This window comes from Dendrobates tinctorius, unplaced genomic scaffold, assembly GCF_039654945.1.
Source record: "Dendrobates tinctorius isolate UK_male_01 unplaced genomic scaffold, ASM3965494v1 ptg000111l, whole genome shotgun sequence".
NCBI lineage: Eukaryota > Metazoa > Chordata > Amphibia > Anura > Dendrobatidae > Dendrobates > Dendrobates tinctorius.
The window spans coordinates 10,305,350-10,449,528 of NW_027361779.1; positions in this window are offsets into that span (position 1 = coordinate 10,305,350).

Genomic DNA, 144,179 nt, shown 5'->3' on the forward strand with positions numbered 1-144,179 from the left:
AACCCTCGCGATGGCCCCAGGAGTAGCCAAAATCCAAGGATGTCCACTCAGCGCCGAATCATGGAACTCCCAGCGGAGTCAAAACTGAACAAGAACAAACAATTTTTCCACCGGCCTGAGACAGGGCTTCCCAAATCTCCCATTCCAAGCCTGTCGACACATCAGCCACCATTGAAGAATGGAGGATGGAGGCTCGAGGGGAGAAACTGGATCCAGACTTTGAGCCAAGGCATCGGCCTTCACATTCTTGGTGATAAACGAAAAGTGATCGAGAACTGGAACCGGGAAAAAAAAGTGACCATCTAACCTGCCTAGAGATCAACCTTTTAGCAGACTGAATGTTCGCCAGGTTCTTGAGATCAGTAACTACAGTAATGGAATGAACCACCCCCTCCATAAAATGCCTCCATTCTTCAAAGGCCAACTTAACTGCAAGAAGTTCCTGATTACCCACATCATAATTTCTATCCGCCGGGGAAAGCTTCTTGGAGAAGAAGGCGCATGGTCTAAGATTGGTCAAAGTGGTGGACCCCTGGGACAACACTGCCCCCACTTCTGATGTGTGAATCTCCACCACAAAGGATTCAGATGGATCTGGTTGAACCAGAACCGAGGCAGTCATAAAGAATTTTTTCAGAGTCAGAAACGCCACTACCGCTGAGGCAGACCAGTTCTTAACATTAGCCCCTTTCTGCATCAAGTCAGTGAGGGGCTTGACCACTTGAGAGAACCCTTTAATAAACCTCCGGTAATTATTGGCAAATCCCAAGAAGAGCTGAAGACCTTTCAGGTCCCAGGGCTGCACCCAATCCACAAAGGCCTGAACCTTTTTGGATCTATACAAAACCCCTCACTAGAGACAATGAACCCCAAGAAAGGTAGTTCCTGGACAAAAAACAAGCATTTCTCTAGCTTAGCGAAAAGTTGGTTCTCCCTGAGTCTTTGAAGAACCGCCCAAAGGTGACTAATATGGGCCTGCTTATCAAGTGAATAAGCCAGAATATCATCTAAGTATATGACCACAAACCGCACAATAAAATCAGAGAATACATGATTGATGAAGTTTTGGAAGACCGCAGGAGCATTGGTCAAACCAAACAGCATAACTAAGTTTTCGAACAGCCCTTCTGAGGAGAGAAATGCAGATTTCCACTCATCCCCCTCGCGCACCCGGATAAGGTTTTACGCCCCCTGGAAGTCTAATTTTGAAAACTATTTAGCCCCAGACAATTGATTACACAAATTGGGAATGAGTTGGAGGGGATATGTGTTTCTTACAGTAGTCTTAAGTTCCCGAAAGTCAAGGTATGGGTGGAAACCACCGTCTTTTTTTTTTATGAAAAAGAAACCTGCAGCAACAGGAGACACGGAAGGGCGGATATGCCCCTTGCGGAGACTCTCATATATGTAGGGCTCCCAGGGCTGTGGGGTACTCGGTACCGGGCTGATCTCTCAGAGGGGAATGTCACAGCAGCGGTGACCCGGTCCGTGGCCCTGGGCGCCCATGTAAAAGGGGTAGAGTGGTGAAATAAAGTTTATGAGTGATTCGTGACGCCACCTGTGGTATTCGGCAATGAAGATGTTAAGCCGACGCTGCAGACAGATCCTCTGGGACAGATGGTGTGGTGCAGCAATGATGGTGTAGCCCTCCACAGGCAGGGCTGTAGTCCCAGGGCAGTGTAGATCGGTGTTGGGGAAGAGGGTGCAGTGTCTGGCACAGAGATGTAGCAGTGCTGGAGAAGTTGCAGAAAGAAGGCAAGGACACAGTGGAATGTAGTTTCTTTTACCTTTACTTTGTAAGTGCAGTCCAGGGTCCAGATTACAGATGGCACAGGAGCTGATTAGCCTGGAAGCAACTTGAGAATCTCTCTATGCAGATAGGTTGTGCAGTCTCCTTCCTAGCGCTGACTTGTGGTACATGCAGTACTATGTTACACTGACGTTCCTCCTTCTTCTTCCCTTTTGGATCTACCTCATATGGCAGACAGCTGTAGCCTTCTATCTCCTTTGGCTCACACGTCGCTGTTGTGCCTCCGAGTCTTAGAAGGGAATAGAGCATTTACAGCTTCCTATTCCTCTGGTTTCTGTTGCAGGACCGTCAGTATCCATACAACCTTGGAGGCCAGGCTCCAGATCATGCGCTCCAGCTGGGAACAAGTTCTCAACTCTGCTCAGTCCCCCAGCTTCTCTCTCCACGTCTACACACTTCGCCCTCCTCACAGAACTGACTAAATTCCCTTCCTGGCCCTCAGAGAGCATTCCTCCCCCAATTCTGGTTCAGAGCTCCCTCTGCTGGCCTGGAGTGGGAACTGTGTTGCATGTTATGGTTAACTGCTAGAGAGACCCCTCATTGCTTCCAAGCCTGACATCACCCTCCCTGGAGGAAGGCAATGCCACTGTGGCAACCATACTCCTGAGGGCACCACATATGCACTCCTTCATGGCGGCCAGACAGGTTAAACAAGTGGGCTTTAGGCAATTTAGCCGCAGGAAACAGATTGATGGCACAATCAAAAGGGCGGTGGTAACCACTCGGCATGACTTTCAGAGAACACGTCCTCGAAGTCCTTCAGGTACTCTGGAATACCCTCCAGACCGACGGACAACACAGACACAGAATTCAGACATTTGTTTTCACAGTTGGATCCCCATTTAACAATCTCTCAGGCCTCCCAGTCAACGACTAGATTATGACATTGTAGCCGAGGAAACCCCAAAACCAAACCTACAGGGAGATTGTCCAGAACTAAACAAGCTCTATGCTCCAGATGAACAGACCCCACCTTAAGGACGAATTCTTTAGTAACAGAACGGATCCCTTCCTTGATGAAAGGGATTGAGTCACTAGCCACCACTCTCATGGGTTTGTCCAACCTAACTATCCCTATCTCACAATGGGGCACCAACCTCAAGTCAGTCAAATTTACTGAAGACCCGTAATCCACAAAAGCTGAAGAGGAAAAAAAAATTGTTCACACCACTTCCACTTTTAATAATAGTTTGAAGACTGAGGAAAAAAGTACTTGTGGGTCTGGGTAACCTCCTCGGCAGTTACCCAGACCTAGTCGTTTCCCAACACCTTGGAACCCGGGGGGGGCAGAAGGGATTGTCCTTTTTCCAATGGCCCGGTGCTCCTCAATAGAAGCAGAGTTTTTCTCTCTGCGACATCTCCCCTCCTTTCCCTTCATGGAGACAGCCCCCACCTCCATGGGCTCAACCGACGACGAAGGCTACTGGTTTAAGTGGCAAAAGAGGAGCCTCACATTGCACCACTCCTCTCTCATGCAGCCTGTGGTCTTTACAGATGGCCTGGGTCATGGACTTCTCCAGAGAATCGGGCGGTGGGTGCAGTGCCAAGGCATCCTTTAAATGCTCAGAGAGACCCCCTCGGAATAGCCCCCTGAGTGCCGAGTCATTCCAGGATACTTCTGGTGCCCATCGCCTGTACTTGGAACAGTACCACTCAGCAGAGAGCTTTCCTTGGGTAAGACCCATAATTGTGTCCTCCACCAATCTCACTCGATCAGGTTCATCGTAAATCAGTCCCAAGGCCTCGAAGAATCGATCAACAGACAATCTCTCAGGGGAGGTAGTGGATAGGGAGAAAGCCCAGGATTGCGGCCCTTCATATAACAGGGAAATAACTATCCCCACCCTTTGACTCTCACCATCCGAGGATCGAGGACGCAGGGAAAAAAAGTAATTTGCAGCTTTCCCTAAACACCTAGAAATTTCTCTTATCCCCAGAAAAGGTATCCGGAAGCTTGACAGAGGGTTCAGGAGAGGATAGAGAAACATCAGACACAGTCCCCTCTGCATTGCCACTGAAGAAAAGGCACCCGAACAGTGTTAACTGTATAGAATCATAGAATCGTAGAGTTGGAAGGGACCTCCTGGGCCATCTGGTCCAACCCCCTGCTCAAAGCAGGATTCGCTAAATCATCCCAGTCAGATGTCTGTCCAGCCTCTGTTTGAAGACTTCCATTGAAGGAGAACTCACCACTTCTCATGGCAGCCTGTTCCACTCATTGATCACTCTAACTGTCAAAAAGTTTTTTCTAATATCTAATCTGTGTCTCCTCCCATTCAGTTTCATCCCATTGCTTCTAGTCTTTCCTTGTGCAAATGAGAATAAAGTTGATCCTTCCACAATGTGACAGCCCTTTAGATATTTGTAGACAGCAATTAAGTCTCCTCTCAGTCTTCTCTTTTGCAAACTAAACATTCCCAAATCCTGCAACCTTTCCTCATAAGACAGGGTTTGCAGACTGGTCACCATTCTGGTCGCTCTTTTCTGAACTTGCTCCAGTTTGTTGATGTCTTTTTTAAAATGTGGTGCCCAAAACTGGACACAATATTCCAGATGAGGTCTGACCAAAGAGGAGTAGAGGGAAATAATGACTTCACGTGATCTAGACTGTATGCTTCTGTTAATACATCCTAGAACTGCATTTGCCTTTTTTGCTGCTGCATCACACTGTTGACTCATATTCAGTCTGTGATCTATTAGTATACCCAAGTCTTTTTCACATGTGCTGTCACTTAGCCCTATTCCTCCCATTCTATATATGCTTTTTTCATTTTTATTGCGCAGATGTAGTACTTTGCATTTCTCCCTGTTAAAAACCATTCTGTTAGTTACTGCCCACTTCTCCAGTTTATTTAAATCTTTTTGAATCCTCTCTCTCTCTTCTCTAGTATTAGCTATCCCTCCTAGATTTGTGTCATCAGCAAATTTAATCAGTTTACCCTCAATTCCTTCATCTAAATCGTTGATAAAGATGTTGAACAATACAGGGCCCAGGACAGAGCCCTGTGGTACCCCACTTGAGACATTCTTCCAACTGGATGTGCAGCCATTTACGACCACTCTTTGGGTCCAATCACTAAGCCAGCTATGAATCCACCTAACAGTTGCCTTGTCCATTCCATACTTAGTCATTTTTTCAATAAGGATTGTATGAGAGACTTTGTCAAATGCTTTGCTGAAGTCAAGATATACTATATCTACAGCATTTCCTTGATCCACCCAATCAGTGATACCGTCATAGAAGGAAATTAAGTTAGTCTGACATGACTTATTAGTTACAAACCCATGCTGACTCTGTTTGATCACTTCATTCTTATCCAGGTATTGACTTACATGTTGTTTAATAATTTGTTCAAAGATCTTTCCTGGTATCTGCCAACTCCCTCTGTACCTGTTGGTGAGAAGCAACCAACACTCTTTGCTCAACAGATAGGTTCTGCACCATTTTGGTCAGGTTAGTTACCTGATCCGACAGAGCACGCAGCAGGTCCATAATACACAAAGACACACAAACCCCCCAGAAAAAATGTAAGGATCGGTGATAATGTAACGACACCAATGGTGTCATTGGGGAAGCCTAGGGGGTGCTATCAGTGGGCACGGGACTGAGCGCAGGGAGTGAAAGAACAAGGCACGCAGTGCGCAAGGACCTGAAACTAAGCAGTGAGCACAGGACCTGGGACTAGGCAGTCACGTAACCGCAGGGGGTGGAGTCACCACGCGTGAGGACAAGTATATAGCCGAGAGCACGGAGTACATAGAACGTTAATATAGTCAATGGGGAGCCAAGGGTCACAAGCCAACCGAGCACGAGGTACCTAGGGATGAGAAAGAGAGTAAAGCATGACGAGCCAAGGGGTCAGAGAAATAGGAAGGACAGGGCAGTACAAAGCAAGTAACAGAGACAGAAGTCAGGGGACAAACCGGGTCATACACAGCAAAGCTCACACGCACAGAGGTACAACGATTACAGATGAGTAACCTGGGTCAGCTACCTCTAACCAAGTACACGGAAGTATCACCAACACCAAACCGAGGAACTACCAACATTAAATAGCTGCCCCAGAACCAAAGAGAGGCAAACTAGAATTAACCCTGACCTGACCAGGATAGAGGCAAAACCATCCCATCCAGAGTCATGACAACAACTACCGCAGGCATTTTATCCAATGAATTTCAACAATGTAGCCTTGATCATGACAACAAATATTGTGACAAACTTATTTCTTTAGAAAAAAAACTGTATGGAAACAGAGTGATACCTTTATAAAAAGAAAATGGATCCAGGTAATATGCTCATCTGAGAGAGTTGTTTAGGCCAACACCTGTGAAAGCTCAATAACGGTTGCTGCTGCCCCATGGTTGGGGATTAACTCCACCAGGTTGATTCAAGGAAAAGGCAATTCAGCTTTTGGCAGTGCTAACTGAAGATCCTTGATCCAATAATGTAAAGGAGCAGAGTTTTATTCCACAAAGTGTTTTCACGCTGGATTTGTACTGTGTATTGGTTTTTACACTTGAGAGAGACACTAGTCTGGAGTGGAAATGCATTGTGGAGTAAAACCAACTTCTTTATATTATTGGAACAATAATACTGTACATTATAGTCAACATGTTATCACATACACAATATATGATAAATTGTAATTAATCATAGAGATAATCTTATGTTGGATACCAGTGGTCCCCAACCTCTCTGACAATGAGAACCACATTCAGATCTAAGAGAGTATCGCAAGCCACATTCAGATCTAAGAGAGGGTGGCAAGCCACATCCAGCCCCAGCCTGCCTCACGGCAGTGGCAACCAAAGCCCCCATTACGGGTATATTGATTACCAAAGTTTTTCCTCAGATATCATCCCTAAGCAGTTTACCAAGATCCAGTATTCTTCCATCAGACACTCCCAACACACTGACACATCCAGCTTCAAATACCTCTGCTGACAGGTAGTATCATTCTGTCTCCAGTTGCACCATTCTTAAATTTATCTCTAAACTCCTAAGACCAGTATGTATGTGCATCCAAATCTGCTCTTCTGTACAGGACTACTTACAAAGTTCACCATTTTGAGATGTGCTCTTCATACCTGTGTGCTAGTCCTGGAGCTAATGTACCCAGCTGGCAGACAGCTGTGAGCCACAATTCATGGGATCGTGAGCCACATGTGGTTCCTGAACTGCAAGTTGGAGTTCCCTGTTGTATACCATTAGATCTAGATAAATAACCTTTTATGGAGAGCCACTTTTTGATTTATCTTGTTTCTCATTTTCAAACAGACTTGGAGATAGTATTTGTCCTGTACTGCAAAAGTGTACTGAAATCACCTTTATTTCATCTTTATTGGTAACTCTATCCTATCATAAGATACAGAGTACAGGACAATGTTCTTTGTGTGATTTATCTCAGTACTAAATGGTATTGTTAAAACCATTAACCCTGATTTTATCTTACTCCTAAACTTTTCTTAGGCCACGTTGATCATCTTCTCCAGATATTCAGGTTGCCTCTACCATCAATACACCTTAAGGCTCATTCAGGTGTCCGTACCAATTGATCCAAGTATGGACTGCTAATGCACTGACTGGCCACTGCTCTCCCCACTCAAGCGTGACAATTCATGTATTTCTTTGGGGCTGTCACGCTCAAGTCAAGAGCGTCCCTTCCAGTCTATACTTTTGTCAGGAGAGCCCCGGCCAGTACATGCTTTACACGGACATCTGAATAAACCCTTAGTTACTTTTCCTAATCCGAGTTGGAAATGGGATGATTTTTATCTGCCACTTATGCCAATGACCCCAAAGACATCTATGAAAATAGATAATTTGATGTGTGCAGGATGGCATGAATTGCCATACAGTAAAATGTTTCCTACAGCCGATTTTTTTGTGACTGTTTTTATAGTTCCAATTTCCACATTCTCCCTGTTGCATAAATCCAAAAATATTATCTCAGTAGCAAAGACCTCTCACATAAATTTAAATTTTAAGGAATTGTAGAACAATTCTCTTAATTTGAAATTTACAGTAGAGCTCTTTGATTCCCAGATGGTGTTTTGGTACAGAATGTGATCTCCAGAATACAGTTGTGCTTAAAAGTTTATATACCCTGGCAGAATATTTGCTTTCTTGGCCTTTTTTCAGAGAATATGAATGATATTGGGTTGTCATTATGATATAAAAAGAAAAAACACAGTAGTTTGACAATAAATGGCTTCACGCAATGACTAACCATGAGTGGAGAAAAAGTTCTGGTATTATCATTCATATTCTCTGAAAATAGGACAAGAAAACAAAAATTCTGTTGGGGTATATAAACTTTTGAGCACCACTGTATGTCTAGAAGTACAGATTAGAAACCATTTAGTGTACAGCATGCAAATGCAAGTAACCCCTCTACGGTATCAAAGCTTTTTTCATAGCAACTTAAGAAACATATAACAGGCTTCCATTTTAGTGGAATTGAAAGGGTTAGGTTGACAAGTAGAAGGGAAGTGTTAAAAAATGTCTTTTGCTAAGTCATAAGTCATTCTGGATGTTTTCAATGAATGCTTGCTTTCTGGACAGTTTTGATCATACATGATTCACTGTATTATTATTAATAAATGTATATAATTGGGTAATCATAGTGATGGTGTTTTTTCTTCTTTTTACACTATTGCCCATTGAGAGGCAGTCATGGGTGTTATATATGAGGGTCGCTATGTGTCCCCCAGGATGCGCATTGAAGCGTATTGAGGCCGCTGGAGTGTATTAAAGGCACAGGTAGAGCTGTGATGGCAGTGCAAAATAAAAGTAAGTTTGGTCTTGTAGGCTTTCATTTTTGGAGCGAACTACAGGATGGTATTGGGGCAGCTCTCTCCTTCCCCACTGCACTACACCATGTTCCTTTGTCTGTGTACCTATAGAGGAAAAAGGACTGTAAATGCGGTGGGTTACCAGATATAGACTATTCAAGAGAACAGGAGCTGATCTGTCATAGCTGATACTGCGTACTAAACATTAATTGAAGTCTAGTAGTTTTGATAAAGAAGGTACTACACATTTTTACACATGTCGAATACAGAATAAAATATAAATGCTCATGATCCATTCGTCTCTTGATCCATTTGTAATAAACAATATGCAACATAAAGTAATTACCTAATTTTTCAAACCACAAGATGCACCCAGATATAGTCACCGGAAAACAGGAAAAAATGTTTCAGACTATTTTCAGTATCTGAGTGTATGAGTTGTCCTCTCAAGTGCTCATCACTCAAAATGTTAACTTCTGTCTCTCTCTCATTTAAAGCAACTGCAAAATTAATGTCAGGATTTTTTTCCATTTCATTTGAAAAGGCATGATTGGTCCCAACTCTAGCATTGCAGATTATCTATGAAATGTATATAGTTTAATTTAAATTAGATTTTTCTATGTGCAATACTTACAGCTGATTTTATAGCTTTATTTCTCCATTCTGTTGTTGCAATTATCGAAATGAAAACCTTGAGAGTGTTAAAGACATTTGTTCACAAGTTGAAACCTTGCTAGAAATTCTAGGACCCAAATATTTATTTTTATACTGAAGTTAGAAAATTGCCTTTTACATTGGAGGGTTGTAGTTTTATGGTTTCTTTGTAATTAAATGTATTATTTTAAATGTACAGCAAAGGTTTCGTAAAACTTCAGCTGCACCTGCTTCAGAAATGAAAAGATGCCCTTGGAACATTTCCAATGCAGTAAAACAAACAATGTGTCTAACAAACCTGACATGTTCTTGTTCTAAAACTGATGTTAGAACACATCAATTGACATTATGTTATTCAAAGAAACTTATGCTCATTTCTTCAAAAAATTACCTGGAAAATATCTTTAGCATAACAGTACTGGAACAAACCCACTGGTATAAACCATGTTGTGGTTTCAACAGGATGGTGTTTACTACATTTGTTGTTTTTTGGAGTAATTTGGGCATGCTTTGCTTAAAAGATTTTTTTGCAGAGGTTTACCAAGGTTAGAAAATGAATGCTGCTTTTTCTCAAAGAAAATGGTGCTATATCTGTCCACAGTTTGCTTTTGGTTATTGGAGCATAGCGCTATTCAACTTTAATGGAGTTAACTAGCCATAAAAATGCAGAATCCATGGATAGGTGTGGTGCTGTTTCTTGGTTTTTAATATTATGCAAATATAATATTATACAACGTTTTAGGTAGCATATGTTTTATATAGCACAGATTTTGGACAAAAAAAAATATTACCTCAATATGCAAACTGAAAAAATACATTTTACAGCAACAATTAAACTTACTTTGTTTTAATTAATGCATGTCTTAAATTAAAGTTGTGAGGCCCCCTTAAGCATAAGAGGAGATGAGATCATACAGTTAGTTAAATTACAGTCCACTCTCAGCAATAATGAGATTTTTGTTTTCCCATGCCAGGATAATGTGAAATGATGCATATTTTCAAGCAGTATAATCCAACTTTTCATTCTGTTGCTCAGGAATGGGTTATGAATGTACTGATCTTTTCATTTTTTTAAAATATTTCTACTCTAGAATAAGATATTTTTAAATCCAAATAGAAGCAATTTTCTGTATTGATGAATCCTAGTAATATATCATTCTAAAGATTAAGAGCTCCATTTTTTTCATATAGTGTACAAAATCCCCTACTTAGGCTAGTTTCACACTAGTGTTCGGCAGGGTTGCAGAGGGCTGCGTACTTCCTCCTTTCTTCCTTCGTTAAGCCCCAACCACTGGCGCACCTCTTCCATTCAGCTCTGCCTACTGTACATCGGCATGCATCCTGCGTAGCTATCTTTAATATTGGGTACGCAGGCCATGCAAATGTATGCGGATGCCTGCGCATGCATAGTTTTGACGCTGCACCGACCGCAACAAAATGCAACATGTTGAGATCGACGCAGCGTCAAAACGACGCATGCGCAAGCATCCGCATACATTCGCATGGCCTGCATACCCAATGTTAAAGATAGGTACGCAGGATGCATGCCGATGTAGGCAGAGCTGAATGGAAGAGGTGTGGCAGTGGTCGGAGCTAAAGAGGAAGAAAGCAGAAAGTATGCAGCCCTCCACAGCCCTGCCAAATGCTAGTGTGAAACTAGCCTTAGTTAGGATAAATTCACAACTGATAGGATTCCACTGGCAGCAGTTAGATGTGGGTTGTTCCATGTCCTTTAAAGAGCTAACGAACTAAGTTGTGGGAAACATGCAAGGCTGCCACCAGGAATTTCATGACCCCATACTTTCAAATTTTTGAGCCTCCTTGAGATTCCGCCAAGGGTCCACCCCAGCTCCGTGTCCACCCCTTGAACCTTCCACAGTCCCAACGCCCACTCTTGGAAAAAGTCCACTTCTGCACCAAATAATCACCAATCACACATTAACATTTCCCATCGAACACCATATCACATACATAGCCATCAGCTTTTGTTTTATCCAAAATATTTTTTAAGCTGCCATCATGACAAAGTAGACTTTTTTGGCAGGTCCCTACTCTCCTCTAACTTTTTAAAAGGACAGCTCACCATCCTAAAGTGTTCTAAGCCGATGGCTGGGAGACATCATTATTTAAGGCATCGCTACCTGAAGGGAGGTGCCTGTCCAACGTTGTCAGTTTGTTCCTAAACACTCTTGCTAGTTCTCTGGTCCCAGTGCTCATATTCATAAATATCTGCCTGTCTATCAGCCATGCCTGCCAGCCTGTCTATCAACTGTGCCCACCAGCCTGTCAGCCATGCCTGTCTGCTTGACTATGAGCCGGTCCAGCCTGCACCAGCCACAGCTCATCTCTATGTCAGCCGGTCCAGCTGCACCTGCCAGTACTCATCTCTACATCAGCCGGTCCTGCTGCACCTGCCAGGGCTCTTCTATAGATCAGCTGGTCCAGCTACACCTGCCAGCACTCATCTCTAGGTCAGCAGGACCAGCTGCACCTGCCAGCACTCGTCTACATCAGCCGGTCCCGTCTGCATCTATGGTTCCCGTGTTCATACAGCATCTGTATCCGAGGAGAGGTAGAACAATAAGCTCATTTCTAGGTCAGCCGGTTCAGATGCACCTGCCAGCACTCATCTCTATATCAGCAGGTCCTGTCTACACCCGTGGTTCCCATGTTCATACAGCACCTGCCTGCATCTATTATACCTTCCTACGGGCCATCCCAGCTACTTGTCTCTAGGTGGCCAGCTGCCATCTACCCAAGGTAAATCTTGATGTAGCACTCGGTCCACCTCCTTTGAATGTACTCAGATCATGCTATCGTATGCTGTTGTGTATCCGAAGTTGGATTAAGAGAGTCTCCTAGATACACCCATTCAGGCTTTTTCATTAGGCCCCGGCACAGTGGTTCCACCACCCAACCCGTTACAACAAAACATTATAGAAGACTTTATTTCCTTGGGAGAGTTTTCTATACATATTCTCATGTTTAGTGACATGCCCATGTCATTGTGCAGGAAGGGGGAACAGGTGAGCTGTTACATTACCTACTGTGAATGGTGGATTCTGTTATCGCTTATTGTAATCCTGCTTGTTATGATTTCTTCTGGAAATTTCATTCTGTTAGAAAATCAGTTTGTTTATTATTTTATGGTATAAGGGGTGACAAATTTTAAAGTAAATTCTTCCAAAACTTTAATCTGTGATTTAAATATTTGGCTAGGCTATTTCCTGGTTATTGTTGACCAATGTGTTTCAGATGATGATGATAAGACACTTACTAATATGAAAAAAGGGAAAAATTTCAGCTCAGCTGTTGCGGCTTTGTAATGTGGGAGCGCGGAAATTCGTCCTGACCAGACTTGGGAAGACTCAGAAAAGTTGTGAAATCCAGCTCCAGTTTAAAAGTGAAATCCTTTATTAAAGACAATTAAAATTCCAATTCCATGATGAAAATATGACAAAACATGGTTAGAAATGGACAGACATGTGGCAGCTACACGTTTCAGATGCACTCCGGCATCCTTTGTCAAAGCTAGTGAGTCTAGAAAGAAAAAGGTCTATAAGCTCTTACCTAATTAAAAACAGGTGAGCAAGAAAATCACGTGGCAATCGGCATAAACAGCCAAGATACATCAGAACAATAGGGGTGGGTATGTATGTGGGTTGTACATAACGTAAATTAAAAATACGCATTTAGGAACATATCACAGATATAATCACTAGCACCAGTATCAACTGTGCTTTTTCACACGCTTCTAACCACTTCATTATCCATCATCACAGAGAAACTTCATCCCTTCAAGTCTTTGTATAGAGAGAATTAAAAGGTCTAGAAGGGGAGACGCTTATTTACCAGAGAAGCCTTCTAGATTTATACCTTAGGCACAAGCATCCCAGATGGTTTCAACATACATAAAGAAATTATGTTTCACTACTAATTCAAGACAAGGTTATTATATACTTTTCTTGTGTTTTTATTGTTTTCATTCTTTGCTCATTTCTTTTACATATAATTCAGGATTGTGTATTTATTCCATCCCTATTGTTCTGATGTTGTATATTGGCTGTTTCTGCTTAGTGCAGCTTGATTTTCTTAGGCTACTTTCACATTTCAGTTTTTTAGCATCAGGCATGATGCGGCGAAATTTGTAAAAACCGAATCCGGCGCCGATTGCCACCGGATCCTTTTTCCCATAGACTTTCATTATCGCCGCATTGCGCCGGATGGCCATGCGTCACGTCTGGCTTTTGCCGGACCCGGCAAAAAGTGTCTGACCGGCGTCTGGAAAAAACGTTTTATGTAACATTTTTTGTCTGCGTTGAAAAAGCCAATCAACCCCCACATAGGACAGGTATAAAAACCTGATAGGTAGGGCTTGATACATCCATTCTCCCTGAAGACACCGGAGGAGCAAGACTGCCTTCTAGCCACCCACCGGATTTGGCAGCCACCCATCGGATTTAGCAACCACCCACCGGATTTGGCAGCCACACAGCGGCTTTGCCATCCATCCAGCAGGAGTTTCAGTGTGAGTTTCAGCGTCTCCACGCAAGCACTCCTTTTTTTGTTTTTCATTATGTTATAGTATTTAAATAAAGAGCTGTCTAGCTCCTTTTTTGTTTTAAACCAACTTAAAAAAATTAACTTTTTTAGCATCAGGCACGATGCGGCAAAATTTGTAAAAACCGGATCCGGCGCCGGTTGCCACCTGATCCTTTTTCCCATAGGCTTTCATTATCGCTGCATTGCGCCAGATGGCCATGCGTCGCATCCAGCTTTTGCCGGACCCGGTAAAAAGTGTTTGTCCGGCGTCTGGAAAAAACATTTCATGTAACATTTTTTGTCTGCGTTGAAAAACCGGATGACGTGGGATTACCGTCATCTGGTTCTTGTATAATGGTAGCCTATGGGCGCCGGATCTGGCGGCATCCATTTTTTGCTGGATCCGTTTTTTTCCCGTCTGAGCATGCTCTACAAAGTATCAAATCATGAAAACACCTGCCAATCAACCCCCACATAGGAAAGGTATAAAAACCTGCTAGGTAGGGCTTAATACATCCATTCTTGCTGAAGACACCAGAGGAGCAAGACTGCCTTCTAGCCACCCACTGGATTTGCCAGCCACCCACTGGATTTGCCAGCCACCCACCAGATTTAGCAGCCACTCACCGGATTTGGCAACCACCCTCCGGATTTGGCAGCCACCCACCAGATTTGGCAGCCACCCACCGGATTTGCTAGCCACACAGCGGCTTTGCCATCCATTCAGCCGGAGTTTCAGTGTGAGTTTCAGCATCTCCATGCAAGCACTCATTTATTTGTTTTTCATTATGTTATAGTGGGTCGCCCGCCAGGGCCGTGTGGTACTCGGAGCCGGGCCCGTTGATTTCTATGGGAGATGTCACAGTGGCGGTTACCCGGTCCGTGGCCCTGGGCGTCCATGTAAAAGAAATAGTGTGGCTGATGATTAAAGTTTATAAGTGGATGATTCGTGACGCCACCTGTGGTGTTCGGCAATGAAGATGTTAAGCCGACGCTGCAGACAGATCCTCTGGGACAGATGGTGTGGTGCAGCAATGATGTTGTGGCCCTCCACAGGTAGGGCTGTAGTCCCAGGGCAGTGTAGATGCAGAGGTAGTGAGGAGAGGAGATCGGTGTAGTGTTAAGCACAGAGATGTAGCAGTGCTGAGTGGGTTGATGCAGGAATAAGTGGAGGACACCAGGGCATGTAGTTTCAAAGCTTTACTCACGCCTCGGTGCTGTGTCCTCCAGGTCAGGGGCTCAGCCAACCTCCAAGCAAGATGAAATACTCCGTTCCAACACTCCGCCAACATATGACTTCTCTGAACGTCTCCTTTCTAGCGCTTGTAATTAAGTACTTGTGGTTGTGTGTTAAACCCAAGTTCCTCCTTTAAGATGTTCCTTTGAACTCTACTTGTACGGCAGACAGCTGTAGCCTGCTTCGGGGACTCCTTACTACCAAGTCCCGGCTCACTCACGTTGCTGTTGTGCCCCCAAGTCTTGTGTGGGAATAAAGTGGTGACAACTTCTATTCCTCCGGTGTCTGCTGCAGGACCATTAGTATTATTATTATTATTATTATTATTATTATTTATTTATATAGCACCATTGATTCCATGGTGCTGTACAAGAGAAAGGGTTACATACAAATTACAGATATCACTTACAGTAAACAAACTAACAATCACAGACTGATATAGAGGGGATAGAGGACCCTGCCCTTTCGGGCTTACATGCTACAGGATGGTGGGGAAGGAGACAGTAGGTTGGGGGGTTGCAACAGCTCCAGTGATGGTGAGGGGATCATTGCAGGCTGTAGGCTTTCCTGAAGAGATGGGTTTTCAGGTTCCATCTGAAGGATCCAAGTGTGGTTGATAGCCGGACGTGTTGGGGCAAAGAATTCCAGAGGATGGGGGCTATTCGGGAGAAGTCTTGGAGGCGGTTGGGTAAGGAGCGAATAAGTGTGGAGGAGAGAAAGAGGTCTTGGGAGGATCGGAGATTACGTGAGGGAAGATATCAGGAGATTAATTCAGAGATATATGGAGGAGACAGGTTATAGATGGCCTTGTAGGTCAGTATTAGTAATTTGCAAAACAGAAGCCGCGGAGACACCATCACATGTTTCTCAACGCAAGCAATGACTAGCCAGGTCTTTCCCCGGGAAGGAACAACCACGGGAAGTGTGGTCTCCATTGAAGGAAACCACCTATGCCAAAACATGGTATCCATCCACAGACAGCTGTTTTGGGGTATTTGCCCCTCATCAGTGTGGAGTAGGAAACTGGCTAGTAGGAGCAATGCCTAGTAGAAGACTGTGTAAAATGAGGATGATTGACCTCATGGAGATCAACATCCAACACTGCGGAGACACCATCACGTGTTTCTCAACGCAGTGATTCTAGAGCACTGCCCCCATCACTTATGGGAAATATGCAAAATATGCAAAACAGAAGCCGCGGAGACACCATCACATGTTTCTCAACGCAAGCAATGACTAGCCAGGTCTTTCCCCGGGAAGGAACAACCACAGGAAGGGCAGTCTCCAATGAAGGAAACCACCTATGCCAAAACATGGTATCCATCCACAGACAGCTGTTTCGGGGTATTTGCCCCTCATCAGTGTGGAGTAGGAAACTGGCTAGTAGGAGCAATGCCTAGTAGAAGACTGTGTAAAATGAGGATGATTGACCTCATGGAGATCAACATCCAACACTGCGGAGACACCATCTCGTGTTTCTCAACGCAGTGATTCTAGAGCACTGCCCCCATCCCTTATGGGAAATATGCAAAATATGCAAAGCAGAAGCCGCGGAGACACCATCACATGTTTCTCAATGCAAGCAATGACTAGCCAGGTCTTTCCCCGGGAAGGAACAACCACGGGAAGGGCAGTCTCCAATGAAGGAAACCACCTATGCCAAAACATGGTATCCATCCACAGACAGCTGTTTCGGGGTATTTGCCCCTCATCAGTGTGGAGTAGGAAACTGGCTAGTAGGAGCAATGCCTAGTAGAAGACTGTGTAAAATGAGGATGATTGACCTCATGGAGATCAACATCCAACACTGCGGAGACACCATCACGTGTTTCTCAACGCAATGATTCTAGAGCACTGCCCCCATCCCTTATGGGAAATATGCAAAATATGCAAAACAGAAGCCACGGAGACACCATCACATGTTTCTCAACGCAAGCAATGACTAGCCAGGTCTTTCCCCGGGAAGGAACAACCACGGGAAGGGCAGTCTCCAATGAAGGAAACCACCTATGCCAAAACATGGTATCCATCCACAGACAGCTGTTTCGGGGTATTTGCCCCTCATCAGTGTGGAGTAGGAAACTGGCTAGTAGGAGCAATGCCTAGTAGAAGACTGTGTAAAATGAGGATGATTGACCTCATGGAGATCAACATCCAACACTGAGGAGACACCATCACGTGTTTCTCAACGCAGTGATTCTAGAGCACTGCCCCCATCCCTTATGGGAAATATGCAAAATATGCAAAACAGAAGCCGCGGAGACACCATCACATGTTTCTCAACGCAAGCAATGACTAGCCAGGTCTTTCCCCGGGAAGGAACAACCACGGGAAGGGCAGTCTCCAATGAAGGAAACCACCTATGCCAAAACATGGTATCCATCCACAGACAGCTGTTTCGGGGTATTTGCCCCTCATCAGTGTGGAGTAGGAAACTGGCTAGTAGGAGCAATGCCTAGTAGAAGACTGTGTAAAATGAGGATGATTGACCTCATGGAGATCAACATCCAACACTTTGCTCCTACTAGCCAGTTTCCTACTCCACACTGATGAGGGGCAAATACCCTGAAACAGCTGTCTGTAGATGGATACCATGTTTTGGCATAGGTGGTTTCCTTCATTGGAGACTGCCCTTCCCGTGGTTGTTCCTTCCCGGGGAAAGACCTGGCTAGTCATTGCTTGCGTTGAGAAACATGTGATTATGTCTCCACGGCTTCTGTTTTGCATATTTTGCATATTTCCCATAAGGGATGGGGGCAGTGCTCTAGAATCACTGCGTTGAGAAACACGTGATGGTGTCTCCGCAGTGTTGGATGTTGATCTCCATGAGGTCAGTCATCCTCATTTTACACAGTCTTCTACTAGGCATTGTTCCTACTAGCCAGTTTCCTACTCCACACTGATGAGGGGCAAATACCCCGAAACAGCTGTCTGTGGATGGATACCATGTTTTGGCATAGGTGGTTTCCTTCATTGGAGACTGCCCTTCCCGTGGTTGTTCCTTCCCGGGGAAAGACCTGGCTAGTCATTGCTTGCGTTGAGAAACATGTGATGGTGTCTCCGCGGCTTCTGTTTTGCATATTTTGCATATTTCCCATAAGGGATGTGGGCAGTGCTCTAGAATCACTGCGTTGAGAAACACGTGATGGTGTCTCCGCAGTGTTGGATGTTGATCTCCATGAGGTCAATCATCCTCATTTTACACAGTCTTCTACTAGGCATTGCTCCTACTAGCCAGTTTCCTACTCCACACTGATGAGGGGCAAATACCCCGAAACAGCTGTCTGTGGATGGATACCATGTTTTGGCATAGGTGGTTTCCTTCATTGGAGACTGCCCTTCCCGTGGTTGTTCCTTCCCGGGGAAAGACCTGGCTAGTCATTGCTTGCGTTGAGAAACATGTGATGGTGTCTCCGCGGCTTCTGTTTTGCATATTTTGCATATTTCCCATAAGGGATGGGGGCAGTGCTCTAGAATCACTGCGTTGAGAAACACGTGATGGTGTCTCCGGAGTGTTGGATGTTGATCTCCATGAGGTCAATCATCCTCATTTTACACAGTATTAGTAATTTGAACTGGATACGCTGAGGGAATGGAAGCCAGTGAAGAGATTTGCAGAGGGGAGAAGCGGAGGAGTAGCGAGGAGAGAGATGAATTAGTCGGGCAGCAGAGTTAACACTAGAACTACCGGAGGGGTCATTTTTACCCTTTTGCTATTTCTTTTTCCTATAATTTCTAAAATTTTGACAAATGAGTTCTGACTTTTTGTGACTTTTATTTATTCATGGTAGTGTATATTTTAGGACACAAAAATGAATTGTAACTTTCTCAGGGGCCCTGATTTTACACTTCATACCTATAAGTACTGAAGTGGTCAATTTGACACCATACATAAAAGTAGTAGTAGGCAAGTCACCTAATATTACAGAGTACAGAAAATCACAGTGCTTCTCCCTAGTTGTAGAGTGTAATTGTATCTTTGAATATCAGAGATGATTCGGCATTTTGTTTTGTCTAAACTTGTCTGAACATGTTTGATCCATGTCTCTTGTAGCAATTTCTGCCTGCACTTCAGTAGCAAACATTACAGTTGAAGCTACTACTCTGCATGTTTGTACAGTGTCGTTTTATTACTTCTGCGATCTTACAAGTCCCTTTTTGTGACGTATATTTGAAGCATGAGTAAGCAGAGGGGTCTGGCAAGTGATGAAATTTTGAAATGTCTTCAGAAATTATCTGAAAATAAGTCAGAAGAAGTAGCCCATCATCCGCAATGTCTGAACCACAAACAAAAGGACAAGAAATCCGCAAGCGTCGAAAATGTGGAGTTGGAAGATGCAACGAAAACAAAACAACTAAAACTTGTGCAAGCTGTAACAAACCAGTTTGTGGAAAATGCACTGGGAAAGTGGAAGAAAGTACTGTTTGTGTTAACTGTTGGACACCGCATGCTATGACCATGTAAAAGGAAAATGCGTGTTGTACTTGATCTTAACACTGTTCCTACTAAGTTAAAATAAATGTTCTTTAATTCTTTGGCAACAAAAAAGTTATTTTTACTCCAGAGTCAGTACTTTTGAATGGGGGGTCAAAATGACCCCTAATGGTAGTTATAGGTATTATGAAACATGCGGTAGTTCTAGTGTTAAGGATGGACTGGAGAGGTGCAAGGGTGTTAGCAGGGAGGCCACAGAAAAGGATGTTGCAGTAGTCGAGATGGGAGATGATTAGGGCATGCACAAGCATTTTAGTAGAGTGAGTGTTGAGGAAGGGACGGATTCTGGAAATATTTTTGAGCTGGAGGCGGCAGGAGGTGGAGAGAGCTTGGATGTGTGGTTTGAAGGACAGGGCAGAGTCAAGGGTTACTCCGAGGCAGCGGACCTCCGGTACGGGGGAAAGCATGATGTCGTCAATTGTTATAGATAGGTCAGGTAAGGAGGATCTGTGAAATGAGGGAAAGATGATCAGTTTAGATGTGTCCACATTCAGTTTGAGGAAGCGGGAGGAGAAAAAGGAGGATATGGCTGATAGACACTCCGGGATTCTGGACAGCGGAGAGGTGACGTCTGAGCCAGAGAGGCAGATCTGAGTGTCATCGGCATTAAGGTGGTACTGGAATTCGTGGGACTTTATGAATTGCCCCAGGCCAAGTGTATAGATTGAGAAGAGTAGGGGTCCTAGAACAGAGTCTTGGGGGACTCCAACAGAGAGAGGGTGGGATGAGGAGGTAGTGTGGGAGTGGGAGATGCTGAATGTGCGTTTGGAGAGATATGAGGAGATCCCTGTATAGGGGTTAAAGGGTAGTGTGGTTACTCAGGAGGGAATCCTAAAGGAGCTATACTTCTCTATTGGGTTATTTCCCTTTTTTTGTTTGTCTAAACACGGAGTTAATACCTTAGGAATAAAAATGGAATAGGATCAAGAGAAGATAAGAAGTCTCTTTTGGATGTATCAAGTCTGAGCAAAATACTGTACATTGTCTTTAGTGATCGCTCGGGATAGTTGAGAGGATTTTTTAAGGGGATACTTAATGAAGTTTAATATCTTCAATATCCTGAAAGTCCTAAAACTGGATAGTAAATATTGAAATATGCCCAAAATGACTGTGAAACCTATTTCTTTACAAGGGTAAGATTTATGCCTATAGGTTTAATTGAGGATTAGATAGTGAGCATTTTAGTTATAATTGGTGACCACAATGTGAAGCATTTATATGCCATTCATTTTGATGGCGGTATAGGTGCTCTCATGAAATAATCCTGTGATAGGAGGAACTTTTATGCATTTATAAATCATAGTTTGCAAAGAAGCGGTTGTTTGTGGAGTGCGCAGGCGCGGTAAGGGGACTAGCGTGCACTAAGAAGTTAAAGCCTGCAAAGAAGCGGCTATGGTTGGGAGTGCGCAGGCGCGATAATTCCCCTGATGCTGATATAAGGAAGTAAATAGGCGCCGTGACGTAAAAAAGTGGGTTGAACGTTATAAAGAAGAATGCGCATGCGCTAAAATAAGATGACGTCAATGCGTTACTATGCAACCCGATAAAGAAAAGAATGCGCACGATTATATGTTCCTGTGATAGGAGGAACTTTTATGCATTTATAAATCATAGTTTGCAAAGAAGCGGGTGTTTGTGGAGTGCGCAGGCACGGTAAGGGGACTAGCGTGCACTAAGAAGTTAAAGCCTGCAAAGAAGCGGCTATGGTTGGGAGTGCGCAGGCGCGATAATTCCCCTGATGCTGATATAAGGAAGTAAATAGGCGCCGTGACGTAAAAAAGAGGGTTGGACGTTATAAAGAAGAATGCGCATGCGCTAAAGTAAGCTGACGTCAATGCGTTACTATGCAACCCGATAAAGAAAAGAATGCGCACAATCATATGTTTTAAACGGAGGCCTATGTAATCGCATACTATTAATATGCTATGAGAGTAAGCGAGTAAATGATGTTAATGAATATATAAGTAACAGGCTTGTCACCATAGTGATATAGAAACAGGAAATGGTCATGGGCATACACCCGCCCATCTTTATGAGGCGGGAACACACTAAAGAGTGCATGCTATAAAAAGCAGATAAATGAACAGCCCAGTGATGGCATTTTTCTCATGTAGGCATAACGCTGTACTCAGTACTCCCCTGATGATCTGTTTGGTGAAACGCGTAGGGAGAAGGGAGCGTCACATGGAGGAACCCATGAATGTATAGATTCGGGTGAGATCTTTCCATGATATACTAAATGACATAAAAAATCTGTAAAGGTGGTGAATTGTATGATCCAAAGAGGAATGTCTTGATTCACACCTTGGTTATATATAATTACAGACTGTTTATTATGCCATTCTTTATTTATAGGTGATTATTTGATATAAGGCTGTTATTATGATATTTGTTCAAGATCATTGTTAGTGATGACTATGTATGCTACACAGAAGTGGCACATAAAGTACAATAGATCTGTAAAAGACATTTTTCTAGCACCATGAGAGTGTGTTTTTTTAAAACAAATTCACACGAAGCGGATACTCTGAGGGGGTGTCTATGGAGAGTTGGATAAAGACACCAAGGGTATACCGGTAGGGTGCTTGAAAATTTGGTCTTACCGCGTCAGATTGAGCGGTTTCTTGTAAGTGTTTGTCTTTTTGTACATGTACATTTTTTATGAATGGACTAAGTCCTTTTTAAATCTAATTTTGAATAAAGTAGATTAGTTTTATTTCTGGTATTTTTCTAGCTTGCTGGTGTAGATAGAGTCTTCTAGCTAGAAGATCACTTGCTGTTAATCGAGATCCAGGATAGGGCAAGGTCTTTGATGCCAAAGGAAGAGAGGATCTGTAGTAGGAGGCAGTGGTCAACTGTGTCGAAGGCAGAGGACAGGTCTAGAAGGAGGAGTATAGAGTATTGTCCGTTCACTTTGGCTGTAAGTAGGTCGTTAGTAATTTTGGTCAGGGCTGTCTCAGTGGAGTGATGGGGGCAGAAACCAGATTGTAGATTGTCAAAGAGCAGGTTAGATGAGAGATGTGAGGAAAGTTCAGCGTGGACGTGCTGCTCCAGGAGTTTGGAAGCGAATGGGCGCAGCGATATTGGGCGATAGCTGGACATAGCGGTTGGGTCGAGGGTTGGCTTTTTGAGGATAGGCGTGATTGTAGCATGTTTGAAAGCAGAAGGGAAGGTACCGGAAGTTATTGATAGGTTGAAGAGGTGGGTTAAAGATGGGATAAGAATGGTGGTGAGGTTGGGGAGGAGGTGGGATGGGATGGGGTCAAGTGCACAAGTGGTGAGGTGTGATTTGGAGAGAAGATGAGCAAGCTCCCCTTCAGTGATGTTGGATAAGGAGGTTATGGGGTTTGGGCATTGGTCTGGTATACAAAGGGGTTGTGGTGGTTGAATAATAAAGATTTGCTGTGTTTGGTCTATCTTGTTTTTGAAGTGCATGGCGAAGTCCTCAGCAGAAATAAGGGAAGTTGGAGGGGGCAGTGGTGGGCGGAGGAGGGAGTTAAAAGTATTGAACAACTGTTTGGGGTTGTGGGATAAGGAAGATACAACGGACGTAAAGTAGGCCTGTTTAGCAGAGGTGAGAGCTGATTTGAATGCGAGTGTTGCTTGTTTGATTGCAGTGAAGTCATCTTGGGAATGCGTTTTCTTCCAGCGCCGTTCAGCAATTCTGGATGCTTGCCGAAGCTTTTTAGTGGTGTTATTGTGCCAGGGTTGTCTATTGATTCGTCGCACTTTGTTATGCATGACAGGGGCGACCGAGTCGATGGCTGATGCAAGAGTGGCATTGTAGTAACTAGTGGCAGTGTCTATGTCGTGGAGTGAAGATATGGAGGACAGTGGTAGGATAGAGTCAAAGAGCATGCGAGTGTCTAGATGTGCAAAGTTTCTGCGGGGGTGCACGTGTTGCTGGATATGACAAGTGAGGAGGACAGGGGTGAGAAAGTGAGTAGATGGTGGTCAGATAGAGGGAGAGGGGAGGTTGTGAAGTTAGAAAGAGAGCAGAGGCGGGTGAAGACCAGCTCTAATGTGTGTCCGTCTGTGTGGGTGGCTGAGGAGGACCACTGAGTAAGTCCAAAGGAAGAAGTGAGTGACAAGTTTTGCGGCTGCTGACTGGTGGGTGTCAATGGGGATGCTGAAGTCACCCATGATGATGGTGGGAATGTCAGCAGAGAGAAAGTGGAGGAGCCAGGTGGAGAATTGGTCAATAAAGGCAGTGGTGGGGCCTGGAGGTCGGTATATGACAGCCACTTGGAGGTTGGAGGGAGAGTAGATGCGGACAGAGTGGACTTCAAAAGAGGGGAGGATAAGGGAGGGTAGAGGTGGGATTGGGTTGAAGGTGTAGTTGGAATAAAGGAGAAGGCCCACTCCTCCACCATGTCTGTTGCCAGGGCAAGGAGTATGGGTGAAGTGGAGGCCGCCATAGCATAGCGCAGCAGGGGAGGCGGTGTCGGAGGGTGTCAGCCATGTTTCAGTGAGGCCAAGGAAGGAAAAATTGTGAGAGGTAAAGAGGTCATGAATCACATGGAGTTTATTGCAGATGGAGCGAGCATTCCAGAGTGATACAGAGAGAGGGAGCAGGGTGGTGGGCGTCAAAAGCACGGATTTGAGGTTGGAAAGATTTCGGGTGTTTTTTTGGATTGGGAGTAATAGAAGGGGGTAATAATGGGAGGTGTGAGCTGTGGGGGTCCTGGATTGGGAGATATGTCACCAGCAGTGAGGAGAAGCAGAGAGAGGCAGATCAGGTGGGAGGAGGAGAGTGGGAGATGTGTTTTGTGTGTTATTATTTGCGATCTGAACTTGAGGAGCAGGTCAGCGGAGGTGGTCAGATGGGGGGGCAAGAGGGAAGGAGAGATTATTACTTGGTTAGAGGGTGCTGGGGTCTGTGAATAGTGAAGGAGAGTCAGGAGTAATGGAGGCAAAACCATTAGACCATATTTCAGCATGGTAAGAGTAAGTGGAGCTGACAGAGAAATGTGTATTTTAAACAGAGTTCTGGCGTACCTTCTGGTCACTTCTGGCTCATTTCTGGAATATTTCAGTATTTATCCTTATAATGGTATCCTTGCAATGGCAGACCAGGGTCTAGGCAGACCAGTCTCTAAGAATTTATAACAGCTCAAATGCACATCAAACAGGCCCAGGTGCGACCAGGAGGGAGGAGCAGCAGGGAGACTGGTTACACACAGGAGGGGATTAATTTGAAGTCAGGAAGGAAGAGAGAAAAAAAAAAGTATCCATACAACCTCGAGGACCGGACCCCGGCAATGCGCTTAGAAATTGAGGAAGGGTTCCACTCCGACCCTAGTCCTTAGTTCTCTTCTTCTCCTCACATTCCATACAAATCTTTCTTCCTTATGGAGAATCAGGCTTTCTATATCTCTTTCCAGTGCCAGCAGCACCAGGTCACAGGAGACTGCTGCAGCACCTCCTTCCATCCACCCCACTCAGGGGATCTTCTCTCACAGACTGACCTAGTCCTAATAATCTCCCGCTCTCTTGTGCAGACTAAGCTCCACCCACCTCCCAGCACTCGTCATGTTCCAAGCAGGGAGCCACCAAAGGTGCTTTGCTACACTACTATGTTATGATTGAGTCACCGTAGGAGGCAAAAATAGAAATGCTAGCTAAGTCCAGAAAACCAGAGAAGTTGGCAGCTCTCGGATTGCAGACCCCTGAACCTATCAACACAACTAGCAGTAGGCGTGGGGGGCTCCTACGATGCCCTAGGCCCCTCGATCACAGCCGGAGGACTGCATAGCCTAAAGACAGAAAGGGAAATCTAAACTGCCCCAGAGCAGACCCCAAAGCAAAAGGCAGCCCCCCACATATAATGACGGTGAAGCAAGAAGAAAGAACAAAACACAGACAGAAAGATAGACTGAGCAAAGATGGGGCCCACGCTAGCTTAGATAGGAAAGGACAGGAAGGCTGCTGTCTGCAATCCGTGAAAAACCCTATGAAAATAAGAGCCAACAAACTGACAGTAAAAAAGGCTCTGAAGACGCTAGGCTTCAAAAAAGCTATGTCAGTACTCAGGAATATTCTGAAGACAGAGCAACAGGCAAAAGGAGATTCAGCTCACCCCAGCAGGGAATAGCAGAATCCAGAAAAGCAAGGAAAACAAAACACTAATGCAAAAAGGCAAAGCAGAAATCTTAGCTTTAGATGAGCAGGAATCAGACTGGTTTCCTAGAAGTCCACAGAGAAATCACCCGCAGGCCAGAAGGGCGTCGGCAGCCTTATATCCAGTCATTAACTCCACTCAGCCAGTCATCATCATCAGCCCCAGGTGTTTGACAATCAGGCTCACTACCTTTCTTCACCAGAAGAGGGAGTTCCTCGGGCCTCAGTAGTGAAGGGGAAAATTAACTCACAACAGTACCTCCCCCTTGAGGAGGGGTCACCGAACCCTCAACCACGCCACCAGGGCGATCAGGGTGAGCCCGATGAAAGGCACGCACCAATCTTTTGGCATGAATATCAGAGGCAGAGACCCAGGAATTATCCTCCTGACCATAACCCTTCCACTTAACCAAATACTGGAGTCTCCGTCTACCCAGACGGGAATCCAGTACTTTCTCTACCTCATATTCCATGTTACCTTCAACCAATACAGGGTCTGGAGGTGCAACCCCCGGAACAACAGGTTCAACAAACCTCTTCAACAAAGATTTATGGAACACATTATGGATTTTAAATGTGACAGGAAGAGCCAAACGAAAGGAGACCGGATTAATAATCTCCAAAATCTTGTAAGGTCCAATAAATCTAGGCTTAAACTTAGGAGAAGTCACCTTCATAGCAATATTTTTTGATGATAACCACACCATATCACCAACCTTAAATTGGGGACCAATGGTCCTATGTCGGTTGGAAAACCGCTGGGCCTTTTCCTGGGAGAGAGATAACTTATCCACCACTTGGTCCCAGATCTGGTGCATTCTCAACCCCTGGGCAGGCAGAGGGCTCCACCTGCCCTGAAGAAAATCGAGGATGAAACCCAAAGTTACAAAAAAAAGGAGACATCAAAGTGGCAGAACTAGCTCTATTATTTAAAGCAAATTCGGCCAAGGGCAAAAATGAAACCCAATCATCCTGATCAGCAGAAATAAAACATCTCAAATATGACTCCAAGGTCTGGTTTGTTCTCTCTGTCTGCCCATTGGTCTGAGGGTGAAAAGCAGAGGAGAAGGACAACTGAATTCCCAGCTTGGAACAGAAAGTTCTCCAAAATCTAGACACAAACTGGACTCCTCTGTCAGATACAATGTTCTCAGGAATCCCGTGCAAGCGAACCACCTGTCGTAAAAACAGGGGCACCAATTCAGAGGAAGTCGGCAACTTAGGGAGTGGTACAAGATGAACCATCTTAGAGAACCTATCACAAATCACCCAGATAACAGTCATCCTTTGAGAGACAGGCATATCAGAGATGAAATCCATTGAAATATGGGTCCATGGCCTCTTGGGGACAGGCAAAGGCATCAACAACCCACTAGAGCGAGAACACGATTTAGACCGGGAGCACGTCCCACAGGACTGCACAAAATTCCTGACATCACGAGACAAGGAGGACCACCAAAAAGACCGACTCACCAGATCTCTAGTACCAAAAATACCTGGATGACCAGCCAAAGCAGAGCAATGAACTTCAGACATCACTCTCTTCTTCCACTGGTCAGGAACATACAACTTTCCACTGGGGCAACACTCAGGTTTGTCCTCCTGGAACTCTTCCAGAGCACGTCACAAATCGGGCGAGATGGCAGAAAGAACTACCCCTTCGCCTAAGATGGTAGCAGGCTTGGTCACCACAGGAGAATCAGCAAAGAAGCTCCTAGAGAGGGCATCAGCCTTGACATTCTTAGTTCCAGGAAGAAAAGAAACCACAAAATCAAAACGTGTAAAAAACAAAGCCCACCTAGCCTGTCTAGGGTTCAAGCGCTTCGCCGACTCTAGGTAAATCAAATTCTTGTGGTCAGTGAGGAACACGACTTGATGCTTAGCTCCCTCCAACCAATGTCTCCACTCCTCAAATGCCCATTTCATGGCTAACAGTTCCCGATTCCCCACATCATAGTTACGTTCAGATGGAGAGAACTTTCGGGAAAAGAAAGCACAGGGATTCATTTTAGATGTTACAGGATCCTTTTGGGACAAAACAGCTCCTGCACCAATCTCAGAAGCATCCACCTCTACCTGGAATGGAAGTGAGACATCAGGTTGCCGCAAAACCGGGGCGGAGGTGAATCTTCGCTTCAGCTCCTGAAAGGAAGAAACAGCCTCCGGAGACCAATTTAACACATCAGCACCCTTCTTAGTCAAATCAGTCAATGGCTTGGCAATACTAGAAAATTTTGCTATAAATTTCCGATAAAAATTAGCAAAACCCAAAAACTTCTGGAGGGCCTTCAAAGAAGTGGGCTGAACCCAATCGTAAATGGCCTGTACCTTGGCCGGGTCCATTTCAATAGTTGACGGGGACAAAATAAATCCCAAAAAAGAAATCCTCTGTACTCCAAAAAGGCATTTAGATCCTTTGACATACAGGGAATTCTCCCTCAAGATCCGGAACACAGTCCGAACATGTTCCACATCAGAATCCCAATCCTTGGAGAAGATCAAAATATCATCCAGATAGATAATCAAAAATTTATCGACAAAATCTCGGAAAATATCGTTCATGAAGCACTGGAAGACAGAAGGGGCATTAGTGAGCCCAAAAGGCATCACCAGGTACTCAAAATGTCCCTCCGGAGTATTAAACGCAGTCTTCCATTCATCCCCATGCTTAATGCGAATAAGATTATACGCCCCCTGAGGTCAAGCTTGGTAAACCAGCAAGCACCTTTAACTCTGGAGAATAGATCAGAAATCAGGGGTAACGGATACTGATATTTAACAGTAATTTTGTGGAGGGCACGATAATCAATACAAGGTCTTAATGATCCATCCTTTTTGGCTACAAAAAAAAAACCGGCACCTAAGGGTGACGAGGATGGTCTAATATGACCCTTCTCCAACGCCTCCTTAATATAGGATCACATAGCCTCGTGCTCGGGTACAGATAAATTGAAGAGCCGACCCTTGGGAAATTTACACCCCGGGCTCAGTTCAATAGCACAGTCATAACTCCTATGAGGAGGCAGAGACGCAGACTCATTCTCACTAAAAACATCATAAAAGTCCGCCAAATAATCAGGAACATCATGCGACTGAGGAGAGGTGGAAAACACCGGAGCCTCACTAAAGGCACACCGACAACCCCAACTCACCACAGACACAGATTTCCAATCCAAAACTGGATTATGAATTTGTAACCAGGGAAACCCCAGAACAATAGTATCATGCAGATTATGTAACACCAAAAACCTGCAATTTTCTTGATGGTCTGGGGCGACCCGCATTACCACCTGGGTCCAAAACTGAGGTTTATTTTTAGCCAAAGGAGTAGCATCAATCCCCCTCAAAGGGATAGGCATCTGCAGAGGTGTCATCGGAAATCCACAACGTTTTGCAAAATCCAAGTCCATTAGGTTTAGAGCTGCTCCCGAATCCACAAAAGCCTTGGCGGAAAATGTGGACAGGGAGCAGATCAGAGTAATAGCCAGAAGAAACTTAGGTTGAACACCACCAACAGAAAACGTGTGTGCAAAGCGTTTCTCGCGTTTAGGACAGACAGAAATAATATGCGAGGCATCTCCACAGAAAAAACACAACTTATTACGCCTCCTGAACTCCTGACGCTGCTCTCTGGAAAAAACTCTATCACATTGCATAGGTTCAGACATCTGTTCAACAGGTGGCAACACCTCTCGTGCAGCTCTGCGTTCGCGTAAACACCGATCAACCTGAATGGCTAAAGACATAGAATCGTCAAGACTAGAGGGAACAGGAAATCCCACCATAGTATCTTTTATGGCTTCTGACAACCCCTTCCGAAAGAGAGCAGCCAAGGCATTATCATTCCAGGTAGTAAGTACTGCCCACTTTCGGAATTTTTGACAGTACAATTTTGCAGAATCACGACCCTGGTTCAATGCCAGCAGGGTCTTTTCAGCCTGATCAATGGCATTAGGTTCGCCATACAACAACCCCAAGGCCTGAAAAAATGCGTTCACATTAGTCAGAATAGGATCATCTGGTTTCAAAGAAAACGCCCAATCCTGGGGATCGCCACGCAGCAAAGAGATGACAATTTTAACCTGCTGCGCGGAGCTCCCTGACGAGTTAGGCTTCAAGGCAAAAAATAATTTACAATTATTTTTGAAATTCAAAAATTTAGACCGATCCCCAAAAAATACATCAGGTGTAGGAATCTTTGGTTCAGCAGCATGTGAATGAGCAAGGTAGGCGGAAATTCCCCGCCTTTCCGCAGCGAGCTGCTCCACACGATCAGACAATTGCTTTATCTCCATTGAGAGAAAAAAAAATTCCCCCTACGGCCTCAGAGATATAGAGGAAAAAATATACACTTTTTTTATACAATTCTTTCCTGCTATTGAGTACCCTAGAATCTGCGGTATGTCGGGTGATTCTGTTATGATTGAGTCACCGTAGGAGGCAAAAATAGAAATGCTAGTTAAGTCCAGAAAACCAGAGAAGTTGGCAGCTCTCGGATTGCAGACCCCTGAACCTATCAACACAACTAGCAGTAGGTGTGGGGGGCTCCTACGATGCCCTAGGCCCCTCGATCACAGCCGGAGGACTACATAGCCTAAAGACAGAAAGGGAAATCTAAACTGCCCCAGAGCAGACCCCAAAGCAAAAGGCAGCCCCCCACATATAATGACGGTGAAGCAAGAAGAAAGAACAAAACACACAGAAAGATAGACTGAGCAAAGATGGGGCCCACGCTAACTTAGATAGGAAAGGACAGGAAGGCTGCTGTCTGCAATCCGTGAAAAACCCTATGAAAATAAGAGCCAACAAACTGACAGTAAAAAAGGCCCTGAAGACACTAGGCTTCAAAAAAGCTATGTCAGTACTCAGGAATATTCTGAAGACAGAGCAACAGGCAAAAGGAGATTCAGCTCACCCCAGCAGGGAATGGCAGGATCCAGAAAAGCAAGGAAAACAAAACACTAATGCAAAAAGGCAAAGCAGAAATCTTAGCTTTAGATAAGCAGGAATCAGACTGGTTTCCTAGAAGTCCACAGAGAAATCACCCGCAGGCCGGAAGGGCGTCGGCAGCCTTATATCCAGTCATTAACTCCACTCAGCCAGTCATCATCATCAGCCCCAGGTGTTTGACAATCAGGCTCACTACCTTTCTTCACCAGAAGAGGGAGTTCCTCGGGCCTCAGTAGTGAAGGGGAAAATGAACTCACAACACTACTATGTTGTGTGGAATGCAGGTGTTGGAGTGTGGTCAGGTGTCTCCACCTTACCTGGATGGTGGGGCACCACACCTCAGGAGGTGGGGCAGTACCTCTGTGGTGACTGAACCCTCAGGGGCGCCACATACCCCCCTGTTAAACACAGCACGTCCGCGTGCTGCAAGTGAAGCAAAGTTGTTACAAATATGGAACATACAAAATTTTTGAAATGCTTAATAAACAGTTCTTAAACTAAACTTCCCAATATGGGAGGCATTGACTCTTGAACATTGCAGAACGATTTAACAGACTATCTATAACTTAGCATATTACTTAAAGTGCTATTGGATAATAATAATTACTAAGAAGTTTACTGCTAATTCAAGTACCATCATCAACACATTTTTCTTCCTTTTGTCTTTCACATTTTCACATTTTACTGCCTCTGGTAGACCATGGGTGACAACCGCTAATGCCTGGTTCGTCACCTACATTCAAGTCTTTATTCAAATTTCACATCTTTATTCAAACATCACTATGAGGCTAAACTCTTTAGAAAACATTCACTCCTAACCAGATACCTAAACATTGCTTCCAGCTAAATTCTGTAGAAAATCTGTTTTATTGCCATCAATATTTTTTTTTTATTAAAGACTATCACTATAACCTATTCTTATAAAAGAAATGCTTTCACTATAAAATACTAAACATTATTTATCAAGACATTAAGTGCAATCATTATTGAGTGGTATAAATGTTGGTCCAGCCAGGGTTTCTTGCAGTTTCTCTAGGATTGGAGCAGTGCTCCAGGGTTGAGGTAGTTCTTATCTAAAGAAGACTAATGTAAAACCAAAAGAGGGCACCTTAAGAGGCGCAACTATTCACAACAAAGTTTTTGGATCAGTCATTGTCCATGATCTCTTAGTTCAATAAAAACTGGTGCCAACTGGGGAAAACACAAACAAATGAGGGCACAACGGTGCCTATACCCTCCTGGGTAACAGTTTAAAGGATTATTGTAGCATGTTCTTTATTGGTGGTCTCCTCCTAGGGTAGTAGAAGCTAATTTCTTTTGCTGCTTCCAAAGAAGACTGTCTACTTTTCCACCTCCTGGTTGGTTAACAAATTGTTGGTATTCCTTCTGTTGGGCTTTGGGGAAGGCTGCCTGTGCAGATGAGGTGGCAACTTGTGGAACTGCTGCCTGTGGTACAGCAGGGGTAGCAACTTGTACTTGGGGGTGTTGTACTCTGGTGGACGTGGCCTGCTTTGCCTTTGTGGGTACAACTACCATGGTGGGAGGAATCCTTGCTGGGGGAACGTAGGCTTTCTCCTTCTTGTAGGCCGCTATAAAGTCCTCCGGTATGCGGCGCACGTTCATGCTGGGTGAAGGTAACATAATCTCCCGGGTACAGGTCACGAGCAGGGTGTCCCCTCTGGAGATGGGACTCTACATCCCTCCGGCTGAAGAAGAGGTCAGAAATCCTCTGAGGGTCTGAGATAAAGCCAAACCCCCGATCCTGGTTGACATTAAGGACCTGACCCCATCCTGCTGAGTCCCGGGGACCATAGTGACCGGCACCTTTCTTTCCGTCCATGTTAGGGCCCAGCATGGCCAGTCTCCGCTGTTCCCGTTCCCTCTGCTCGGCTGCCAGCTGGTGGATAGTCTCTTGGCATCTGGCCTCCGTCTCCTCCTCCTCCTCCCGGGACCGGCATCCACCCACAGTGGACAGGGGCACCACTGCTAGGGGTTCAGGTGTTCCCCCCAGGGACTAGAATCCCGATCCCAGACTAGGTCCAGCACGACCTGCCCAGACGCGGTAGCAGCCGGGCACCCCAATGTCTTCCCAGCTGCAGGAGCAGCGGTCATACCTGATGCTTCCCAGTGGTGTCTTGGTTCCAATGCCGGCACTGGACAGCAGCCGGTGGCAGCGGTGGTTGCTGGAGCTGCCTGGTCAGAGGCCGGAGACGGTGGTGGAGCAGATGGAGTCTCCGGGTCTGCAGGGGCCTCCAGCGGGACCTGCGCGGCCGTGCTAGGTCCAGGCAGGAGCACAGCTTCTTCCTCCTCAGCTCCCAGGCCCTTGGGAGACTCCTCCTCGCAGGCAGCGCTCAGCAACGGTTGCAGCGTGGAGGTGGCACTAGGCGCTGCCAATGGCATTGCAGCAGCCGCGGGTTCCGCAGGTGCCTCCTGAGGGAGAACGAGAGCATCGGCGGTGGGTACCGATGGTAAAGATATCGTTGGTGTAGGCCCCTCCTGGGTGCGCTGCAGGTTCAGAGTCCACAAAGCCTCCTGCTTCAGCCGCAGGCGGTGGGTCAGCTGGGCTATTTCGTCCTCCAGCTGCTGGCGATCCATTGTGGAAACGGGGTCGGAGCCTTCAATCAGTGCACCGAGGAAGATCAGCTCAGCCTCCTTACGCTCTTCCGGCCTCCATGCTTCTTGCAATATGGCATCCTGGCGTTCTCTCTCCTTCCTGGGCTCCTTTCCCACCACAGGCCCTCGCTCCTCCTTCTGGGGGCGGCGTCTCCTTCCTCTGCCTCCATACCAAGCCAGTATACGAACCCCTCTGGGGGTGGGCCATGTTGCTGTTGCATAGAAGTTCAGGCAGGGGAGGCCCAGGACAGTTTGCTCTCTTTTCTTAGGGCCACCCATGTTGTCACACCCTTCTTCACCGCACCGGCGGCCATTTTGAGAGTCCATTTTACAGTCTATCAACTTGTTTATTATGCACATTCTCAGCAATTTTAAGTCCAATGTAATAAATCTTCAGCACACAGGACCCGGTGGTACCGGGCTTCGTCATCCTGTTCGTGACGCCAAAATGGGTCGCCCGCCAGGGCCGTGGGGTACTCGGAGCCGGGCCCGTTGATTTCAATGGGAGATGTCACAGTGGCGGTGACCCGGTCTGTGGCCCTGGGCGTCCATGTAAAAGAAATAGTGTGGCTGATGATTAAAGTTTATAAGTGGATGATTCATGACGCCACCTGTGGTGTTCGGCAATGAAGATGTTAAGCCGACGCTGCAGACAGATCCTCTGGGACAGATGGTGTGGTGCAGCAATCATGTTGCGGCCCTCCACAGGTAGGGCTGTAGTCCCAGGGCAGTGTAGATGCAGAGGTAGTGAGGAGAGGAGATCGGTGTAGTGTTAAGCACAGAGATGTAGCAGTGCTGAGTGGGTTGATGCAGGAATAAGCGGAGGACACCAGTGCATGTAGTTCCAAAGCTTTACTCACAGTCTGTTGTGCATACAGGTGCCCGCCTCGGTGCTGTGTCCTCCAGGTCAGGGGCTCAGCCAACCTCCAGGCAAGATGAAATACTCCGTTCCAACACTCCGCCAACATATGCCTTCTCTGAACGTCTCCTTTCTAGCGCTTGTAATGAAGTACTTGTGGTTGTGTGTTAAACCCAAGTTCCTCCTTTAAGATGTTCCTTTGAACTCTACTTGTATGGCAGACAGCTGTAGCCTGCTTCGGGGACTCCTTACTACCAAGTCCCGGCTCACTCACGTTGCTGGTGTGCCCCCAAGTCTTGTGTGGGAATAAAGTGGTGACAACTTCTATTCCTCTGGTGTCTGCTGCAGGACCATTAGTATCTATACAACCTCGAGGACCGGACCCCGGCCATGCACTTAGAACTTGAGGAAGGGTTCCACTCTGACCCTACTCCTTAGTTCTCTTCTTCTCCTCACGTTCCATACAAATTTTTCTTCCTTATGGAGAATCAGGCTTTCTATATCTCTTTCCAGTGCCAGCAGCTCCAGGTCACAGGAGACTGCTGCAGCACCTCCTTCCATCCATCCCACTCAGGGGATCTTCTCTCACAGACTGACCTAGTCCTAATAATCTCCCGTTCTCTTGTGCAGACTAAGCTCTACCCACCTCCCAGCACTCTTCGTGTTCCAAGCAGGGAGCCACCAAAAGTGCTTTGCTACACTACTATGTTGTGTGGGATGCAGGTGTTGGAGTGTGGTCAGGTGTCTCCACCTTAGCTGGATGGTGGGGCACCACACCTCAGGAGGAGGTGCAATACCTCTGTGGTGACTGAACCCTCAGGGGCGCCACATAAGTATTTAAATAAAGAGCTGTCTATCTCCTTTTTTGTTTTAAACTAACTTAAAAAAATGTATTAAAAATTATTGCAAAACCTTGCCATCCGTAGTATGTTTTCACCAAGGTAACTTTAAAATTTTGGGATATGTCTCGTCGGAAGGCACCTGTGCCCACATAGCGTTTTTCACACAGAATATTCCTGAGCGGAAACGCACACTCTCTTCCCAGGAAAACGCATGTGTTTTATGAAGCGCTTTTGTAAGCGTTTTTGATGCTTTTGTTAAGCGTTTTCGCATGCGTTTTCCTATGCGTTTTTGCAATACAATTGAATGTATGCGGAAACGCATGCGTTTCCACAAAATTAATGAACATGCTGCATTTTTTCCGCTTAGCGTTTCCGCAGCGGAAAAAAACACACCATTAGCACAACTTGTGCGGATTCCATTATGTTTCCATGGGATGCTTTTCTTAAGCGTTTCCACAGCAGAAACGCGCATCTAAAAGCTCTGCAGAAACGCTTAAAAAACGCAATGTGGGCACACAGCCTTAATGTTGTGCTCTAGATAGGTGTTTGAGGTTTTATTTTTCAAAACCATGGTGTAAACAAATGGTTAATGGTGTTCTTACATTGTACAAGTGTTTTTAAAAACTTACAGCTGTGGTCAGAAGTGTTAGTAGGGATTTAAATTAGGAAGGAGAGTGTGCAATGCAGTTTGCAAGATACTACTTGGTTGGGTGTGGGTATTTATTGAGAAATACTGTAGGGAGAGGTAATTAGCAAGGGGTGTGTTAGTATAAAGTAGTTAGAATTTTTGTTGGGGGGGCATAGGGGTATTTTTTGGGGTGGTCAGGGTGGAATTCAAAATAGCTATGGTGTTTTTATTTTTATTTTTTGTTAGTTTTAAAAATCCTCGTAGCACACATAAAAAAAAATACTAAATCCTGTTTATTTCTTGCAGGAAGTTGCCCAGGCCACCACTGCTAGGACCCAGCGGGAACCCAGTCACCCCTTCACCTGTTTTATCCACCCCTTCACCTGCTTTCTCCATCCCTATACCTTCTCCTCTTGTCTCTGAGCCCTCAACAACCCCATCCTCCCTCAATACCCCCGTTGTCGAAGTGGTCCAAACTGAGAGCCCCTCCAGTAATATCTCCGCCCCACATTATACAAATTTGTGATGGGTTGCAGTCACAAAATATTTACAGGAAAAGTTGTTTTATGCAAAATGTGTTAATAAATTATGATTTTTTGGATTTAAAAAAATCTATTGTCTTTCATTTATTTAATACTGTAGAATGTAAAATATGTAATAATTGGTAAAAAAAAAAGGGCAAATACTTGGTTTAAAAAAGGGCCAATAGAGGTAAAAAAAAAGGTTCAATACTTGTTAAAAAAAATGGCCAATACTTGTTACAAAAAGGGCCAATACTAGTGTTGAGCATTCCGATACCGCAAGTATCGGGTATCGGCCGATACTTGCTGTATCGGAATTCCGATACCGACTTCCGATATTTTTTCAATATCGGAATTCGGCATCGGAATCGGAAGTTCAAAGTTGATTGACGGCCTGACGTCATCATGATGCGCGGTGTGTGCGCATCATGATGCGCCGTCATTTCGGGCCTTCCGGGGGTCTCTGCCGGCCTGCCGGGGGGCTGTGTGGACTGCCCGGGGTCGGTACCGGCCTGCCGGGGGGCTGTGCCGGCCTGCCGGTGGTCTGTGCACCCTGTGGGGGTCTGTACCGGCCTGCCGGGGGGCTGTGCCGGCCTGCCGGTGGTCTGTGCACCCTGTGGGGGTCTGTACCGGCCTGCCGGGGGGCTGTGCCGGCCTGCCGGTGGTCTGTGTACCCTGTGGGGGTCTGTACCGGCCTGCCGGGGGGCTGTGCTGATGTCCGGGGGTCTGTGCAAGCATCGTCCGATGGGACTACAAGTCCCATCTGGCGATGCGTGCTACCATGACAGTGATTGACACATTAGCCAATGATGGGACAGTAGTAGTCCCATCATCCGGCTAATGTGTTAAATGTTAAAAAAAAAAAAAAATACTACATACATACTACATACATACTACATGCTACATACATACTACATATATACTACATGCATGCTACATACATACTACATGCTACATACATACTACATATATACTACATACATACTACATACATGCTACATACATACTACATACATACTACATACATACTACATACATACTACATGCATGCTACATACATACATACTACATGCATGCTACATACATACATACTACATGCATGCTACATACATACTACATGCTACATACATACCACATACATACTACATACATACTACATATATACTACATGCATGCTACATACATACTACATGCTACATACATACCACATACATACTACATACATGCTACATGCTACATACATACTACATACATACTACATGCATGCTACATACATACTACATACATACTACATGCATGCTACATACATACTACATGCATGCTACATACATGCTACATGCATGCTACATGCATGCTACATACATACTACATACATACATACTACATACATACTACATGCTACATACATACTACATATATACTACATGCATGCTACATACATACTACATGCTACATACATACCACATACATACTACATACATGCTACATACATACTACATGCATGCTACATACATACTACATGCATGCTACATACATACTACATGCATGCTACATACATACTACATGCTACATACATACCACATACATACTACATACATACTACATACATGCTACATACATACTACATATATACTACATGCATGCTACATACATACTACATATATACTACATGCATGCTACATACATACTGCATGCTACATACATACTACATACACTCACTGGCCACTTTATTAGGTACACCTGTCCAACTGTGTGTTAAGACTTAATTTCTAATCAGCCAATCACATGGCGGCAACTCAGTGCATTTAGGCATGTAGACATGGTCAAGACAATCTCCTGCAGTTCAAACCGAGCATCAGTATGGGGAAGAAAGGTGATTTGAGTGCCTTTGAACGTGGCATGATTGTTGGTGCCAGAAGGGCTGGTCTGAGTATTTCAGAAACTGCTGATCTACTGGGATTTTCACGCACAACCATCTCTAGGGTTTACAGAGAATGGTCCGAAAAAGAAAAAAAATCCAGTGAGCGGCAGTTCTGTGGCCGGAAATGCCTTGTTGATGCCAGAGGTCAGAGGAGAATGGGCATACTGGTTCGAGCTGATAGAAAGGCAACAGTGACTCAAATTGCCACCCGTTACAACCAAGGTAGGCAGAAGAGCATCTCTGAACGCACAGTGCGTCGAACTTTGAGGCAGATGGGCTACAGCAGCAGAAGACCACACCGGGTACCACTCCTCTCAGCTAAGAACAGGAAACTGAGGCTACAATTTGCACAAGCTCATCGAAATTGGACAGTAGAAGATTGGAAAAACGTTGCCTGGTCTGATGAGTCTCGATTTCTGCTGCGACATTCGGATGGTAGGGTCAGAATTTGGCGTAAACAACATGAAAGCATGGATCCATCCTGCCTTGTATCAACGGTTCAGGCTGGTGGTGGTGGTGTCATGGTGTGGGGAATTTTTTCTTGGCACTCTTTGGGCCCCTTGGTACCAATTGAGCATCGTTGCAACGCAACAGCCTACCTGAGTATTGTTGCTGACCATGTCCATCCCTTTATGACCACAATGTACCCAACATCTGATGGCTACTTTCAGCAGGATAATGCGCCATGTCATAAAGCTCGAATCATCTCAGATTGGTTTCTTGAACATGACAATGAGTTCACTGTACTCAAATGGCCTCCTCAGTCACCAGATCTCAATCCAATAGAGCATCTTTGGGATGTGGTGGAACGGGAGATTCGCATCAGGGATGTGAAGCCGACAAATCTGCGCCAACTGTGTGATGCCATCATGTCAATATGGTCCAAAATCTCTGAGGAATGCTTCCAGCACCTTGTTGAATCTCTGCCATGAAGAATTGAGGCAGTTCTGAAGGCAAAAGGGGGTCCAACCCGTTACTAGCATGGTGTACCTAATAAAGTGGCCAGTGAGTGTACATACCACATACATACTACATACATGCTACATGCTACATACATACTACATATATACTACATGCATGCTACATACATACTACATATATACTACATGCATGCTACATACATACTGCATGCTACATGCATGCTACATACATACTACATACATACTACATGCTACATACATACCACATATATACTACATACATACAATACATCCATACAATACATACATAGACATACAGTACATATAACATAGAGTAACATACTTACCAATACTTGTCACATTGTTCCCCGAAGCCATTGTCTTTTCCGGAATAAATATTAACATAACAAACCACAAAAATACTCACCCACGATCCGAAGCAGTCCACGAGTGTGTCCCACGACGATCTTGGGTAGAGAACTGCAGCATCAGCTGTTGCTGCCGTTCTCTACGGGCTGCAGGAATCCAATGACGGAAGGTAGGTATCCTTCCGCACTGTATTCCTCCGCCACTTAAAAAAAAAAAAAGTCCCTAGTCTCACTTTATGCCATTGCTGCGTGGGAATTTCCCACACAGCAATGGCATAAAGTGAGACTAGGGACTTTTTTTTTTTAAGTGGCGGAGGAATACAGTGCGGAAGGATACCTACCTTCCGTCATTGGATTCCTGCAGCCCGTAGAGAACGGCAGCAACAGCTGATGCTGCAGTTCTCTACCCAAGATCGTCGTGGGACACACTCGTGGACTGCTTCGGATCGTGGGTGAGTATTTTTGTGGTTTGTTATGTTAATATTTATTCCGGAAAAGACAATGGCTTCGGGGAACAATGTGACAAGTATTGGTAAGTATGTTACTCTATGTTATATGTACTGTATGTCTATGTATGTATTGTATGTATGTAGTATGTATGTGGTATGTATGTAGCATGCATGTAGCATGCAGTATGTATGTAGTATGTATGTAGTATGTATGTAGTATGTATGTAGCATGCATGTAGTATGTATGTAGTATGTATGTAGTATGTATGTGGTATGTATGTAGCATGTAGTATGTATGTAGCATGCATGTAGTATGTATGTAGTATGTATGTAGCATGCATGTAGTATGTATGTAGTATGTATGTAGCATGTAGTATGTATGTAGCATGTAGTATGTATGTAGCATGTAGTATGTATGTAGCATGCATGTAGTATGTATGTAGTATTTTTTTTTTATTTTTTTTTTAACATTTAACACATTAGCCGGATGATGGGACTACTACTGTCCCATCATTGGCTAATGTGTCAATCACTGTCATGGTAGCAGGCATCGCCCGATGGGACTTGTAGTCCCATCGGACGATGCCTGCACAGACCCCCGAGGCCTGCACAGACCACCGGCAGGCCGGCACAGCCCCCCGGAGCCTGCACAGACCACCGGCAGGCCGGCACAGCCCCCCGGCAGGCCGGCACAGCCCACCGGAGCCTGCACAGACCACCGGCAGGCCGGCACAGCCCCCCGGCAGGCCGGCACAGACCACCGGAGCCTGCACAGACCCCCTGGCAGGCCGGCACAGCCCCCCGAAAGGCCCGTACAGACCCCAGAGAGGCTGTACAAGGCAAAAACAGGGTTTTTCTTATTCCGATACCGGAAGTCCCATAGACTTGAATGGGACTTCCGGTATCGGAATCGGCGATACCGATACTTTTTTTAAAGATCGGCCGATCCATTCCGATCCGATACTTTGAAGTATCGGACGGTATCGCTCAACTCTAGCCAATACTGGTAAAAAAGGCAATACTGGTCAAAGGTACTATTTTGAGAGGATGGCTATTCTACTCTACCTTGAGGTTACAATTGCTATTGTACTCTACCTTGAGGTGACATACTCAGCTAATGTGTCCCTTATTCTGGGCAATGGAACAGTGGTGGTCTATTTACTGCCCAGTACCACCAGTCAACATCCATTTCACCAGTCCAACCATCTATACCCACCACCTCTTTGCTCCAATTCCACATCCCACAATTGTTTTCCCAACTATCCGAGACCTCACCAACCCCATCCTCCCTCCATACTACCGCTGTATAGCCCCTACATTATTATCTACACCCCACACTACATTAATTTATAAAAAAGTGTTTAAATATATGCTTTTTTTTGCTTTTAAAGAGCTTTATTGTCTTTCATTAATTTCATAATTTAGAGTACTTTTTGTAAAGCAAAGTAAAAACACTTTAGAATACTGTTAAAAAGGTACAATACTTTGTAAAAATATAAGGTAACAAAGTGCAATAATTTTACCAAAAAAAATTGTACAATACAACAAGGTACTAAATTGGTATGAAAATCTCAAACCATGTCATCCTGCCATTCACCTCTACCTTCAGGTGACATAAAATACTCGGCAAATTTGTCCCTCATTCTGGACACTGCTACAGTACTTCGAACATTAACAGTGCGATAATCATGCAATGTGGTTTCTACATCATTGTCTTCAATGGCAATCTGTTCCTTAGCAATGACAAAATTGTGTAGGACTACACATGCTTTGACCACCTCATCCACAGTTTCAAGTTTAAAGTTCATTGCGGTCAACAGTACTCTCCATTTTGCAGTAAGAATTCCGAAAGAACACTCCACCATCCTCCGTGCTCGTGTCAGTCGATAATTGAACACTCTTTTCATTGGCGTCAAGTCTCTGCTTGCGTACGGCTTCAGCAGGTGTTTCGACAGCTAAAACGCTTCATCCCCAATGCATACAAATGGCAGTGGTGGCCCAGAAGTTTAAGCAAGCAGTCTTGGAGGTGGGAATTGGAATGTGTTTCCATACAAATTATGGCCCATTGCTGACATTTTAAAAACGTGGGAGTCATTGCAGCTGCCATAGGCCCCAATATCCACCGCAATAAATTTGTACTTGGCATCTGCAATGGCCATCAGGACTATCGAGAAATATTTTTTATAGCTAAAAAATTCAGATCTCGATCCAGCTGGTTTTGTGATCCTGATGTGCTTTCCGTCAACTGCACCCAGGCAATTAGGAAACTGACAGATGCTGTAAAATTGGTCAGCTATTTCCAGCCACTTCTCCGTTGTGGGATGTGGGATGAACTCTTCCTGTAGACAGTCCCACAATGCATGGCAGGTGTGCTTGATGATACTGATAAGGTAGAAATCCCAATCCTATACTGGTAATGTAGCGAGAAAAGGGATTCGCCAGTTGCAAGGAATCTGTTAAAAAAGGCAAAAATAATAATTAATACAAAATAACGGCAACATCATTATAGTTACAGGAGGAGAAACATTGCTTATAAAGTCAGCTTAAATAGGAGGAGAAACATTAGAGTTATAAGTCTGCTTTGGAGGAGAAACAATAAAAATTGGCTTACTGGAGAGTCACCATCAAACGCTCTGCTGGTGAGATGGAGAAGCGGCAGTAGGTGTCACGTCTCCGGATCAGTTCTCCAACCCTGTCCAGCAAAAAAATCAAAACTTTCCGCTTTCATCCTCACATAAGTAGAAAACTTCTCTGGATTTCCTCGCAACTCCAGATATAAAGTGGAAAACACCCCCATTGTCATCCTGTGTGCCGTTATAGGGTGAATCCAGAACCGACGCCGGCGCAGACGCATGATACGTTGCCTTTGTTGCTCCTTCTCCATGACAATCGCTGCCAAACAATTGACCTCAAAAGTAAAATCCACGTATGCCTGCCTGTTTCCAATAATAGCTTCCATCTTGCTCTCCAACAATCTCCAACAAGCTTTCAAACGTATGGTGTAAAACCAAGGTATATTATAGGTTTCCTTTCTTTACCACTAGCCAATGGTGGGTTTTGGCGTTTTTTAAAAACCGGATACGGCAAAAAACGGAGGAAATAGATAGAAAAACTGATGCGCCGGATCTGGTTTTATGCCTGATCCGGCAGAATCTGGTGACCGGATCCGGCAAAAAAATGGATCCGTGCATCAGTTTTTCACATTTTATGCCGGATTCGGCGATGGGCGCCGGATTAAAAAAAACTGAAATGTGAAAGTAGCCTTAGTCACCTGTTTCTAATCTGGTTAGAACTTGTAGAGCCCTTTCTTTCTAGATTCACTAGTTTTGACAAAGGATGTTGGAGTGCATCTGAAACGCATAGCTTCCTGTTGGAATAATGCTTATTATTGTGTATATTGCAACAACTACTATTTAGTGCTGTTTAATAGTGCATGAGTTTCTATCTCCAGCAATAGTTATAATGCCAGTAAAGCACTATTTGAAACAAAAACAAAAACGGAAAGTGCCGGTTTAATGTGTGTGTGTGTGTGTGTGTGTGTCAAACTGTGTCTGCAAGCTGACAGACATGATGCTAAGATCCTAAGCTATGTCACATACCAGTTCTAAGTGCTTTTCTCTTTGTTCCTGAATAAATATATAATCACTGTTGAAAGACTGGACAGAGATTAATCCGCATCCAACAGGTTATGGACCCAAAAACCCAAATACTCAGAGAACAGCCCAGAGGTGAGAAAACAACAGTGTACTAAGAAGAAGAAAAATATGGCTGCCGGCAGCAACTCGTTGAAGTTCACAGTGCCAAATCTGTCTAACTAGAACTACCAATCCTGGAAATTCAAGGTAAAGATACTGCTCATAAGAGAAGGTACGTGGAAAGACACACAGGAGTCTAGACCTTACCCACTACCAGAAGACTGGTTAGAGAAGGATCAAAAAGCACAAAGCACTATCTCCCTCAGTATAGATGATGATCAGATTGTGCATGAATATAAATGTGAAACTGCAAAAGATATGTTGGAACAGATGCAGAAAGTGCATGAAAGGATAAAGCACACAATAAGATCTGTTGAATTGAAAAGCTACATCAGTCTAAACTAAATAAGGGCCAAGATATACTCTACTCTACTCCTGACATCACACCTGCATTATTACAAAACACCAGTGATTGTTTTTCTGCTGTCTTTAATATCATGTCCTCCCTCTATCTGAAACTGAACATTTCAAAAACTGAACTCCGTGTGTTTCCTTCCTCCACTAACCTACCTATGCCTGATATTGCCATTTCCGTGTGTGGATCTACCATTACTCCCCAGAAACATGCCCGCTGTCCAAGGATCTAAAAGCACAAAGCACTATCTCCCTTAGAGGACTAGAACTCTAGTGCCACCTATAGGAAGTAGCAATAGCAATCCTAAAAGTCAACAGCGAGGCAAGGAGAATTGTTACTCCTTGGATCCCGATCAAACGTCTTTCAATAAGTAATATCTCACACTTTGTACTGATGAGGGTCAGTACTCTGAAACACAGTGTCTGCAAGTTGAGATTTTGGTTTTTACTTTTATCCTAAGTCATGTGACAAGGCTTGTTGGAGAGTCAATATTGACTTTTAGGATTGCTACTTCCTATAGGTGGCACCAGAGTTCTAGTCCTCTTCCTCTCTAAAAAGACAATTTGCACATTATCCAGAAGAGCATTGCGAATTTAAAGTCTCCTCACCTCGACATGCTTGACATGTCACTCTCCACAAGAAGAAACTTTACCCCTTGGTTCCTGGTCAGATGCCTCTCGCCCAGCCAAACTATATCTCACACTTTCACTAATAAGGTGCAAAGACTCCAAAACACCTTGAGTGCTATCTCTTGGCCTTCCATCACTGCCGCTTCAGTGGATTAAGTCAGTTGCTGCTTTTCAGGGATAGTCAGGAGGAATCAGAAGGGAGATCCTGGAAGCTGTGGATGTTAAGAGTCAAGCCTCAATTTTCTGGGACAGATAATTCCCAGGTTAAAAATGATTTCAGGATTGACATCGCTGAAGATAAGAAGATGCATTTTTCTCTGGGATATTTGGTTAACATGGTGTTTTATGACATCATGAAGATTCGGAAGTCTGAAGTCATATGCCTGTAGGAGTTCAGGAGGAAAGGCAGGTATGTGCTGGTGCTATCTTCTATGGCTTCTTGATGCCCCCGGAAGAAGCTGGCGGTGAAACGCGCGTCGAGGTGAGGGGACGCTGAGCTACATGTGTTTGTGATCAGGTAATATGTGTTTCTTTTGAATTTACACCTTCATTATAATCTAGTTTCTTCACTTAGTGGTGCTAATATTATAGCAGTTACACTTGTGTCCACATTGTGATTCTTCTGGTATGCCAGGATATTTATTTTCTTCATATGGCTATTATTGCCTGTATCACATGAATGCTGTAAGCGCCTGTGAATCATTCTTTTGGATATTACTGCATGCTGTATTGCACTAATTGTGAGACATATAATGTTGAATTGGCATAGTATATCATAGCACAACAGCATAGTGGAGTGGAGATTTTTTACATCTATATACATTGTTGCCTGTAGCACATGAATGCTGAAAGTGCCTATGAATTGTTCTTTTGGATATTACTGCATGCTGTATTGCACTAATTGTGAGACATATAATGTTGAATTGGCATAGTATATTATAGCACAACAGTATATTGGAGATTTTTTATATCTTTATTTGTCATATACTTTTTTGCTCAGTGTCCCTTGGACAGCATTATGCTTTTTAACTCTTTCAGTTTTGTATTTTAAGTTACCTGAATAAAATTTATTGTTTTTAATATTGCTGGGATCTCTTCGTTCCTCCCTCATTTCCATGATACATGGGAGATTAGAGTTGTTTAGTTTTCTATGGCTTCTTGCCAGAATTTGTTTACTGCCCTGGAAAATGATGTTGCAAATCCTTTGCTGAAAGGTCTTACCTTTACTGTGTTTTACTCTAAGGGGGATGTCCCACTAGTAGTTTTTATGGACAACCTTTTGTTTCCTTGGATGACATTACTTTATTTTTAAAGTTCATGACTTCCACAGGGTCCTGAATGGAGAAGGGCTCTTGACCGTTAAGTGCAAATTTTTTGTGAGATTTGGAATGGATCCCCAAAGCCCGGGAGGCATCGATTGCCCCCTCTTAATTTTTAAATTAGGAAGAATACAGTAGTGTTTTTTTGCTTTTCCCGGATACCTGATGTACTACAGGAGGTGTAAGAATTTCCGGCATACCCAGGATAGTTGCGGGGAGATGCCAACTTGCAGGAATTGCAATGGTACTGGCCATATGGCAAAAGACTGCACAAATTCTGTTATGTGCAATGCTTACGGTGAGGAGGGCCATAAGTATCAGGATGTAAGACCAGGACAAAGTCCTAGGTGTTATGCTGAAGTCTCAGGTGGAGCACCTGCGCCTCCTGCTGCTGTTGTTGACATTCCACAGGTTAATGTCTTAATAAGGAACTTGAGCATCCTGAAATCATGGATACACATGAGGAGGTCCTGCCCCAAACGGAATCTCCCAGCCAAGAGGTGGCGAGTTTGGAATTTTATGAAGTTCAATATGAGCTCCCTCATTAGGGGAGTGGAAATTGGACGGTTCTCATGGTAAGGCCCCCAGTGTATCTTGGATAGCTACTGTGGAGGAGTTGGCCAGTTTTGGAGGTCAAGATGACTTCACTGCAGCAAGCTTCTCTGAGGACAAGGAGCCTGAAACTTGCAGTAAAAAGCCCAAAACAGATTGGGCAGCCACGAGTGAAGATTGTTCAAGTCCGATGAATGATCGTAGTTACACTCAGAATGTTTTCTCTCCTGACGCCAGAGCTTTTTAAGGCATTCCCGCAGATGTAAACAGATTCGAGGAGTTGCAGTTTCAGGTGGAAAAAAAAAAAGGTTGAAGAGGAAATGGCCTGTTTACCATCTTGTATATAATACCATCATGTTATGGTCCCCTAAGCTGGTTGGAGCATTGTATCCCTGAATTTCAGGCAAAATAGATCCAAATCCAGGAGAGCAACCATCCTAGATTATATTAAAAAGATGAATGCTGATATCTTCTGTCTTCAGGAATGTGGGATTATGGACTCTCCAAGTGATAAGGACTGGCCTTACGAACAGCATGTCTGGTCCGGCTCATGTGTTAATAGAAATGATGATGTAGGGATATAAATGGGTAACAGGGAGGTTAGTCTAGATAGCTACACAGTGGTAGAGGTGAGTAGACGTATAATTGCACGTTAGCTATAGGGGTGGTGGGTTAGAATTATTAATGTGTACTGTCCATCAGGGAAGGACAAAAGAAGTTTGTTTCTCCCGGGCAAAATGCCCACAGTTTTAGTTGTGGACTTTAATTGCATCACAGAAAAGAAGTGTGACACAACTGGAAAATGTTATCCAATCTTATTTCTGATAAAATTTTATTTTCCAAAAATATGTTGTGTATGAATTTTTAACAAAATGCTGTGCCTTTTTCTCATCATGAGTGTTTGAGAGGTGTGTTTAGTGTGATTGATGACCATGTGTATAGAGGTGGGGTATGGAAGTTGAATGTAAGATTATTAGAAGATGAGGATGTGACAAATGAAGTGAAAATACAGTATAGAGACTAGAGAGAGTGTATGAGGAATTTTGCATCTGTACATGAATGGTGGGATTGGGTTAAGGTGTGTTGCAAAAATTCTTCAAAAAGTTCTTCAAAAAGCTGCTATTTATCGGAGCAGATGTAATGATTTAAACAGTTGAAAAGACGGGTTAAGAAAGTGTAAAGCAAGGGAGATGGATGTGTCTGATTTGTGGATTGAGACGAAGAATGAATTGAAGTGTGTTATGGATGAAAAAGATAAAGAAATCATCTATCGCACCAAAACAGAACATCTTGAGAAACATGAGAAGTGCAAGAGGTTCTTTTTTAAGAAAATGAATGGGAGGAAGATTGATATAAATGAAGTACTGGATAGGAAAGGTTTAATGTGTGTCAGGTGAGAATGTGATAAAGAAGGTGAATGGGTTCTATATCAAGTTATATGATAAAAAATGGATAGATTCTCATCTTGTTACAGAAGTTCAGAATGGGTTAGAGAATAAGTTGGATAGTGGTGAATGTGATATTTTGAATGAAGATGTGATTATGAATGAAGTGGAAAACGTGATGAAGAGTGCTAAAAAAATAAGACACAGGTAAAGATGGATTGTAGGAAGAATTTTAAGTGAAAGCATGGGATTTTCTGGGTGCTGATTTGACTGAGATATGTAAGTATATGTGGGAGAGTGGTAAATTGTGTGAATCTTTAATGGAGAATATGGTTGTGCGTGTGTATAAGAAAGGTGAGAGAAAATGCCTAGAGAATTGGAGACCTATAACATTGGTAAATTCAGATTACATAATCTCCAGCAAATTATTGATGAATCTTGTGCGTGAGGTGATTGATAGTGTTGTTGATGAGGATCAAGTGTGTGCTGGGCCTGGAAGGAGTATGAGTGATAACTTGTTAAGGGATTTGATTGGAGACTGCATGGTGAGGAAACAGAAGTGTATGATTCTTGCTTGTCTTATCTATTGCATTTTTCCTAGGCTGTATTGTGCATAAATATGTGACTTCAGATTTTGTATTAGTCTAGCCTGATGAAGAGACCTGAGTAGTCTCGAAAGCTTGCAATGTGTTACCATCTTTTCAGTTAGCCATTAAAAGGTATCAACTACTGAGGACTCTCAATCCTGAATATTTTTGATTCTTGCAACTGATTTTGAGAAAGCATTTGATAGGGTTTCACATGTGTTTTTTTAAGTTCTGGAGGGAATGTTTCTTGTTAATGAGTGGCTAAGTGAGAAAATTAATATTCTGTCTGGTATCAGGCATGGGTATCCGATGTCCCCTTTCTTGTTTATATGTGTGATTGAACTTTTGCTGTGTTTGGTGAGAAAAGATAAAAAGATGCAAGGATTGCTGGTACCTGGGAGTGATGGTAAGCATGTGAAAGTTCTTGTAAATATAAGGGGAGAACAGGACTGTAGTCGTGACCTGAAATGCTGAAACATCTATGTCCAGTTCTTCCCCTACAGAAAACTGTATTCTTCTCTTCAGTGTACCTGCATCTCCAAATCCAGATTCCCCTGGGCACTTCCCAGACAATGACGGTCCCTCTGTCAGGAGACCCCCAGCAACTTTAACATTCTCTTTATTGAATAATTCACACGTTACATATATGGGATTCACTTGTTCCCTCATCTTTCCCTGAATTGCTGTCACTTCTGTGCAGTACACGCCCGGACCGGACCATACTAGACTGCTCCCCTGTTCTTTCCTGGCCTAACCTCACCATAACGATAATTCCTTCTGCCTGTTTCACCCCAGACTTGAAATCATCAGTCACCAGGTTTGGTTACCTCTGGTAAAGCATCCAGACAGTCTGTACCGATCTCGTCAAAGCTCCAACTTCCTTCATCTCTTCAGTCCAAATGACTCCTGTCCTAAAGTCATCCGCCAGGCGATGAGTCACCACATCTTTCCTTCCCTGTTCTGGCCCACTGCTATGATGCACAGTGGCCGTGGATAATGTGTGCTGCAGCGATTTAACATTACGTGGCTGCCAAGCTATATGGGCCTATAGCCCATGTGGACACTTGGGCACCCTCGCCCAGTCTGACTTAACTTCCTAGAAACTCCTAAATTACCACCCGGCAGCCCCTCCTATACTTATCCCTCTATAACCATCCTATAAACTATACCTACAGTGCACACCAGTATTCCCCCATCTAGTGGCCCACAGAGGAACTACAACTACCCTTGCTAGAAGAACTATATACTAAGGTGCCCTCCTCTAATGTCCCAAAAGAAAGCACCTTACTTTCCCTAACCTGTACATGAATATTAGTACACATCACATATATTATATACAGTATTTTACTAAAGGAACACAACACAATATAATACAGTTCTCTAAAGAATGGTAGCACATGTATGAATGTGGTAGTACCATAAATGTGAGAGATAATACATATGACTATGTAGATGTACCGCAAATATTTAACATAGAAGTTATCAACATTAGCATATATAAAAACATCAACAGATGGAAGATAGTTAGAGGAAGGGAAGCAAGGAGGTAATTCTATCTCACCCCCTTACAGATATATGGATGGTGTTGTGGCTATGAGTGAAATTGTTGCGTCTATAAGTAGGGTTAAGTTACTTTTGGATTTTTTTCTCTGGTGTGTTTGGCTTTAGAGTGAATTGGAATAAATGTAGTTTTACATGTATTGGGGATGACAGGGTTATAAATTGGGTGGGTAAAGTGTGAGGACGGTGCTATCAAAGTGCTGGGAGTATTATTTCATAAGGATTTGGAAGGTAGACAGCTGGTAGGAGTGTGGATTGTGCATATAATGTAAGTTACATTTTTGTCGCCAGAGAGACTTGACCTTGAGTGGTAAGATTTGTGGTAAAAGCTGTGATTCTTCTGATTTTTGCTTTTTAGCTGCTGGAGTTTTCTTTGTCCCACAATTTTTTCACCTTTAAGGGGTCCTTCTTCCAGCAGCTCCAGGGTACAGCTATGGGTGCATCTTTTGCACCATCTTATGCCAATTTGTTCCTGGGGTTGTGGGAGAGGGACCTCTTCCTGTCGGATCGGCTGTCGTCGGTTGACCGTGTTCTCTTTTGGGCACGGTACATCGACGACATCTTTTTGATCTGGCAGGGTTCTCTTGAGACATTGGATGCATTTATGAAGAGTCTTAATGATAATGATTTGAATATTCGATTAACTTACAATGCAAACTCTAACTTTGTTGATTTCCTTGACATTACTATTAGACGTGATTCGAAAAATTTGCTGCAGACGAATATTTTTCGTAAACCAACGGCAGTCAATTCATTACTGCATGCATCATCAGCTCATCCACAATCAGTAATTAGAGCAGTACCTATTGGACAGTTTCTTCGGTTGAGAAGAATCTGCTCATCTGATGAAATATTTGAAAAGCAGGCACTCGATCTAAAAACAAGGTTTTATGCTCGGGGTTATAGTCACCGTACAGTTAAACGTGCCTATTTAAGAGCTAAACATTCGTCACGTAACTCGTTGTTATATTCCAACAAACAAAAGGAGACAACGAATAAGGTTAGATTTTTTACCAAATATAATGCTCAAGCTGAGCAGATTAGAGAATGTCTGAATAAGTTTTGGCCTATTCTATGTGCTGATTCAACTTTGGCCAATTATCTTCCAAATAGGCCGCAGATTACGTTCAGACGATCAGACAATTTGCGTGATCAATTAGTAAAAAGTCACTATACACCGGCATCGATACCTACCTTTTTGGATAATTTTCCAAAAAAAGATCTTGGATGTTTCCCATGTGGCAATTGCGTTGCCTGTGTCAATGTAGAACGAACTAAAACATTTTTTAATCAAGGTGAAACACGTATATTTGAGATTAGACATCACATTACCTGCACCACGAAAGCAGTGGTATATTTTGCAATGTGTCCATGCCGGAAAATTTATGTAGGTATGACCACAAGGCAATTTAAGGTGAGGGTTCGGGAGCATATTTTAGGTATTAAAGCTGCAGCAACGGAAAATGATGTGAATGCCCTAAAAACAATTCCAAGGCATTTTAAACAACATCATAACTGTGATAGTACCAAACTATATTTCCGTGGGATTGACATGTTACCCACTAGTATTAGGGGTGTGGATGTCAGTCGTAAGCTTGGACAACGTGAGACCAGGTGGATTTGGACCTTAAATACAGTCCAACCACATGGTCTCAATGAAAACAATAGTTTTATTCCATTTATCTGAAACTCATTATACATATATATTTATATACTGATTTTATTCTGTGTATATCTGTTGGAGACATTTTTATTATATATTTTATTCATTAATGTTAAATTGATTTTTGGGTATGATATGTGATATTACGCGTATATGCTGACGGACGCATTATATTATATATTTTTATATATTTTTTAATTTTGTTTATCTTTATTTATGACAATTTAGGGCAAAGCTTCAAAAATATTGTACTTCTGTCCTGTTCCTCCACATGGAACTTTTCAAGCTGGAACACAAGAGTGGAATCAGCCGAATGGCTTGTGTTTTAATATATTGAGTCGAATATAATACTTAATTGTTAACATGTGATATCAAGATTTATATGGTAGTTATTAATTTTTACTCGGTATATGGCATGTTTGATATATGTATTTTTGTACACTTTATTTTTTTCTACATATATATTTGGTATTACTTTATATGTGGCTTTCATTAATACTTTTGTATGTCATGTTTATTTATGATTTATTCATTTTTTGGTACGGGTCGCACCTTCTTGACCTATGCAGGTACGCACATGTGGCGGTGGTATGCGGTTTTGCCCTGGGGGGGTCGCGTTTTTTGCCGCTTTTGCGACTTGACGCGCCCTCCCCTGTGCTCCCGCCTCCCCTGCTTTATGCGCGTCGGGTTCTGCTGCGGTCTAGATGTGTGCGTTATGCCCCTCATGTGTGTCTATTTTATGTCTGTTCTAAGTTGTCTGCTATATAACTGTCTAGGATGACCTGTGAGCCGTAATGGTCCGGCTAAGGTATTGCCTGTCATGAGTGATTAAGTAAACCTTTTCGGTTTTATGATTGTTGTTTACCTGCCAATTTGTATGGTTCTAGTGTTGGTTATATATATTTTTTTATATGACAATTCATATGTCCGGTTCCGTGGCAGGGTTATATTTAGACCACTCATTTGTGTTATGTACACATGACCACTAGCTCCATAGCAACTATGACGCTTTTTTAGGTTGACATCATCGCCCTGGTCACATGATACTTTAGGCGTCTGGTTGCCGGGTAATGGTCACTTCCGGTTTACGGATTTTTTGACTAGTATTGTTACCTTTAAATGTTTGTCACTGTCCTGTTGGTCATGGGATTTGTCGTCCCTCAGCAATTATGATGACTTTTGTTGGTTTAATTCCCAGGCACATGATAATCTAAGCGCCTGGTTGCCAGGTAACGTCAACTTCCGGTTGGCGGACATCTTCTTCCGGTTTAATATTGAATGCCGGTTCTGGGTTACCAGCATTTTGTCAGTGCTTCTGCGCAGTTGCGCGATGACGCTTGCATGTTTTCGCATATGCACTTTACAATGATTGGCTTATTTTTCACACACCCACATTTTTACTGGTTAGCGCCAGTATTTATACTTACCTCTCCTTGTGAGACGCCACCCCCTGATGAAGGCTTAGCGCCGAAACGCGCGTCGGGACCGGGTTGCTTCCCCAGGAGACCAGGAGAGGTTGTATATATGTTTTTCACTTTTTTATGTTTATTTTTGCTACAATTTTTCTTTCCTGGTCATCTTGACACCTTATTCACGGTGACACATATAGTGTCTCTTTTTTTAGCCTTATCACACAGACGCACTATTTTGATATTTTTGATATTTATAGCTTTTCACTGTGGTAGTGGCTTACATTTGTGTTTATGGTTTTTTAATTTTTTTTGGTGTTTGTGCACTATATATTGTTTATTATTTATTATATATATCACTATCTATTTTGCTTAATCACCAATTGTTTACTCATTTCTTTTGGTACATTTCTATGCTTTATACCTGGGTAGCGTAACCCCCTTTTTTGCTCAGTATATGTATTATCTAATTTTATGTAATGGTTTTTAACTATTTTTTATAATGACGTAATAAAATATATTATCCTTTTGGGACTTTTTGGTCGTTTTTTCTTTGTGTAAACTACCCTTGCTAGAAGAACTATATACTAAGGTGCCCTCCTCTAATGTCCCAAAAGAAAGCACCTTACTTTCCCTAACCTGTACATGAATATTAGTACACATCACATATATTATATACAGTATTTTACTAAAGGAACACAACACAATATAATACAGTTCTCTAAAGAATGGTAGCACATGTATGAATGTGGTAGTACCATAAATGTGAGAGATAATACATATGACTATGTAGATGTACCGCAAATATTTAACATAGAAGTTATCAACATTAGCATATATAAAAACATCAACAGATGGAAGATAGTTAGAGGAAGGGAAGCAAGGAGGTAATTCTATCTCACCCCCTTACAGATATATGGATGGTGTTGTGGCTATGAGTGAAATTGTTGCGTCTATAAGTAGGGTTAAGTTACTTTTGGATTTTTTTCTCTGGTGTGTTTGGCTTTAGAGTGAATTGGAATAAATGTAGTTTTACATGTATTGGGGATGACAGGGTTATAAATTGGGTGGGTAAAGTGTGAGGACGGTGCTATCAAAGTGCTGGGAGTATTATTTCATAAGGATTTGGAAGGTAGACAGCTGGTAGGAGTGTGGATTGTGCATATAATGTAAGTTACATTTTTGTCGCCAGAGAGACTTGACCTTGAGTGGTAAGATTTGTGGTAAAAGCTGTGATTCTTCTGATTTTTGCTTTTTAGCTGCCAAAAAGGAAACAGAGAAGCACATTGCTAAGGAGAGTAAAACTAATCCCAAACTGTTCTTCAACTATATCAATAGTAAAAGAATCATTAGTGAAAGTGTAAAAAATTGTGAGGAAAGAATGGTTGTAGATGACGAGAAAAAAGCTAATATATTAAACACCTTCTCCACGGTATTAATGGTGGAAAATGAAATACTAGGTGAAATACCAAGAGACAAAGAAAACCCTATATTAACCCCTTAAGCCCCAAGGGTGGTTTGCACGTTCATGAGCGGGACAATTTTTACAATTCTGACCACCGTCCCTTTATGAGGTAATAACTCTGAAACGCTTCCATGGATACCGGTAATTCTGACATTGTTTTCTCGTGACATATTGTACTTCATGTTAGTGGTAAAATTTCATTCATATAACTTGCGTTTATTTGTGAAAAAAATGGAAATTTGGCAAAAATTTTGAAAATTTTGCAATTTTCCAACTTTGAATTTTTATGCCCTTAAATCATAGAGATACGGCACACAAAAAACTTGATAACTAACATTTCCCACAAGTTTACTTTACATCAGCACAATTTTGGAACCAAAATTTTTTTTGTTAGGAAGTTATAAGGGTTAGAAATTGACCAGCGATTTCTCATTTTTGCAACACCATTTTATTTTTACGGACCACATCACATTTGAAGCCACTTTGAGGGGTATATATGATAGAAAATACCCAAAAGTGACACCATTCTAAAAACTGCACCCCTCAAGGTGCTCAAAACCACATTCAAGAAGTTTATTAACCCTTTAGGTGCATCACAGGAATTTTTTTAATATTTAAAAAAAATGAACATTTAACTTTTTTTCACAAAAAAAATACTTCAGGTTCAATTTTTTTTATTTTACCAAGGGTAAAAGGAGAAGTTGGACTGCAAAAGTTATTGTGCAATTTGTCCTGAGTACGCTGATACCTGATATGTGGGGGGGAACCACTGTTTCGGCGCATGGCAGAGCTCAGAAGGGAAGGAGCGCCGTTTGACTTTTTCAATGCAAAATTGGCTGGAATTCAGATCGGACGCCATGTCGCGTTTGGAGAGCCCCTGATGTACCTAAACAGTGGAAACCCCCCACAAGTGACCCCATTTTGGAAACTATACCCCCCAAGGAATTAATCTAGATATGTGGTGAGCACTTTGAACCCCCAAGGGCTTCACAGAAGTTTATAACGTACAGCCGTACAATTAAAAAATCATATTTTTTCCACAAAAATGATCTTTTCACCCCCAATTTTTTTTTCCCAAGGGTAACAGGACCCTAAAAGTTATTGTGCAATTTGTCCTGAGTACGCTGATACCCCACATGTGGGTGTAAATGACTATTTGGGCACATGGCAGAGCTCGGAAGGGAAGCAGTGCCATTTGACATTTTTGGCTGGAATTGAGATCGGACACCATGTCGCGATTGGAAAACCCCTGATGTACCAAAACAGTGGAAACCTCCCACAAATGACACCATTTTGGAAACTAGAACCCCCAAGGAACTTATCTAGATGTGTGGTGAGCACTTTGAACCCCCCAGTGCTTCACAGAAGTTTATAACGACGGGTGTGAAAATAAAAATATCGTATTTTTTCAACAAACATGATCTTTTAGTCCCCATTTTTTTATTTTCCCAAGGGTAACAGGTGAAATTGGACCCCAAAAGTTGTTGTCCAATTTGTCCTGAGTACGCTGACACCCCATATGTGGGAGAAAACTACTGTATGGGCACATGTCAGGGCTCGGAAGGGAAGTAGTGACGTTTTGGAATGCAGACTTTGATGGAATGGTCTGCGGGTGTCATGTGCGTTTGGAGAGCCCCTGATGTACCTAAACTATTGAAACTCCCAAGTGACCCCATTTTGGAAACTAGACCCCCCACGGAACAAATCTAGATGTGTGATGAGCACTTTGAACCCCCAAGTGCTTCACTTTATAACGCCTGGGCGTGAAAATAAAAAAAAATCATTTTTTTTCCACAAAAATGATATTTTTGCCCCCAATTTTTTATTTTCCTATGGGTAACAAGAGAAATTGGACCCCAAAAGTTGTTTTGCAATTTGTCCTGAGTATGCTGATACCCTATATGTGGGGGTAAAACACTGTTTGGGCGCATGGCAGAGCTTGGAAGGGAAGGAGCACCATTTGACTTTTTCAACGCAGAATTGGCTGGAATTGAGATCAGATGCCATGTTGCATTTGGAGAGCACCTGATGTGCCCAAACAGTGGAAACCCCCAATTCTAACTCCAACCATAACCCCAACACACCCCTAACCCTAATCTCAGCCCTAACCCTAGCCCTAACCCTAACCCTAGCCCTAGCCCTAACCCTAACCCTAATGGGAAAATGGAAATAAATACATTTTCTTTTAGTTTTATTATTTTTCCCTAACTAAGGCTAGTTTCACACTTGCTTTTTTTTGCAGCGCGTTTTTCCCGCAAAAAAACGCATTGAAAAAACGCATACAAAAGCATACAACTGCTGCGTTTTTTTCAAGCATTTTTATGAGCATGCATGAAAAAAACGCAGCGTTTTTATGCGTTTGTATGCGTTTTTAGTGCGTTTTTACCGCGTTTGCGTTTTTTTCCAACATTAGGTGGCCCCTCACACTAACCCAAACCATGACTTTACTAACCCTAACCCTGACCCTAACCCTAACCCTGACCCTAACCCTAACCCTGACCCTAACCCTAACCCTGACCCTAACCCTTAACAAAACCATACTTAACCCTAACCCTGACCCTAACCCTAACCCTGACCATAACCCTAACCCTAACCCTGACCCTAACCCTAACCCTAACCCTGACCATAACCCTAACCCAAACCCTGACCCTAACCCTTAACAAAACCATACTTAACCCTAACCCTGACCCTAACCCTAACCCTAACCCTAACCCTGACCCTAACCCTAACCCTGACCCTAACCCTTAACCAAACCATACTTAACCCTAATCCTGACCCTAACCCTGACCCTAACCCTTAACAAAACCATACTTAACCCTAATCCTGACCCTAACCCTGACCCTAACCCTTAACAAAACCATACTTAACCCTAACCCTGACCCTAACCCTAACCCTAACCCTAACCCTGACCCTAACCCTATCCCTGACCCTAACCCTTAACAAAACCATACTTAACCCTAACCCTGACCCTAACCCTAACCCTAACCCTAACCCTGACCCTAACCCTAACCCTGACCCTGACCCTTAACCAAACCATACTTAACCCTAATCCTGACCCTAACCCTGACCCTAACCCTTAACCAAACCATACTTAACCCTAACCCTGACCCAAACCCCAACCCTAACCCTGACCCTGACCCTGACCCTAACCCTAACCCTAAACCCCCTTAACTAACCCTAACTCTAACCCAAACCCCTAAATTCCATGGTTAAAAAAAAAAAACGCATATGCAAAAAAACGCATACATGAGCATGCCAGTGCGCACATATGCGCATCCATAGGCTATAATGGCCATTTTTAGCGCAAAACGTGCGCATATGTGCGCATGCGCTTTTTTGCAGGGCCAAAAAATGCAACATGCTGCGTCTGGAAAATACCAACGCACACCCCAAAAAAACACAGCGCATGAAAATCGCATACATGCGCTTACAAGCGCGCAGGTATGCGCACCCATGTTAAATATAGGGGAAAAAACGCATGCGCACATATGCGTTTTTTTCCAGCGCTAAAAAACGCAAATGTGAAACCAGCCTAAGGGGGTGATAACGGGGGGTTTGATTTACTATTTATGGTGGTTTTTATGTTTGGCAGCTGTCACACGCTAAAAGACGCTTTTTATTGTAAAAATAGTTTTTGCATCACCACATATTGAGAGCTATAATTTTTCCGTATTTTGACCCACTGAGTCATGTGAGGTCTTATTCTTTGCGGGACGAGATGACGTTTTTATTGGTACCATTTTAGGGCACGTGACTTTTTTGATCGCTTTTTATTCTGATTTTTGTGACACAGAATGAGCAAAAACCAGCGTTTCATGAATTTCTTTTGGGGGGTGCGTTTACACCGTTCCGCGTGCGGTAAAATTGATAAAGCGGTTTTATTCTTCGGGTCAGTATGGTTACAGCAATACCTCATTTATGTCGTTTTTTTATGTTGTGGCGCTTTTATGCAATGAAAACTATTTTATATAAAAAATAATTATTTTTGCATCGCTTTATTCTGGGAGCTATAACTTTTTTATTTTTTTGCGGATGACGCTGTGTGGCAGCTCATTTTTTACGGGACAAGCTGACGTTTTCAGCGGCACCATGGATGTGCGTCTTATTGATCGCGCGTTATTGCACTTTTTGTTCAGCGGTATGATAATAAATCATTATTTTTTGCTTCGTTTTTTATTTTTATTTTTTAAGGGGTTTGCTAAAGGGATCAACTAATGGGACAGTTTTATAGGGCGGGTCGTTACGGACGCGGCGATACCAAATATGTGTACTTTTATTGTTTTTTTTATTATTTTCAAAAAATGAATTTATTGGGGAATATTTTTTTTTTTTTACTAATTTATTTAGCGATTTTTTTAAAATTATTTGTACACTTTTTTTTTTTTTACTTTATTACATTGTCCCAGGTTGGACATCACTGTCCTGTGACAGATCGCTGATCTGTCACATCACAGATCACTGTGACAGATCAGCAATCTGTCGCAGGCAGTACAGAAGGCATCCTCGTGCCTGCGCTTTGCAGGCACTGAGGAAACCAGCTCCTTGCAGGCTCCCGAAGGTCTCCGTCGCCATCTTGGATTCGGGGGCCTGCAGGGATAGAGCCCCCCGCAGGCAGCTGCACATTGCACTGCCGTGGGGGGCTCAGGGAAGCACGGAGGGACCCCCCTCCCTGCCGATGCTTCCCTTCAACCCCCGGTACACCGCGATCGTGTTTGTGCCGGCTGTCAGCTGTGATAATCAGATGACAACCGGCCACGATCTAGGAATTAAGTCCCAGGGCACATGGATGGGGAAGAGTCTTGAGGAGATCATTTGCATATTCCCAGTGCCTTCTGGGATAAGTGAAGAGTCTCCGCGAGCTCAACGATCACTGGGTTTTGGCCGTTGCAGCTGAAAAGAGGAAATCGGAAAACCAGGGGAAGAGTCTTGAGGAGATCATTTGCATATTCCCAGTGCCTTCTGGGATAAGTGAAGAGTCTCCGCGAGCTCAACGATCACTGGGTTTTGGCCGTTGCAGCTGAAAAGAGGAAATTTGGCTCATCTTTCATCGTTTTTAAGAAATCTCAAGATGGAAGAGGCCAGGAGCCATTTGGTGAGCTGCATTTCTTGCTACATGTTCACAGATTTACCAGTGGAAAAGCCAAACTTCACATGCCACAAATGCAAGCTTGTGTCCCTGTTGGAGGAAAAGTTGCAAAATCTCGAAGAGAGGTTAGCTACGTTGAAGATCATTAAGGAAGGTGAAGAGTTCTTGGACAGAGCAGAATTATCTCTTCATGTTACAGAAAGAGAAGAAATTCGAAGTGCACCTGAAGAAACAGAGGAATGGAGACATGTGACCCAGAGAAGCAGGAGGATCAGGAGGCAGTCAGCACCCATACTGCTCAGAAACCAGTACCAGGCTCTCACGCAGGAAAACAATGAAGAAATACATCAGGATAAGACTTTGCCAACAAACAGCAACCTTGTATGCCTTCAGAGTCCTCCTGGATGGAGAAAGAAAAATGTTGTGAAGAAGAAACGGAGAGTGGTGGTCATGGGGGATTCCCTGTTGAGAGGAACGGAGGCCGCTATCTGCAGACCGGATATAACTTCAAGAGAAATGTGCTGTCTTCCAGGTGCAAAAATTAAAGATGTGGCTGACAGGATATCAGGACTCTTCAGACCTACAGATGACTACCCATTCCTGCTACTACATGTGGGGACAAATGACACCGCAAGAAACGACCTGGAAACCATCTGCAGAGACTTTGAAGACTTAGGCAAGAAAGTGAAAGAACTGGGAGCGCAGGTGGTCTTCTCTTCCATCCTCCCAGTGGATGGCCATGGAACGAGGAGGTGGAATAAGATTCTGCAGGTGAACAACTGGCTACGTCGATGGTGCCGTCAGCAACGATTTGGATTTCTGGATCACGAAGTGAACTACTTATACGATGGACTACTTGCTAGAGATGGGGTGCACCTTACGAAGACTGGAAAGCATGTATTTGGAAGTCACCTTGCTACACTTGTAAGGAGAGCTTTAAACTAGAACAACATGGGAAGGGAAGCAAAAGACCAGAAAAAGCCATACACCTGACAAATGCTATTGAGAACTCTGCTATTAGAAGTGGAAAGGAAGAACAAAGACGAAAGAATTTAATTAATAAAAATATTGGAGAAAGAGAAACCAATCACAAACTAAAATGTTTCTATACTAATGCACAAAGCATGGGCAACAAACAAGGAGAATTGGAACTACTAACACAGGAAAAGAAATATGATGTCATTGGAATCACTGAAACTTGGTGGGACAATACACATGATTGGAATACAAGACTAGAAAGATACAACTTATTTGCAAGAAACACTTGATAAACGAGGAGGGGGTGTCGCATTGTATGTTAGAAACGCGTATATCTGCACAGAGATTGAAGCTTCAGAGACTGGGAGTTCTGTGGAAACTGTTTGGGTAAGAATACAAGGACAGAACAATGGAAAGGACACCATTGTAGGCATTTACTACAGGCCGCCTGTGCAAGCTGAAGATATGGATGAACTCTTTATGCATCAAATGGCCAAGTTCTCCAAAAAATATGACATAGTTGTCATGGGAGATTTCAACTATCCAGACATTTGTTGGGATTCTCTCTCAGGCAAAACTAACAGGTCAAGGAAATTCTTATCCTCTCTTGCTGACAACTTTATCTTCCAAAAGGTAAGGGAGAAAACAAGGGGAACTGCTACCTTGGATCTAATCCTTATAAACAGGGAGGAAATGGTTGATGAGGTAAAAGTGTCTGGGACCCTAGGAGGTAGCGACCATGCTATTTTAGAATTTTGGATAACTAGAGGAGGAAGACCTGTGAAGACTCAGACGTCAAGGTTAGATTTCAGAAAGGCAGATTTTAAGGGATTCAGAAAGAGAATTGGAGGGATCCAATGGCTGGATATCCTTAAAGACAAAAATGTCCAGGAAGGATGGGAAATCTTGAAAAATGAAATTCTCAAAGCACAGTTGTTAACAATTCCGAAAAGAGGGAAGAATAGGAAGCATTTAAGGAAACCAGGATGGATGAACACAGAACTTAAGCACATGCTAAAAAGGAAGAAAAAAATGTTTATAAAATGGAAAGAGGGAGGCATATCTAAAGAAGAATATAATGCTGTCTGCAGAACCTGCAAGGCACAAATCAGATTATCTAAAGCTGAAAATGAATTGAGGCTTGCAAGAGATGTCAAAAGCAATAATAAAGGATTTTGGGGATATGTCAAAAGTAAAAGAAAAGTCAAAGATGCTATAGGATTTTTACAGGATGAAAATGATGAAATGGTTTCACCGTCTACCCAAACCCAACAAGATCCCGGCGGAATTGCCCAGAGATACCATTCTTAAAGTGCATTTTTTCAAAACTAAGGAACGGATCCTTAACTACTTAAAAGATAGAAAAACTTTTCCGGAACCACACGGAGCTCTAAAAGTGTTCCCCGACTTCCCAAAGAGACTTTGGAAGGCCGAAGAGAGTTCAGACCAGTGACTGTGGCCCTCCGCGACAAGAGAGTCGACTACAAATGGGGATTTCCTCTACGACTGCTAATCTCACATCGGGGCAGGATTATACCAGTCTATACTGTCGAAGAAGGAATGGACTTTGTTAGGTCACTTGACAGAGACTGACCAGGCATCCGCTGGAAAAATGTCTTCTAATTAATAGAAGCCTCCGCTTCTCTGCAACCTAGGATTTTCCCTTTTTCCCGTCCACTTTCACAACCCCCCTCTTACTTTTCAGGTAGCTCTACGGACCTACTTGTGTCTATTTTACAGTTGACATATTTGTTGTTGTCTATTCTTTATATTCTATATTTTAGGTTCTAATTTTACAGGATCCAGAGTTCTCTCATTGGATTCTTCAATCAAAAACCCGTCATTGCTCCTGCAACACTCGTAGTTGGTATACTTATTACTGTTAATTACAATATTCAGTGCAATTTTTGCTTTGTAGGTTCAAGACTTGTAAATTCTCTAGATCTTATCTTGTTATCCAGGTCAAATTTCCTTTACAGGTTCCAGTTATCTAACGGTTAAAATGACTTTTAAAATTGTGTCCTACAACGTGAGAGGACTAAATAGCCCCCAAAAGAGGCACACTTTGTGGAGAGAATTAATCAAATCACAAGCGGACATCGCCTGTATTCAGGAGACTAAATTTTTGACAGGAAACCACCCCTACTTTCAACATCGCAGCTTTCCTCATATTTTTGAGGCCTGCAATTCTAGCAAACGAGCTGGAGTGGTTACCCTTGTCAAAAATACGGTTCCATTTGAGGTAATTGAAGATTTTGGTGATGCTAAAGGCAGGTATCACATCTTAATCTGCATTATTAACGGACAAACTAGCACTTTAGTTAACATATATGCACCGAATAGACATCAGGCCAGATTCTTGACAAAAGTGATGAAAAAGGTAACCGAGGTGAGAAAAGGGACCCTCATACTTCTGGGTGACTTTAACACCATTCCAGATAGGACTATTGATTCCACTTCAGATTCCCGACCGGCCTCGAACGATCTGAATTGGTGGCTGGATAAGAATGAACTTTACGACACATTTCGATGTCTAAATTCATCCTCCAGAGAATACACACATTTTTCATCAGTCCACCAATCGGCCTCCAGGATTGATTTAATCTTATCCGACATCTTTTCCCTTAAAAAATTTAAAAGGTCAGTATTGGAGATAGGACTATATCCGATCACTTCCCAGTCATTGGCGAATTCCTCTTTGGGCCGCCATTAAGAAACACCAGAATGTGGAAATGTAACTCTAACATCATACACGATCCCATCCATAAAGCAACAATCCAAAAAGCCATAGACGATTTTTTCCTTGAAAATACCCCGGAGGCTACCAATCCATCTAACAACTGGTGCGCCCATAAGGCCGTCATCAGGGTATTTTAATCAATATTTCCTCCAAGATCAAAAGAGAAAATAGGGAAAAATTGGATAAACTTCACAAGTCCATACGTGAACAGGAGAAATACATATTAGACCACCCCTCATGTCCCTCTAATAAACAGGCAGAATTGGCAAAATTAAGACAAGACCTACGCAATTTACTTTATTCACCCTATGAAGCAGCCCTTAATTCCTCGAAGTATAAATTCTATTCCGCTTTAAGCAAACCCACACGGTATATGGCAAATAAAATTAAAAGACTAAGGATCCACAACAGAATTAGTAAAATTTCATCCATGGAAGGCGATAAAATTCTTCACCATCCCCAGGATATAGTTAATGAGTTTTCCAAATATTATAGTAAACTTTATAATTTGAACACGGACCCCCTATCACCACTCCCAAAAGAACAGAACATCAAATCATACCTGACAAACATTAAACTACCATCTTTAACCAACGACGATATAGAATCTTTGTCTGCACCATTCACTACCCAGGAAGTCGAAGACACGATTAAACACCTCGACCTTCATAAGTCACCTGGGCCGGACGGCTATAATAATACATACTACAAAATCTTCAGTAAATCCCTTTCCCCACAGTTAACGAAACTCTTCAACCATGCCTCCGCAATAGGTTCCTTTCCGCCTGAGATGCTGGAGGCCTCCATTACCCTAAATTCCCAAACAATCTGGTGACCCCCTATCTCCAAGTAACTACAGACCAATTTCCTTGCTCAATATAGACACAAAATTATTTTCAAAAATCCTAGCAAACAGGTTGAGTTATATACTTCCCAATTTGGTGGCGAACGACCAAATGGGTTTCGTAAAAGGCAGGCAACCAGCCGATGCTACAAGAAGAATACTGGACTCCGTCAAACTTACTAACTCCACCAGGTCCCCAACAGTTTTCATATCACTTGACGCCGAGAAGGCATTCGACCGCATCGACTGGTGTTTCCTGAAACATACCTTAATTAAATTTGGGTTCAACAACAATCTCCTTAAAACATTCATGGCACTATACAAAAACCCCACAGCTAAAGTTAACTGCAATAATCACATCTCAGATACATTCGCTATCAATAACGGCACAAGACAAGGATGCCCCCTCTCACCACTATGATTCAACTTAGCGTTAGAACCATTAGTGGAGTCCATAAGACAAAACTCAAAAATAACTGGCCTCTCTACCAACAACCGCCAACATAAGCTCAGCCTGTTTGCGGACGATATAATCCTGACCCTTACAAACCCTGTATCATCAACTATGGAAACCCTCAAGGAACTAGAAACCTTTTCAGCCCTTTCAAATTTTAAAACCAATAACTCAAAATCTAACATACTACCTATCCATGTCAATCCCGAAGAAACTACTCGCCTAAAATCTTTTATTTCATTTAATTGGTGCAGGAAGGAACTACCGTATCTAGGTATTATAATCAATAAAGATTTAAACAAAACTGTTATTTCAAACATGAAAAAGTTGTCGGACTCGATTCAGAAGGACAGCAATACCTTCAGAGATAGAGACCTGACCTGGTGGGGCAGGAACCTAGCGGTGAAATTGTTTACATTACCTAAAATTCTGTATATTCTCAGATGCATACCACTTCCTATCTGCACGGCATGCCTAACGGCCATTCAGTCGCAAATAAACAATATTATTTGGAACCACAAAAAACCAAGAACTGACACCAGAACATTATTCAAAAAGAAACTTCATGGTGGATTTAGTCTTCCGAATATCTCCGCTCATTATTATACTTTGTTAATTAAACAGAGTATACATTGGTTATCAGACACGAGTGTTCCCGCATGGCATGACCTGGAGGTAGACATCAACAAAGGTAATCATCTCAAATCTCTGGTTTTCAAAGCCATTTCTAATCTGACTACAAATAACCACACTCACCCGATATTTCAGGCAATTTCCTTGGCCTGGTGTAAAGTCTCTAGATTAGATGGCCGTAGCCAAAAAATGTCCACGCTGTATAGACTACCTTTAACCCATGTCTATACATTCTTGGGAAAAACTACACCCCCTCACTGGGCTGACTTCAAAATAAATAGAATAGGTGACATCTTCAATGGCCCCAACTACTTGAGTTTCAGTTTAATAAAGAATAACTTCAAAGTACCTTCTTCTTTCTTCCATGAATATTTGTTACTAAGAGAACATATCAAATTATTCTTAAGTAATAAACCTAGATTTACAGAGGCGTCTCTAAACATTTTGGTTAACCTGCATCACCAAATCTTCTGGGGACATAAATTTATTTATGATTGTTTCAACAAAGACTTGTCTCTTACAAAAAGCGCCCATATGCTCACTTGGGAGAAATCTCTCAACCTCACTACGTCTGCAGATGAATGGGAGGAAACATTTTCATTATCCAACCGGTCTACAATATCTATGCCTCTCCTGGAATCACACTTCAAGGTATACACCAGATGGTACTATACACCATCTAGACTAGCTCACATAGATGTCTCCAACTCCCCACTTTGTTGGAGAAAATGCGGCTGTAAGGGGGATTTATTACACATTTTCTGGAGCTGCCCTACTGTTGTTACCTTTTGGTCAGGAATTTCCTCTATAATCACCAAACTCTCTGGTTCACCATTTACCTTCACACCACAATTAGCCCTGCTCTCTCTGAATACCTCTGCCTTAGATAATTCTCTACAACGAATTGTTATACATATTTGCATGGTCGCCAAAAATGCTATCGCCTTTCACTGGAAAAGTCATACTTTACCTGATGTTGACTTCATTGTCAAACTAATTACACAACACAGAGACCTCAAACTTAAGTTCGCTCTGTCCAACAATAGTTTCGGCCAATTCTACAGAAAGTGGCACAAATGGGATCAATCTTTCCCTCCATCACTTACCTGATTAGCATTTGCATTTATATTTAATTATTCTTGGCCTCTGTATTATCTAATATTGGTCTTTATAATGTTAAGGTCAAAGTCATGTTCTATCATAGCACTCTTTGCTTCTATTCTGTATATCATAGTTTGTTGTTTACAATGCTATTTTTTCAAGGGCTGCGTCCCTTGCTTTACTTGGGTCAAATTGTTGCAACCTTGCAAATTAATGTTTGTTGTTATGTTTACTGCCCTACCCTTACATCAACTCCCTCCCCCCCATCCCCTCTACCCCCCCCCCTCTATACCCTTGTTAAAAATAAAAATATTGGAAAAGAAAATGATGAAATGGTAAGACACGGATGTTGAGAAGGCTGAACTTTTAAATTCCTATTTTGCATCTGTTTTCTCTCAGAAAGGAAATGTAACATCAACTGTTATTCACTGTCCTATTAAGGGAATAGAAGAATCCAGGATATCTATAAACAGAAAGATAGTGAGGAAACACTTAGCTAACCTAAATGAATTCAAGTCTCCAGGTCCAGATGAATTACACCCCAGAGTACTGAAGGAGATAGCAGAAGACATTTTTGAACCCTCTCCATAATCTTTGAAAATTCTTGGAGAACAGGAGAAGTGCCAGAAGACTGGAGAAGAGCAAATGTTGTTCCTATCTTCAAAAAGGGGAAGAAGGTGGACCTAGGCAACTATAGGCCGGTGAGTCTGACTTCTATACCAGGAAAGATCTTTGAACAAATTATTAAACAACAAGTATGTCAATACCTGGATAAGAATGAAGTGATTAAACAGAGTCAGCATGGGTTTGTAACTAATAAGTCATGTCAGACTAACTTAATTTCCTTCTATGACGGTATCACTGATTGGGTGGATCAAGGAAATGCTGTAGATATAGTATATCTTGACTTCAGCAAAGCATTTGACAAAGTCTCTCATACAATCCTTATTGAAAAAATGACTAAGTATGGAATGGACAAGGCAACTGTTAGGTGGATTCATAACTGGCTTAGTGATCGGACCCAAAGAGTGGTCGTAAATGGCTGCACATCCAGTTGGAAGAATGTCTCAAGTGGGGTACCACAGGGCTCTGTCCTGGGCCCTGTATTGTTCAATTTTTTATCAATGATTTAGATGAAGGAATTGAGGGTAAACTGACTAAATTTGCTGATGACACAAAGCTAGGCGGGATAGCTAATACTAGAGAAGAGAGAGAGAGGATTCAAAAAGATTTAAATAAACTGGAGAAGTGGGCAGCAACTAACAGAATGGTTTTTAACAGGGAGAAATGCAAAGTACTACATCTGGGCAATAAAAATGAAAAAGCATATATAGAATGGGAGGAATAGGGCTAAGTGACAGCACATGTGAAAAAGACTTGGGTATACTAATAGATCACAGACTGAATATGAGTCAACAGTGTGATGCAGCAGCAAAAAAGGCAAATGCAATTCTAGGATGTATTAACAGAAGCATACAGTCTAGATCACGTGAAGTCATTATTTCCTCTACTCCTCTTTGGTCAGACCTCATCTGGAATATTGTGTCCAGTTTTGGGCACCACATTTTAAAAAAGACATCAACAAACTGGAGCAAGTTCAGAAAAGAGCGACCAGAATGGTGACTGGTCTGCAAACCCTGTCTTATGAGGAAAGGTTGCAGGATTTGGGAATGTTTAGTTTGCAAAAGAGAAGACTGAGAGGAGACTTAATAGCTGTCTACAAATATCTAAAGGGCTGTCACATTGTAGAAGGATCAACTTTATTCTCATTTGCACAAGGAAAGACTAGAAGCAATGGGATGAAACTGAATGGGAGGAGACACAGATTAGATATTAGAAAAAACTTTTTGACAGTTAGAGTGATCAATGAGTGGAACAGGCTGCCACGAGAAGTGGTGAGTTCTCCTTCAATGGAAGTCTTCAAACAGAGGCTGGACAGACATCTGACTGGGATGATTTAGCGAATCCTGCTTTGAGCAGGGGGTTGGACCAGATGGCCCAGGAGGTCCCTTCCAACTCTACGATTCTATGATTCTATGATTCTATGATGGGCTCCATTACAAGTGCATATATATATATATATATATATATACACACAGTATATAGCAAATCAAAAATGAAGGCAGCACTCCATACTCCACATGTTGAAATAGGTAGTGAATTTATTCAGACCCACATGTCTGGTCGACGCTCCGGCCCTGACTGAGCCTTTCTCTGATTAGTTAGTTGAGGACTCTGGGGTGTTTAGGAATGTATCTTTTTATATTTGAGGTTTAGATCTTTCCTAATTTTAATTATTTTTATCTTTATTTTTCTAGATACATTACGCTTTGTTACAATATCGCACTCACCCTGTGAAGGACATACCATAACTGCATGGAGGATGGATAGTGTTTTAATATTAATTGATTATTACTTATTTTTTGTATGTCACTGTATTAGATTGTCGACCAATAAAAGTATAAGGAAACAAAAAAAGAAAAAAATTTCAGCTGCTAGGATAATGGTATACTTACCTATTAGTCACCTGGGTTGTGACATATGACCTAAAGAGGGTCGTGTGTTACACTTAGGGATTATTTGATACCCGGAGACAACCTGCATAAGGTGCCGTCCAGAGCATCAGGGTGAGTTAAAATACCTTTGAAAATCCTATGGGTATGTAAAATACACTTCTATGAAGGAGAAGTCTTAAATAAGAATGTGAATTGAGAAAGAGTATAGACCTTTGAAGCGAATTTGAAATGCAGCTTGAATAAAAAATATATGTTTATTGGTGCGTGTCTATAACGCATTATATGCTGCGGAGTACCGCCTCATATGAAAGAATTTTTGTTTTGCCTCATCTACGATGGTGTCCTAGTGACGATAGTGTGGTGTTGTGCATGCGCAGGCTGGGAATGCCACACAGTATTTACTATTGGCCGACAGCTTAAGACATAGTGATGATGCGCTGGAGCATGCACAATAGAGTTGTTAGAACGCTGGAAACAGCATGAATGTCATCCTCCTTGTGACAGTATGTAAACCAAAGGGGAGTTAAAAAATTTTTTATAAGGCTTGAGAAAGGCTCAGTCAGAGCCGAAACATTGCCCAGACATGTGGGTCTGAATAAATTCACTACCTTTTTCAACATGTGGAGTATGGAGTGCTGCCTTCATTTTTGATTTGCTATTGGATATTGGGGCGAGTATTGGACTTCTTACCTGGGGGCTTTGCACTCGAAGATAAGTACTGTGCTGTTTCCTTTTTTCCAGTGTATACTGTATGTATATATATATATATATATATATATATATATATATATATATATGTATATATATACTGCTCACAAAAATAAAGGGAACACTTAGACAACACTATGTAACTCTTTTGGCTGTTATTTTGGCTACTTTTGCATTTTGCGCTCACCCCTAGAAATACTGTACAGTAGCTTGAAGCGGTGTCTACAATCCACAGAAATTTCTCAGGTAGTGCAGCTCATCCAAGGTTGCACATCACGTTGTGCTCCTCCATTTTTAGGTTTTGTACCCTGCTACTTCTCTAATCATGTATTCTCTAATTGTGGCACCCCTTAGGGTTCAGTTGCCACAAAGGTACTGAACCTACTCCTGAGGTGTGGTATCCCACTATCCAGGTATGATGGAGACACCTGACCTGACTCCACACCTGCACCCAGCACAGACACCTTAGAACAGCAGGGCACCCTATATGACCCCAGCTTGGTTCATGAAGGGTGCTGGGAGGTGGGTGGAGTTTAGTTTTAAGAAAGCAGGAAAACAGATAGGAAGTAAGGGAGTTCCCCAAGTGGGGAAGGGGAGAGAATATGTGTATGCAGCAGCTCCTGGGTAGCTGCAGCTGCTGGTAAGGAGTGGAAGGACAGTTCTTCCTGAAGGAGAGGAAAAGACGGGATGTGTGGAGGAGAGCTGGGGACTGGGGCTAGAGCAGAGCCCTTCCCTAAGCTTAAGCGCCAAAGACTGGGCACAGGTATCCGAGGCTGTGTGGATACTAATGGTCCTACAGCAGAAACCGGAGGAATAGAAGCCGCTGTGACACTGCCCCTTTAAGAAACGGCCCGATATCAAGTAAACCCCACTGCCCTGGGAGTGTTCCATAATCATATACTCATTTGTATGCACTCTTCTCTGATCCTGTCTGGGATACTTTTGTCATCACCTCTGATACACTAGCTGGCCATATAGCATTTATATAATCCCTTAATTTATATGTATTTCCCTTTTTTTATATATGGATTTGGCTATCTGGGCTTTCTGGTGTTGTTTAAGTCTTGACAGACCTCATATATTGCACAAGCAGGCACCCCTTGTGATTTTCATTAGTTTGATTTTTACTTGATTAGTCTAGAGCACACGTATATTATACATCTACTACATCTACCTTATACTCACCATACAGGATGGTTTGTTCTTCCCGCTTCTGGGCACTCTGCTTTTGAGATTCTCATTTTTAAATGTTTTATTTTAATCTTGACTAATAAAATTTGGTTTTATATTTAACTTCTTGATTCGCTTCATCAGCTATTGGTATGTAAGTCCGAATTTGTGTGTATATTACGGTATGAAGTGCCAGCTATTGACTTTATGGACAATATTTGATAAATTGAAAGTTGCTTTTGTCAGATTAGCTCCAGTCTGGCAGCAGATTCGATTCAATCTGAATATATTTGATCAAAATTGAAAGTACCCTGATTGTAATTTATTATTCTCTGAGGTCTCTGTAGACCCCAAAGCACAATAAATGGAGGCAAAAGAAGCAGTTCAAAAAAATAATAAAACAAATTACACTTAGCTCTCCTAGGCTCTCACCTGACACCTTACACTTCTGTCTTTGATTCATCTTGTGCAAAAGCCACTGATTCAACTCACGTAGTCACATGACATACATCGCCCTTTAGGCCGGAGTCACACTAGTCCCATCATCCATTATTTTTCACCCCCGTATTATACGTGCGGGAGAAATCGCAGCATGCTGCGATTTGCACCGTATTACGCCCGAGACTCGCCAATGCAAGCCTATCGGTGCGAGAAAAAAATGGATTACATGTGTGTGACTTGCGAGAAATACGCACCGGTGTCCTTTAGAAAAGCCGGCAATTCAGTGCACTATACTTTAAAATCACACTGACAGGTTAAAATGACAGGTTAAAATGGAATACATGTGTACACATAGTATAGGTGTGTATATATACTTTACATCACACATACCTGTGTGACTGGCGTTCTACTCAAGCCCTATTTGTGTGCAATTTTTCTACTAGGTAGCTAACCCCTATTTGCTCTGTGTGTGGGTGGCTGTTTTTATCTGTAGTTTGCACCTGAGCTGCACTTGACTTTATCAGTGGGGGCCTGCTTTATCCTGCTAGTGCATTTGTCATCGGACAGGTTTTGGGAAGGCTGTATCCTTATGGTATGTGTTTTTTTAATTTTTTTATGTTAGCTGTTTTAGTAAACTTCTTGGTTGTGTTTTTGAGCACCTTGAAGGGTGCTATTTTTAGAATGGTGTCACTTTTGGGAATTTTCTGTCATATAGACCCCCAAAGTCACTTCAAATGTGATGTGGTCCCTAAAAAAATTGTTTTGTAAATTTTGTTGAAAAAATTAGAATTTTCTGGTAAACTTTTAATTCTTCTAACTTCTAACAAAAAAAGTTTAAAAAATTGTGCTGATGTGAAGTAGACATGTGAGAAATGTTATTTATTAACTATTTTGTGTGACATGACTCGCTGATTTCAGAGCATGCAAATTAAAAGTTTGAAAATTTCTAAATTTTCACAATTTTTGTAAAAATTTTTGATTTTTTCACAAATAGATGCAAGTCATATCAAAGAAATTTTACAACTATCATGTAGTAGAATATGTCAGAAAAACAATCTCAGAATCAGTGGGATCCATTGAAGCATTCCAGAGTTAGGCCAGGGTCCACTTGCAACTGCAATGCAAGAAACTCATGTGAGTCTCTTGCCTCAATACCCAGCACTGCTGCTGGCACTCGGGACTGGAGTGTGCTGCTGCATGTATTTCTATGCAGCTAAATGCTCTGGTCCGACCGCCGGCAGCAGTGCCGGGTATTGAGGCATCAGACTCACACGTGTTTCTCGCATTGTAGTTGCAAGTGGGACCGCAGCCTTATTCTGACAGTCAGAATTGAAAAAATTGGCCTGATCAGACAGGTGAAAACAGGTTATAGGGTGAAGGAGTTAAGAATTACTATTACTAGTCATGAGTTTTTACAATTCTAAGCACTCACCTCCTCTGTGAATAGTATGCATCTAGATGGTTGTTCATTTGTCCTTTGCTAATCAATCCGCTTTGCTTTTTTCTGTAGGGCTGCACTGTGTCTGCTATATGTTTATACTGGAATTCTATGGAGCCCGATGATGTGGGTCAGAAATTAAGACAGACACGGTATATCACAGTTCAAGATATATATCTTATTGCAGAACTATACACTTCAGCTGACAGATGCAAAGCAGACAATAAGACAATCTCCGTAGTATGCACAAGTAATAGTACAGACCGAGGGTGCAAATACCAGTCCAGCAATGCGGAATCCAGGACCCAGAGCCCGGGCCTAATGGAGAGCAGACCATAGCAGAGGTGGGTGCAGAGCACGTATAGCAGCAGAGCCCTTCCGTGGTACCTAGATACGGGAACAAGCGGGGTATCCCGAAGAGTAGAAGGGGCAAACAGGTTGCTAGTCCTTCCAGCTTGGCAGCAAGTAAAGAACAAGATACACAAGCAATGAGTGTGCAGAGTTCCCTTATGTATACAGCAAACAGGAAACAAGGAGTCTCAGACAGGAAACCAGATGGCCCCCGTGAAGCCAGCAACTCCATCTTGGTTAAGGGCAGAATCCATCAGAAGTAAGGACGAGAGCAGACAAAACAGATATACAATCCCAGTCCTTACAGTGTCATGCTTATATGTTGGACTTTTAATTTGCTTAAATAATTGAGAAGTTTTATACTTACCTGATTTTAAATCATTGCTGTAGAACCACTATTTTTTCTACATGATTAAATCTGCCTTTATTAGGGTGGGTCCATGTGGTGTATTCTGCTGACAAAGTGCTTCAGATTGCCCTTTTTAAGATTATATGATTCTCATTTAGGATCCTTATTTATATATTGGCATCACAGTGTTTACTTGTTAATGAGTTTCAATGAGGTTAGATCATATTAATGATGATGTGTGATCCTTGAGACCATTAATGCTTGTAGATCTAGGTATAGGTCTACTCTTATGTCATTTAGTGAAATCTGCTACCTACTATTTTATAAAGAAAGCTCAGTAATGCTCACGATTTCAGACTTACTGTATATACTCGTGTATGAGCTGACCCGAGTATAAGCCGAATCACCTAATTTTGACATGGAAAACTGGGTAAGTTTATTGACTCGAGTATAAGCCGGGTATGCATTGCCCCTCATCCCTGTTATGCTATGTGTAGCTCCTCCGTCCTGTCCTGCTATGTGTAGCTCCCCCAGTCCTGTCCTGCTATGTGTTGCTTCCCCCGTTCTGTCCTGTCCTGCTACCTGCTATGTGTGGCTCCCCCCATCCTGTCCTGCTATGTGTGGCCCCCCCATCCCGTCCTGTCCTGGTATGTGCCCCCCCCGTCCTGACCTGTCCTGCTTTGTGTGGCTCCCCTGTCCTGTCCTGTCCTGCTATGTGTGGCTCCCCCGTCCTGTCCTGTCCTGCTATGTGTGGCTCCCCCATCCTGTTCTGCAATGTGTGACTCCCCCTGTTGTATGCATGGTTCATAACCCCCCCTACATGGCTCACAACTCCCCCAGCATGGCTCACAACTCCCCCTGCATGGCTCGCAACTCCTCCTGCATGGCTCGCAACTCCCCCTGCATGGCTCACAACTCCTCCAGCATGGCTCACAACCCCCCCAGCATGGCTCACAACACCCCCTGCATGGCTCACAACTTCCCCAGTATGGCTCACAACTCCCCCAGCATGGCTCACAATTCCCCCAGCATGGCTCACAACTCCCCCTGCATGGCTCACAACTCATTCCTGCATGACTCACACACTCCCGTCCTACTCACCCTCACCCGCTGTTTCTTCATCCCTGCATCTCTGTCTCAGCGCTGGCAGCTCCTTCCTGTGTTCAGCGGTCACATGGTACCGCTCATTAAGGTAATGAATATGCAATCCAAGCCTTTGGAGTGGAGACGCGTGCATATTCATTACCTTAATAAGCAGTACCATGTGACCGCTGAACACAGGAAGGACCTGCCAGCGCTGGGACAGAGATGTAGGGATGAAGAAACAGCAACGGAGGGTGAGTGTTGATGTCTTCAGGAAGCCCCCTCCTCCACCAGCTTTCTGGGACAATGACTTGTGTATAAGCTGAGGGGGGCGTTTTCAGCACAAAAAAAGTGATGAAAATTTCAGCTTATACACGAGTATATACGGTAATTAATGAGTTATCACTAGCCATATGAAATTTGAACACTAATATGCTTTATTTTATGTCAATCTGGCGAGATTTTAGGATTATCCCAACATACTCTTTGAAAATGTCAATTTCCTTTTCCAGATTTATTTCTATTATTGCAGGTTTACTATTGGCGATAAAAATTGTTTGTATGTGCTAAATTTAGTCCAATAAACCAACAAATATGCAAAAAATAAAATTCTCGCATATATTATGGAATAATGTTATAATAATGATGACGACTGCCGTAGATGATATGCATTTTATTAAAAATAAGCGTTTCTTTGTTAACACTTTCTCTGTTCACAGGATACTCAGCTAGAAAGTTGGCCAGTGGTTCCTAAGATGTTTTGATTATAATGGCAAGAAAATACATGTACTTGCATAATACTATGTTTTATATATGAAACATATTACCTTCTAAAGATTTTTGTCCTCGTTTGCTAAATAAAAAACATCAAAGCAATTTCTCAAGTAATTATATCTAGCAAATTGTAAACCCATGAATCTCCATTATAATTTGCCAAGTGGTGTGAGCATTATTAAATAATAATAATGTTTTTTTTAATAAAAATAATTTGGTAAAGAAGCAAGTTTTGAGGGTCAAGGATCACTTTCTTTTTATGTAAGGAAAATTCCCAGAATTCCCATCTCCATGGGTTTGACATAATAGCAATATAGCCAGCTGGCTTTCACATATCAGGCAAAAATTGTAAACCATGCCATACAGCAGCTGCTTCTGTCTCCCCAACCAGCCAGGAATAAGCTGAAAAGAACAAACCTTGAATGAAAACACCTTGACTTTTTACACAAGGACAATAGGTTGTCATTATGCATACCAGGAATGTTCTTTTATACCTGGTAATTACATATAAATTAGAGACACACAATACAAAAAAAATGATTTCTCTTCATTTACCTAAATGTAATTTCTGCAGTCATTACATAATTACTGATATTTTTCTGTAGTATTATTAAGAAAAAAAAAACTGTTTCCAAAATTATCTCTATACACAAATACGGAAAGTTACTTATTATAACTAATCACTGGAAATGGAGGGGAGATGTAATTTCTTTAAGACTGGAAAATTAACTTTTAAGTGAAGAAGAACCTTTACATGTTTATAAATAATAATGAGGTTGATAAATACGGATCTTCTTCAACCTTAACTTTGTCCCTTGAAAATACCATGTATTAGGTGGATAAATGAGCACTAAACAATGTGCAGGGCTGTAGATTTGTTTGGCGTGCCCTACTTTGCTCTGTAAAAATATAACTACATTGTAATTACACAGTCTGCCTTTTCAACCATGAATTTGTCATCTATCCCCATACATTTAAGTAACATGTAAAAGAAAAGACATTTCTGCAATCTCAGTTAGTGAGTGTATATTTAATTTATAATTTTACAGAGTGCTGGTCCATTCTGGAAGGGGCAGTTTTTGCTTTAAAATATGAAAAATATTTGTACTTTTGTTAAAGATTTATTTAACAAAAGAAGTTTGTTAGATAAGTTTTATATATTCACTAATGACTTGTTCTAACCAATTGTACATAGTATTTAGAATTTCCACAATTTTTAATGCAGTATATATATATATACACACACACACACACACATATACTGTACTGTATAGTTACAAAAGCAGGCAGCACTCCAAAGGATAAAGTGAAAAAAGGGACTGTAGTAGCCAATCTGGTGTGGAATAATCTTTCACAACGCAGGGCAGGTTAGTAACCCTATTAACCTGCAGATTAACCCCATATCTTCAGGTTCATTTCTGGTGACATGTTCGCTTTAACCCCTTCACCCCCAAGGATGGTTTGCACGTTCATGACCGGGCCAATTTTTACAATTCTGACCACTGTACATTTATGAGGTCATAACTCTGGAACGCTTCCATGGATCCCGGTGATTCTGACATTGTTTTCTCGTGACATATTGTACTTCATGTTAGTGGTAAAATTTCATTCAAATAACTTGCGTTTATTTGTGAGAAAAATGGAAATTTGGCGAAAATTTTGAAAATTTTGCAATTTTCCAACTTTGAATTTTTATGCCCTTAAATCACAGAGATACGGCACACAAAAAACTTGATAACTAACATTTCCCACATGTTTACTTTACATCAGCACAATTTTGGAACCAAAATTTTTTTTTGTTAGGAAGTTATAAGGGTTAAAAGTTGACCAGCGATTTCTCATTTTTACAACACCATTTTATTTTTAGGACCACATCACATTTGAAGCCACTTTGAGGGGTCTATATGATAGAAAATACCCAAAAGTGACACCATTCTAAAAACTGCACCCCTTAAGGTGCTCAAAACTACATTCAAGAAGTTTATTAACCCTTTAGGTGCATCACAGGAATTTTTTTGAATATTTAAAAAAAAATGAACATCTAACTTTTTTTCATAAAAAAAATACTTCAAGTTCAATTTTTTTTATTTTACCAAGGGTAACAGGAGAAATTGGACTGCAAAAGTTATTGTGCAATTTGTCCTGAGTACGCTGATACCTGATATGTTGGGGAGAACGACTGTTTCAGCGCATGGCAGAGCTCAGAATGGAAGGAGCGCCGTTTGACTTTTTCAATGCAAAATTGGCTGGAATTCAGATTGGACTCCATGTCACGTTTGGAGAGTCCCTGATGTACCTAAACATTGGAAACCCCCTACAAGTGACCCCATTTTGGAAACTAGACCCCCCAAGGAACTTATTTAGATATGTGGTGAGAACTTTGAACCCCCAAGGGCTTCACAGAAGTTTATAACATACAGCCGTACAATTAAAAAATCATATTTTTTCCACAAAAATGATCTTTTCACCATCAATTCTTATTTTTCCAAGGGTAACAGGACCCTAAAAGTTATTGTGCAATTTGTCCTGAGTACGCTGATACCCCACATGTGGGGGTAAACCACTATTTGGGTGCATGGCAGAGCTCGGAAGGGAAGCAGCGCCATTTGACGTTTTTGGCTGGAATTGAGATCGGACACCATGTCGCGATTGGAAAACCCCTGATGTACCTAAACAGTGGAACCCCCCACAAATGACACCATTTTGTAAATTAGACCCCCCAAGGAACTTATCTAGATGTGTGGTGAGCACTTTGAACCCCCCAGTGCATAAACAGAAGTTTATAACGCCCGGGCGTGAAAATAAAAAATTCATATTTTTTCCACAAACATGATCTTTTAGTCACCATTTTTTTATTTTCCCAAGGGTACCAGGAGAAATTGGACCCCAAAAGTTGTTGTCCAATTTGTCCTGAGTATGCTGATACCCCATAGGTGGGAGAAAACTACTGTATGAGCACACGTCGGGGCTCGGAAGGGAAGTAGTGACGTTTTGGAATGCAGACTTTGATGGAATGGTCTGCGGGTGTCATGTTGCCTTTGGAGAGCCCCTAATGTACCTAAACAGTGGAAACCCCCCACAAATGACACCATTTTGTAAACTAGACCCCCTAAGGAACTTATCTAGATGTGTGGTGAGCACTTTGAACCCCCCAGTGCTTCACAGAAGTTTATAATGCCCGGGCGTGAAAATAAAAAATTCGTATTTTTTCCACAAACATGATCTTTTAGTCACCATTTTTTTATTTTCCCAAGGGTAACAGGAGAAATTGGACCCCAAACGTTGTTGTCCAATTTGTCCTGAGTACGCTGACACCCCATATGTGGGAGAAAACTACTGTATGGACACACGTCAGGGCTCGAAAGGGAAGTAGTGACGTTTTGGAATGCAGACTTTGATGGAATGGTCTGCGGGTGTCATGTTGCCTTTGGAGAGCCCCTAATGCACCTAAACAGTGGAAACGAGACCCCCTAAAGAACTTATCTAGATGTGTGGTGAGCACTTTGAACCCCCAAGGGCTTCACAGAAGTTTATAATGCCCGGGCATGAAAATAAAAAAAATCTTATTTTTTCCACTAACATGATCAATTAGTCCCCAATTTTTTCATTTTCCCAAGGGTAACAGGAGAAATTGGACCGCAAAAGTTGTTGTCCAATTTGTCCTGAGTACGCTGACACCCCATATGTGGGAGAAAACTACTGTATGGACACACGTCGGGGCTCGGAAGGGAAGCAGTGACGTTTTGGAATGCAAACTTTGATGGAATGGTCTGCGGGTGTCATGTGCATTTGGAGAGCCCCTGATGTACCTAAACTATTGAAACTCCCCACAAGTGACCCCATTTTGGACACTAGACCCCCCCACGGAACTTATCTAGATGTGTGGTGAGCACTTTGAACCCCCAAGTGCTTCACAGAAGTTTATAACACTCGGACGTGAAAATAAAAAAATCATTTTTTTTCCACAAAAATGATATTTTTGCCCCCAATTTTTTATTTTCCTAAGGGTAACAGGAGAAATTGGACCCCAAACAATTTTTGCAATTTGTCCTGAGTAGGCTGATACCCTACATGTGGGGTAAAACACTGTTTGGGCGCATGGCAGAGCTTGGAAGGGAAGGAGCACCATTTGACTTTTTCAACTAAGAATTGGCTGGAATTGAGATCAGACACCATGTTGCATTTGGAGAGCCCCTGATGTGCCCAAACAGTGGAAACCCCCAATTCTAACTCCAACCCGAACCCCAACACACCCCTAACCCTAATCTCAGCCCTAGCCCTAACCCTAGCCCTAACCCTAGCCCTAACCCTAACCCTAGCCCTAACCCTAACCCTAATGGAAAAATGGAAATAAATACATTTTTTTTATTTTATTATTTTTCCCTAACTAAGGGGATGATAACGGGGGGTTTGATTTACTATTTATGGCGGTTTTTATATTTAGCAGCTGTCGCACGGTAAAAGACGCTTTTTATTGTAAAAATAGTTTTTGCATTACCACATATTGAGAGCTATAATTTTTCCGTATTTTGACCCACCGAGTCATGTGAGGTCTTATTGTTTGCGGGACGAGTTGACGTTTTTATTGGTACCATTTTCGGGCATGTGACATTCTTTGATCGCTTTTTATTCCGATTTTTGGGACGCAGAATGAACAAAAACCAGCGTTTCATGAATTTCTTTTGGGGGGTGCGTTTACACCGTTCCGCGTGCGGTAAAATTGATAAAGCGGTTTTATTCTTCGGGTCAGTACGGTTACAGCGATACCTCATTTAGGTCGTTTTTTTATGTTTTGTCGGTTTTATGCAATGAAAACTATTTTATATAAAAAATAATTATTTTTGCATCGCTTTATTCTGCGAGCTATAACTTTTTTATTTTTTCGCTGATGATGCTGTGTGGTGGCTCGTTTTTTGCGGGACAAGATGACGTTTTCAGCAGCACCATGGATATTTATATGCGTCTTTTTGATCGCGCGTTATTACACTTTTTGTTTGGTGGTATGATAATAAATCATTTTTTGCTTCGTTTTTTATTTTTATTTTTTAAGGGGTTCGCTAAAGGGGTTAACTAATGGGACAGTTTTATAGGGCGGGTCGTTATGGATGCGGCGATACCTAATATGTGTACTTTTATTGTTTTTTTTTATTATTTTCAAAAAATGAATTTATTGGGGAATATTTTTTTTTTTCTAATTTATTTGGCGATTTTTTTAAATTATTTTAACACTTTTTTTAATTTTTTTTAACTTTATTAAATAGTCCCAGGTGGGACATCACTGTCCTGTGACAGATCGCTAATCTGTCACATCACAGATCACTGTGACAGATCAGCGATCTGTCACAGGCAGTGCAGAAGGCTTCCTCATGCCTGCGCTTTGCAGGCACTGAGTAAGCCAGCTTCCTGCAGGCCCCCGAAGGCCCCCGTCGCCATCTTGGATTCGGGGGCCTGCAGGAAAGGAGCCCCCCGCAGCAGCGCTGCACATTGCGCTGCCGTGGGGGGCTCAGGGAAGCACGGAGGGAGCCCCCTCCCTGCCGATGCTTCCCTTTAACCCCCGGTACACCGCGATCATGTTTGATCGCGGTGTGCAAGGGGTTAACGTGTCGGGGCGGTCCGTGACCGCCCCTGACACATTGTGCCGGGTGTCAGCTGTGATAATCAGCTGACACCCGGCCGCGATCAGCGGCGCTCACCACGTGGGCGCAGCTGATCGCGTTAGACGTACTATCCCGTCCATGGGCATAGGGGCCCAGGTCCCATGGACGGGATAGTACGTCGGATGTCAGGAAGGGGTTAAGAAGCAGCCTTTCCTGAAAGTGCTGTTTTTATATACACCAAATGTTAGGAAAGGATTAAATACTCAGTTGCAAAGTATTAAGCATCATATTTAAGCTTATATCTAAGCAACTTTGTTTAAAGATGCTTTCTTTAAATTAGTAATGGCAGCACAGAAAGTGTAGAGTGGCATTGGGCACCCCTTGTCAAAATTTGTATTATTTGAACAGTTAAGCAAGTTGAAGATGAAATTACAGTATCTCTAAAAGACATAAAGTGAAAGATGAGACATATCATTTGTATTTTAATCAACTATACAGTGCAGACCAAAAGTTTGGACACACCTTCTCATTCAAAGAGTTTTCTTTATTTTCATGACTATGAAAATAGTGTATCCACCAGACTTCTGCACAACACAACTGATGGTCCCAACCCCATTTATAAGGCAAGAAATCCCACCCACTTATTAGGCCTGACCTGCACACCTGTGAAGTGAAAACCATTTCCGGTGACTACCTCTTGAAGCTCATCAAGAGAATGCCAAGAGTGTGCAAAGCAGTAATCAAAGCAAAAGGTGGCTACTTTGAAGAACCTGGAAAATAAGACATACAGTATTTTCAGTTGTTTCGCACTTTATTGTTAATTATATAATTCCACATGTGTTAATTCATAGTTTTGATGCCTTCAGAGTGAATCTACAATTTTCATAGTCATGAAAATAAAGAAAACTCTTTGAATGAGAAGGTGTGTCCAAACTATTGGTCTGTACTGTATATGCAGGTGCTTCTCACAAAATTAGAATATCATCAAAAAGTTAATTTATTTCAGTTCTTCAATATAAAAATTAATTCTCATGTATTGTATAGTCATTACAAACAGAGTGATCTATTTCAAGTGTTTATTTCTGTTAATGTTGATGATTATGGCTTACAGCAAATGAAAACCCAAAAGTCTTTATCTCAGTAAATTAGAATACTTTATAACACCAGCTTGATAAATGATTTTAAAATACGAAATGCTGGCCTACTGAACTGTATGTTCAGTAAATGCACTCAATATTTGGTTGGGGCTCCTTTTGCATCTATTACTACATAGAATGGAATGGAGGCGATCAGCCTGTGGCACTGCTGAGGTGTTAATGAAGCCCAGGTTGCTTTGATAGCAGCCTTCAGCTCATCTGCATTGTTGAGTCTGGTTTCTCTCTTTTTCCACTTGACAATACCCCATAGATTCTCTATGGGGTTAAGGTCTGGCGAGTTTGCTGGCCAATCAAGCACAGTGATACTGTTGTTTTTAAACCAGGTATTGGTACTTTTGGCAGTATGGACAGTTGCCAAGTCCTGCTGGAGAATGAAATTTCCATCTCCAAAAAACTTGTTGGCAGAGGGAAGCATGAAGTGCTCAAAAATTACCTGGTATACGGCTGCACTGTCTTTGTTCTTGATAAAACACAGTGTACCTACAACAGTACATGTCATGGCTCCCCAAATTATCACCGATTGTGGAAATTTCACAGTGAACCTCAAGCAGCTTGGATTGTGTGCCTCTCCACTCTTCCTCCAGACTCTGGGACCTTGATTTCCAAATTAAATGCAAAATTTACTTTCATCTGAAAACAAAACCTTGGACCACTGAGCAACAGTCCAAGGTAAGACAATGCTCGTGTTGTCTATTGGTCATGAGTGGCTTCACACAAGGAATGCGACACTTGTAGCCCATGTCCTGGATATGTCTGTGTGTGATGGCTCTTGAAACAATGGCTCCAGCAGCAGTCAACTCTATGTGAATCTCCCCCAAATTTTTGAATGGCCTTTTCTTAACAATCCTTTCAAGGCTGCTGTTATCCTGGTTGCTTGTGCACCTCTTTCTACCACACGTTTCCTTCCACTCAACTTTCCATTAATATGCTTATATACCGCACTCTGTAAACAGCCAGCTTCTTTAGCAATGACCTTACCGTTCTTGTGGAGTGTGTCAAAGACTTCCATCTGGATATCTGTCAAGTCAGCAGTCTTCCCCATGATTGTGGAGCCTACTGAAACAGACTAAAGGACCTTTTTAAATGCTTAGGATGCCTTTGCAGGTGTTTTTGTTAATTATTCCAATGTACTGAGAAAATGACTTTTGAGTTTTCATTGGCTGTAAGCCATAATCATCAGCATTAACAGAAATAAACACTTGAAATAGATCACTCTGTTTAGAAGGACTCTAAATAATATGATTTTAACATTTTATATTGAACAACTGAAATAAATTAACTTTTTGATGATAGTCTAATTTTGTGAGAAGCACTTGTAACACCAGGAAAAGTGGAGGTCAAGTTAAGGTCTGGAAGACCAAGCTAAATTTCAGTGAGAGCTGCTGATAGAATTGCTAGAGAGGCAAATCAGAACCTTTGCTTGACTGCAAAAGATCTTCAGAAAGATTTATCAGACCCTGGAGTTGTTGTACATTGTTCTACTGTTCAGAGGGATACCACGACATAGAGGGGCAAGAAGATTGCGGCGCCGGTATCACAAACTTCTGCACTGGTTAGAAGTACTTCACTATTTTAATAAACGGCGCAGGTTTTCCCTTGGTGGCAGTGCAAGAGTTAATCTGTTCAGGTAAAGCTCCATGAGCTTTCCTACCTGGATTGTCTCAGCTGTTCAATGTTTGCTACTTCCCTTTGCTATATATGCTCCCCTCTGGCACTTAAAGGGAAGGTGCTGCAATTATAATACAAAATAAAAAATTTTACTTTAATTTTTTTAATTATTAATTATTTTTTGCAGCCACTGGGTGCTGCCATTTTGCTTTGCAGGAGTGTAAGACACATTTACACTCTGCGAATATGGCTGCCCTGGGCATAGGAGACAGCAGTTGCCTTCCGACTCTATAACTTGCATTGAGCAGCTCCCTGCTGTGATCTGGGCATGCCCCCTGGGCTGTCCACATCACAGCAGAGGAAGGAGATCAGCGCCATCTTACTTGGAGCCCACAGTGCATCCGTGAGCTCCACTTTCCCCCTATAACTTCTGAGCTCGATGTGAGCCGCGCTGTTATAGGAGACTGGAGAGACCAGGAATGAACAGACAGTCTGCTGAGTCGTGTATCTAATCCTATGCTGTGTGTAACTGACTGCTGAGCTGTTTATCTAATCCAGGGTTCCCCAACTCCAGTCCTCAAGGCACACCAACAGATCATGTGTTCAGGATTTCCTTTGAATTGCACAGGTGAAGCAATTATCACCTGAGCAATACTAAGGAAATCCTGAAAACATGATCTGTTGGTGGGCCTTGAGGACTGGAGTTGGGGAACCCTGATCTAATCCTCTCCTGTGTGATACTGCTCAGTTGTGTATTATAATCCTCTCCTGTGTGATACTGACTGCTGAGCCGTGTATCTAATCCTATCCTGTGTGATACTGACTGCTGAGCCATGTATCTAATCCTCTAATGTGTGATACTGACTGCTGAGCCATGTGTATATACCCTAATGGTGCTGATCGCCGAGAGCCTGGTGAGTAAAGGGGTGGATAGCAGAGTGTAATAACATAATAATATCTACACAAGTAGTAATGTCACTGCAATCCCCCTGTACCTGACCTCTCTCTCCATGAGTGTTCTCCACCCCCTGTGCCTGGTCTCTCTCTCGATGCGTGCTCTCTATCCCCTGTGAGATCATCCCCCTGTGCCTGGTCTCTCTCCCCATGTATGTTCTCCACCACCTGTGCCTGGTCTCTCTCCCCATGTATGTTCTCCACCACCTGTGACTGGTCTCTCTCCCCATGTGTGCTCTCCATCCCCCTGTGAGTGGTCTCTTTCCCCATGTGTGTTATCCATCTCCCTGTGCCTGTTCTCTCTCCCCATGTGTGTTTTCTATCCCCTGTGTGCTTATTCCCCTGTGCCTGGTCTCTCTCCCCATGTGTGCTCTCTTATCCCCCTGTACCTGGTCTCTCTCCTTATGTGTGCTTTTCCACCCCCTGTGCCTGGTCTCTCTACTCATGCATGCTCTCTATCCCCCTGTGCATGGTCTCTCTCCCCATGTGTGCTTTCTATCCCCCTGTGCCTGGTCTCTCTCCCCATGTGTGTTTTCCATCCCCCTGTGCGTGGTCTCTCTCCCAATGTGTGCTCTCTATCCCCCGTGCACTCATACCCCTGTGCCTGGTCTCTCTCCCCTGTGCATGGTCTCTCACCCGATGTGTGCTTTCTATCCCCCATGTGCGCATCCCCCTGTGCCTGGTCTCTCTCCCCATGTGTGCTCTCTATCCCGACTGTGCCTGGTCTCTCTACCACATATGCACTCATCTCCCCCTGCATGTCTCTCTCCTCATGGGTCGCTCTCCCTCCTATGCACTCCTCCTTCCCCTGCATGTCTGTGTGATACAGCGAGCAGCACCAACTAACAGAATCCTTGCTGCCCGCAATCCTCGGTGACTGTCTACTTGTCAGTGACTTTGCACTCACTAACAAAATGGCAGCTCACTGTGTTCCTAAATCTCATCCTCTCTTATCCCTTAGCAAACACCCAGGAGGGGAGGAGAGGAATGACATCACATCCTTGTCACCAGACTCAGCTTATATTTACTGCTGGGCAGTAATGTGAGCTAGTTGTACACTAGGTTTTTGTCAAATTTCAGTAACTGCTCCCCTTAGTGTTTAAAAGTGGAAATACCAAATCTTTCAAAATTATTTTTCATATTTTACTAAATTATAAACAAATGATACTATTTTTTAAGAAAACTTAAACATTAATTCTTTACATTTTTTCAATTGCTGAAAAAAAAATTTTTGATGGCACCTTCCTTTTAAGAATTGCCAGATAGTTCTTACTGCCTGGTTTGGAGCTGGAAGTGTAGTTTGTGGATGGAGTTGGTGTTTGGGGAATGGTTCAGGAGATTGCTGCTTAGAGTTTTGTTTGTGTGCACATCTTCATCCTCTCCAATTTAGTTTGTCTTTCCTTTCACTCCCTTGTGTTCCACTCTGTTATTTTGCAAGTGTATTTTGTATGATTGTTATTTTCATTTATCTGCATCAGAAGTCTTTTCTTTTTTGTCTGGTTAGTGCTACCCTGTACACTTTGGCTTCCCACCTCCCTGAGTGGGGGAGGGGACAGATGAGAGTTGATATTTGAGCATAGTAAGGCACATGAACCCCTACCTTCAGGAGTAATCCAGGGGACAGGGATAGATTAGGGCGCCCCTAGTTATAGGGACCTGGTTAACACCCACAGTCCCAAGGCTTTGCGGCAGACATGCACAAATATGGCCTCCATGGAAGAGTCATCAGAAGAAAACCTCTCCTGCATCCTCACTATAAAATTCAGAATCAGAAGTATGCAAAAAAACATCTAAACAAGCCTTATGTCTTTTGGAAACAAGTCCTGTGGATCAATGAGGTTAAAATAGAACTCTTTGGCCGCAATGATCTAAGGTATATGTGGACAAAGAAGGGCACATTATTTCAGGAAAAGAAAATCTCGCAAACCATTATGCACAGGGGTGGATCAATCAAGCTTTGTAGTTGTGTTGCAGCCAATGGTATGCGTAACATTTCTTAGGTAGAGGAAGGAACAGATTCATGAAATTTCAGCAAATTCTTGATGCAAACGTAACACCATCTGTAAAAAAGCTGAAGTTGAAAAGAACATGGCTTCTGCAAATGGATAGTGATCCTAAACACACATCAAAATCCACAGTAAACTACCTCGAAAGGAGCAAGCTGAAGGTTCTGCAATGGCCCCCACAGTCCACTGATCGGAACTTGATTGATTGGCTAGACCTCAAAATAGAAGTGCATGCAAGATGACCCAGTAATCTCAAAGAACTGGAAGATTTTCCAAGGCAGAAAGACTATTGATTGGCTACAAAAAGCTTTTACAAGCTGTGATACTTTCAAAATGGGATGCTACTAGGTACTAACCATGCAGGGTGCCCAAACTTTTTCATCAGCCAATTTTCCTTTTTGTAATTTTTAAAATGTAAAAGATGACATTATATATATACTGTATATATATATATATATATATATATATATATATATATATATGGAAATAAGTATTTGATTCCTTGCTGATTTTGTAAGTTTGCCCACTGACAAAGACATGAACAGGCTAATTTTGACATTGAGAGGTAGAATATCAAGAATGAAATCCAGAAAATCACATTGTATAAATTATATAAGTTTATTTACATTTTGCAGTGAGAAATAAGTATTTCATACCCCTGGCAAGCAAGACTTAATATTTGGTGGCAAAACCCTTACTGGCAAACCCAGTAGTCAGATGTTTTTTGTAGTTGATGATGAGGTTTGCGCACATGTCAGGAGGAATTTTAGTCCACTACTCTTTGCAGATCATCACTAAATCATTAAGATTTTGAAGATGTCACTCGGCAACTCAGAGCTTCAACGCCCACCACAAGTTTTCTATTTCTATGGGAGTAAGGTCTGGAGCCTGGCTAGGCCACTCCATGACCTTAATGTGCTTCTTATTTAGTCACTCCTTTGTTGCCTTGGCTGTATGTTTTGAGTCATTGTGCTGCTGGAAGACCCAGCCACGACCCATTCTTAATGTCCTGGCGGAGGGAAGGAGGTTGTCACTCAGGATTTTACGGTACATGGCTCCATCCATTCTCCCATTGATGTGGTGAAGTAGACCTGTGCCCTTAAAAGAGAAACACCCCCCAAAACATAATGTTTCCACCTCCATGCTTGACAGTGAGGATGGTGTTCTTTGGGTCATAGGCAGCATTTCTCTTCCTCCAAACACAGCGAGTTGAGTTAATGCCAAAGACCTCAATTTTTGTCTCATCTGACCACAGCACCTTCTCCCAATCACTCACAGAATCATCCAGGTTTTCATTGACAAACTTCAGATGGGCCTGCACGTGTGCCTTCTAGAGGAGGAGGACCTTGCGGACACTGCAGGATTTTAAACCTTTATGGCATAATGTGTTACCAATGGTTTTCTTGGTGATTGTGGTCCCAGCTGCCTTGAGATCATTAACAAGTTCCCCCAGTTTGGTTTAAGGCTGATCTCTCACCTTCCTCACGATCAAGGATACCCCACGAGGTGAGATTTTGCATGATGCCCCAGATCGATGTCGATTGACAGTCAGTTTGTGTTTCTTCCATTTTCTTACTATTGCACCAACAGTTATTTTCTTCTCATCCAGCGTCTTACTTATGGTTTTGTAGCCCATTCCAGCTCCATGCAGGTCTATGATCTTGTCCCTGACATCCCTATAAAGCTCTTTGGTCTTACACATGTTGTAGAGGTTAGAGTCTGACTGATTAATTGAGTCTGTGGACAAGAGTCATTTGTAAAGGTGACTATGCAAGACAGCTGTCTTTAATGCAGGTAATGAGTTGATTAGGAGTGTCTAACTTGTCTGTATGCGCCAGAACTCTTAATGTTTGGTAGAGGATCAAATAGTCACTGCAAAATGCAATTAAACTTATAGAATTTATAAAATGTGATTTTCTGGATTTTATTTTTGGTATTCTATCTCTCAATTTTAAAATTAACCTACCCTTAAAATTATAGACTGTTCATGTCTCTGTCAGTGGGCTAACTTACAAATTCAGCAAGTGATCAGATCCTTATTTCCCCCCACTAAATATATATATATATACAAATATATTATTATATTATATCATACATTATTATTTATTCTCACTGAAATACAAAAGAAATGTGTCATCTTAAATGTGTCAACGTTAGCCCTTTTAGAGATCATTTCATCTTCAACTTGCTTGACTGTTCACAATAACAGTAATTCTGACCATGAGTGCCCAAATTTTTACATGACACTGTATGTCATGAGGAATATAATGTACTGCATATTTAATGTATCATCTACATACAGTACTTAGTCCTCCAGTAATTGCTACACATTGTAGCCTTAGCCACTGTTATAAGATGATTTTTAGCAAAGTGGCCTTCTAAATATCCTTTGTAAAACATTTTAAAAAAAAGGCTTCTAAACCAGACAACCCATTTAGCAACCGTGTTATTATAATTGTTTTAAGTAGTCCAATAGTGAAAAAGAGAAATAACATAAAAAAATCTTTATTGTGATAGTATAATAGTAATTAACTTGTCTAAGGCTGACTAAGGGTAACAGCATTACTAGAAAGTAATAGCAAATGACCACACTCAAACCACACCAATCTCGCCTGCATGGCATTTTCATCACCTGTGATCTGAATCAGTCTCTTTCTCACCTATGTTTTCTCACTAGTGTTTTCTCTGTCCTTCCAAACTGTCTTTATTCTATCCAGTTCCAGTCTGATTCTCCATCACATACTTTTTCTACTAGATCTCATTTACCTAATTACAGTGATGACCATAAGTTTTGAGTCTGAAGCAAAATTTGGTTTTCACAAAGTCTGCTGATTCTGGGTTCTTAGAGCTTTTATAGAGATTTTCTATGGTTACTGAAGTACAGTTATCAACATTTCATAAGGTTTTACACTATTATTGATACATACATATTTGAGCAGGTTGCGGGATGCTGTGACAGACAGGAGGCAGAACAAGAGTTAACAGGTTTATTAACAAAGGAATTACTCCATGCAGGGAGGTGATGGGTAAACAGTGATATGGCAGGAGGAAAAGGCCCAGTATAAAGGCGAGTTAAAGTAGCAATGGCAATAGACTAAGCAACTGTTCATGAGGGGTTAAACTTATCAGTCCGATGGCTTCTTAGCTGCAGAGTCCTACTGCTCAATGGTGGCGCCTTCGCAAGTGGCGTGTGATGATCCAGGGGTAGTCCTGAAGAAGTTGAAGATCTGGTTACTAACGGTGGCGACGAGTCCTCGCTGTCTTGCGTGGAGTACTGGGTCTGGATTCGCTGTGTGGAGTGAAGCATAGTCTATGATGCTGCCCATGCGTGGCTCAGCTTGGCAGAACACTACAGGTGAGGTAGGACACAGTTCTATTTTTGGAAGTGCATTGAGCAGCAGGGTGGTGTACTGGTAAAAGGGAAAAAAAAAATCTTTTAAATCTTCTACCTGAGCGAGTGTCAACGAGCTGAGTGTGACCTGAGCGTAAGTGCGAACTGTGGTAAGTGTGTGACTTGAGATTCAGTGAAGAGGTGTTTGGAAAACCTATAACAAATACCTGTGTGAGTTGCTGAATTGTAGGTTGCTGAGTGCTTTCTATCTGTTCAATTTTTGGGGGGCTTGTTTAACCAATTTTTTCTCTCTACAGGGTTAATCTCTTATTTTACTATCTGTGTTTTTAAGGGATAACTATATTGCATTTAAATCTTTAGATGTAACTATATTCACAAGGGGTTAATTAAGGGTGGGAGTTCATAATTAAGGGTTTATAAGGGGCAGCTGGTTGGGGCTCAACTCCTTTTGGAAGTGCATTGAGCAGCAGGGTGGTGTACTGGTAAAAGGGAAAAAGAAAATCTTTTAAATCTTCTGCCTGACTGAGTGTGAATGAGCTGAGTGTGACCTGAGTGTAAGTGCGAACTGTGGTAAGTGTGTGACTTGAGATTCAGTGACTTTGGATTCAGGGAGTTTCCAAGGGAGGTATTACTGAATTGCTGTTATATTTTATTAATACTTTTTATTTATTTTTGCTTATCTTATTGTCTGGTGCAATCCCCATTAGGATGTGCTCCACTATTGCCAATGGTATAGATGAGGGGGGGATGCTAGGTTGGAGCTGCAGGACAATGAAGCATCTAGCTGGGTGATAGTTAGAAGGCAGGGTAGAGGGAAGAGCACCAGGGAGGCTAGTCCTGATCTGCCACACCCCAATAAGTTTGCTAAGTTGGCAGATGAGGGGAGTGCTAGTGCAGGAGTAGCACTGCTGCAGCAAGGCATGTCCTCTGAAAGCCGGAGGAGTGTCTGCTCCAGTAAGGGGGGAAATAGAAGAGCAGGGCAGGCCAGACAGGTTCTGGTAGTGGGAGACTCAATTATTAGGTGAACAGATAGGGCAATCTGTCACAAAGACAGGGATCATCAAACGGTGTGCTGCCTACCTGGCACTCGAGTCCGACACATCGCTGATTGGGTTGACAGATTACTGGGAGGGGCTGATGAGGATCCAGTGGTCATGGTGCACATTGGCACAGATGACAAAGTTAGAGGTAGGTGGAAGGTCCTTAAAGATGATTTCAGGGAATTACGCTGTAAGCTTAGAGCAAGGACCTCCAAGGTGGTATTTTCGGAAATACTTCCTGTACCACGTGCCACGCCAGAGAGGCAACGGGAGATTAGGGAGGTTAATAAGTGGCTCAGGAATTGGTGTAGGAAGGAGGGGTTTGGGTTCCTGCAGAACTGGGCCGACTTGGCTACAGGTTCTACGCTAGGGACGGGCTGCACCTCAATGGGGAGGGTGCAGCTGTGCTGGGGGAGAAAATGGCTAGAAGGTTGGAGGAGTGTTTAAACTAGGGACGGGGGGGGTATTCCTTTTATAGGAGGGGAAGACAGTGCAGATAGAGACCTGGGCACAAATACTGAAATTGGGGGTGGGGTTAGAACAGTTAATAATTTAAGGAAGAATAGAGGTGCAGAGAGATACATAAAGTGCATGTATGCTAATGCCAGAAGCCTCGCCAACAAAATGGAGGAATTGGAGTTAATGTTGTTGGAACATAATTATAACATGGTGGGGATATCTGAGACATGGCTGGACAAGAGCCGTGACTGGGCGGTTAATTTACAGGGCTATAGTCTGTTCAGAAATGACCGTACAAATAAACGAGGAGGAGGCGTGTGTTTATATGTAAAATCATCCTTAAAACCCATCCCTCGTGATAATATATATGAATCTAATGAAAATGTAGAGTCCCTGTGGGTAGAGATAAGGGGAGGGGGGAAAAATAAAAATTACTGATAGGGGTTTGTTATAAGTCTCCAAAAATAATGGAAGCAACAGACAATATCCTCATAAAGCAAATAGATGAAGCAGCGACTCAAGGAGAAGTCATTATTATGGGGGACTTCAACTACCCTGAAATACATTGGGGAACCGAAACCTGCAGTTCCAGCAAAGGTAATAGGTTTTTGACAACTATGAGAGACAATTACCTTTCACAACTGGTTCAGGACCCAACAAGAGGGGGGGCACTGCTAGACCTAATATTAACCAACAGGCCAGACCGCATATCAAATGTAAGGGTTGGGGGTCACTTGGGTAATAGTGATCACAAATTAATAAGTTTTCATGTATCCTTTAATAAGATGTGTAGTAGAGGGGTTACAAGGACACTAAACTTCAGGAAAGCAAATTTCCAATGGATGAGAGATGATCTTGGTGCAATTAACTGGGACAATATCCTGAGACATAAAAATACACAAAGAAAATGGGAGACGTTTATTAGCATCCTGAATAGGACCTGTGCACAATATATACCATATGGGAATCAACATGCGAGAAATAGGAGGAAACCACTATGGCTAAATAGAGCTGTAAGGGGTGCAATAAGAGATAAAAATAAAGCATTTAGAGAATTAAAGCAAGTACGTAGTGATGAGGCATTAACTAAATACAGAAGATTAAATAAATTCTGTAAAAAGCAAATCAAGACAGCAAAGATTGAGACAGAGAGACTCATTGCCAGAGAAAGTAAAAATAATCCCAAAATATTCTTTAACTACATAAATAGTAAGAAACTAAAAAATGATAGTGTTGGTCCCCTTAAAAATAGTCTGGGTGAAATGGTGGATGAGGATGAGGAAAAAGCCAATATGCTAAATGACTTTTTTTCAACAAGTATTTACACAAGAAAATCCCATGACGGATAACATGATCAGGGATAAAAAATTCTCCATTAAATGTCACCCGCTTAACATAGCAGAAAGAACGGCGGCGTCTAAGAATCACTAAAATTGACAAATCCCCGTGCCCCAATGGGATACACCCCCGAGTACTGCAGGAATTAAGCACAGTCATAGATAGACCATTATTTTTAATGTATAAAGATTCCATAATAACAGGGTCTGTACCACAGGACTGGCGTATAGCAAATGTGGTGCCAAAATTCAAAAAGGGGACAAAAACTGAACTTGGAAATTATAGGTCAGTAAGTTTAACCTCAACTGTGGGTAAAATCCTGGAGGGTTTTCTAAGAGATACTATACTGGAGTATCTGGAGAAGAATAAGATCATGACCCAATATCAACATGGGTTTACAAGGGACCATTCCTGTCAGACTAATCTGATAAGCTTTTATGAAGAGGTAAGTTCCGGACTGGACCAAGGGAATGCAGTGGACGTGGTGTACATGGACTTTTCAAAAGCTTTTGATACTATGCCACACAAAAGGTTGATACATAAAATGAGAACAATGGGGATAGGGGAAAATATTTGTAGGTGGGTTAAGAGCTGGCTCAGGGATAGGAAACAAAGGGTGGTTATTAATGGCGCACACTCGGACTGGGTCACGGTTAGCAGTGGGGTACCACAGGGGTAAGTTTTGGGCCCGCTTCTTTTTAACATATTTATTAATGACCTTGTAGGGGGCATAGAGAGTAGAATTTCAATATTTGCAGATGACACTAAACTCTGCAGGGTAATCAATACAGAGGAGGACAATTTTATATTACAGGAGGATTTATGTAACCTAGAAGCTTGGTCTGATAAATGGCAAATGAGCTTTAATGGGGATAAATGTAAGGTCATGCACTTGGGTAGAACGAACAAGATGTATAATTATGTGCTTAATTGTAAAACACTGGGCAAAACTGTCACTGAAAAAGACCTGGGTGTATGGGTGGACGACAAACTCACATTTAGTGGCCAGTGTCAGGCAGCTGCTGCAAAAGCAAATAAAATAATGGGATGCATTAAAAGAGGCATAGATGCTCATGAGGAGAACATAATTTTACCTCTATATAAGTCACTAGTGCGACCACACTTAGAATACTGTGTACAGTTCTGGTCTCCGGTGTATAAGAAAGACATAGCTGAACTGGAGCGGGTGCAGAGAAGAGCAACCAAGGTTATTAGGGAACTGGGGGGTCTGCAATACCAAGACAGGTTATTACACTTGGGGTTATTTAGTTTGGAGAATCGAAGGCTTAGTGGTGATCTTATTACAATGTATAAATATATGCGGGGACAGTACAATGACCTTTCTAATGACCTTTTTACTCTTAGACCTGTGACGGGGACAAGGGGGCATCCTCTATGTCTGGAGGAAAGAAGGTTTAAGCATACTCACAGATGTGGATTCTTTACTGTAAGAGCAGTGAGACTATGGAACTCTCTGCCATTTGATGTTGTAATGAGTGATTCCCTACTAAAATTTAAGAAGGGACTGGATGCCTTTCTTGAAAAGTATAATATTACAGGTTATATACAGTGGGGCAAAAAAGTATTTAGTCAGTCAGCAATAGTGCAAGTTCCACCACTTAAAAAGATGAGAGGCGTCTGTAATTTACATCATAGGTAGACCTCAACTATGGGAGACAAACTGAGAAAAAGAAATCCAGAAAATCACATTGTCTGTTTTTGTTTCATTTTATTTGCATATTATGGTGGAAAATAAGTATTTGGTCAGAAACATGCAATCAAGATTTCTGGCTCTCACAGACATGTAACTTCTTCTTTAAGAGTCTCCTCTTTCCTCCACTCATTACCTGTAGTAATGGCACCTGTTTAAACTTGTTATCAGTATAAAAAGACACCTGTGCACACCCTCAAACAGTCTGACTCCAAACTCCACTATGGTGAAGACCAAAGAGCTGTCAAAGGACACCAGAAACAAAATTGTAGCCCTGCACCAGGCTGGGAAGACTGAATCTGCAATAGCCAACCTGCTTGGAGTGAAGAAATCAACTGTGGGAGCAATAATTAGTAAATGGAAGACATACAAGACCACTGATAATCTCCCTCGATCTGGTGCTCCACGCAAAATCCCACCCCATGGGGTCAGAATGATCACAAGAACGGTGAGCAAAAATCCCAGAACCACGCGGGGGGACCTAGTGAATGAACTGCAGAGAGCTGGGACCAATGTAACAAGGCCTACCATAAGTAACACACTACGCCACCATGGACTCAGATCCTGCAGTGCCAGACGTGTCCCACTGCTTAAGCCTGTACATGTCCGGGCCCGTCTGAAGTTTGCTAGAGAGCATTTGGATAATACCTGTTTGGTAGAAACACAACTTGTCGTGTTTGGAGGAAAAAGAATACTGAGTTGCATCCATCAAACACCATACCTACTGTAAAGCATGGTGGTGGAAACATCATGCTTTGGGGCTGTTTCTCTGCAAAGGGGCCAGGACGACTGATCCGGGTACATGAAAGAATGAATGGGGCCATGTATCGTGAGATTTTGAGTACAAACCTACTTCCATCAGCAAGGGCATTGAAGATGAAACGTGGCTGGGTCTTTCAACATGACAATGATCCAAAGCACACCGCCAGGGCAACGAAGGAGTGGCTTCGTAAGAAGCATTTCAAGGTCCTGGAGTGGCCTAGCCAGTCTCCAGATCTCAACCCTATAGAAAACCTTTGGAGGGAGTTGAAAGTCCGTGTTGCCAAGCGAAAAGCCAAAAACATAACTGCTCTAGAGGAGATCTGCATGGAGGAATGGGCCAACATACCAACAACAGTGTGCGGCAACCTTGTGAAGACTTACAGAAAACGTTTGACCTCTGTCATTGCCAACAAAGGATATATCACAAAGCATTGAGATGAAATTTTGTTTCTGACCAAATACTTATTTTCCACCATAATATGCAAATAAAATGAAACAAAAACAGACAATGTGATTTTCTGGATTTTGTTTTCTCAGTTTGTCTCCCATAGTTGAGGTCTACCTATGATGTAAATTACAGACGCCTCTCATCTTTTTAAGTGGTGGAACTTGCACTATTGCTGACTGACTAAATACTTTTTTGCCCCACTGTACACTAGTTTCCTTAATAAGTTGATCCAGGGAGCTAGTCTGATTGCCGTATGTGTAGTCGGGAAGGAATTTCTTTCCCCAATGTGAAGCTTACGGTTTGCCACATGGGTTTTTTTTGCCTTCCTCTGGATCAACATGTTAGGGCAGGTTAGGATAAGATATGGGTTGAACTAGATGGACTTAAAGTCTCCCTTCAACCTTAATAACTATGTTACTATGCTACTATGTTACTATGCAAGTCACACTGTCTATCTCAGGTGGCACGCACGCAGCACAAACCGGCCCAGAGCGTATGGCACTTTCGGATGCAGGAGCCAGCGGGCACACAGCAGGCCTCTGCTCATAGTAACTTTCCTTTACAGTCGAAGGTCTATAGCACGGGCCTGCACTGACACATTCCTCCAAGGACAGAGCACCAACCTTCTCCTGTTGCGCGCACTGTCTTCCCGCCAAGTCTCCTCCTCTGTTCCCGCACACAGCCCCTTTTATCAAAGACTTGCCCTCTGTTGAACAGTGCAAAGAAGGTCCGGGCCGGAAAGCTTTCCCCCGGGCAAAAATGGTGACAGCCCCGACAGTTCTGGAACCGGCGTAAGAGAGGTACCCCCGGTCCAGTCCATCTTCTTACACTCCCCCTCTCCTTTTCCTCGCCATTCCACGGGTTAGAGTTCTTTACCTTGAGTGATTTTTTGCCAAATAAATTGATCTTGATTGTATCGGTTGGGGGTATTCCAGCTGTTGTCTGTTCGGAGCGCCGTCAGTCAGAAAAAGTAGCGGAGTCAAGTTGTGTAGTCGAGTCAGACAGTACAGGTGAAGGTGGGTAAACACCCGTTTCCAATGGGACAGTCTTGTCAGGAACTTCAAGCTCCTGTCCCTATCTTAGATCCACAGGCGGTGGTTCAGGCCCTTCCTCTACTTCACCATCAGCGACATTTGGAGGAGGTATTTCAGGAGCGTCTTGTACTTCCTCCACCTGGTCAGGATCTCTTGACAAACAGGGTCGTAGCATATTCTGGTATACTATTCGAGTGGAAGCGTTTTATTCCCCTTCTGGTTGAATTTCATAGACAGGCCCTTCAGAGCGGATTTTACACTTCACCTGGTCCCCAGCCTGAAGAGCTGTCCCCCGCAGAGGAGTTGTTTCTGGTTGCTCTAGTTTCTGAAATCTGATCTGTACCAGACAGTGTAGAGTCTGCAGACAATGACAGTGTTCTCAAACCCAGGCAGACACCCCCGTCCGTGGGTAGTCCTCCTCTGGATCCAGCTCCAGCTCAGTAATCTCTTTTACTGGACGGCCGAACAGCAGGGTATATGGAGTGTAACCAGTGGTACAATGTATTTGGTTGTTGTGCACCCACAATAACTCAGCTACGAACTCAGGCCACTTGGACTTTCAGTCCTCTTCCAGCGTCCTCAACATCTATATATAAAGTATAATGCACTCCCCATAGGTCTCCATATAGTATAATGCACTCCCCATAGACAGACTTTATATTGTACAATGCACTCCCTATAGGCAGACTCCATAGTATAACACACTCCCCATAGGCAGACTCTATATTGTATAATCCACTCCCAAAAGGCAGACTCTATAGTACAATGAACTCACATAGGCAGACTCTATAGTGTAATGTACCCCTATAGGCAGCCTATGTAGTGTAATGCACACCCCATAGGGAGCCTGTTATGATTGAGTCACCGTAGGAGGCAGACACAAAATAGAAGCTACGTCCAGAAAACGGTGAAGCAAGATGAAAAAACACTCACACAGATAGAAAGATAGGCTGAGCAAACGATGGGGCCCAAGCTAACTAAACAGAACAGGAAAGGAAGGTTGCTGTCTGCAATCTGCCAAAACCCTATCAAAAACATAAGCCAACAAGCTGATATGGAAAAAGACCCTGAAGCAGCTAGGCTTCAAAAACTAAATCAGCACTCAGGTATTTTCAGAAGACAGAGCTAAAGGAATTCAGCTCACCCCAGCAGGGAATGGCAGAAATCCAGAAAAACAAAGCAAAACAAAGTCAAAGCACAAATGCAAAAGGCCGAGCAGAAAACTTAGCTTTAGAAGAGCAGGAATTCAGACTGGTCTCCAAGGATCCCACAGAGAAATCACCCGCAGGGCAGAAGGGCGTCGGCGGCCTTATATCCAGTCAGTAACTCCACTCAGCCAGTCATCATCATTAGGCTCAGGTGTTTGATAATCAGGCTCACTACCTTTCTTTACCAGAAGAGGAAGTTCATCGGGCCTCAGTAGTGAAGGGGAAAATGAACTCACAACAGGGGCCTCTATAGTGTAATGTACCCCCATAGCCACCCTCTGTAGTATAATGCACCCCCATAGCCACCCTCTGTAGTGTAATGTAGCTCCATAGCCACCCTCTGCAATATAATGCACCCCCATAGCCACCCTCTGTAGTATAATGCACACCCATAGCCACCCTCTGTAGTATAATGCACCCCCATAGCCACCTTCTGTAGTATAATGCACCCCCATAGCCACCCTCTGTAATGTAATGCAGTCCTATAGCCACCCTCTGTAGAATAATGCACCCCCATAGCTACCCTCTGTGGTATAATGCAGCCTCATAAACTAAATACTCACCTCTCTTCCTCCTGATTCCTGCGCTGCTCCCTGCTCCCGCTCATCTCCGACTGCAGGTGCCGAGTACTGACATCATCGCGCCCACTGTCAGTGTCGGCGTAGGTGACGTCAGACACTTCCAGGGGTTTGATGGGAGAGTGTTATGAACGGGTCACCGAGGAGGAAAAATAACAACAAGCTAAGTCTCAGAAAACAAGAGAGGTTGGTAACTATGCAGATTGCAGATCCCTGATCTTAACCACACAACTAGCAGCAGTCGTGGAGCATTCCTACGATGGTCCTAGACGCCTCGTCACAACCGGAGAGCTACATAAGCCTAAAGCAGGAAAAGAGGAAAACTAACTGCCCCAGAGCAGACCCCAAAGGAAAGACAGCCCCCCACATGTATTGACGGTGAAACAAGATGAAAACACAAACAAAGGCAGGAAAATAGGCTGAGTAAACGATGGGGCCCGACTAACTAGAAAGGACAGGAAAGGAAAGCCACTGTCTGCAATCTGCCAAAAAACCCTACCAAAATAATGTCCAACACATCTGATAGCAAAATTAACCCTGAAGTCACTAGACTTCTCCCACTATATCAGCACTCTGAAATATTCTGAAATATTCTGAAACAGAGCAAAAAGAGGCCAATCTAATAAGGGACAAAAAGGCAAATTGGCAAATACAGATAAATAGGAGTGGAAGTTCAGCATAGTCCCAGCAGGGGCAAGCTGACCACACAAGAAACTGAATTGACCAACAAGCGCAAGTGTGAACATTAGCAAAAAACAAACTAAACTTGAGAAGACTGGAAGAGAGCTGAAGTCCAAGACCTGAGAAGCAGACTGAATCACCAGCACCTGGATAGGGCGTCGGCTGTCTTATATCCAGTCTGATACTCCAGAGATCCAATCGTTATCCTCCTCATCAGGTGGCAGATCACTACCACTTAAACCAACCTCACTACCTCCTGTCACCACCAGAGGGAGAACGGAAGGAGAACTCTCAACTGGTGGAGCAGAAAATGAGCTCATAACAGGAGAGGGAGTATAAAGCTCCCTCTCTCATTACTGCAATCAGCTGTATCGGCTAGATGCCGATGCAGCTGAACCTACGATGACAGGCGGGGGGCCTACTGCTGGCACAGGGCCCCCCTTCCTGCTCAGGGGCCCACAGTGGACAGGAAGCAGTGCAGGGACAACGATTCTCCCTGCTCTGCCTCAGAATGTAACTGTATTGGCGCGATGTGCATGCCGATACAGTTGCAGTAGCATAACTCCGAGTGGGCCCCCTCAGAGCGTGAGGCCCTGGTCGACTGCCCCCCTCCCCCCGGTAGCTTCGCTACTGCCTTCACCATAAATCTCCCATATAAAAAGGGCCCACAACTTCTTACATTACGTTACGTTACGTTAGATATGGAAGGGGCCTTGTCATTATTGTTTCATCTTTAAGGACTTTACTGGCTAACCAAGCAGTGGAGACTTCAATGCATGCAATGGAGCATTGTCCTGCATAAAAATCATGGTCTTCTTGGGAGATGCCTACTTTTTCCTGCACCACTACATGAAAAAAGTTTCTTCTAAAAATTGTCAGTAGGTTTGGGAGTTGATTTTGAGTCCATCTTCAACCCAAAAAAGGTACAACCAGATCATCTTTAACAATAACAGACCACAGCAGTAACCTACTCCCACCTTGCTGACATCTGTTTTGAAGTTGGGGTCCATACCCAGCCACAGTTCCATACATCTGGTCCATCAAGAGTCAATCTCATCTCATCAGTCTGTAAGAGGGGGCCAGGACGGTAGTTGCAGTCGTGGACATCGGGGCTCTGGTGTCCTGGCCTCCTCTCACAGGAAAACTATCAGCTTCTTCCAGCGTACCTGTTTGGGGTGCTGGTCCACGGACAGGGATTCCACTGTGGTGTGACCCAGCTCCTGTACACTTGGTTTCAGTGCTAAGGGTTGACATAACAGACACAGATACCAGTTCAGAAGTCAACTCAATGATTTTACTTTTCTCTTCAACGGTCCCAGACACATCAGTTACATTACAGTCCACACAGCTTTCATCCTGCACTTACCATTTCTTACTTTCTGTATCCTCAAGTGCATTACGGTGTAGTAGTGCCCCGGACTTGCAAGCTTCATCCCTATTTAAGATCTGCCACATGGTGAATACTCTGCACCCTGCATGAGTTTTGGACCACTTCTTCCTTTCTGTTCCTGCTGCTGTTACAAACTGCAATTTCCCGGGTGCTCCGGTCTTATCCAGAACCCGTCTGATTGTGCCCGTGCTTTTTCTTCTTCATAACAACGTTGCGTAGCTGCTATGGCATCCTGGGCTTAGAGCCCTTGTGGACTTGAGGGGCGTGCTCGGCCTTCTGAACTGTTCCTATCTCCTACACTTGCTTAACCCATAGCAGCTCCTCCTACAGTTAACCCCTATGTGAACTTCCTATCAGCTATACCTAACTAGGTCCACTAGTATTCCCCCATCTAGTGGCCCGCAACGGAACTATACTTACCCATATCTATGAACTCTATACTAACAGTGCCCTCCACTATTGAACCCGAAGGATGCACTGGCTTACCCTATACTTATACATCAATATGCAAAACATAATACAATGCAATCAATACAGCATGGTAACACATATATAACGTGGCAGTACCAATGAGAACGGCGGTAATACACAATAGTGTAGCAATACCGGAGCATAATTATATCTGTAAAACATTTACAATATATTAATATTAGAACTCCTTAAAGGGGAGATGGCATTAAAGGGATATTCTACTTCAATCCCCTTCAAGTCCATAAAACCTTTGAAAAATCTGTGTTCAGATATTTCTTGGCCCATTCTTGACATTTCATCTTCTGTGTCTTGTTCAGTGATGATTGGGTTTCAACCTGCCTTATCTTAGCCATGTCTTTGAGCACTGAACTCCTTATACTTCTGAGCACTCAATGGAGGTTGCAGCTCTGGAATATGACAGCACTGGAGGATAATGGGTTTCTGGTCGCTTCACGTTTAATTATTCTCAAACCTTTGGCAGTTAATGTGGGTCTTTCTTTTTCTCAAAAAAAATTTTTGTGACCCTGTTAAATATTTGCAACAAAACATTTTATGGTTCTGTGACCATGCACAATATCATAGCAATTTCAATAGTGCTGCATCCCTCTTTAAGACGTTTAGCAATTTTTGACCTTCCACAGTCAGCTAAATCTCTCATTTTTGCCCCATTTTGCCTGAAGAAAACAAGCTGCCTAATACTTCTGCACACATTGATAAACCGTTGATGTCCATAGGCCGCACCTTCACTCATTACACAAATACACATCACCTCATATGTTTCATCCAATAAGAATTTAAGTTTTTACAGCTTAAAGTTCAAAAATATGCATAAAAATGCATTCACAGCACACACAGTGTACTGCCAAAAATGTCATCATGTGAAATGGCCCCTTAGACTGTAAGAGACAGGGGGAAGGGTTGAGCTTATGTTTCTCTTGGCCTTCACTAACTATTCAATACGCTAAATCCATCCTTGCACACATAGATTGAACCACTGCAACATTATTTAATGCTATCTCTAGTGTTTCTTTCTTCTGAATGCATTCTTGAAATACCAATGTAAAGGCAGTGCATAGACCTTTCACTAACAATGCCACCTCTGGTCCTCTGTTATAGCTGGAAAATAATGATGGCTAATAAGCCAATATAAATGCAGGCAAACTAGTCCTAGACTAGGCCACAGTCAGAATAACAAAAATGACAAAAATGAGGTTTTGTATAGCCTTTTTTAAGCTTTGCAATGAATTATGAAACAGAATATCATATTACATTTTTTAATTTTTGAGTCTTTTAATGTTGCTGATCCTGAACTATAGAGAATATATTTAATTAAAAGAATAGAAGGAAAAAAGCTTAGGTTTTCGAAATCTTTAACGAGCTGAATAATTTTACGAGAAGGATGGAGTTGTGCACAATTTTAGCTTTGTTTCACATGTCGAGATACAAATCAACATGTGATTAGGGTTGATCGAATACCTTCGGCTAAGTGCTTATCCGATTAGCTACCGTGTTTCCCGAATAGCTGCATCGGAAACCTAGATAGCTGGAGCGCTCCAATAATCAGCTGTTCAGCGCCACAGCTGCATGTGTCCATGGTATGATACTGCCTTTCTTTTTCCTCTGATGGTCTGACACCATGCAATAACTATTGTGCGTCTGCGGATCAGTGCAGCAGCAGCACGAGGGACAGACACAGAACGAGGGGTACAGCAACAATCAAAAGACACACACAAAGATTAGATAATATAGTATTAATATTTACTAACCAGTTAATAAGACAAAGGACAGGATGGTAGGCAAACAGTGTATAAGTAACAGATACAATGACAGTAGTTACTCTCAATAACACATCCTAAGAGAATACACAGGTACACTAAAGCCCCCGTTACACATAACGATGTCCCAGCGATCCCACCAACGATCCGACTGTCAGGAACACCGCGCTGCACTTGCTCACTGAGCCAGTGCGTGTGTCCTGAGTACAAAAATAGTGCTCAAAGATACCTGTGGAGCGGAACAGCAGCGGTAACGATACGTGCTTCAGACTATCAGGACCTGAAGCACGTGACTGCTGGGGGCGTGATCTAAGCTCCACAGAGCTAGGAGCTGCAGGGAAACTCCTAGAAAGGTAACTACGGGGTAAGTTACCAAGGGGCATAGACAGAGACAGAAACCATATCAAGCACGAGATCACACAACAGTACCAAAGGGTTAGACAGAGCGAATAGTTAGGACGTAGCAATAGATCAGAAAACCAGAACGGGCAATGGACGGTACAATAGGGACAAACTGTAACGGAATAACAATAGCCAAGCCAGGAGGTCAGAACCAGAGAAGACAATGGTACCAAAACGAGAGACAGCGTTCAGAGTGAGAGGACAGACCGGTTCATACACGGGAATCAAACAAGCAATGCAGTATCCACGCACATCAGGGGGGTCAGACACACAGCCAGAATAACAGTATAGCTGACAGGGAATCTTAGTCTGGAATGAGTATAAATACCCCTCCCAGATCCAAAGAGAGGCCGGCAAAAGTTAACCCTGTGAGAACAGGACATTAACCATGTCCTAACCATGACAGTACCCCCCTCTTAATGGCATGAAAAGCCCGCACCAGTCGATCAGCGTGCACCGAACTGGGCGGGACCCATGACCGATCCTCAACGGAATATCCCTTCCAATAAATAAGGTACTGAAGTCTCCGGCGCACCCACCATGAATCAACGATGCACCCTACCTCGTACTCCAGTTGACCCTCTACCAACACTGATGGAGCCACAGATGAGGGATCTTCTCTAACTGTCCCCACAGGTTTTAATAGGGACCTGTGGAAGACATTAGAGATTTTGAAGGAGGTGGGCAACTGTATTCTGTATGCCACCAGGTTGATCACCTCTACAATCTTTTAAGGGCAAATAAATTTGGGGTCCAACTTCATAGAGGGTATTTTAAGTTTGATGCTACGTGTGGACAACCAGACTTTTTCCCCCACTGTCAACGCAGGAACCACCCCCCTCCTCCTGTCCGCAAAATGTTTGAACTTCTTCTGGGCTTTGGAGATGTTCCCCTGCACCTCCTTCCAGAGGGTTTTTAACTGTTGTACCATCCCCTCGACACCAGGGCAATCCGAATCCATCCGGGAAAATTCCCCAAACTGCGGAACAAACCCATAATTGACCTGAAAGGGAGACTTTCTGGTAGACTGATTAATCCGACAGTTGAATGCAAATTCTGCCATGGGTAATACCTCACACCAGTCTTCCTGTCTGGAGGAGGCCAGGCATCTCAGAATCTGCTCCAATGACTGGTTGGTGCATTCAGTATGTCCGTTGGATTCTGGGCAATAGGTAGAGGAGAATGACAATGTGACCCCAACTTCATACAAAACGCTCTCCAAAACCTGGCCACAAATTGCACACCGCTGTCCAACACCACGTTCACAGGCACTCCATGCAGCCGAACAATGTGCTGTGTAAACAAGCGGGCCAAGGTTTCAGCAGATGGTAATGCAGGTAATGGCACAAAGTGGGCTTGCTTAGAAAATCTATTATTATTATTATTTATTATTATAGCGCCATTTATTCCATGGCGCTTTACATGTGAGGAGGGCTATACATAATACATACAAGTACAGTAACCTTAAACAATACAAGTCACGACTGGTACAGGATGAGAGAGGACCCTGCCCGCGAGGGCTCACAATCTACAATGGGATGGGTGAGGATACAGTAGGCGAGGGTAGAACTGGTCATGCAGTGGTTTGGTGGATCGGTGGTTACTGCAAGTTGTAGGCTTGTCAGAAGAGGTAGGTCTTCAAGTTCTTTTTGAAGGTTTCCATGGTAGGCAAGAGTCTGATATGTTGTGGTAGAGAGTTCCAGAGTAGAGGGGATGCTCGGGAGAAATCTTGTATGCGATTGTGGGAAGAGGAGATAAGAGGGGAATACAGAAGGAGATCTTGTGAGGATCGGAGGTTTCGTGCAGGTAAGTACCAGGAGACTAGGTCACAGATGTACGGAGGACTCAGGTTGTGGATGGCTTTGTATGTCATGGTTAGGGTTTTGAACTGGAGTCTTTGGGTTATGGGGAGCCAGTGCAGGGATTGACAGAGGGGAGAGGCCGGGGAATAGCGGGGGGACAGGTGGATTAGTCGGGCAGCAGAGTTAAGAATAGATTGGAGGGGTGCGAGAGTGTTAGAGGGGAGGCCACAGAGCAGGAGGTTGCAGTAGTCAAGGCGGGAGATGATGAGGGCATGGACTAGGGTTTTTGCAGATTCTTGGTTGAGGAATGTACGGATCTGTGAAATATTTTTGAGTTGAAGTCGGCAGGAAGCGGAAAGGCCTTGGATATGTGGTTTGAAAGAGAGATCAGTGTCAAGGATAACCCCGAGGCAGCGAGCTTGTGGGACTGGAGAGAGTGGGCAGCCGTTTACTTTAATTGGTAGGTCCGTTGGGGGGGGTCACGTGAGATGGGCGAAAGATGATTAATTCTGTTTTGTCCATATTAAGTTTTAGAAATCTAGCGGAGAAGAACGATGGAATAGCAGACAGACATTGAGGGATTCTGTTTAGTAGGGAGGTGATATCTGGTCCAGAGATGTAGATCTGTGTGTCATCAGCATAGAGATGATACTGAAAGCCATGAGATTCTATGAGCTGTCCGAGGCCGAAGGTGTAAACGGAGAAGAGCAGGGGCCCTAGGACTGAACCTTGTGGGACTCCGACGGATAGGGGGCGCGGTGAGGAGGTGGTGTGCGAATGGGAGACGCTGAATGTCTGGTCTGCTAGGTATGACGCAATCCAGGATAGGGCCAAGTTTGTGATACCAAGAGATGAGAGGGTCTGTAGGGAATGGTCCACTGTGTCAAAGGCAGAAGACAGGTCCAGGAGGAGGAGGACAGAGTAGTGTCGCTTGGCCTTGGCGGCCAGTAGGTCATTGGTGACCTTAGTTAGGGCAGTTTCAGTGGAGTGGTGTGGCAGGAAGCCGGATTGCAAGTGGTCAAGGAGGGAGCAAGAAGAGAGGTGGGAGGATAGTTCAAGATGGACGTGTTGTTCCAGTAGTTTTGAGGCATAGGGGAGAAGTGATATAGGGCGATAGTTACATACAGAGGATGGGTCAAGAGAGGGCTTTTTGAGGATAGGTGTGATTGAGGCATGTTTAACGCTTGAGGGGAAAACACCAGTTGTTAGTGATAGGTTGAAGAGATGGGTTAGGGTTGGGATGAAGACTGTGGTGAGGTTTGAGATGAAGTGGGATGGGATTGGGTCAAGTGCACAGGTAGTGAGATGTGATCTTGAGAGTAGAGTGGAGTGTCGATCTTCTGTAATGGTGGAGAAGTTGGTTTTGGGGGAGGAGGGCAGGGCAGGTAGGAGAAAGGGCACTGTGGTTGTTGACCAAAACTGTCTCTGATGTTATCAATCTTCTCCTTGAAAAATGAGGCAAAGTCTTCAGCTGAGATGAGTGGGAGTGGAGAGGGAGAAGGTGCTGGGGGTGGAGGAGAGAATTGAAGGTGTTGAATAACTGTTTAGGGTTGTGAGACAGGGAGGATATGAGAGATGAGAAGTAGGTTTGTTTTGCTGCAGCGAGTGTGGCCTTGAAAGTAGTGAGGGACTATATGTATGTGATGAAGTCCTCACTGGAGTGGGATTTTTTCCATCTCCGCTCAGCAGCCCTGGAAGCCCGCCTCAGTTCTTTGGTCAGACTGGTGTGCCAGGGCTGTCTGTTGATTTTGCGAGCTTTGGTATGTTTGAGAGGGGCAACCGATTCCAAAGCTACAGCTATTGTGGTGTTATATAGAGCGGCAGCGGCATCCGCATTGTATAGGGAACTTATGTCTGTAAGAGGGAGTAGGGATTCAGACAGTGAGTGTAGATCGAGGTGTTGAAGATTTCTGCGAGGGTGTGCGAGTTTTTGAGGTGGGGATTGTGGACCTGAGTAGGACAGGGAAGAGAATGTAAGTAGGTTGTGGTCAGTGAGAGGAAGAGGTGAGTTAGAGAGGCTAGATAGGGAGCAGAGGTAGGTGAAGATGAGGTCTATTGTGTGGCCATCTTTGTGAGTGGCTGCAGAAGACCATTGAGCGAGGCCGAAGGAGGAAGTGAGAGATAGAAGTTTAGTGGCAGCTGAGAGTGAAGTGTCAATGGGGATGTTGAAGTCGCCCAAGATGATAGTGGAGATATCAGTGGAAAGGAAATGAAGTAGCCAGGTGGTGAAGTGGTCAAAGAAGGTGGTGGCTGACCCTGGAGGGCGGTATATGACAGCTAGTTGGAGGTTGGAGGGGGAGTAGATGCGCACAGAGTGCACCTCGAAGGAAGGCAGGGTAACAGAGGGCGGCAGTGGGATTGGGGTGAAGGAGCAGTTATCTGAAAGGAGAAAACCAACTCCTCCACCATGCTTGCAGCTGGGGGCGAGGGGTGTGGGAAAGGTGAAATCCACCATATGAGAGTGCAGCAGGAGAGGCTGTGTCAGAGGAGGTGAGCCAGGTTTCATGGCGAGGAAGGAAAGTTTGTTAGTAATAAAAAGATCATGGATGAAAGACAGAGCGAGCGTTCCACAGAGCTCCTGTTAGTGGGACTGGGGAAGCTGGGGCTGGGCGAATGTGTATAAGGTTGGAGTGGTTACGGAAAGTTGTGAATGGGAGGTAGAAATGACTGTGAGAATTTGGTGAGGAGGACCAGGATTTGGAGAGATATCACTGGCAGTGAGGAGGAGCAGAGAGAGTGTTAGTGTTGCGTCCGTCTGCAAGTCTGGGCAGCGAAAAGACAGCGCCCCGAGTTACCCCGATACCCTTTACCCCTATACAGGGATCTGGATTTACAGCAGAGCCCAAGAGGCTCTGTCGGAATAGGAGCAGTGCGCCAGAGCAGGATGGTCGCTAATGAAAAGCCGGAAGGGAGCCAAAAACGTAGTCAGAAACCAGGCGAGCGGTAGAGGTGCAAAAACGGCAGGCGGTAGCAGAGTCGAATATCCAGGCCAAGGACACAAACCGGGAGAATAGCAGAGGTACAGAATCAGCAGGCAGAAGAGAGGTCAGGGAATCCAAGCCAAGGTCAGCATCAGTAGTCGGGAGTAAGGCAAGGTACGGGAACGGCAGGCAATAGAATAGTCAGAATCCAAGCTGAGGTCAGAGTTTACTGTAGAAAATCACAAAGCAGCACGCAGGGGAACCAAGAATATATCCGGCGGCTTGCAAGCCCAGTCCCAAAGTATTTGAGGGATCAGGTCATCGCTCACAGGCTCCCGGCCTGCTGATGTCATCAGGACCGCCCCCAGGACCAGACCCGATGATGATGCACCAACCCCTTCATGACTGACAGAGGAGCAGAGTCTGCGTCCACTAGACGTCTGCACAGAAGCCCTTTCACTGTTGCCGCCATCACTCGGGCGTGAACCACGGCGACTCCCCGTGACCGAGGCAGGAACAGCAGGCCCCGAGTTCGACGGCGATGTGTCAGTCCGGCGACTCCTGGTGGCCGAGGCCCGGACAGCATGCCCCGAGCCTGCGGGCGGCGTGACAGTCCATCGCCTCCTGGTGGCTGAGGGTGGATCAGCAGGCCTCATGTCTGACGGTGACGTGACAGTTAGCAGGTGAGAGCAGTAGAGGGCATGAGGGGGCTGTCTGTGTTTGGAGACAGAGGATTGTATGTTGAAGAACAGATCTGAGGAAGAGGTGAGATGGATTGGAAGGATTGAAGAAGAGATGAACAGTTCCTTGCTTGGTGTAGGGATTAGTGGGGTTATCAGAAAGTGAAGGATTATAGGGGTTAGAGTGGAAACAAACAAAAACATTGTTTACAGTGACTCTTTCCAGTTACCTTCTGTTCCAATTCTGGATTAATTCATATCTTCATATCATCTCACACTTTTAAGATACACACTTCTAGGATACACACTGCAGACTAAAGTCTTGGCAGACTTGTGCTATGCAATATATGTGCTACAAACTGCATTCAGGTGTGAAACTGAGAGGAGTGGTCTGTGCTCCTCGTGGTCAGATAATTAAGAGTGGACCAGATGCATATGATCAAGCCAAGTGAATGCTATGTGCAGAGGTAAGAAGTCTCTGTGGAAGGCTGAGTGACGTACCAAGTGAATGCTATGTGCAGATGTAAGAAGTCTCTGTGGAAAGCTGAGTGACGTACCTGTAGGGAGAATAGATAGACATGCTGGTTAGAGTGCGATGGTGGCAGATGAGAGGGCACAGTCTGTATGCATCATTCTGGATTAATTCATATTTTCATATCATCTCACACTTTTAAGATACACTTTTATCAACCATTACCCATACCACTGAGTTGCCCTTGGAAGATGGAAGATTAGTGATAAAGTCCATGGACAGGTGTGTCCATGGTTTATCCGGAATTGGCAAAGGCACCAATTCCCCGGCCGGCCGTTCCTGAGAGCTTTTAGAGCGAGCGCACACCCCACAAGTATTCACAAATCTTTTTATATCAGTACCCATAGAGGGCCACCAAAAACCCCCGGGTAGCTGCAATACCAGGGTGTGCACTTAACACAGAATCATGAAATTCTTGAAGGAGTGTGAGACGGAATTGTTTGGGTACAAACAATTTACCTGGGGGTTTATTCCTGGGAGCTTGTGCTTCCAGAATCTCTCTCTGTAGCTCAGAGGAGATTTCGGCTACAACCACTCCCGGTTGAAGAATGGAGGAAGGAGGTTCTGGAGGGGACACAGAATCAAAACTTTGGGATAAGGCTACTTTCACACTTGCGTTTTTTTGCTGCGCGTTTTTTGCACACACAAACGCATGAAGAAAACGCACCATGCGTTTGTGTGTGTTTTTTTGCGGGTTTTGGTGCATTTTCTTGCGCATACGTGCGCGTTACAATGCGCACGAATGCGCACCCATAGACTTTAATGGGTGTTTTGCTGTAAAAAAAACATTGCGTGCGCATGCGTTTTTTGGGGGCAAGTCGGATGCACAAAAAATTCAACAGGATGCATTTTGTGCGCCCGAGCGCACACTACAAAAAAACGCATGCGCATACAAACGCGTTCAAACGCATGTGTTTGCGCACATATGCGCACCCATGTTAAAGTATAGGGGAAAAAACGCATGTTTTTTTTCGCTAAAAACAGCGCAAAAAAACGCAAGTGTGAAACCAGCCTAAGGCCTCCGCCTTTACATTTTTAGACCCTGGTCGGAACGTGATGGTAAAATGAAATCGAGAAAAAAAAAGTGCCCACCGAGCCAATCTGGGGGTCAATCTCTTAGCAGACTCGATATAGGCCAGGTTTTTATGATCAGAGATGACCGTAATGGGATGAGCGGCCCCCTCCAAAAAATGCCTCCATTCTTCGGAGGCCAATTTAACTGCTAACAATTCCCTGTTACCGACATCATAGTTTCTCTCGGCCGAAGAGAACTTCTTAGAGAAAAAGGCACAGGGTTTGAGGTTAGTCAGGGTAGGGGGGCCCTGTGACAATACTGCCCCCACCTAAAAAGCGTTGACCTCGACGATAAAAGGTCTTGACGAATCGGGTTGTACCAACACAGGGGCTGTAGTAAAACACTTATTTAATGTAAGGAAGGAATTTTTTGCGGCCACGGACCAATTCTTTACATCTGCCCCTATAAGAGTGAGGTCCGTCAAGGGTTTCACCACCTGCGAGAACCCTTTAATGAACTTCCTATAATAATTAGCGAAGCCCAGAAATCACTGCAATCCCTTCAGGTCATGAGGCTGCACCCAATCTGTAATGGCCTGAACCTTCCCTGGATCCATGCAGAATCCCTCCCCGGATACAATTACACCCAGAAAAGATAGTTCTTGCATAAAAAATGAGCACTTCTCCAGCTTAGCATACAAATGGTTCTCCCGGAGTCTCATAAGAACCGTATGTAGATGGTGTAAGTGTGACTGACTGTCTTCAGAGTAAATCAAGATGTCATCCAGGTAAATGACTACATAACTTCCAATCAAGTCAGAAAAAACAACATTAATAAAGTTCTGAAAAACAGCAGGAGCTTTAGTGAGGCAGAAGGGCATAAACAGGTTTTCAAACAGCCCCTTAGTTGTCAGGAACGCTGTTTTCCATTTGTCCCCCTCCCGGATCCTTATAAGGTTATAAGCCCCTCGTAGATCGAGCTTACAGTAGAAGACCATTTGGTCCCCGTGAGTTGGTTGCATAGATCAGGAATCAAAGGGAGAGGGTACGTGTGCTTAACAGTAATTTTGTTCAGTTCCCGAAAGTCGAGGCACGTACACAACCCACCATCTTTTTTCTTTACAAAGAAAAACCACGCTGCCAAGGGTGAGACCGAGGACCGAATATGCCCCTTGCGAAGGCTTTCTTTTATGTACTCTTTCATAGCTTGGCGCTCAGGCCCAGACAAATTAAACAAACGAGCCTAGGGTAATTTGGCTCCAGGTACTAAATCGATAGCACAATCATATGGTCTATGTGGTGGGAGCGCCTCAGCCTCGCTTTCGGAAAACACATCTTCAAAGTCTCCCAGGTACTCCGGAATACCCGACAGATGACACAGATACAGATTTTATCGGATTGACAAAAGGAACCGGGTTACAACACAGACCATTATCATTACATCCCCATCGGGTGATCTCCCCCTTCACCCAATCAATAAGAGGATTGTGGCATTGCAACCAGGGCATTCCCAATACCAGTCCTGCAGGCAGATTATTCATAATGAAACAACTTAAATTTTCCACATGAGTGGAACCCACTTTCATTGAAAAAACTTCAGACATAAAACAAATTCCATCCCGGGTAAGAGGGGATGAATCCACAGCCACAATTTTAACAGGGTCTTTTAACCTGACTGTCCCTACATATTAAGAGTCACAATTTGGGCATCAATCAGATTAATGGAGGAACCACAGTCAACAAAGGCGGTGGTCATAACAGGGCCACCAGCAAGTTCCAATTCAACCTGGAGCACCATTTTTGTAAGTGAGAAAAAATGTACCTGAGAGTCTGGACAACCTCCTCGATTGTTACCCAGACTCAGTCATTTCTCTGAAGAAGGGCAGGAGGGGCAATTCCTTTTCCAATGTCCAGAGGCTCCATAGTAAAGCATAGTAGATTGTCTCTACGGTGCCTTCTCTCTTTCTCCTTAACCGAGACTGACACAACCTCCATGGGCTCAGATGCAGTGTCACTCAATTTGGGGTACAAGGGAGACTCTTGTTGCATCATTCCTCTAGCGCGGAGTCTCCGGTCCATACGGACCGCCTGCATCATGGCGTCCTCCAGGGTATCAGGAGTAGGATGTAATGCCAGAGCATCCTGCAGATGGTCAGACAGGCCCCGGCGGAACAACCCCCTCAGGGCGGCGTCATTCCATGATACTTCAGACGTCCAATGTCTAAACTCTGAGCAGAACCATTCAGCAGAGTGCCTCCCCTGTGTCACACTCATCACCATATCCTCTACCAGACGCAATCTATCAGGCTCATCATAAATGTGCCCCAGAGCCTCAAAGAACAAATTCACAGACATATATTCAGGAGCAGAGGAAGAGAGAGAGAAAGCCCATGCCTGTGGCGCCCCCCAAAGTAGGGAAATGATGACCCCCACCCTCTGGAACTCATCCCCGGAGGAGCAGGGCCTCAGAGAAAAAAAAAGCTTGCATCCTTCTATGAATGACCTGAACTCCCTTTTATCCCCTGAGAAAGGGTCTGGCAATTTAACCGGAGATTCGGGGGATGCCAATGACACATCTCTATCCCCAGCACTAGGAGCCCCTGCAGCGACAGCCCCCTGCACAGTATCCACCAACTGTTGCTGGGTATGGGCCATCGTGCGCTGTTCCACATTAAGTTTGTGGAACATTTGGGTCAGGTGCTTGACCTGATAAGCCAAAGCTTGTATGGGATCCATGAGGATAACACACTTTTTTTTTCCTTCAGAGGAAAAAAAAAACTGAAATGGTCAGCTATAATGTCAGGAACACCGCACTGCACTTGCTCACTGAGCCAGTGCGCGTGTCCTGAGTACAAAAAACCGTGCTCAAAGATACCTGTGGAGCAGGGCAGCAGCAGTGACGATACGTGCTTCAGACTATCAGGACTTGAAGCACGTGACTGCTGGGGGCGTGACCTAAGCTCCACAGAGCTCGGAGCTGCAGGGAAACTCCTAGAAAGGTAACTATGGGACAAGTTACCAAGGGGCATAGACAGAGACAGAAACCAGATCAAGCCGGGGTCACAGCACGAGATAGCAGGACAGTACCAAAGGGTTAGACAGAGCAAATAGTCAGGACGTAGCAATAGATCAGAAAACAAGAACGGGCAATGGACGGTACAATAGGGACAAACTGTAACGGAGTAACAATAGCCAAGCCAGGAGGTCAGAACCGGAGAAGACAATGGTACCAAAACGAGAGACGAAGTTCAGAGTGAGGGGACAGACGGGGTCATACACGGGAATCAAACAAGCAATGCAGTATCCACGCACATCAGGGGGGTCAGACACACTGCCAGAATAACAGTATAGCCGACAGGGAATCCTAGTCTGGAGTGAGTATAAATACCCCTCCCAGATCCAAAGAGAGGCTGGCAAAAGTTAACCCTGTGAGAACAGGACATTAACCATGTCCTAACCATGACACCGACATAATGGGATCGCTGGGACATCGTTAGGCTGATTGCTGGTGAGCTGTCACAAGACAGCCCCAGCGATCAGGATCAGCGACGCAGGACACTGGTTTCTAATGTAAACATCGGGTATCCAGGAGCCGCGGCTCCTGGATACCCCCTGGTTACCTTGGAAACCAGCATGTACGCCGGTTTACAAGGTAAACAGCGGGTATCCAGGAGCCGCGGATCTTGGATACCCGATGTTTACATTAGAGACCAGCGTCCAGCGTCGCTGATCGCTGGTCTCTCGCTGCCACACACAGCGATGCGCACTGGCCAGTGGGAGACCAGCGATCGAAAAACGGCCCAGGCCGATGCTGCACGATCAGCGATAACCGGCAGGGGGGCCAGTTGCTGATCCCCGTCACACACAGCGATCTCGCTGGCGAGATCGCTGTGGCATCACAAAATCAGGGATCTCGGTAGCGAGATCGCTGTGTGTGACGGGGCCTTAAGACATCACACAAAATACATCGCAATTAACCATTTCTATGCTTAAATAAAAAAAATTACAGTGTTGTGCCAGTACCTTAGTAATCACCTACGCGGAGCAGTTTTTGAAGTGTCTCTTACCGATGAGGTCTTTTATCCTCACTAACTGGACCTCTATAAGGCTATGTATATATAGTTGCATAGTCACATAGTTACATAGGTTGAAAAAAGACCTAGGTAACATAGTAACATAGTAATTAAGGTTGAAGGAAGACTTTAAGTCCATCTAGTTCAACCCATATCCTATCCTAACTTGCCCATCAAGGTCCATCAACTTCAACCTTCCTCCACCAATTTGTCCATATTGTCACCAATTTAACTATAACCCACAATGTTATGTGTATTGAGAAAATCATCCAGCTCTTTTTTAAAAGCTGTTATAGTGTCTGCTATTACTACCTCTTGTGGCATTCTGACCGCTCTAACTGTAAAGAACCCTTTCCTATTTAGCTGCTGGAATCGCCTTTCTTCCATTCGTAACGAGTGCCCCCTGGTTCTTAGCACTTAGCATGGTCTTTGGAAGGAATAAGTAATGTGCAAGTCCTTCGTAGTGAATACACATATATTTATACAAGTAAATGAGATCTTCTCTGAGGCGTCTTTTTTCTAAGCTAAACAAGCTCAACTTTTCCAAACTCCCATTGTATGAGAAGCCTTCCATCCCTTGTAATTATTTAGTTGCCTGCTTTTCAAGTGATTCTAACTTCTGAATATCCTTTTAAAAATGTGGAACCAAAACTGAAATCCATATTCTAGATGTGGCCTCAAACGTGATTTATAAAGGGGTAAAAAAAAACATTGAGATTGCAGGATTTTATCTTTCTTTTAACACACCCTAAAATCTTGTTTGCTTTAGCGGCTGCTTGACATTGAGTACTGCTGCTCAGCTTACTTGTAACCAGAATAACAAAATGCTTCTTCTGTTCTTTAGTCCCTATTACACTCTGTGACAGGGTTACTGGCACTGTACGTGAGGGGAGATATGTGTCACAAAGATTGATTTCTTCTGTGATCTGAAACCCAAAAGCTTCTCTACAGCATGCTATGTGCGAAAGGGTTCACCAGCCATTATCAGGGAATGTGTTTTTTTGGTGAGCAGGTGAGAGATGGGCAGGACACCTACTCATCATATCCCCACCTTAAGAGTGTGGCTGGGGAATTAAAGTAAATGTTCAGCCACTGTTGAAATGATCCAGCTCCTGGTATGTGATGGATAAAACCAGTGTTTTATTTATTCCATCATAAAATAAAGTAACCAAAAAAGTCCAAAAAAAAGTTGTTGTTTTTTCTAGCTAATCAACATCCATGATAGGAAAAATGGGAGGAACATTGGAGGAAAAAAGAACGGAATACTATCAGTAGATGCGTTTCGAACAGAGCATGTTCTTAGACTTGGTGTGAATAGGTACCATTCTATGGGAAGGACTTTATATAGCAACCACACTGAATAAGAAACAGGTGTATAGGAACCAATTAGGAACAAAAGGGAGGGGAAAAGACCAGGCAAAAAAGCATACAGTGAATATAAGCATGTAATAGTGACTGAAAAATAAAAATTAAAATCAATGAATGCATCTGGAATTAATAATGTAACATGATTTCCTTTCTGAGGTTTAAACCAAGAGGAACACGTGTATCCAGGGAAAAAATCCAGAAGGCTTCTCTGTTATGCAGTGTGTCACATCTATTACCGCAGCAAATTTTCTTGCAATTGTGTTCTACTGCATAAACAGAAAAACCTGTTGTTTTTCTGTTATGTGTGTTGACAAAATCTTTGGAAGCGTTGGACATTGTGCAGCTAGATGGATGCTCAATATCGTATAGGTGTTCTCTTATCCGTGTTTTGACTTTTCCAGTTGTTGAACCAACATACTTTAGGTTGCAGATATTGCATTCTATTGTACAGACGATGTAGGTAGTGTTTAGAGTTGAGCGATACCAGCCGATACTTGAAAATATCGGATCGGAATGGATCGGCCGATCTTAAAAAAAAGTATCGGTATCGCCGATTCCGATACCGGGAACCAATGCAAGTCAATGGGGCCAAAATATCGGAATTAAAAAAAACCCTTTCTTTCCTTGTAGGTTAATTCTACATGAAGAAAAACAACTAAGAATAATGTAGAATGTATTGTGGGAGGTGGAGGAGACATTAAAGCCATAGAGGTTTAGCCCAATCAAATGGAATAGCAGGAATTAAACTTTTTTTTTAAAGATGTTAGGAGTTACAAAGATATTGACTATGTTAGCCTCATTTATATTTTGCCAGACATGTATGTCTTCTTCTTCTTTCTTCTTTCTTCTTCTTTCTTATTCTTCTTCCTTTTTTTTACCTTCTTCTTCTTCTTCTTATTCCTTTTTTTACATTCTTCTTCTTCTTCTTCCTTTTTTTACATTCTTCTACTTCCTTTTTTTACATTCTTCTTCTTCTTCCTTTTTTTACATTCTTCTTCTTATTCCTTTTTTACATTCTTCTTCTTCCTTTTTTAAATTCTTCTACTTCCTTTTTTTACATTCTTCTTCTTCTTCTTCCTTTTCTTACATTCTTCATATTCTTCTTATTCAACAATTATTATTCTACATATTCAACTTCTTCATCTTCTTCCTATTCTTCTTCATCATATTCTTGTTTGTGTCAGGCATTCCTGTAGTTGTTATCTAGAAAAGTTAGAAGTTTACACCTTCCGTTCTGCCTGTCACAAAAGATTTACAACAGGATTTGTCCGCGTTCAGTTTGGCCTGCAGCAGCAGGCCTTTTCCAGGGGCACCACGAGGAGGAACGGACTCACCCCCATACACTGCTTAGTCTTCTTCTGCTTATAAATAAGATAATATCATTTGCTCAGAGTATTAGTCTTATGCTTAATGTTCTTCTGCTTTGTTTTTTTTATGCTTCTTTGTCTTCTCTCTCTTGTTGTTCTGCATCTTGGTGGTTGTCTTCCTGTTCTTTGTCCTCTTGAACCAGCTGACGGTACTGGCACCCGGAGGGGCAGCAGAAGGAACAAGAGCCAATGGCACTACCGAGGACCAGCTGACGGTGCTGGAACCCGGTTACTAAGCAGGAGGTACCTGTGCTACAAAGCACTACCAAGGACCAGCAGACGTTGCCGGAACTCGGATACCGAGATGGAGGCACCTAGGCCAAAGGCTCTGACGAGAACCAGCTGACGGTGCTGGAACCTGGAGGGGTAGCATAAGCTGCAAGAGCAAATGGAAATAGCGAGGACCAGCTGACAGTGCTGGCACCCGGAGGGGCAGCAGAAGGAATAAGAGCCAATGGCACAACCGAGGACCAGCTGACGGTGCTGGAACCCGGTTACTAAGCAGGAGGTACCTGTGCTACAAAGCACTACCAAGGACCAGCAGACGTTGCCGGAACTCGGATACCGAGATGGAGGCACCTAGACCAAAGGCTCTGACGAGAACCAGCTGACGGTGCTGGAACCCGGAGGGGTATCAGAAGTTACCCCTGAAAAGCAAAGTTGGCATGCCGCAAGCTGGCCGCAGTTACCGAATCACACAGTCCTACAGGGGGTGCTTGTCCTACTGGCACTATGGAACAAGCCTTTCTTACCAGAACCCGCAGTCCACATAGGAAGCACCTAAACTGCTGGCACCCTAGCCTCGGCTAACCCAACCGCAACACGACATGGCAACTTGGGGTGGCAAACTGACATTGACACTTCCCGGAAACAGCAGGCAGGGCTGGAACCAAGCTGGGCAGGAGGGAGTACCCAAGCCAAAGTCAGTTATGAGCAGCAACTGGCGATGTTGTAGCCCAGGACAAGCACTTAGCAGGCTGAGGCCTGATGTGCTGTCAATTGGGAGGCAGCAGGACAGATTGCCATCAAAACAGCAGGGGAACAGCTGACGTTACTGAACCCCACAAACACAGGAGCTAGTGTTTTACTCTGTGAAGACGGCACTTCCGAGCAACAACTGGCTGTGTTGAAGCCCAGGGACAAGCACGGAGCAGGCTGAGGCTGCATTGAAGAAATTTTAAGATCGGTTGTAGACTACTAATTTGAACCAAGCTCCACTTAGGCCTGTGGCTTCACTGATTTTCGTATTTCCCCTGTCCTCCAACCCCGCCAGTTACAGCTCCGAAGTGGCGTCTGCACAATCCACACTTGTTCCTGTGTTACAGGTGTTCAGTCCGGGCAGTTAATCCCCTGATGTGTGTCCGGCAATGTCGCCTGCTCTGTCCACATTCCCATAATGGGAATGTGGACAGAGCAGGCGACATTGCCGGACACACATCAGGGGATTAACTGACCGGACTGAACACCTGTAACACAGGAACAAGTGTGGATTGTGCAGACGCCACTTCGGAGCTGTAACTGGCAGGGTTGGAGGACAGGGGAAATACGAGAGACAGTGGAGCCACAGGCCTAATTGGAGCACGGTTAAAAATCAGTAGTGGTACGACTGTGTAGGCAGCAGGAGACTTTGCCATCTACACAGCAGGGGATCAGCTGACGTTACTGAACCCCACTGAGACACGGGAGCAAGTGTCTCTTTCCGTGTGGACGGCACTTCCGAGCTACAACTGGCTGTGTTGAAGCCCAGGAAATAGGAGGGTGTAGGCAGAGGCCTACTGTATTTTGAATGAGGTGACAGCAGGAGAGACTGCCATCCACACAGCAGGGGATCAGCTGACGTTACTGAACCCCACTGAGACACGGGAGCAAGTGTCTCTTTCCGTGTGGACGGCACTTCCGAACTACAACTGGCTGTGTTGAAGCCCAGGAAATAGGAGGGTGTAGGCAGAGGCCTACTGTATTTTGAATGAGGTGACAGCAGGAGAGACTGCCATCCACAAAGCAGGGGATCAGCTGACGTTACTGAACCCCACTGAGACACGGGAGCAAGTGTCTCTTTCCGTGTGGATGGCACTTCCGAACTACAACTGGCTGTGTTGAAGCCCAGGAAATAGGAGGGTGTAGGCAGAGGCCTACTGTATTTTGAATGAGGTGACAGCAGGAGAGACTGCCATCCACAAAGCAGGGGATCAGCTGACGTTACTGAACCCCACTGAGACACGGGAGCAAGTGTCTCTTTCCGTGTGGACGGCACTTCCGAGCTACAACTGGCTGTGTTGAAGCCCAGGAAATAGGAGGGTGTAGGCAGAGGCCTACTGTATTTTGAATGAGGTGACAGCAGGAGAGACTGCCATCCACAAAGCAGGGGATCAGCTGACGTTACTGAACCCCACTGAGACACGGGAGCAAGTGTCTCTTTCCGTGTGGACGGCACTTCCGAGCTACAACTGGCTGTGTTGAAGCCCAGGAAATAGGAGGGTGTAGGCAGAGGCCTACTGTATTTTGAATGAGGTGACAGCAGGAGAGACTGCCATCCACACAGCAGGGGATCAGCTGACATTACTGAACCCCACTGAGACACGGGAGCAAGTATCTCTTTCCGTGTGGACGGCACTTCCGAGCTACAACTGGCTGTGTTGAAGCCCAGGAAATAGGAGGGTGTAGGCAGAGGCCTACTGTATTTTGAATGAGGTGACAGCAGGAGAGACTGCCATCCACACAGCAGGGGATCAGCTGACATTACTGAACCCCACTGAGACACGGGAGCAAGTATCTCTTTCCGTGTGGACGGCACTTCCGAGCTACAACTGGCTGTGTTGAAGCCCAGGAAATAGGAGGGTGTAGGCAGAGGCCTACTGTCTTTGTAATGCGGAGACAGCAGGAGAGACTGCCATCCACAAAGCAGGGGATCATCTGACGTTACTGAACCCCACTGAGACACGGGAGCAAGTGTCTCTTTCCGTGTGGACGGCACTTCCGAACTACAAGTGGCTGTGTTGAAGCCCAGGAAATAGGAGGGTGTAGGCAGAGGCCTACTGTCTTTGTAATGCGGAGACAGCAGGAGAGACTGCCATCCACAAAGCAGGGGATCAGCTGACGTTACTGAACCCCACTGAGACACGGGAGCAAGTGTCTCTTTCCGTGTGGACGGCACTTCCGAGCTACAACTGGCTGTGTTGAAGCCCAGGAAATAGGAGGGTGTAGGCAGAGGCCTACTGTATTTTGAATGAGGTGACAGCAGGAGAGACTGCCATCCACACAGCAGGGGATCAGCTGACATTACTGAACCCCACTGAGACACGGGAGCAAGTATCTCTTTCCGTGTGGACGGCACTTCCGAGCTACAACTGGCTGTGTTGAAGCCCAGGAAATAGGAGGGTGTAGGCAGAGGCCTACTGTATTTTGAATGAGGTGACAGCAGGAGAGACTGCCATCCACACAGCAGGGGATCAGCTGACATTACTGAACCCCACTGAGACACGGGAGCAAGTATCTCTTTCCGTGTGGACGGCACTTCCGAACTACAACTGGCTGTGTTGAAGCCCAGGAAATAGGAGGGTGTAGGCAGAGGCCTACTGTCTTTGTAATGCGGAGACAGCAGGAGAGACTGCCATCTCCACAGCAGGGGATCAGCTGGCAATGATGAACCCCACTAACACTTGAACGAATGTGTTTGGCTCTGTGGAGACGACACTTCTGAACACCAACTGACGCTGTTGGAGCCCAGGATTAGGCGAGGAGCAGGCTGGGGCCTACTGGATTTTGGCAGGTGAAGGCAGCAGGAGACTTGCCATCTCCACAGCAGGGGAACAGCTGGCAGTGCTGAACCCCACTAACACTTGAACGAATGTGTTTGGCTCTGTGGAGACGACACTTCTGAACACCAACTGACGCTGTTGGAGCCCAGGATTAGGCGAGGAGCAGGCTGGGGCCTACTGGATTTTGGCAGGTGAAGGCAGCAGGAGACTTGCCATCTCCACAGCAGGGGAACAGCTGGCAGTGCTGAACCCCACTAACACTTGAACGAATGTGTTTGGCTCTGTGGAGACGACACTTCTGAACACCAACTGACGCTGTTGGAGCCCAGGATTAGGCGAGGAGCAGGCTGGGGCCTACTGGATTTTGGCAGGTGAAGGCAGCAGGAGACTTGCCATCTCCACAGCAGGGGAACAGCTGGCAGTGCTGAACCCCACTAACACTTGAACAAATGTGTTTGGCTCTGTGGAGACGACACTTCTGAACACCAACTGACGCTGTTGGAGCCCAGGATTAGGCGAGGAGCAGGCTGGGGCCTACTGGATTTTGGCAGGTGAAGGCAGCAGGAGACTTGCCATCTCCACAGCAGGGGAACAGCTGGCAGTGCTGAACCCCACTAACACTTGAACGAATGTGTTTGGCTCTGTGGAGACGACACTTCTGAACACCAACTGACGCTGTTGGAGCCCAGGATTAGGCGAGGAGCAGGCTGGGGCCTACTGGATTTTGGCAGGTGAAGGCAGCAGGAGACTTGCCATCTCCACAGCAGGGGAACAGCTGGCAGTGCTGAACCCCACTAACACTTGAACGAATGTGTTTGGCTCTGTGGAGACGACACTTCTGAACACCAACTGACGCTGTTGGAGCCCAGGATTACGCATGCCGCATGCAGAGGCCAATGGGCAGCGGTTTTTATGGAGGTTGTGGACTACTACTGATTCTAACCATGCTCCACTTAGGCCTCTGGCTCCACTGTCTCTACTATTTACATTGGCCTCCAACCCCGCCAGCTACATCTCTGAAGTGGCGTCAGCACAATCTACACTTGTTCCTGTGTTACTGGTGCTCAGTCCCGTCATTTGATCCCCTGATGTTTGTCCGGCAAGTTCGCCAGCTCTGTCCTCATTCCCACTACTGGTTATGGGAATGTGGACAGAGCAGGAGACCTTGCCGGACACACATCAGGGGATAAACTGATGGGACTGAGCCACAGGAACACAGGAACAAGTGTAGATTGTGCTGACGCCACTTCAGAGATGTAGATGGCGGGGTTGGAGGTCAGGGGAAATAGTAGAGACAGTGGAGCCAGAGACCTAAGTTGGGCACGGTTAAAAATCAGTAGTGGTTTGAATGTTGATGGAGCTGGTGACTCTGCCGTCCACACAGCAGGGGATCAGCTGGCATTACTGAACCCCACTAACACAGGAGCTAGTGTGTTTCTCTGTGCAGACGACACATCTGAGCGACAACTGGCTGTGTTGAAGCACAGGGATTATAGTTCAGGTGGTAGAAAAATGAACACATCAGCAGACCTGGATACAGTTGCCAACCACTAATTTAGTCTGTAAGAGGAATGGCAAAGTCTTTGGAGATCCAGGCCTTGTTCATTTTCAGAAAAGTCAGCCGGTCAACATTATCGGAAGATAGTCGCGTGCGACGGTCTGTTAGTACACCACCTGCGGCACTAAAGACACGTTCCGATAATACACTGGCAGCAGGGCAAGCCAGCACCTCCAATGCATACTGGCTAAGCTCTGGCCATGTATCCAGCTTAGAGACCCAAAACTTGAAGGGGGAAGAGCCATCTGGGAGTACAGCGACAGGGCAAGACATGTAGTCTGACACCATCTGACGGAAGCGTTGCCTCCTGCTGACTCGAGGCGTCGCTGATGGTGTAGACAATTGTGGTGGACACACAAAACTTTGCCACATTTGGGCCATAGTGGTCTTGCCTTGTGCTGCGGCACTGCCTCTGGTCCCTCTTTGTGCAGAGTTTCCTCCACTGCCTCGACGCACAGAGCTGCTTTGTAAAGCACTAGCAACAATGCTGTCGGGTGGAATGGAAAACATTATGGACTGCACCAGTGACTCTTCGTACTCCCGCATTTTACGCTCCCGGTTCAACGTTGGTATGAGCCTTTGTACGCTGTCCCGGTAGCGAGGATCTAGGAGGGTGTACACCCAATAATCAGCCGAGACGAGAATGTGGGCGATGCGGCGGTCGTTTCTCAGGCACTGCAGCATGAAATCAACCATGTGCTGCAGACTCCCAACTGCCAAAGAACCGCTGTCCCCTGTTTGAGGCGTGACCTCGGCCTGCTCTGCATCACCCCACCCTCGCTGTACAGACTGAGTAGAGGTTTGTGTACCTCCCTCCTCTGGAGAGATGTCTTCCTCCTCCATCGACTCCTCCTCATCCTCCTCACAAAGTGTCCCCTGCCTAGGCCTTTGTGAGGAAACACGTAGCGCAGACTGTCCAGAAGCAGATGGCATTTGGGACTCCTCATCCTCCACCTCTTCTGAAACCTCATCCCTTAGTGCTTGCAGTGTTTGTTGAAGCAGGCAGATAAGGGGGACAGTCATGCTGACTAGTGCATCATCTGCACTCGCCATCCGCGTGGATTCATCGAAGGCACGCAAAACGAGGCAGATGTCCTTCATAGAGGCCCACTCAATGGTGCTGAAGTGTGAACGGCGCACAGTGCGACTTGTTTGCGCCTGATGCAGCTGGTACTCCATGACTGCTGCCTGCTGCTCACACAACCGCTCCAACATATGTAACGTTGAATTCCACCGGGTGGGTAGGTCACATATGATGCGATGTTCCGGAAGGCCAAATCGTCGCTGCAGAGCAGCGAGGCGCAATCTTGCCGTGCTGGAACGTCGCAAGTGAGCGCACTCTATGCGGACCTTGTGCAACAGTGCAGCAAGATCCGGATAGTCCCTCAGAAAGCTCTGCACGACCAAGTTAAGAACATGTGCCAGACATGGGATGTGTGTGAGGTTGCCTAGGCCAAGAGCTGCCACCAGATTTCGGCCATTGTCACACACTACCAAGCCCGGCTGGAGATTCGCTGGCCCAAACCACACATCGCTCTCCAGCTTGATAGCATTCCAGAGCTCCTGCGCTGTGTGGCTTCGATTCCCCAAAGAAATTAATTTGAGTACAGCCTGTTGACGTTTGGCCACGGCTGTGCTCATATCGGTCGTAACAGGCTCCTGCTCTGCTGTTTCTGAGGAACTTGAGTAGGAGGAGGAGTCTATGTGTACAGACTGGAGTCCTGCAATCCGTGGCGTTGGAAGAACACGTACAGCGCCACTCTCCAGATCCGTACCCGGCTCCACAACATTGACCCAGTGGGCAGTGAGGGAAAGGTATCGTCCCTGTCCATGGTTACTGGTCCACGCATCGGTGGTCAGGTGGACCTTGCTACTAACGGCGTTTAGTAGCGCATGTTTTATTTTGCCCTCAACATGTTTCTGCAGGGCAGGGACGGCTCGCCTGCTGAAATAAAAGCGGCTGGGCACGTTGTATTGGGGGACTGCCAATGCCATTAAGTCCCGGAAGGTGTCAGTGTCCACCAGCCTGAATGACAGCATTTCAACTGCCAGAAGTTTGGCAATGCCAGCATTCAGAGACTGTGCTCGGGGATGGTTTGCCGAGTAAGGGCGCCTTTTATCCCATGCCTGTGCTACCGATGGCTGTGATGGATGGGAACGTGCTGCTATGAGTGTAATCTGACAGGGTCTCCGGACAACAGTGGCAGAGGTTCTTCCTTGGCGATCCTGTGAGGAAGCCGAACCAGCAGTGTGTGAGCTGGAGGAAGAGGGCCCAACACGAACTGAAGAGGTGGTAGGTGGTGCTGTACGTTGGCCTACGTCTTCAGGGTGTCTCTGCAACTCCAACTCGTGCTTGGTGCGCACATGTTTCCACATATTTGTGGTATTGAGGTTGCTGACATTTCTCCCTCTTTTGACTCTCTGATGACACAGCTTGCATTTGACAAAGCAAATGTCATCTGCAACTGTGTCAAAAAAGGACCACGCACTGCAACTCTTGTGAGCGCCCGGTTTGCCTTTGGAAGGAGGAATGCTCCTAACGGGTGCCGAAGTGGAGGGTACAGGCAACCAAGTCTTCCCCCTCCCTCTGCCTCCTGTTTTGGCCGGTAGGGGAATCTCTTCCTCCGAGCTGCTCCCACCACCTTCCTGTTGCTCACGCCATGATGGGTCAAGGACCTCATCATCTTCCCTCCCCTCTTCAAACAGCTGCTTCTCCGGGGTTGTCTCGCCAGCACCGTACGCACCAGAAAGTGGCAACTGAGTCTCGTCATCATCTGATGTGTACTGAGGTGTGCTGACCATAGGCACTGGCCCACTCGCCTCTTCAGATTCAGAGGGACAAAGAAGTTGCGCATCACTGCATACTCCCTCTTCTTCACATTCAGGAATGCTGCTTGGCTGGCCCCCTCTTTCCAAGCCAACAGATTCCGAGAACAGAAGTAGAGACTGTGATGGCTCCTGTCCATGTCTCTCTGACTGCCTGGGCACTTTGGCAGGTGGTGAAGAGACAGATGGTTGCTCTTCGGTGCTCTGACCCTGAGAGGATGCGGAAGTAATTGAAGTCGATGCGTTAGCTGCCATCCATCCGACAACGGCTTCAATTTGTTCCTCCCGCAGCAGTGGGGTACGTTGAGGTCCTACAAAGCTGCGCATAAAGGACTGTTGCCTGCTAAAACTGGGGGATGCTGATCCACTGGTGCCCGCAGCAGGCCCAGAATCCCCACGTCCTCTACCTGTAGAATCCCCACGTCCTCTCCCTGCAGAATCCCCACGTCCTCTCCCTGCTGAAACTCCACGCCCACGCCCACGCCCCCGCGCCTTACTCCCTGCCTTCTTCATCTTGCAAGACTGCTTAAGATAGGCAAAAAAGAACAAAGGGGGGCCTTAGTGTGCTTATTCCTGAACAGCTGGTTACAGGTACAAGAAACACTAATTTTATGAAGTGTGTGTGTGTGGACTAGACTTTAATAGGAGCTGATGTGGCCTACACAAGTTCCAAATGTAGTGTTTGGTGAACTTTTTTTGTGGTTTCTTTGTTGGAAACAAACTCAAAGTATGTGAACAAAGAATTGAAACTGATAGCTCCAAAAAGTTGGTGATACTATTACAATGCAGGCAGGTAACCTACAATGCAAAAGATGAGGCTCCAAAAAAATTGGGTAATACTAATGTGGCTGCGCCGGCAGGGCACAAGCCAGAAAAAAAGGCTCCTCTATCTACTCCTATATAGTGTTTGCAACCAACCAATGTTGATGGATACGGATGGATGCACACTAATAGGAGAAGAAAAAATGAGCTGCACTCAAAGACAAATATGTGTGAGGCAGTGACGCACGTTGAGCGTCCTACAACCAGACGTAGCTGCAGGACACTCTACTCAGCGTGAGCTGCACTCACACACAGTCAGAGACCTCTCAGACAGCCGTCAACAGTGCAGCTAAGTGGGCACTGGCACTGACAGGCTGCAGAAAGGCTCCGCTGTGTACTCCTATATAGTGTTTGCAACCACCGTAGATGGAGACGGATGGATGCACACTAATAGAAGAAAAAATGAGCTGCACTCAAATAAAAATATGTGTGAGGCACTGACGCACGCTGAGCGTCCTACAGCCAGACGTAGCTGCAGGACACACTACTCAGCGTGAGCTGCACTCACACACAGTCAGAGACCTCTCAGACAGCCGTGAACAGTGCAGCAAAGTGGACACTAGCACTGAAAGGCTGCAGAAAGGCTCCGCTGTCTACTACTAGTGTTTGCAACCAACGTATATGGATACGGATGGAAGCACACTAGATTGAAATTATGTAAAAAATGCAGCTCAAAAAATAAAAGATGTATGAGGCAGCAGTGATCACACTGGGTGGCCTACAGCCTGACGTGGCTGCAGGACCCACTCCACAGCGTGAGCTGCACTCACACAGCCCTTGCAGACAGCTGTGAACACTGCTGCTAGGGCAAAGAAGGCTACAGTGGTGGTTTATGTAGCCTGGGTAAAGCACTAGATGTTTGGTGGAATCGCTATTTCTAACTGTCCCTCACAGTCTTCTACAGCAGCCTGTCCCTAACTGAATTCACAGCAGAGTGACCAGAAATGGCGGCTGCGGTGGCTTTTATAGTGCATCATGACATCATTTCGGCAGCCAATCACAGCCATGCCAATAGTTAACATGCCTACATGCCTAACAGGATGTGCCCACACTTCGGAGGATTCCCATTGGCTTAATCAAAGCAAGCAGGCTCATAGCATGATGGGAACTTCCTATTCCGATTCCGATCCCGGAATCCGATATGACAAAAGTATCGGAACTAAGTATCGGAATTCCGATACCGCTAATATCGGCCGATACCCGATACTTGCGGTATCGGAATGCTCAACACTAGTAGTGTTACAATTCATAAAATCCTTAATTGAATATGCACAACTGTTATTACTATTGTGAAATGTAGACTTTTTAATTCCATGTGAACAGGCTTGAGGCTGTGTGCACACGTAGCTTTTTTTGCATTTCACGGCATTTTTTAACGTGCGAAATTGCCGCGGAAACGCAAAAAAAAGCATCCCATGCAATCCTATGGGATTCCGCAATGCTATTCTAATGCTGCGGATTTTTCTTTGGCGGAATCGCATCATGGAAAAATATACAGCATGCTCATTCTTTTTGCCGAATCGCGGGAATTCTGCACACATAGAAATGCATTGTTCCGCTTACTTTCTGCACGTGGTTATGCCCACCATGTGCAAAGTAAATGGAAAATTTGCAGATGGTACCCACGGTCTGGAGGAGAGGAGATTCTCCTCTAGGCTCTGGGTACCATATCCCTGTGTAAAAAAGAAAAGAATTAAAATAAAAAATCATGATATTCTCACCTTCCGGCATCCCATGCAGCATCCCCAGGCCTCAGCAATGCTCCCGGCAAGTCCCGTTCCCAGCGATGCCTTGTGACAATGACCTTTGATGATGTAGCTGTTTCACAAGACCGCTACGGTCTTACGAGACAGCTGCATCAGCAAAGGTCATTGTCACAAGACATCCCTGGGAACGGGACTTACCGGGAGCATCGCGAGGATCGAGAACGCTTCGTTGGACGCCGGAAGGTGAGAATATCTCGATTTTTTATATTTTTTAACTTTATATCTTTTTACTACTGATGCCGCATAGGCAGCCTCAATAGTAAAAAGTTGGTCACACTGGTCAAACACTATGTTTGACCAGTGTGACCAACCTGTCAATCAGTTTTCCAAGCGATGCTACAGATCACTTGGAAAACGCTAGCATTCTGCAAGCTAATTACGCTTGCAAAACGTTATTTTTTCGTGGGAAATACGCAAAAAATAAAAATGCGTATTTCTCGCGTATTTCCCGCGGCATGGAATTCCGGACGTGTGCACCTAGCCTTACAGATGATAGAACCGCATTTGTGAAATCCACTTACTGATAGCCAATTTTTATTGGTAGTCATAGAATGTGATTTAATGAGACTGGGTGAAAGACGATTTCCTATAGTAGGAGATTAAGTGAAACTACTCTGATTCCTCTGTTAAGCATTTGGTCCATTATGTGATCGTCCTTTAGTACGGTATATTAATTGCATTTAACAACATTAGAGATGGCTGAAAAATGAGTACTGTACGTCAATACTAAAGTAGGTGTGACAGATTTAGGGTTATATTGTGGATTCTTTTTTTTTGGTAATAAGATTGTTTCTAGTTTTAGTGTCAACAATTTTAGTAGCACGATCCAATGTCCAATCTGGATAATTTTTGGATCTCAATCTTGAATTAATAATTCTAGGATTTCTGATCAGTGCAATTTCTTTTTGCTCGAGTTGGTTCCCCCACAAGAATTAATTTAGTGAGCCTTCATCATTTCAGAGTGGCATTCATATTATTCTATTTTACTTTAAAGTTTGTTTTACTTAATGTTTATATTAGTTGCTTTAATATGCTCTAATATTTTCCTTGTATCTGAAATGTTACTTTTTATAATTGAACCTATTAAGGAAAAAATGGGAAATAAGCTGCAGCCATCAGAAAATAATCACCAATAACAGTCATGGTCAAAAGTGTTGGCACCCTATTAACATAAGAAAAACCCTTTAAAATATAACCTTTATTAAGGAAATTTAAAATTGGTCATATGTTAAAAAAACACAAAATAAAATGCATGTGCAAATACTAGTTTCCTATTGTTACCTATGACAATCCCTTCTGACCGTGGGCATTTTCACCCTAATTAGGGAAAGACAATGGCATCCCCACTCACAGGTGGTCTGTTCATAGGATTCCCTTTTGGGTCACTGGAACCAATGGAGAGTAACAGCAAGTAAGGGATATGGTCAAACCTGGGAACTAGTCTCTTTCTAGTATCTCGCTATGGTGTCCCTTTCTGACTGCAGGGGTTGGCACATTATATATAGTACGTCAATGTGACCCCCATTCACAAGTCGCCCTTCCCTTAAAGTCCCTAGGAATGCCTGGGATCACTGGTAAATAGTCATAAAATCAGGAACTAATCTTGTCCTATTGCCCTCTAATGTGACCCTTCCTGTCCACAGGGTTTGGCACCTTAAAATAGTATGACAATGACGTCCCCACTCATAAGTCGTTTATCTGTATTGAGGTCCCTGTAATTTACTGATCAAGGAAGAATAGAGGAGGATAATTACTTCATGTAATTTAAACTCTATGCTTCTCATAATACATCCTATTTATTTGCAATTGCATCACACTGTTGACTCATGTGCAGTCTGTGATCTATTAGTATATCAAGTCTTTTCACATGTGTTGTTGCTTAGTTCTATTCCTCCCATTCTGTAAATGTAATTTTCATTTTTCTTGCTCAGATGTAGAATCTTGCATTTCTCACTACTAAATACCATTCTCTTAGTCGCTGCCTATTGTTCTAGTTTATCTAGATCCTGCTGAATCCTTTCTCTGTCTTCTCTAGTGTCAGAGTGTCAGCTATCCCTCCTAGCTTTGCACCATTTGCAAATTTGATCAGTTTACCTTCAGTTCCTTTATCCAGATAATTTATAAAAATGTTGAACATTGGCCCAAGAAATAGCCTTGTGGTACCCCACTAGAAACACTCTTCCAATTGGATGTGCAATTATTTGTTACCATTCTTTGAGAACAATCATTGAGCCAGTTATGAATCCACCTAACGGTAGCCTTGTTAATCCCACACTGGTCATTTTTTTTTGATAAGGATATTATAAGATACTTTATAAAATTCTTTGCTGAAGTCAAGATATACTATATCTACTGCATTTCCCTGATCTACCCAGTCAGTGTTTCTATCGTAGAAGGAAATTAGATTAGTTTGGCATGACTTGTTTGCTGCAAACCCACGATAGCTCTGGTTAGTTACTGTATTCTTATTAAAAAACTTACAGTTCAAACCATAGGTTTATATACACTATATAAGAAGACACATATGCATGTTTTTTTCTCAATATCTGACATGAAATCAGAATTAACCTTTACCATTTAAGGTCAATTAGGATTACCATAATTATTAATATTTGGCAAATGCCAGAATAATGAGAGACTGAGAATGTTTTAAGGCATTTTATTACTTACTGCAAAGGCAAATGTTTGCATACACTAAGATTACTATGCCTTTAAACAATTCTTGACTGCCCATAAGATAATGTCGTGTGTTTGAAAGCTTCTGATAGTTTTTTTGGCAACATATGAGTTAATTAGAGACACATCTGCAGATGTATTTTAATGCACACCTGAAACACACTGCTTCTTTGTGTAGCATCATGGAAAAGTCTAAAGAAATCAGCAAAGATATCACAAAAAGAATTGTGGACTTGCAAAAGTCTGGCTCATCCTTGGGTACAATTTCAAGATACCTGAAGGTGCCTCATTCATCTGTACAAACAATTATATGCAAGTACAAACAAGAAGGGATTGTCCAGCTATCATACCGCTCAATAAGGAGACAGGTCCTGTGTCCCAGAGATGAACGTGCTTTGGTCCAACATGTGCATATCAACGTAAGGACAAAAGCAAAAAGACCTTGTGAAGATGATGGTGGAAGATTGTGTCAACATTCACAGGAAAATGAGTAATGTATCATCATGGGCTGAAAGGCCACTCTGCTAGGAAGAAGCCATTACTCCAAAAGAAACAAAAAGGCCAGATTAATGTTTGCAAATGCACACAGGAACAAAAAAAACTTAATTTTTGGAGACATTTCCTGTGGTCTGATGAAACTAAAATTGAACTTTTTGGGCATAATGACCATAGTTATGTTTGGAGGAAAAAGGGAGAAACTTGGAAGCCTAAGAACACCATCTCTATTGTGAAATACCGTAGTGGCAGCATCATGTTATGGGGTTGTTTTGCTGCAGGAGGGAATGGTGCACTTCACAACATAGATGGCATCATGAGAAAAAAATATTATGTGGCAATACTGAAGCAACATCTCACGGCATCAGCCAGGAAGTTAAAGCTTGTGCCTAAATAAGTCTTCCAAATGGACAATAACCCAAAGCATGCTGCCAAAATGGTTGGTAACAAAGATGCTTAAGGATAATTAAATCAATATTTTGGAGTGGCCATCACAAAGCACTGATCTCAATCCTATTGAAAATTTATGGGCAAAGTTGAAAAGGCATGTGCGAGCAAGGTGACATACAAACATGGATCAGTTACACCAGTTTTGTCAGGCAGAATGGGCCCAAATTCCAATAAACTATTGTGAGATGCTTGTGGAAGGATATCATAAATGTTTGACCCAAGTTATTCAGTTTAAGGGCAAAGGTACCAAATACTAATGAAATGCATGTAAACGTTTGACTTTTATGTAAGTAATAAAAAAAATGCCTTAAAACATTATCTCTATCATTATTCTGGTTTTGGCAAATATTAACCCCTTTACTCCCAAGGGTGGTTTGCATGTTAATGCCCGGGACAATTTTAACAATTCTGACCACTGTCCCTTTATGAGGTAATAACTCTGATACGCTTCCATGGATCCTGGAGATTCTAACATTGTTTTCTTGTGACATATTGTACTTCATGTTAGTGGTAAAATTTCATTGATATAACTTGCGTTTATTAGTGAAAAAATGGAAAATTGGTGAAAATTTAGAAAATTTTGCAATTTTCCAACTTTGAATTTTTATGCTCTTAAATCACAGAGATATGGCACTCAAAAAAAACTTAATAAGTAACATTTCCCACATGTTTACTTTACATCAGCACAGTTTGGGAACCAAAAATTGTTTTTGTTAGGAAGTTATAAGGGTTAAAAGTTGACCAGCGATTTCTCATTTTTACAACACCATTTTATTTTTAGGGACCACATCACATTTGAAGTCACTTTGAGGGGTCTATATGATAGAAAATACCCAAAAATGACACCATTCTAAAAACTGCATCCCTCTAGGAACTCAAAACCAGATTCAAGAAGTTTATTAACCCTTCAGGTGCTTCACAGGAATTTTTTGAATATTTAAAAAAATGAACATTTAACTTTTTTTTCACAAAAAAATTACTTCAGGTTCAATTTTTTTATTTTACCAATGGTAACAGGATAAATTACACTGGAAAAGTTATTGTGCAATTTGTCCTGAGTACACTGATACCTGATATGTGAGGGGGAACCATTTTTTGGGTGCATGGCAGACCTCAGAAGGGAAGGAGCGCCGTTTGACTTTTTCACTGCAAAATTGGCTGGAATTCAGATCGGATGCCATGTCATGTTTGGAGAGCTCCTGATGTGCCTAAACAGTGGAAACCCCACACAAGTGACCCCATTTTGGAAACTATACCCCCCAAGGAATTTATCTAGATATGTGGTGAGCACTTTGAACGTACAATTTATAACGTACAGCCGTACAATTAAAAAATCATATTTTTTCCACAAAAATGATCTTTTCACCCACAATTTTTATTTTCCCAAGGGTAACAGGACACCAAAAGTTATTGTGCAATTTGTCCTGAGCATGCTGATACCCCACATGTGGGGGTAAACCACTATTTGGGCACATGGCAGAGTTCGGAAGGGAAGCAGCGCCATTTGCCTTTTTTGGCTGGAATTGAGATCGGACACCATGTCGCGCTTGGAAAGTCCCTGATGTGCCAAAACAGTGGAAACCCCCAATTCTAACTCCAACCCTAACCCCAACACACCCCTAACCCTAATCTCAGCCCTAACCCTAGCCCTAACCTTAACCCTAGCCCTAACCCTAATGGGAAAATGGAAATAAATACATTTTTTTATTATTATTATTTTTCCATAACTAAAAGGGGGGTTTGATTTACTATTTATGGTGGGTTTTTATATTTGGCAGCTGTCGCACGCTAAAAGACACTTTTTATTGTAACAATAGTTTTTGCATCACCACATTTTGAGAGCTATAATTTTTCCATATTTTGACCCACCGAGTCATATTAGGTCTTATTTTTTGCGGGACGAGTTGACGTTTCTATTGGTATCATTTTTGGGCACGTGACATTTTTTGATCACTTTTTATTCCGATTTTTGGGACGCAGAATGAGCAAAAACCAGCATTTCATGAATTTCTTTTGGGGGGTGCGTTTACACCGTTCTGCGTGTGGTAAAATTGATAAGGCGGCTTTATTCTTCGGGTCGGTACGGTTACAGCGATACCTCATTTATATTTTTTTTGTGTTTTGGTGCTTTTATGCATTGAAAACAATTTTATATAAAAAATAATTATTTTTGCATCGCTTTATTCTGCAAGCTATAACTTTTTTCTTTTTTCGCTGATGATGCTGTGTGGCAGCTCACTTTTTGCGGGACAACATGACGTTTTCAGCGGTACCATGGTTATTTATATCCGTCTTTTTGATCGCGCGTTATTGCACTTTTTGTTCAGCGGCATGATGATAAAGCATTATTTTTTGCTTCGTTTTTTATTTTTATATTTAAGGGGTTCAATAAAGGGGTTAAATAGTGGGACAGTTTTTTAGGGCGGGTCGTTACGGACGCAGCAAAACCAAATATGTGTACTTTTATTTTTTTATTTTTTTTATTTTCAAAAATTGGATTTATTAGGGAATATATTTTTTTCTAATTTAGTTAGCGATCTGACACAGGCATTGCAGAAGGCTTCCTCATGCCAGCGCTCTGCAGACTGTGAGGAAGCCGGCTCCCTACAGGCCCCCGAAGGTCCCCGCCACCATATTGGATCCGGGGACCTGCAGGGAAGGAGGACCCCAGAGCAACGCAGCACATCGTGCTGCTCCGGGGGTCTCAGGGAAGCACGGAGGGAGCCCCCTCCCTGCCGATGCTTCCCTAAACCCCCGGTACACTGCGAGCATGTTTGATCGCAGTGTGCCGGGGGGTTAATGTGCAGGCCCTGACACATAGTGCCGGGTGTCAGCTGTGATAAGGAGCTGACACCCGGCCACGATCAGCGGCGCTCCCCATAGGGGGCGCCGCTGATCGCTATGATGTACTATTCCTTCCTTGTGACTTAGGTCCCAGGTCACATGGACGGAATAGTAAGTCTAATTGACCTAAAACGGGAAAGCTTTATTCTGATTTTGTGTCACATATTGAGAAAAACATGCATATGTGTCTTTTTATACAGTGTATGTAATCTTCTGCTTTCAACTGTACATACATGCTGTCCAATAATTTATTCAAATCAAATATCTTTCCTGGTATAGAAGTAAGGCTCACTGGCATGTAATTTCCTGGCTCCATCTTCTTTCATTTTTTGAAGATAGGGAAAATATTTGCCCTTTTCAAATCTTCTGGGATTTCTGCTATTCTCCAGCATTTTTCAAAGATTCTGGCTAGTGCTTCTGCAATTTTATCTGCTAGGGTAGAATAAAGTATTGCAGTGCACAGGCAACAATGACCCAAACATACTTCAAGAAGCACCCAGAAATGGATGGAAACAAAGAGTAGAGTGTTGTGAGTTCATTTTCCCCTTCATTACTGAGGCCCGAGGAACTCCCTCTTCTGGTAAAGAAAGGTAGTGAGCCTGATTGTCAAACACCTGAGGCTGATGATGATGACTGGCTGAGTGGAGTTACGGACTGGATATAAGGCTGCCGAAGCCCTTCTGCCCTGCGGGTGATTTCTCTGTGGGATCCTTGGAGACCAGTCTGAATTCCTGCTCCTCCAAAGCTAAGTTTGCTGCTCGGCCTTTTGCTTTTGTGCTTTGACTTTGTTTTTGCTTTGTTTTTCTGGATTTCTGCCATTCCCTGCTGGGGTGTGCTGAATTCATTTAGCTCTGTCTTCTGAAAATACCTGAGTGCTGATTCAGTTTTTGAAGCCTAGCTGCTTCAGGGCCTTTTTCATATCAGCTGGTTGGCTTAAGTCTTTGATAGGGTTTTGGCAGATTGCAGACAGCAGCCTTCCTGTCCTTTCCTATCTAAGTAGTTTTGGGGCCCCGTCTTTGCTCAGTCTATCTTTCTGTCTGTGTTAGTATTTTCATCTTGCTTCACCCTCATATGTTGGAGGCTGCCTATTGCTTTGGGGTCTGCTCTGGGGCAGTTTAGATTTCCCCTTTCTTTCTTTAGGCCTATGTATTTCTCCGGCTGTGATCGAGGGGTCTAGGGCATCGTAGGAACCCCCCACGGCTACTGCCAGTTGTGTTGATAGGTTCAGGGGTCTGCAATCTGATAGTTGCCAACTTCTCTGGTTTTCTGGACTTAGCTTGTATTTCTGCTTTTGCCTCCTACGGTGACTCATTCATAACAGAATCACCCGCCTTACCGCAGATTCTAGGGTACTCAATAGCAGGAAAGAATTGTAAAAAAAAAAAATAATAAAAAAAAAGGTGTGTATATTTTTTCCTCTATATCTCTGAGGCCGTAGGGGGAATTTTTTTTTTTTTCTCTCAATGGAGATAAAGCAATTGTCTGATCGTGTGGAGCAGCTCGCTGCGGAAGTGCGGGGAATTTCCGCCTACCTTGCTCATTCACATGCTGCTGAACCAAAGATTCCTACACCTGATGTATTTTTTGGGGATCGGTCTAAATTTTTGAATTTCAAAAATAATTGTAAATTATTTTTTGCCTTGAAGCCTAACTCGTCAGGGAGCTCCGCGCAGCAGGTTAAAATTGTCATCTCTTTGCTGCGTGGCGATCCCCAGGATTGGGCGTTTTCTTTGTAACCAGATGATCCTATTCTGACTAATGTGAACGCATTCTTTCAAGCTTTGGGGTTGTTGTATGACGAACCTAATGCCATTGATCAGGCTGAAAAGACCCTGCTGGCATTGAGTCAGGGTCGTGATTCTGCAGAATTGTACTGTCAAAAATTCCGAAAGTGGGCAGTACTTACTACCTGGAATGATAATGCCTTGGCTGCTCTCTTTCGGAAGGGGTTGTCAGAAGCCGTAAAAGATACTATGGTGGGATTTCCTGTTCCCTCTGGTCTTGACGATTCTATGTCATTAGCCATTCAGGTTGATCGGCGTTTGCGCGAACGCGGAGCTGCACGAGAGGTGTTGCCACCTGTTGAGCAAATGTCTGAACCTATGCAATGTGATAGAGTTTTTTCCAGAGAGCAGCGTCAGGAGTTCAGAAGGCGTAATAAGTTGTGTTTTTTCTGTGGAGATGCCTCGCATATTATTTCTGTCTGTCCTAAACGAGAGAAACGCTTTGCACACACGTTTTCTGTTGGGGGTGTTCAACCTAAGTTTCTTCTGGCTATTACTCTGATCTGCTCCCTGTCCACATTTTCCGCCAAGGCTTTTGTGGATTCGGGAGCAGCCCTAAACCTAATGGACTTGGATTTTGCTAAACGTTGTGGATTTCCGATGACACCTCTGCAGATGCCTATCCCTTTGAGGGGGATTGATGCTACTCCTTTGGCTAAAAATAAACCCCAGTTTTGGACCCAGGTGGTAATGCGGGTCGCCCCAGACCATCAAGAAAATTGCAGATTTTTGGTGTTGCATAATCTGCATGATACTATTGTTCTGGGGTTTCCCTGGTTACAGATTCATAATCCAGTGTTGGAATGGAAATCTGTGTCTGTGGTGAGTTGGGGTTGTCGGTGTGCCTTTAGTGAGGCTCCGGTGTTTTCCACCTCTCCTCAGTCACATGATGTTCCTGATTATTTGGCGGACTTTTATGATGTATTTAGTGAGAATGAGTCTGCGTCTCTGCCTCCTCATAGGAGTTATGACTGTGCAATTGAACTGAGCCCGGGGTGTACATTTCCCAAGGGTCGGCTCTTCAATTTATCTGTACCCGAGCACGAGGCTATGCGATCCTATATTAAGGAGGCGTTGGAGAAGGGTCATATTAGACCATCCTCGTCACCCTTAGGTGCCGTTTTTTTTTTTGTAGCCAAAAAGGATGGATCATTAAGACCTTGTATTGATTAACGTGCCCTCAACAAAATTACTGTTAAATATCAGTATCCGTTACCCCTGATTTCTGATCTATTTTCCAGAGTTAAAGGTGCTTGCTGGTTTACCAAGCTTGACCTCAGGGGGGCGTATAATCTTATCCGCATTAAGCATGGGGATGAATGGAAGATGGCGTTTAATACTCCGGAGGAACATTTTGAGTACCTGGTGATGCCTTTTGGGCTCACTAATGCCCCTTCTGTCTTCCAGTGCTTCATGAACGATATTTTCCGAGATTTTGTCGATAAATTTTTGATTATCTATCTGGATGATATTTTGATCTTCTCCAAGGATTGGGATTCTCATGTGGAACATGTTCGGACTGTGTTCCGGATCTTGAGGGAGAATTCCCTGTATGTCAAAGGATCTAAATGCCTTTCTGGAGTACAGAGGATTTTTTTGGGGGGATTTATTTTGTCCCCGTCAACTATTGAAATGGACCCGGCCAAGGTACAGTCCATTCACGATTGGGTTCAGCCCACTTCTTTGAAGGCCCTCCAGAAGTTTTTGGGTTTTGCTAATTTTTATCGGAAATTTATAGCAAAATTTTCTAGTATTGCCAAGCCATTGACTGATTTGACTAAAAAGGGTGCTGATGTGTTAAATTGGTCTCCGGAGGCTGTTTCTTCCTTTCAGGAGCTGAAGCGAAGATTCACCTCCGCCCCGGTTTTGCGGCAACCTGATGTCTCACTTCCATTCCAGGTAGAGGTGGATGCTTCTGAGATTGGTGCAGGAGCTGTTTTGTCCCAAAAGGATCCTGTAACTTCTAAAATGAATCCCTGTGCTTTCTTTTCCCGAAAGTTCTCTCCATCTGAACGTAACTATGATGTGGGGAATAGGGAACTGTTGGCCATGAAATGGGCATTTGAGGAGTGGAGACATTGGTTGGAGGGAGCTAAGCATCAAGTCGTGGTCCTCACTAACCACAAGAATTTGATTTACCTAGAGTCGGCTAAGCGCTTGAACCCTAGACAGGCTAGGTGGGCCTTGTTTTTTACACGTTTTGATTTTGTGGTTTCTTTTCTTCCTGGAACAAAGAATGTCAAGGCAGACGCCCTCTCTAGGAGCTTCCTTGCTGATTCTCCTGTGGTGACCAGGCCTGCTACCATCTTAGGCGAAGGGGTAGTTCTTTCTGCCATCTCGCCCGATTTGAGATGTGCTCTGGAAGAGTTCCAGGAGGACAAACCTGAGCGTTGTCCCAGTGGAAAGTTGTATGTTCCTGACCAGTGGAAGAAGAGAGTGATGTCTGAAGTTCATTGCTCTGCTTTGGCTGGTCATCCAGGTATTTTTGGTACTAGAGATCTGGTGAGTCGGTTTTTTTGGTGGCCCTCCTTGTCTCGTGATGTCAGGAATTTTGTGCAGTCCTTTGGGACGTGCTCCCGGTCTAAATCGTGTTCTCGCTCTAATGGGTTGTTGATGCCTTTGCCTGTCCCCAAGAGGCCATGGACCCATATTTCAATGGATTTCATCTCTGATATGCCTGTCTCTCAGAGGATGACTGTTATTTGGGTGATTTGTGATAGGTTCTCTAAAATGGTTCACCTTGTACCACTCCCTAAGTTGCCGTCTTCCTCTGAGTTGGTGCCCCTGTTTTTACAACAGGTGGTTCGTTTGCACGGGATTCCTGAGAGCATTGTATCTGACAGAGGAGTCCAGTTTGTGTCTAGATTTTGGAGAACTTTCTGTTCCAGGCTGGGAATTCAGTTGTCCTTCTCCTCTGCTTTTCATCCTCAGACCAATGGGCAGACAGAGAGAACAAACCAGACCTTGGAGTCATATTTGAGATGTTTTATTTCTGCTGATCAGGATGATTTGGTTTCATTTTTGCCCTTGGCCGAATTTGCTTTGAATAATAGAGCTAGTTCTGCCACTTTGATGTCACCTTTTTTTTGTAACTTTGGGTTTCATCCTTGATTTTCTTCAGGGCAGGTGGAGCCCTCTGCCTGCCCAGGTGTTGACACTGTGGTGGAGAGAATGCACCAGATCTGGGACCAAGTGGTGGATAAGTTATCTCTCTCCCAGGAGAAGGCCCAGCGGTTTTCCAACCGACATAGGACCATTGGTCCCCAGTTTAAGGTTGGTGATATGGTGTGGTTATCATCAAAAAATATTGCTATGAAGGTGGCTTCTCCTAAGTTTAAGCCTAGATTTATTGGACCTTACAAGATTTTGGAGATTATTAATCCGGTCTCTTTTCGTTTGGCTCTTCCTGTCACATTTAAAATCCATAATGTGTTCCATAAATCTTTGTTGAAGAGGTTTGTTGAACCTGTTGTTCCGGGGGTGGCACCTCCAGACCCTGTAATGGTTGAAGGTAACATGGAGTATGAGGTAGAGAAAGTACTGGATTCCCGTCTGGCTAGACGGAGACTCCAGTATTTGGTTAAGTGGAAGGGTTATGGTCAGGAGGATAATTCCTGGGTCTCTGCCTCTGATATTCATGCCAAACGATTGGTGCGTGCCTTTCATCGGGCTCACCCTGATCGCCCTGGTGACATAGTTGAGGGTTCGGTGACCCCTCCTCAAGGGGGAGGTACTGTTGTGAGTTCATTTTCCCCTTCATTACTGAGGCCCGAGGAACTCCCTCTTCTGGTAAAGAAAGGTAGTGAGCCTGATTGTCAAACACCTGAGGCTGATGATGATGACTGGCTGAGTGGAGTTACGGACTGGATATAAGGCTGCCGACGCCCTTCTGCCCTGCGGGTGATTTCTCTGTGGGATCCTTGGAGACCAGTCTGAATTCCTGCTCCTCCAAATCTAAGTTTGCTGCTCGGCCTTTTGCTTTTGTGCTTTGACTTTGTTTTTGCTTTGTTTTTCTGGATTTCTGCCATTCCCTGATGGGGTGTGCTGAATTCATTTAGCTCTGTCTTCTGAAAATACCTGAGTGCTGATTCAGTTTTTGAAGCCTAGCTGCTTCAGGGCCTTTTTCATATCAGCTGGTTGGCTTATGTCTTTGATAGGGTTTTGGCAGATTGCAGACAGCAGCCTTCCTGTCCTTTCCTATCTAGGTAGTTTTGGGGCCCCGTCTTTGCTCAGTCTATCTTTCTGTCTGTGTTAGTATTTTCATCTTGCTTCACCGTCATTATATGTTGGGGGCTGCCTATTGCTTTGGGGTCTGCTCTGGGGCAGTTTAGATTTCCCCTTTCTTTCTTTAGGCCTATGTCTTTCTCCGGCTGTGATCGAGGGGTCTAGGGCATCGTAGGAACCCCCCACGGCTACTGCCAGTTGTGTTGATAGGTTCAGGGGTCTGCAATCTGATAGTTGCCAACTTCTCTGGTTTTCTGGACTTAGCTTGTATTTCTGCTTTTGCCTCCTACGGTGACTCATTCATAACAGTAGAGTTCTGAAGTGGCCAGCAATGAGTCCAGATCTAAATCCCATTGAACACCTGTGGAGAAAATCTTAAAATGCAAAATGCTGAGGAGAAAAATAAAGCAAAAATAGTATCTTATCCTGTTGATAATTATCAAAATTAACATCAATATATGCTGACCTGATCCAAGGTTGTATGACTCCTACAGTTCCACGGGTGATAACAAAAATGGAGAATTTGTGGTCTATATCCGCTCTGCCAGCTGATGAAAAAACGTCAAACGCCAGAGATATATAAAATAGCTTTATTTTTATTTTTATACTCATTTCGAAGTATAACCCACTTCTTCAGGAAACAAAACCTTATCTATAGCTATGGTTTTTGTTTTCTGAAGAAGAGAGTTACACTTTAAAATGCATAGAAAATGTAAAAAAAAAACATTTTATATCACCTCTGGCGTTTGACATTTCTTCATCAGCCAGCAGCATGGATATAGATCACAAACTCTCCATGTTTTATATGTCCTTCAAATATGAGAGACATGGAGAGGTTTGCTAAAGAAGAGTGGTCCAAAATTTCAGTTGAAAGGTATAAGAAACTGGTTGATTGTTTAGGAAGTGATTGATTGCTATTGATTGTCATTTATTCCAAAGGGTGTGAAATCAAATATTAAGTTGAGGGTGCCAACAATTTTGTCCGCCTCACTTTAGAGGGTTTGTGTGAAATTATGTCCAGTTTGTCTTTTTTTCTGTTCTTTTTGTGTTATTCAAATGCACACACAGGAAATAAACATGTGGATGACAAATCATGCGTAATTACATATTGAAACAATATACTACCATGTATTGTATACCCTTAAATCAAATGCAAGTTAATGAAAACAAATTCTTATTGAATTATTTCTTCAATATGAATCAGTACTTTAAAAGGCATAACTTTACAATGCATTCATAAAATATGTGTCATTAATTACTCAATAATTATCCTGAAAACGTCATGCTTACTTATTGAATTATTTCATAACATCAATAGTTCAAAGCATAAAACACACCTTGGTCCATATGTTCAGTTGCATTTTTTCAGTTACCTTGAATGAACAATTTCATTTCTTGTCCTATAATGTTTGCATTCTACTAAGGCTATGTGCACACGTACTTTTGAGAGCTGCGGATTTGTCCCTGTGGATGTGTAAAAAACCGCAAGTAAATCCGCAGGTCAAAAGTCCTGCGGTTTACCTGCGGTTTAGCCCTGCGGTTTCACACCTAATAATGGATAAGGTGTGAAACCGCAGCGGATTCCGCACAAAGAATTGACATGCTGCGGATTGTAACCCGCAGCAAATCCGCACGGAAAAAAGCGCACCGTGTGCACAGAGTTTTTTGTTTTACCATTGAAAACAATGGTACTGTACAATGTAGCAGAAATTGCTGCGGACCGCAGGGCCAGAAACGCTGCGGATCCGCAGCAGAATCCACACCGTGTGCACATGGCCTAATATGTTAGAGTGAAATTATGAACATTTACATCGCACCTCCGGCAATTAGTGTGCATAAATAGGTTTCTAGTCTAGAATTAAACAACTAGTGTGCAATGTCTTCTTTAGCTTTGTGAACTAGCATGCTCCATTCATTTCAGTATAATCATATGATCATACTTGAATCACGGTCTGTGATTCTCCTTGCACATACTTTCTTCTCAGCATACAATGTATTCTCCTATTCTTGACTCTCTGTCTCATATCTGTTGTCTGATGCACTAGCTCAATTCTGCCCAACCCGACATGATTCCCAGGCACCAATGGGATGTCTTAGCTGCCATCTTGGTAGTCTTGTGAAGCTCAGTGATGTTGCCATTGTTGAGTGGGGAGCTATATTAGGAGTCCAGAATATACCCTGCTATACAGTGGGTACGGAAAGCATTCAGACCCCTTTTAATTTTTTTTGTTTCATTGCAGCCATTTGGTAAATTCAAAAAAGTTCATTTTTTGTCATTAAAGTACACTGTGTACCCCATCTTGACTGAAAAAAACAGAAATGTAGAAATTTTGCAAATTTATTAAAAAAAGAAAAACTGAAATATCAAATGGTCATAAGTATTCAGACCCTTTGCTCAGTATTGAGTAGAAGCACCCTTTTGAGCTAGTACAGCCATGAGTCTTCTTGGGAATGATGCAACAAATTTTTCACACTTGGATTTGTGGATCCTCTGCCATCTCTTCCTTGCAGATCCTCTCCAGTTCCATCAGGTTGGATGGTGAACGTTAGTGAACAGCCATTTTCAGGTCTCTCCAGAGACGCTCATTTGGGTTTAGGTCAGGGTTCTGGCTAGGTCAGTCAAGAATGGTCACAGAGTTGTTCTGAAGCCACTCCTTTATTATTTTAGCTGTTGTGCTTAGGATCATTGTCTTGTTGGAAGGTGAACCTTAAGCCAAGTCTGAGATCCAGAGCACTCTAGAAGAGGTTTTCATCCAGGATATCTCTGTACTTGGCCGCATTCATGGTTCTTTCAATTGCAACCAGTCGTCCTGTTCCTGCAGCTGAAAAACACCCCCATAGCATGATGCTGACACCACCATGTTTCACTGATGGGATAGTATTGGCAGATGATGAGCAGTACCTGGTTTTATCAACACATACCACTTAGAAATATCACCAAAAAGTTCTATCTTCGTCTTATCAGACCAGAGAATCTTATTTCTCATGGTCTGGGAGTCCTTAATGTGTTTTTCAGCAAACTCTATGCTGGCTTTCATATGTCTTGCACTGGGGAGAGGGTTCTGCCACTCTACCATAAAGGCCTGACTGGTGGAGGGCTGCAGTGATAGTTGACTTTGTGGAACTTTCTCCCATCTCCCTACTGCATCTGTGGAGATCAGCCACAGTGATCTTGGGGTTCTTCTTTACCTCTCTCACCAAGGCTCTACTCCCACGATTGCTCAGTTTAGCTGGACGACCAGGTCTAGGAAAACTTCTGTTGGTCCCAAACTTCTTCCATTTAAGGATTATGGAGGCCACTGTGCTCTTAGGAACCTTGAGTACTGTAGAAATTCTTTTGTCTCCTTGGTCAGATGTGTGCCTTGCCACAATTCTGTCTTTGAGCTACTTGGCCAGTTCCATTGACCTCATGATTCTCATTTGGTCTGACATGCACTGTGAGCTGTGAGGTCTTATATAGACAGGTGTGTGCCTTTACAAATCAAGTCCTATCAATTTAATTAAACACAGCTGGACTCCAATGAAGGAGTAGAACCATCTCAAGGAGTATCACAATGAAATGGATAGCATGTGACTCAAATATGAGTGTCTGAGCAAAGGGTCTGAATACTTATGACCGTGAAATATTTTAGTTTTCCTTTTTTAATAAATTTGCAAAAATGTCTACAATTCTGTTTTTTTTAAGTCAAGATGGGGTGCAGAGTGTACATTAATAAGAAAAAAAATAATTTTTTTCTTAATTTACCAAATGGCTGCAATGAAACAAAGAGTGAAAAATTTAAAGGAGTCTGAGTACTTTCCGTACCCACTGTAAGTGTAAGGATAATGTTTTTGTACTTACAGAGTTCAAGATTCATAATACCCACTTAACTCATTCAGATCAGGCTATTTTCCATTTTTGCATTTTCATTATTCAACTTTTTCTTCCAAGACCAATAACGTTTTCTATTTTTCTGTTGACATAGCCATAAAATAACTTGTTTTTTTGTGAGAAAAGTTGGACTCTTTTAAATGACACTATTTTTTTATCATGTGATGAGACTCAAACAAAATTCAATGTGGAGTGAAATTACAAAAAAGTGCAATTCTACAATTGTTTTCTGGATTTTTTTCATTTCCAGTGTTCCTCATAAAATAAAAATTACCCATCAATATTCTCCAGATCAGTACAATCATGAG